The 144,179-nt window shown below is 32.6% G+C and overlaps 1 long non-coding RNA gene across 1 annotated transcript; it reads right to left on the bottom strand.

The window, feature by feature from the left end:
* Positions 1-39,138: 39,138 nt before the first annotated feature.
* On the bottom strand, positions 39,139-139,978 carry LOC146537857 (uncharacterized). The gene is made up of 3 exons (XR_014878101.1): positions 139,736-139,978; positions 97,419-97,451; positions 39,139-39,316 (listed from the first exon to the last, which is right to left on the bottom strand). It is a non-coding gene; the product is annotated as an uncharacterized LOC146537857 (long non-coding RNA).
* Between the last annotated feature and the right edge of the window lie 4,201 nt (positions 139,979-144,179).

The raw sequence follows: 144,179 nt of genomic DNA, 5'->3' as shown, positions 1-144,179 counted from the left end.
TTAGGAATTGAAGCCATAACCTATCACGTTTACAATCGCAACCTTATCGTCTGTTCCACGATTAATCTTAACTAACTTCACTAATATCCAAAATAACAATCAACCATCCCTATTTAACGTTAACCAAACACCATTATTAGAATTTTAACAGAGAAGTTACAAAAATCAGGCCAAGCTGTTAACATACCGAAATTAATTATCCAAGCCGTGCTAAATAGTTGGCTCTGGGAAAGTTCAGTAGTCTGTGCAATTAGTGTCTACGCTCGAATTGTTCGTTTGGTCGTCATGCTATATGTGAGTGCTTCAAATTGTGGATAATTGATGGGCAATGGGTGCGCACGTGATTGTGAACTACATATTAGTATTGGTATTGGTGTCACAGTAAGGTTTTTTTATTAAAATTATTTATGATAATTTTATAATTATTTCTTATATAAGTGAACTAAACTTTTTTTTTTTATTTGTTTAAGTCTTTGTATTTTCATAATTTGTAATATCTAGGTATAAATATTTTGTTTACAATAAAAAATACTATGATTTTTTTAAATAAGTTAAATATACCAAAGTATACGGAAATGCTGTTTACAATTCGCGATTACGTATCCTGCGATATTTAAACTTCAGGCTGTAAATCGGCTTCACGCTGCATCCCGCACACAGAAGAGAAGGCAGAGGGAACCTATTATTGAGACATTATATTTCAAAAATTGCAAATACGTCATTGCTGCACTAAATATACGATATGCTAACTAATGAATGGATTGAGTATCCTATCCTATATCTTATAAAACAAAGTCGCTTTTCGTGTCTGTCTGAACTTTCTAACTCTTCTTCTTCTAAACCACCCAACGGATTTTTATGCGGTTTTCACCATTAGGTCGAGTATTTTTCAGGGAAGGTTTATATATAGTTTATTATTTGTACATTCTTATGTAAATTAACATAAATACGATAAATGTGTATAAAGTCCTACGATATAAAATCCTACGATACGATAAATGTGTATGCGCTGCTTTAATGGTAAGTACTACATGAAAATAATGTACTGGAGTATTGTTCTTCTTAATAAGATCTACAAAAAAGTCCGCGACAGCATATTTTTATCTTTTAAGGATAACGTGTAGTGATCATATTTCTGTCTAAAAATAGTAATTTCAATATATTTTTTATTGTGAGGGATATTTTTCCATAATGGTATTAATCCTTATCCTTTAAAATACTTTATTAATTTTCTACGTTAAACGAAGATAAAATTTGCTGTTTACACTATTTCGAAATTGCGAATAGTTTTACAGAAAAACGCATTTAATTGTTGACACATCACGCCGTTGACTCATCAGCTGTGCCGACTCAAGTTTTACTTATCCCTTACTCTCAGCATATAAATAAGTATATTAGTTACGTTGGCCATTTAATGTAGATCAAAACTGTCTTTTATTGTTTTTCATATTAATAAGTACTTTAGAAGTTGTTACAATATCAAAACATCCTTGCTGCGAAACGCGCCCCGCGACGTTTTGCTTATACAAGCGCGTCATGAGCAGTCATCGGTGGTTCAGTGGTAGAATGCTCACCTGCCACACGGGCGGCCCGGGTTCGATTCCCGGCCGATGCATTCTATTTAATTTTCCTCACAGGCAGCCACGTAGTGCTTGCTTTTCATCAGGGACAGAATACCTTCTTAAGCATTAACCACAAGCTCGAAAAAAAAAAAACCCGCCTGCCTCTATAGCAACGAAGATTTAGATGCGTTTGCACGTATTGGATAATCGGAGTTGAATGTATTATTTCAGCGCGATATATTTGGTTTCATATTTTTTGTAGTAGTTATTAGTAGGTAGGTTTTTGTTTATAATTTCTTCCGTTTAAAAATAGTCATTTAACTATCTAAAAATAGTCATTTAAATATATTTTAATAAGTACTTGAAAAGATTAGTAGCACAGATTTAAAATTACGGTACCTACTAAAAATCCTTGCCGAGTAAAACAATTGGAAAATCCTTATTGAAACTACGAAAATGCGGGTTGCATTAGGGTTTAATTAATTTTCACATTATCTTAAGTGCTTTGCAAACATACATTATATGAATAATCCAGTAGTAAAAGCGGGCGAAGCCGCAAGGGGGTCGCTAGTATAACATTATAGTAGGCGGTAAAATTATTAATAGTAAAATGACCGACTGGACGCCCCATCAATTTAGATTAGTACGGTAATAGCATGCATACTTAGCCACCCCCTAAGATAGCTTAATGTATGAAAAACTTAACGTTAAAGAAAATTTCGAGCATATTATGAGTTGCCGTGACGATCTCTTGTATGTGGCATGGATAGTTTTGATCTTTGAAGACAACAAAAATGGTAAACTGTTACCAATTGGGAAAATTGAATTGTATTACATTTTGTTTTGTAAGGAAAAATTGAATATATATTTACTATATTCACGGATATCATGTATTTTGTAGACCTGGCAGCAAAATTAAGAAACTTTTTAGAATTATTAGCATTGGGTACTTGGGTCGTTGAGTTCCGCTACTCATCGTACAATATCCCCAGAATTTGACGGAAAGTTGGGAGCGGAGTGTCCTAATACTAAGCTCTCTCTACCTACCCTGCCACATGCGAGATCCAGAGTAAAGCTAAAAAAATATCTATAAAAATATCTTACCATATTATAAATAAGTAAAAAAATTACAAATTAGAATATTAATATAATTTAGAGTATCATTTTAAAGATAAGCCTCTGTTCATAAAGTAGTAATAATCACATTTAGTCGGACATTTAGATTACGATAATTATATTAAAATTAAAACTAAAATTGGAATTAGAAACTAAATTCTAGATATTTCTCATATATAATAGATGTCAGTAACAATATTTAAATCACAGTAAATAAAGTACCAAGAAGACGCTTTCCTTCTAAAACCACATGTAATATGTAGGTATAGAAGTTAATTTCTGTAAGTTGGCTGATATGAGGTTAATAAATTAGAGGAGTCCCGTGGCCCCTGTTACTTTGGTTTAATTCCTTATAAGGTTTAAAAGAACTATTAAGGTTGTTTTAGTTTATTACTAGGTAGTCTTAATAGTGCATTAAGCTATTCATATTAGTATAGATGTTAGGTATTTTAAATTTAGACATCGTGGCCAGTCGTGGCGCAAGGGCAAGTGTAACTGTAAACACGACAGGTTGTGAGTTCGATCTCCATTCAAAGAAAATGAAGTATTTCATATTTTCATTTCTTAACTCTGGTGTCAAGGTAAAACGTGTCGTTGACTTTTGCCACTCAACACGAAATTCCTCCAGAATTTTCTTGTATGTATTTTTTTATATTTTTCACACAGCAGGGTAGGTAAAGGAAACCTGGGACCTTAGTGTTGAGATACTCTGTTCCTATTAGGCCACTTTCCGTCGTATTTTCAAGGCTCTGCATGTTGAATGGCAGAACTCAACGGAGCGCTGTGCCTTACCAGAGCGAGAAAATGAAAATATTAAATATTTCATTCCCCCATGTGGGAATCGAACCCACAACCGTCTCGTTTACAGTCGCATTTATCTGTTCCTGCGCCACGAGGGAGGAACTCTTAATAATTTTAACGAACTATATTTACTTAGGAAGATACTTTAAGTAACCGAATAAATTATTAAATTTACTGTAAGACTTTTATTTTTGTAATAAAGTAAAACATTTTACCTTAATTAAAATTAATAGAATTTGTCTTTACTCCCATATGACTTTCTAAATTCCTTAATTAAGAGTAAATTAGAAGGTGCATTATTTTTTCATATTGTATATATTTTTAATTTGGTCTTAAAGTTTTAGCTGGTAGTAGACTACCTATACGAGCAAGATTTAAAAGAACTATTATATACTTGTGTATATAATAGCAGGTCTTTTAAACCAATGTATAAACAAATACTTAGAACAATAAACTAAGTGAAATTAGCCTAAGTAAGAAAAATAGTTCGCGTGCTCCTAAATCATTATTCCATTGTCATAAGGGTTAATAGGTCCTAGAGTCATACAATATGATAATAAAAACGGCCTTTAAGTCTTTAAATTCTCATTATATGTTTCTACCATTTTCATAGACTAATCAATGTCGTATTAAGAATTATACCCCAAGTCGTTTGTGAATACCTAACCAGCGTCGTTTAGATATTGTGTAATTGTTTGAATTGTTTTTGTTTTCTTTTATTTTTCAGTAGACAAGAGGAGCGTAGTGTTAATACACTCCGTTTTCCACTTTTTTGCCGAATTCTGAAGGTATTGCGTGATGAGTGGCGGAACTTGATGTCGCGCTTCCTCGACGTCAGAGCTAAGAAATGAAAATATTAAATATTTCATTTCCTTGAATGGGAATCGAACCCACATCCTGTTGGGTTTAAAGTCACTTGTGCATTTGCGCCACGACTGATCTCTGATTGAATGTAATTGCACCTATTTGTTATTCTTTTCCTTAACTTATTAAAATGATTGTTTTACGTAATTGTAGATTATTCTACTATTTACATATTTCATAAGATTTAGAGAAAAATTGTTTCATGGGAAAAAAATTACTAAAGAAAAAATTAGGTAACGTAATTGTTAATTGCTTCTCAAATTCCTTTAAAATAATATACATATTACACTATTAAAAATTACTTTTTTCGTGTAAAAATAAATTGTATAAAATTAATTAAAACTTTCTCATCGTATATGCTTTTAATTAGCATTGATTTAATATTACATACTCTAAAAATATTCATAACTTTGAATAGGTAAATAACTATTTAAATTTTAATTCACAAATAGCAGTACTAGATACTGCTATTTGTGAACCTATTATTTTAGCCAAAAAAAACCAACTCCATATTAAATTACACAGGAAAAACAATTTCATTTGTCAAACAAAGTTAAAAAGAATCGTACGTGACACGTGACGTTACAATTATCATTAAAACTACAATGAAACTACTGAACTGTGACGTTACGGAACTATCAAATGAAACAAGAGGTGGGTAGAGGGATTTTTTATTGTTTATGGCATTCAACTTTTAATTTGAGTTAGTTTGGATGCGTGATATCGCGTCGTTATTTTTATTACTTTTCGTATTTAGTAGGGTTCTATTGTCTTAATAGTTTGTAGTTACGTTGTATTGCCATAGCTAGGTATGTTATGTCATGTAAGGTTTAACGTGACCTACCTATACCTATGAAGTGTAATTAATCTCTCCTCTATATAAATCTTTATCTAAATTCTATCTCATATAGGTATATCTTTTTTTACCTATTCTTTCATTACACATTCTTTGTGACGTTAATAAATTCTAGTTCTGGAGGCAATTAAAATATTTCATTGCCTCGAACGGGAACCAAACATACAACCGTTGCCTTCACAGATAGATGCTGTGCCATAACGGCTTCAAGTAGTTAGTAATTCCTACTTATTATTTCAAATTATGCAAAAATCACAATAAGGTTAGCTGTCGCTTACAATCGTGGAGTTAAAAAGCCAAGCAATTTCATTGTGTACTGAAGAATTATGACGTATGTGAAATCGGCATTTGCGAATCGTTTAAGTTATGCGGAGGAAATTGCAAACAATTTTACATAATAGCGATTTAAGCTTTCATATCGCTATTTGCTTATGGAAGGAGCGTGTGCTAAGATTGTCTGGATAGTGTGCTGAATTTTTATTGACACGTTAGGTTTTTTTTATTTCTTTATAAAAAAAAAATATAGGTTTTCTTTTTTTTTTTGATAAGATTTAATGTTTAAAATCTATATATAGTGTTTTGGCACAGCTCTCTTACCGTAGAAAGTGGAGAGTTGTAATGATTTCAGCTTATCAATCGACGGTCAATTAACAATTGTTAGTAGTCCGTGATCCGTGATTTGTAATTTTTAATTCTTAATCATTAATAATTCTTAATAATTCTTAATCATAAGATGTAATATCATAACATTGTGTGTTATCCGCGGAATTCAACGCCGCGCTTAAATATGCAAGAGCGGAGAAAATAAAATATATTTTTCCAATTGGGTGTTAAACCTCAACCATTGCGTTTACTGATCAATTTTATATATAACTAGCGACCCTATTGCGGCTTCGCCCGCTTTTACTACTGGATTATTCATATAATGTATGTTTGCAAATCACTTAAGATAATGTGAAAATTAATTAAACCCTAATGCAACCCGCATTTTCGTAGTTTCAATAAGGATTTTCCAATTGTTTTACACAGCAAGGATTTTTTAGTAGGTACCGTAATTTTATATCTGTGATACTAATCTTTTCAAGTACTTATTAAAATATTTTTAAATGACTATTTTTAGATAGTTAAATGACTATTTTTAAACGGATGAAATTATAAACAAAAGCCTACCTACTAATAACTACTACAAAAAATATGAAACCAAATATATCGCGCTGAAATAATACATTCAACTCCAATTATCCAATACGTGCAAACGCATCTAAATCTTCGTTGCTATGCCTCTATAGCGGGCGGGTTTTTTTTTCGAGCTTGTGGTTAATGCTGAAGAGGGTATTCTGTCCCTGATGAAAAGCAAGCACTATGTGGCTGCCTGTGAGGAAAATTAAATAGAATGCATTGGCCGGGAATCGAACCCGGGCCGCCCGCGTGGCAGGCGAGCACCGACCACTGAACCACCGATGACTGCTCATGACGCGCTTGTATAAGCAAAACGTCGCGGGGCGCGTTTCGCAGCAAGGATGTTTTGATATTGTAACAACTTCTAAAGTACTTATTAAAATGAAAAAATAGTAAAAGACAGTTTTGATCTACATTAAATGGCCAACGTAACTAATATACTTATTTATATGCTGAGAGTAAGGGATAAGTAAAACTTGAGTAACATACAGCTGACGTGTCAACGGCGGGATGTGTCAACAATTAAATGGGACTGACATTTTTGTATCCTTTCTACTTAAAAAGTCCCTAAATAAAAACAGATTAAAAAAAAAAAAAACAATTAAATGCGTTTTTCTCTAATACTATTCGCAATTTTGAAATAGTGTAAAAAGCAAATTTTATCTTCGTTTAACGTAGAAAATTAATAAAGTATTTTAAAGGATAAGGATTAATACCATTATGGAAAAATATCCCTCACAATAAAAAATATATTGAAATTACTATTTTTAGACAGAAATATGATCACTACACGTTATTCTTAAAAGATACGAATATGCCATCGCTGACTTTTTTGTAGATCTTATTAAGAGGAACAATACTCCAGTACATTTTTTCATGTAGTACTTACCATTAAAGCAGCGCATGCGCGAAAGTGTCTCAACGGGTAGGACTTTAGACACATTTATCGTATTTATGTTAATTTACATAAGAATGTACAAATAATAAACTATATATAAACCTTCCCTGAGAAATACTCGACCTAATGGTGAAAACTGCATAAAAATCCGTTGGGTGGTTTAGAAGAAGAAGAGTTAGAAAGTTCAGACAGACACGAAAAGCGACTTTGTTTTATAAGATATAGGATAAATAATAAATAGTTTAATTTATTTATCTATATATGGTAATATTTTTTACTTGCAGTTATACCTTCTTGTTTAGATGAATATACCTAAAACAACTAACGTGCCTACTCTAATAGTCTGTAGCCTCTCTCGATAAATAGACTATCAAACATAAAAATAATTTTTCAACCATTATTGAACTTAATAATATTAATAGGTAATTACATATAGATTGAACAATTATTAAGTTTTATTAAGTTAAATTGATAAATTTATAAATTAAAATCAATACATTCAATAAAAACCATTCGCCTTCAATTTTAATAATAAAACAGTTCACTTTCGACTACAAGGAAAATTGTTAGGTAAATGCAAACATTTATTATTTAAATGATAATTCGATGTATCTGGTGAATTTGTAATATCAATATTTTAAATTTGTTTACTGGGATGGTCTTAGCGAGCGCTCTCTATGCTGTATAAAGTTGGATTTACTTTTAACACTAATTGAAATTTTCTTTAAGTAATTACATATGAAAATAAGTTGGTTAATATAATAGAAAACACTTCTTATATAATCTATGAGGTGCGAGGTTCAATGTCCAAAAGAAATTTTCTCGCAAAAAAATAACTAAAAAATCAATTGTCATAAATTATTCAATTATTAATTATGTCTACATTTTTAGGTCCGAGAATTATTTAATTAACTACATTTAAAGTTATAATATTTAAATTATTGACAGTAAAATAAGTATCCAATATAATCTATATTTAATATTAAAAAAAGGAAAACCAAAGTCAAACATACTTTTAATGCAATTATGACCTTAGCTACATACCTACATACCTAGCTATTTAATTTTAATACAAAAATTAAATATAAAGAAAATAATATAATATTCGTTATTTTATTATGCATATCTAAACAGCGATTAATATTCACAGTAGCTGGTGTTTTTAACTGTTTACATATTTGAATTAAACAGTTAGTTTAGTTATATTATGCAGTTATGAGAAGTAGTTGTTTTTGATTATTTCTCTGCTCATATTACATGTGATTTACGTAAATTTTGACATTAAGTATAAAGAATGCAATACTTTATCACTGTCTTGTTTCTTATAATTTAAGCGGTAGCGGCTGTCAAAATGATATTTGATAGTTTAATATTATTTATTAGATATTTTCATGCTATAGTTTGTGTGTATTATAACATTTTAAAATTAGTTTTTCTTCTACACATATAGTGTTGTTCTGAGATAATCTTATAATTATTCAAGGCAGTGATTGATTTTTTAGCTTTATTCATTCTCTTCTTTCTATGTTAGAAAGACATAACATATTAGAGATCTTTGAACAAGACTTAAACTTAACTAACAACCTCAGAAAATGAATTAATCCAGAATTCAGCTAAACGTGAGGACCAAAAGTTAACAGACCTTAACGGGAACGGTTTGTCGTACGTAACACTAAGTTCTTAGGTTCCCTTGGCCCATCCTGCTAAGTGCTGTAGATAGCGTAAGGTTAAAAAAAATAATTCTATAACTGATATCTTATTTATGTCAAAATCATTAACGCCTCATTATTTCCAACCAAAACCCACTTAAACTAGACTAGACTACAGATCTTATCAAATAGTAAAAAAATGAAATCACATTATTTGATCGAATCAAGTAATTCTCGATATAAATCCTTCAGACCGGCTCCACATGCTCAGCGACCTTTGGAATCACCACGTCGTCGATGCGCCTCGAAATATGAATGCTAAATTGAACCCGCCCCACAGAACGCTTAAGAAAATTCCATGAATGCAAAATAAGGTTCTAACAACCTAATGTATTGTCTTCGTTCGTGTTCGCCTGATTAGAACTTACTGTAGATTGTATGGGCCACTTATGCCGTGTTGGTTATGGCACACGAAAATGTCAGCCGAGAATAATTTAAGTTTTCGTTTATTCTTCCATATACGTACAAAATACACTTTATTTACTTTTATTTTCAGCTTCACGGTGTATCCCGCACACAGAAGGGTAGGCAGAGAAAACCTAGTGTTAAGACACTCCTTTCTCCATTTTCCTTCGAACTCTGGAGAAATTCTGCGTGGAGTGCCGTAATTCAACGTCGTGCTTTACATCGATATCAGAGCGAAGAAATAGAAATATTAAATATATCATTCCCTCGAGTGGGTATCGAACCCACAACCTGTCATGTCACATTGTGCCCCTGCCACAAGTGGCCTCGAAACTTTACTTTTATATCTGCTATTATCTTTAAGAGGCGAGTCGACACGGAACGAACGCAAACAAATTTAATGCAATAAAGTGATTCTCATCATAAATTATAAAACTTGAAGAGTCCATAACCATATAAATCGTAAAACCATTAACTATAAAAAGTTATCAAACTATAATAATTGGGGTACCCAAATATAAAGAAATACCCTCATGAAGAACACTCGAAGAAAAACAGAAACGGGACCGCGTGACAAAACTGGCTAACTTTTAAACCGTTATATGGACGGCAATAAAACGTTCGTTCCCGTACGAGCACAATACTTGCACAAATATTTTTGAATACGGAATTAGGTTTGTCAAAAAAACGCGGGCTACAGATAAGGCAGCAAAAAAAAAACAAATTTGTAACGGGTAAAGTTTTTGGAGGCCGAATGTCTCCCCAGGGTGCTGAATCTTCGTCGGCGTGGCTCGTAAAACGTGGGACGTGGGCAAGCCGGCAAATTTGTCCTGAGAGCGACCTATGACGTTTTGATGGAACGCTCCCCGACCGATACCCTACCCTAGATTCATATTCATAACCAAACTACATTTGATGTCGCGTCATTTTTTAACTGGCTGACGTTACCCCATTTGCATATTTTAAAATTTTAATGATATAAAAGCTTATTTAGTTAAGTCCGTTAAAATTTAACTTAAATCATTAAAAGTTAAAAAACTCGAAACAACTTGAATAAATAACAACGTCCCTTGCATGATGCTAGCCTCTCCAAAGAATGGCACCCGTGTCTAAGCTATCTTGTAGGAATTTTAAATTGGACGAATCGCTCAAATGTAAATGGTTTTCCTTTATACCCCATCCTCTCGGGCAGGCGACCCCCTCTCGCGCCAGAGGCGACTGGCATACCAACACACACGCACACACATTCGGGGCCTACGTCGCAAATCACCAATCGAGAGAGATCCCTCCGCTTATATACGTCATCGGTACTCCTTCGCCGTTTGCATAGGAACTCGGGAGGTTCTAAGGTGCAAGGTATATTGGTATCGTTAAGCCGCATACATACGTCACACATATCTCATCTGGTACAGTGCTAGTTGTAATGCGAGTGTAGATACGTAAAAACGCGTCGAGCTCGCGAGTTAGAGACGCGAAAAGCAATACTATGTCTTCGAGGTGCAGGAAATCTTTTCGGGGACTCTGACAAAGGAAGGGAGTTGCTATCGGGAAGGGAAATCTTCGTTGTTTGATGCGTTATCAAATTCGTGCCTAGACTATTTGAATATGTATATTTTCGAGGTTTTATCCTTGTGTTTATTATATTTTGTTTAGTTTTTGTGAAATAACGAAATTAAGAACGTGATGTTTACATTTTGTTATTAGAGTTTTTTTCGCTTGTCAGTACCTACTCTATAATCCTCTTTTTTGAAGAAAAACAATGTATTAACAGTAATTTAAAGTAAGATAACAAAAACAGAACTATAATCTCTCTGTTTATAAACTAAATTTAAGATATATTCATATATAAAAAAAAGCCTTTAACTCACGCTTAACTAAATGCTATTTGCTAATGATACTAGCTGAGGTCATAAAAGTTTAATGTGAAGGAATGGCTGATTAATTAGAGAAGCTATCGGCGTATCGCAACCCGCCCAGCCTGATAGCTTCTTGATAACAATAGGGTTTGGCACACCGCTCTATCAAATTAGTGTGTTTTATCATTAGTTGGTTCTAACGAATCATGGGATACCTACTATTAATTTTTGTACTAGAAAAAGGCAATTTATAATAATAATATATGTATGTTTTTTAATATTTGATTATTTTAGCTTTAATATAATAAATAATTTAATATATAAAAGTTAATGCATTTAGTTATAAGAATTTAAATTTAAGAAACTTACTGTATGATTAATTTAATGTTATTATAACATTTTTTTTATTTCTAAAGAATTAAAAATATATATATATATAACTTTACATTATAATACATTATATGATTGATATAGAGTAAATGATAGTTATTGTTTATCTTCCAGCAAGAAAAGCTTTGAAAAGGAAAAAAATAAAAATACAACATTTTTTTTTTTATTTAATTATATTTTATATACAATGATTTACTGTAGTTTTAAAATATACAAAACTACGTATACAAATAGAATAAATTGGAACTATTACAGCTACCCACCACTAGATGGCGGTAGTCGGACAGATTTCTACCTCATATCAGTATTTTGTATTCCGCTCGTATAAACTGTAAAAATTTATTTCTCATAAGATAAAACATCTTCATACTTTTCTTGTTAAATAAGTTTCATTTTCCCTGAAGTTGCCAAACTTTTCAGTTTTAATGAATGAACTCGACTGCCAATACTTTTTCCATTTATAAGTTAACCGTTGGTTCTTATAACTTTTATATTAATTTTCCGATAAGGTGCTATATTATAATAATAATATAATATAACAAGTTTTACAAGCCAATTTATATTCAAAGAATCTATTTATATATTCAATACAATTCAGTAGTTACATAGGTATAAATACGGCTGTAAGTTATATTTTTATTTTTGCTAGTATTTCACAAGAAAAGAAAGAAATAATGATAAAATATGTGGATAAAGTTTATTATTATTATTTTTCTTTACTTTATTTATACATTATAATAAATTAAATTAGACGCTAATAAACAAAAACAATATAGAAAAGGCAGTCTTGTGACAAAGTAGCTATCTCTTACAGAGATTAACTATGTTACCGGCAATCTGTATAATTCTATATAATACCTTGCTATAGAATATCAAGAACGTGTAGGTAATGTAAGAAATATTATTTATTTTATTTTTTAGTGTTTTTTTTATTGCTTTTCGTTAAATAGTAGAATTTCAAACAAAAATTAAAGAAAATGTCGACTTGGCAAAGGAGCGACTTCCAAGAGCAAAACACTAGTATATAAAAAATTATGCAAGATATAAGTATTATAAAAAATAAAAATTAGAACCCATATCAACCTCACACAAAAGGAGTTAATTAGTATTTTTTTCCATATATTTCATACATCGTTAATTTACAAGATACAATAAATAACAAATATACATACATACATATGTTCACCTTTAAGCTCTTAAAACCATCTTATACTTACCAGGAGTGGTGAAAGGGCATTAATTTAATTTTATGGTTTTTGTGTTTGTCACATCGCGAACTTATCGTGATTTGTGGTGTCCTCTAAGTAGGGTTGTCGAGGTGTTCAGGGAAATTACTGGAATAGGTCTTACTTATCTATTCTATATATATATAAAAGGACTTGTCCTCACTGACTGAGGTAAGACGCACGCACAGCCGTAACCGCTGTGCGTAGAAACGTTAAATTTGGACAAAAGTTTACTTTCGTAATCTGGACATCCACTAAGACGGGATTTTGAAAAATTTTAACCCTAAAGGGGTGAAAAAGGGGTCAAAATTTGTATGGAAAAAAAATTAAATCGCCACCGATTTTAATAAAATTTGAAATTTAGATTTTTAAAAGTATTTAATTGAACACGTGTTTCATCGTTTTCTAGAATTCTCCCCCTAAGGGTGCAAATAAGGGGTTGAAAGTTTGTATGGGAAACTTCTTAAATCGCCACCGATTTTTATAAAATTTGATATTTAGACTCTTAAAAATATTTAATTGAACATATGTTTCATGGATTATTAGAATTCACCCTTAAATAGGCAAGCGAAGCTGCGCGCGTCCGCTAGTCTATTATACTATTGAAGTTACTTAATATTATTATTTGATTCCTTCGCCGTCGTGGTGCAGGGTAACAAGGCTGTAACTGTAATGCGACGGTCTTAGGTTCGATTCCCACTCGGGGGAAAGAATTATTATTTTCATTTTTTCGCTCTGGCACCAAGGCAATTCAACTCAACACGCAATGCCTTGACAAAATACGGCGGAAAGTGGGAAATGGAGTGTTTTAACACTAGATAGGTACTTGAATACAGAGGACGGACAGAGGAGGATAAAAATGTTATGTATAATTGGTTTAATTTCGTTTTCGTTAACGTTTGATTTCCCTCTGGTTATACAAAGGTCGAATATAAGCCACCAATATCATAGTACAATGTGTTCAGAATATGTGGAATGTGGAAATTAAAGCGTTAAGCGTAAAAATAGCTCATCCTGCAGGATGATAAACCACTTACTATCCTAATTATTTTAAGATAGAGCTTGAGACAACAACTAGAGACGACTAGAGACAAATTAGCTGTCGCTAATTCAATTCACAAGCTATTTTATTCTAAGTAACTTTAAACGTTTAACGTTTTTTTTTCTGTATGGGTAGTCAAAGGGAACCTAGTATTTAGATATTCCTCTTCTTAATAGCCGCAAAATTTTCGACATGGACATCATTGACGTGTCGTTATATTGTGGGTTCGAGTAAGTATAACTAGTTTTATTTCTTCGTTCTGGTATCGAGACAAGGCGCGACGTTGAGTCTCAACACGTCTCCAAAATTCAGCGGAAAGTGAGGAGTAGAGTGTCTTAACACTAGACTCCCACTGCCTACCCCGCTACATGCGGGATACACCGTGAAGCTGAAAAAAAAAACAAACGAATATCATGAGGGACCACGCACTGAATCATACCAACATTCCAAACACGCAAGTAAAACCCTCTATCCCTCGCACCTCTTGTTTCTCACAACACCCATTTATCACCATTTGAATAAATTCAATATGTACATTGAATTGCGAGTAATTAATGGTTTTATTCGTTTAGCACTTAGAGCGCTGTAAGGGCGTCGCGTCCAAACATCGCTTCTTCTTATCATTTCAATGGACACAACAGGGACGGAGCATGCGGCCAGGACACCCGCTGGCTTAGATCATTAATATTGATTTGTGGTCAATCAGAGCTCGAGGATTTCACTTTTATTTATTTTTTTCTCCAACTCTTCATTTCCAATGGTTTTAAGGAGCCGTCATCTTTATTAGGGTCTATTATACTTTTTCGTTCAACGACATCTCTCACGTTTTCTCATTTTGTAGTTTCTTGCATTTGAGCATATGTTATGTTATGTTATGATCAAATTTTTATTATATCTAATAACCAAAATACGAACTTTATGATATCTTTTTCATTCACTAAATATTGAATTTGGTGCATTAGTTTTTATTGGTGTGGTATGAAATTACTTGTTTGTAAGTTTTTGGTCAAGGTTTGGTTAAAAAATTAGCATAATCCTTTATTCGGATTGATATAAGATGTTTTTACTGACTACAGGCCTTTAGGTAATATATAATTATCTAAAATTAAATTATATAAATGCAATTTTTCATGCTGTATCCCACATATAGCAGCGTAAGCACAAGGAATTAAGTGTTAGGACACTCCGTTCCCCATAAATAATTTGATACTTGTTATCAAGATTCAAGCATATAAATATAAGCATTTTTCAAAATTATTTAATTTTCGAATAATCGAAGTTTTAAAATGTTACATGTAGATATGTTACAATAGAATAGTATTGTATTAGAATAGAATATTATATAGTATTAAATTAAAATTAATATCCTTCTTTAAAGCCTGTAGTAGTGTAAGTAGGTTTTTGTTTTTTATCTTTTAAAAAAATATATGTCCTTTTATTGTTGAGTAGGTTCCATAAAATAATATTTAGGTATATTCATTCATTTACATTTCCATGAAAATTACCAATACTATCATTATATTTGCCTAATAATGATATTCTATTTCGACCAAATCGAGTTTATTATTAAACATGAATGTTATACAATACCTATACTATAAATGTAAACAGCTTTTTGTGCCTATTAATACTTACAGTATAGTTAGGAAGCCCGAGAGGATCTAGTGTAAAAACACTCCGGTCTCCTCGCTCAGCCTGAATTCAAGACATAATATACATACATACTACGTAGCTGCTATAATTTTTATTGAGGAAGTGCGAATTTCAATTCTGTCACAGTAAAAACGTATCTGTATACGTTTATTACCCGATGCTTTATAAAATTTATTGATTTATCAAAAGATTTTGTAAGGAGTTAAAGTTAAAATATTATGTTGAAGAATCTTAAAAATATTCGATATGAATAATTTTGAGATCGTAACTCCATCGTAATCGATAGGTAAGGGTACAAAAATAAAATATATTTCTCCACTTTTATCACCCTAAAAAGACGGAAATTCGAGAATAGAAATTTCTCCACCTATCCTAAAGAAGAAACAAGAGCAGATACCATATTGTAACAATAAAAAAAAAGAAAAGTATTGATAAACATTAAAAAAGAAAACCATTTCAAAATCGCATCCCATAATGGTGCAGCATTAAGAATGAGCTCGAGGAATGCGTTTCGATGTATACAAAGCTTAATGACGTCCCGACAGAATAAAACCGAGCACAGTCACACCGATGAGCAATGGCCCCTGTCCGTGGGTCATTAAGAATGCAGTGTCTTATCTAACTTGGAATAATTAATGAAAGTGTCGATGGAATTGCGTCTTGCTGTGAACTTGTGGTGGGGTGGACGAGTATTGGTATGTGGACGTTGGACGTCCAATTGTTATAGGTTTGGGTTGGTTTTTTTTATCTGTATTGTTAATTTATTTTATTAATATTATATTATTAATTCACCACTTATACTTTGTTTATCTTTTAATTTGGATCTCCTTATTATATGTCTATCAACTTTCGCCCATGTTTTTTACCTTATCTTGACTGCTTCTTCTTAAATTTATATATTTTTCTATTATATTGATAAGTGCCCCTAATAATAGTTTTTCTTAAATATTTTCTATGTACAGATTGTAATCAGTTACATTTTTATCATTTATTTTAATATTTATTAAGAATCAATTGTCAATCAAATTAATGCAAAACACGATATCTTCTTCAGCATCTCGCTCTATCCCACAAATAGGAAGGTAGGCAGAGGGAATTCTAATATTAAGAGACTGTTCTCCAGTTTCCACCAATTTCCTCACGTTACAAATCGTCTCGGTTACAGCACCTTGCTTGTACCACTGTGCCACCCAGCCATTTCGTCACTACCAAAAACACTATATGAAATATATAAATATATAACATTCTCTATATTTGCCATACCCGTACTATACCTCGTCGGATCCAATCCGTTTATAACATTTAAAACCATAGCGAGCTATGGGGTGCAAACTATTATTTGAAGATGAGTAATGGTTTAAAATCAATGCTCTTATGATTGTGCAGATTCTCTTGACCTTACCATTGAATGCCCTTTATGTTTGCTTTCTATTGATTAGATAGAATGATGCATTTTATTTCTTTTTTCTTAACTTCATGCTTTATAAAGAGAGGAAGGGAAATATGTGGAGTGCCTTTATATTAGTGTTCCAGGTTCCCTCAGCTTATCTTTCTTTTTGTAGGGTACAGTGCATTTATATTTTTGTACATAAAATATGTTTATTACGAAGAGTCTAATAAAGTGACTCAGTTCTCCGCTTCTTGTCGACTTAGAAACATTAAGTGCTGGGTGATAGAATTTATTTTCCAAAAACTACCATATGAGAATTACCAAGACGGTATTAGAATTGAAAACTACCATATGAGCAGCTTTAATTGAAAAAGAAAATAGTTATAAGCATTCATAAAAAAGTAGGTATGCGGAGAAGCAAAAAGAAACGACATTCTCATACACTTATTGTGGGCATATTTAAGTGATCAATCGAAGAATAATGATTAATTTAGAACATTCGCACCGCATTCATCTGCTAATAAGTGTAATAATGCATGAAGAGTTGGGGCTAATGGCCCGTCATTGAGATACTCGTACATGTAAAGCAAATCATAAGAGAAAATATTGAAGTTAGATAGTTATACATTTTCAACTTCAACGGAGTTTTGAGCCATTGATTGGTGTGAGGCGGAGTTCAACGCCACATATTGTCTTTTTGGTGCGTGTGTGGTAAATGATGAATTTCCTCGAGTGAGGATCGAAGCTGAAATTATGGCGTTTATAGCCGTTTAAATATGTATAAATTATGTTCAGGTAAACCGCGGCGTATAGTTCCGCCACTCAACACGCAATGCGTCGAGAATTCGGTGGAAAACGGGGAACGGATGTTTTAATTTTCTTAACATTAGGTTTTCAGGTTCTTACCCCACCTGCTCTAACTGCGGGATATAGCGTGAAGTTTAAAATAACGCCTTTGGTAGTTTTCGAAAATTTTAAGAAAATATAGAGAATTTAAAATAAGTCACTATTTGCTAATATTTTTACAAACCTTATATTTCACAATTACCTGTTATATTCCACATTTTCAATAAAATCGGGGAAAGAATTACCAATATTTTAACATTTTCCTTGTGTTTATTAGAACTTATTTATTTTATTCATATCGTAAACTTAGTTATAATAAAATTATAAATTTTGTATGTATTTTTATATGCATAAAACATATACCTAAATGTTCCAAGACTATAATATAAATGTAAAATATTTTTCGTTCATATCAGCCTTTTTGTATGTTTTTACATTAGAAATAAAATTATATGCGATCGTAAAAATTGCATTACTAAAAACTCAAGTCTATTCGTCAATATTTAATAGAATAGGTATACGTATACCTACGGCTTAAAAACTAGGTTTAGTATAGGATCCCAAAAACCAAAATAAAGCAAAGTCAGGGCAAAACATAGTATATGCATAATAACGGATATAATATAATATTACCAATACTAATTGTGCTAAAAGAAATCTAGGGATTCCCAAGAACATGAGTAATATAGTCACGACATTCCACTTAAGTAATAATTACGAAACGTGTGCTTAAATACTTCTACTTTATAATATTAAATTAAAAGCGGGTCAAGAATATTAGTGACTAACCTCGGTTGCTTTAGCTTTGAGAGCACTTTTTATAGGTTTACCCTGCATCTTGCATACGCTGGGTAGGTCCACCTGGGAACCTAGATACTCCCGTTCCTTTTAAGTCACCCCCGTTCCCACCTTTTCATGTTCAGTGGCGGTTTGCCTTATTACCGTGTGAATGCGTTTATTATAAAATAATGAATCTATCGTGGAACAGTGTCGGGATGTATACTTACTGGTTTGACTGCGTTTGATTTCCATTTGAGGAAATAAATAATTATTATGTCTCCGCTCTACCAAAAGTAATACGTAGGAACTTTGCCCACCTTGATTGAACCTCAGCTGATGTATCTGTTAAAAAAATAAATTATATGTTATATATGTTACAGTAGGTATATGTTAAATTGTATTAAATTAATTATTTTTAGTTATTATTTTTAGTTTAATTTTTTTTTAGAATTTGTCATTTTAAACAGTAACATTTGTAAATTATGGCATCGTGATCGTGAATTGCCTTATATTTTTGTGCCAAATAAAGAACTAAACATTCCTGCTAATAAAAGTATCTACATATAACTAATATAATTCAAAATCTTTATTCAAAATATCAAGATAACAGTAGGATTTGACAAATGCTGTGCACCTTCATATCGAAGATATGGGAACAACCGGTTTGGGGCCGAATTAATCATTCCCTACGTTTTGTTTGACCACAGTTGACAGCGAAAATTAATTAAAATTCCATACAAAAAATAAAATTAGACCAATCGAGTATCTCGGTGCGAGTACGCCTACTTTGTTTTATTTTGTGTATCATCAAAGAATAAAAATAAGAAGCCATTTCGAAGTGTTATTTTATTAACTAAAATGTGTTTGTTTATTTATTACGAAAAAACTAAATGTATTTCGATGAAACTTTACAATAATATATATAAAATATAAATAATTAGCTACAATTAAACAATAAGTTTGAGCGGGCGAAGCCGCGGCTGGATCGCTAGTAATAAATAATAAATAATGTCACGTCCAATAACGATAATTTTCAATATACAACTAATGGATTTATATTATTTTATTACTCTATGCTCAGTTTTATCTACAACACGTACACGTACAGTAGCTGAGCGTTCGCTCTGCCGTTAGTAATTTGACAGTTCGGATGACAGATTACGATTGCGCGCAGACCACCTAGGAATCTGGTTTCTTGGTCGATATACTTCGGTTTATACAACATGGTTATCTAATTAAGGTAGTTGCTTAAAAAATCGTGTTTTTTAGATTAGTATTTTAATTAGGTATAACTAGTCGGATTTTAAGATGTAATTTTCTGAATATCCTCCTCTTTTTGAGCCCCTACATCACCTAACCTATGTACTAAAAAACCTAGATCTCATCCATTCAAGCTCGACATATTTTGGCAATAAGCACGCAAAGTTTTTAACATTATTTTATTATTATTTATCGACGAACTAAATATTATAATCTAAGAAAACGATTTTGGCCCACTTCTAGTAATTGTATCATCATGAAATTTCGAAATTGTACGTTAAATCTTAGGTGACAATATAATAATATAGCATCAATCGAGTTGCTCTGATAATGGAGCTTTAACCTAAATACTAGAACTCTTCAGATGTTACTAGTATACCACTTGAGTTGAGGCTAATATAATTAAAAACTCCAAGCATTTACTTACTTTTTAATCAACAATATTATTTTTACGACAATGTCACTTCAAATACATACGATATAAGAAGTTTTTATATTATTTTAATTAACAATCAAACAATGCTTACAAATTTAATATATCTCAGAAAGAAATTAATTTACACTATCATTTACTTAAGTTTTTCATAATCATTTAGCTCTAACTTAAACTATAACTAAAACGTTTCGCTCAAACGAGACGGGGGGTCCATTTCATTAAATACAATTATCTAGTTATCTTATTTCACAATACATTTCTCGTAAACGTCTGATAATTAAATATAAATCGAAAGAGCGCAACACAATGGTGTAATCGATAATTGAATTCAGCATTGATGAACTTTACACCGGCCGACCTCCTAGACGTGACAGATTAGAATGGAATCTATTTGGAATTACTGAGAGTGGTGTGAAACTATTAGCATTTGTTAAATTAAATATGTTAAACTATATAATTATAGTGTTGAAAATACTTATAGCCACAGAGGCTCAAGCGTATTCGATTCCTATTCGAGGAATGTGAAATATTTAACATTTCCTCGTTCTGGTAACGAGGTGCAGCGCGGCCTTCAGAATTCGGCGAAAAGTGAGGAATGGTCTAATGGGAACGGAATATCTTAACAGGTTTCTAGGTTCCCTCTGCCTACTTTGAAATGTGTGGGATACAGAGTTAAGCTAATAAAAAATAATTATAGCCTTACTACTCTCGCACTTGGAAACCATCTAAAGTTCTAACCATTTTTTAAATGTTTTCAGAAATTATTTTATAAGCTATTTAAAAAAATGTTACACAAAAATTGTCATTAAAATTACGCCATAAATTTCTTACTATATTTTAAAAAACCTCATAGTTGTAAGAGCTCTATACATTCCTCATTACGAGACAGATTGGGCAAGTCACTCTCTGTCGTCATACTTAATGCCAATTAAAAGATTTGGGATTGTGGATCTTTGTTTGGCCTGACTAATACAGACTATTGACATGCCTTTAACGTGTACCGAGTATACCTTTTTTCATTATCGTATTTATATAAGAAGCTGCCTCGAGAGTGATGAAAAAATGTATCCTGTTTTAATATTATTAGTGATAGCGATATAATTAAAAGTAATTTAAATGTTTTATGTTCGTATTTTTGTTGTGTGTGATTTATTTAAGTATTTGCTTGAATAGAAACAACAAGTTATGCAATAGAAGCACAGATTTTAGAATTTTTATTTATCTGTAGAGTTGACTATGTAAGATATATGTATGTAATTATTGTATTTAAGAAAAAAACACATCCGATTTCAAATATATTATGACTTTGTAGGTACTAATTGATATTTTTTAGTGAGCCAATCATGAACCTTATCCTAAGATTTAAAGTGAGTACCTAAGTTATTAGTTGTACTCATAATAGACCATTAAAATTTAATCACTATTAAAATTAATGACTTAAAAAAACATTTATTTTAACACACTCATACAATTTCATTCCAATCCCACAACAATACGAGAAAACGGTCCTTAGAACATAAAATTCTATAGAAGTGTATGCAAATGCACATTGCGAAGTTAACCTTTGAGAAATCACGCTGTCATAAATCAAAGGTGGCGGGAATGCACGTCACGGCGCTAACCAAAACAGAACTAATTAATATAAGCATGTACCTACAAAGGAACGAAATACAATATCGTCGACACGACTATAGGAATTAAGGAGAATTACTGCTGCCTCGGATGGAGAATATCTTAGAATTGAATAGGTACCTACCTTCCTTTATAATATATTATGTAGGATGTAGGTACATATATGATATAATTATGCAATTAATGTTTTTAAAGGAATGAATGGTTTATTATTACAAGGGTGCGGGTGTCGGCCCGATGGCAGTAAGAAGTTAAGAGCATTGCCTAGAATTTTTGACCCAACTTTAGGGCCCTTGTAAAGTACTTGCTAAAAGCAAATATTTCATTTAAAAATATATATGAGCAAAACCAAAACTGGTTTGTCTAAAGTACTGACTTTTGTTGAAGCACGCTACATTGGCTTATGTCTTATATAACTTGTCCCATATGCCGAATAAACTAAAATTATAGGGAAAATTAACTTCACTGTCGTAGGCGGATACGGTCCCATTTCTCCACATAGGCAATATAAGTAAGATTTTTACTATAATTAATACTAAATTATAATTTATTTACAACAGAACTGTACTAGAGCTTGCAACACCATTTGTGGTATTGGTAGTGACGCCAATTAATATGTCGTGATCATAAGAAACGATATCTCGTTCTAAGAAACTTCTAGTTGTATTACATTTGCCCGTATTTATTTGCATATATATGCATTTATAATTGCTTACTAATGAACACAATCAATAGTTTCCATTATTTACTGATAATCAGATAACACTGCATTTACTTGGATCATGTTATTTAAATTGCAAAATATATCTTCAACTACCGTCACTCCTCAACAATTCAGAGAATTTGGCGAAGAGTGGAGAACGGAACCGTCTTAAAGAGAAGGCAGTGTCTTAACACTACGTTCCCCATTCTGCCAACTACGAAGCTAAAAAGACTAGAGGAGATAATATTAAGAATATAGCCAGATATTTAATTGTAGATCCATTTTGTTTTTTTTCTACTTATAGTGAATAGGAAACGTTATATGAATCAAATTAAAAAGTGCTTATAAAATACAATGAACTTAGCATGACTAAATGTATGAGTCACTTTTCTCTCAAATTTCCCATCTCATTAATTTTGACCTCTGAACTTTCTCACGGACCGAAGTTATTACTTATCTAAGGACGCTAAGTAATTTGGAAAATATGCTACTTTATAAAAATTACTATTTTATTTCGATTTTTACACTTCAAAGAAAATAATCAAAAACAAAAATCTATAAAAGCCTTAATGGCACAGCAGCACACCGCGTGTTTCTAAACGTAACGGTCGTGGGTTTCATTCTCTGGGCATCGCTGGCAAGATGATGGCCAGTGTGTTGAATTGAAGTTGGCACTGGTGACCAGACAAGCTGGGCATTGAATTCCATCGCTCAATGCGCAATGTCTTGAAAATTAAGCGAAAAGAAGGGAGCGAAGTGTATCAAAACTAGGTTCTTCTTATCCTGCTAATGGCACTAAAGAAAACACTTCAAAAGGTATACAACTAACATACATACATATATAGTTGACATAATTTTACGTCATAAATGTGAGACATTGCTCTTGGTTTATGCAAGCATGACTGGCTTCTCCTCACTTTATTTCTTAGTTTGTTTAAAAAACCTGCATTTTTGCACTCAACTGAGTAGTTCGCAGTACTACGAACATTATTTACCATTCTTTCTCGAGTCAAAAAAATAAAAAATAAAAAAAAATCAAAGGTTTCTCAAGTCAAAGTGCCACTTGAGATGTGGACGCGCGTGTACCTACATTAATTCATCGTATGCCGTCCTTCCGCTAAACTGTAGAACAAAGGAAGCTGCTAATCACTACTTAACCTTAATTTCTGTATATACAATATCTCGTATGAAATTTTTAATAATATGATTTAGTACTGAGGTGTGAAAATACTTATTTAACGGTATTCTCAACTGCTTACTGAGGCAATGATTGTCGTTTGTCAAATGTTTTCGCTGTGATACAATCGAGGTGATTGATAATTTTTTTGTACTCGTATATAAAATTAAGATATTTTTTAAATGCTTTAAGCATAAATGTTCCTATGTTTTGTATTAATGGAAACACATTAGTGTCAAGACACTACATTCTCAGCTTTTCAAAACAAGAAAATATTTAATTTTCCCTAGTACCGTTTGCACTGTACTGTCGGGTTGTCGATTTTATTTCATTTGCTCAATAATTTACTGACCATATTCAAATCAAAATCTATAAATATTTTCATTGTAGATTTAGATATATAAAATACAATATCCAACAATAATATACTATAGTAGTGTAGTTTTCTCCGGTGATAAACTATCAATCTTCTAATTACATATTTTAATCAATACGACATTTATAGAAAAAAACAAAGAAACCTATATCCTTCAAATAAATTCAGACCCCCATTTGACACTCAATAAAAAACTAATTTATTTCTCAGTACATTGTTAAAAATTCCCAAGTCATATTTCAAATTGTTAATAATGAGCTTGGTACCTGACGGTTCGAGATCGCGTTAAGACTTCGATCTAAAGAGGCTGCATTTGCATAAAATCATTAGTAAGCACAATGGTGCGCGGGCAGGGACACGGGGCGAGTCACCTGTAAACATCTCACCTGCGTCCACACAAAAATATACAACGAATACCATTGCTTGACAACTTAAATATATTAGAACACCATGTATATGAAAAACAGCAATGGAGTACGAGTATATCATTATAGTCTTTATAACAGAGTCCGCACACAGCCTCTCGAATATGATTTATCATCGTTCATTAGGCGAGTTTGTCCGCAGCGACAACAGATGGAGCTGATAGCACTTGCCAGGGTGGCCCTTGTTATTATTTTTATTACCAGTTTACACAGAATAATACTTGAGGAATGCATCCTTTAATGAACTTCCCTTTTAGACCAGCATGATGGATAGAAATTAATGTCGTTTTCTATTGTTGATCGGTGACAACTTCGAGTTTTATTCATTTGAAATGTCAATGATGGAAGGGCCATTATGGAAGTTCGTGGAAGGGTTAAAGGAATCATTGTATTCGTTATTAATAGTTTATTCAGAGTTAATCATTTTATTTTGTAAATATATTCATAAATTATAGTAGGTGACAAAAATGATTTAAATGAGCACTAAATCCTCTTACTTGGTACATACTTAAATCGATGCGTATGCGCAGAGTAAATATCAACAATTCTCAAAACTGCATCTTAACGCCGTGGCTGGTCGTGTTTGGAACGTAATTAAAGGCCCGTCGTGAATTTGCATTCGTTTCTGAGAGCTCGTAGCGCAAATCAAAAAAGACTTATGTTAATTAGCATATTGAATTTTGAAATGTGACGGTTGGCGTGTGGTGCCTCATACAGCACAGCGGTGGCCCGATATAAACATTTTTATGAGATACAAACTAAAAAAAAGTGCTCTAATACATGGATGCGCACTTAATTTTTTAATGGTGACACTAACAGGTGTTTATAGCAATTTATATTTAGGTTGTGATAAATGTTCTTGTAAATGTGCAATAAATTTTATATTTTTTAGGTTATGAAATTTAATGTAGCGGTTTCAAGGTATTTTTTACATAAATACAATAATCTACTAGTAAATAGAATAAACCAAATAAATAATGTATAAAATAGACTATTATGGCTTAATGAATCTCATAAATGATAATTAATTAAAAGCCTCATCCATACTATCCTAAGCATTGAGAGTGATCGTGATTGCTTCAGTTGTGTCTCTGTTTTAATTAATTTGGATCACGAAGTCACCACTTTGGGCGTCACGACAAGATGGTACACGGGGACTGACTGACACACTTCAAAATGTCACAAAGTAGCCTTCGAAGTTATCAAATGGCTCTTGTTTTCAATCAACGTTGTAATATATTTTTGGGGGCTAAAAAGCCAAGTTCTTTTTTAAGCTTCACGCTGTATTCTAATAAGGGTAAGCAGAGGGAACCTCCAAACATTATATTAAGACATTCTGTCCCTATAAAAACACTTTCGTTCCCCTCTTTCCGCTTAATTCAAGGGGCATTGCATGTTGAGTGGCGGAGCTTAACGCCACGCTTTACCTTATTACCAGAACGAGGAAATTAAAATATTAAATATATAATTTCCTCGAGTGAGAATCGAACCTTATTTTGCTCGCGCACGCTTTTGCACCTGCGTGCGCCATTGGCTGGCCTCAGCGTTTATTAGTTTTGATATAAAAATGTTCTAGTATTAGGTACATGTGCCCTAAGACTGTATAATGTATAAGGTTAAATATAAGTATAGATATCAAATAAAATTTAAAAAAATGAATAAAAATATATATTATTTTAATAATTTTATTCAAAAATACCTAATAATAGATAGTAGTCTATTAACTATTAATGGAGAAATAATTACTTGAGGATAAAATTGAGAGGAAAATTTATATGCATTATAAATCGTGCACGTTTTAATTATCGCTAGGAGATAAAAGCGGTGTGATGTATGCATATTGTAACTTAAGATTACAGTATGTCTGTAAACATTTTCTTAGTAGTCTATCCTTTTTTAACCGACTTCAAAAAGTAGGAGGTTCATATGTATATTTTTTTATGGCTATTTTATTTTTAAGTATTTAATATCCCTTGTTTTTGGTATTTGGAATTGGTTCAAACAAAAAAAAATGGACAACTAAGAACTAGGTATAGTCACTATACGTATATTAATAGGTCGTTAGGCAATTGATATATTTTAACAATCTTTGTTGGTAATTAAAATTATAAGTACAAAACTAAAAATGTAAAACTCAAGTTAAAACTAAAAAGTAAGTGTTTTATTTATTTTTACGAGCTAATTAATAGTTTTCAAAATATTTTAGAAACATTTTTATTTTTCATAATAATATGTTAACCTAGTTAAAAGAAATTGCTACTACCATTAAAGTGCCATTTATTGATGGTGGTGCAGTGGGATATCGTATGACTGTGAACGCGGTGGTTGTGGGCTCTAAACTTCTTTATTTTTAATTTCTCCTGTTTTAAAAGACACTCAACAGCCCAAGTCAGGAATTCGGACGAAAAGCAGAAACCGTAGTGTCTTGACACAAGTTTTTTAATTATCTCTCTGAATAATATAAGGAATAAAATAAATATACAACAAAACAAATGAAAAGGTAAGTGTCTTTTAATTAAAATTGTGTTAAATTTAAAGCAAGTGAAGTAGCATTACCTTACTAGTCGAATATTTAATTGCAACATGTGATTTCCCTGACATCATAACTCAAATTATACAGGTACTTACCATGCATAATTTAAATAATTATTGAGGATAATTATTATATAGAATGATGAAGTATTGTATATTTTTACTTATACATTTCGTTTTAATTATCAACAAATATTATTTTAATACAATACTTAAAATGTAAAAAATTGTCTCATATTGTTAACGCAATAACAACTATGCATATTTGGATAAAACTTTAAAAAAATATCTATTCAGTTAGAATCACAAATCATTAATCAATTAAATTAGATTTTAGGTCCGTATATTTTTGCAATGCTTCTAGAATTCACTGGAAAGCGATAACGGAAGTGTCTTGTGTCTTAATTGGAACGGAGTGTTCACACACTAGGTTCCCAGGTTCCATCTGCCTACACAGCTACGTCTGGGCCATTAGATAGTATCCAGTAGAATTTTTATAACTAAATATTTAAATCATTAGCTTTGTTAAAATAGTCTCCCACACGATCTGGCACGGCTATAGTATGTGATGTCGTAATGTTCCAATTAGTTGCTCATTTGTGTCAAGCGTGCATTGTAAATCTATTCATTGGATGTGGACAATTGTGTCATTGTGCTTGCTGCCCGTTCTTTAGTTTTGGACATTCACTGTTAGCGTTGACTGTCGAGATTTAGCTTATAATAAATTTCTCTTTATTTAATTCGTTGATTTTAGGCTTTTTCTGCTTTTCTGCTTTAGATTTGTAGATAGGTGTTAATGGAGAAGGAATTGTCTTAATACTTCTTAGGTTCCCTCTGCTTAGCCTGAGTGCGGGATATAGCGTGAAGCTGTGAATTCGTATTATTGTTTTTAAATATCTCAATCGTTGATAAAGGCTATTTTTGACAAAAATCCCATACCTCACTTTCAGGTGAATTTTCGAAACAATGTCAACAAACATGTTAAATAGCAAGGCTCAACGTCGCGCTTTGTCTTGTTACTTGAGAAATGAAAATATTAAATATATCATTATCTATTGTAAAACAACATAAAACATTATCATTTTTACTAATTCAATAAAATGAAGTTATTTTGTAATTTTTTTTTTGTTTTAACGCACGAATTGTAGCAGAAAAGCCACAAAAGGGCTATTGTCGATATTATAAATATCCCAATATATTAAAAAAGTAGAATCGATTGTGTGAACAGGACAATTCCATTCCAATATGAAACTGAAAACAATAGTGCTTTATTTAATTCACCAGTATCGATCAATTGAATCGAGGATCGGTTAGCATAATACACACCCATCAAACTAGCGCACAACAATGGACCGCACGCCATAACATCACCAAACAATTTCAAAATCAGATCTTATGCATAACGAATTGAGTTGATAAATAGTTTGAATTAACCGATTTAATGCGGGTCACCCATAGCACGGTGACTCGGCTAAATCTCGTCTGTAATGATAATTGAACTGGCAAACACCCAGCCGGGGCTATCTACGAGATCTGTTGAGCACCGACGGACGTCGGAAAGTATGACTTGCCGTATTATATTTATGATTGTTTCTTTTTTCTCCTCCATTTTATTCCTTCCTTGTCTACCAACACAATCTTTAACGTTCTGATTAGCTCAGAGCTTTACCGCTGTGAATTGTTTTAAATCATGCCTGTGGAATTTAATTTGGAAATCTTGTGTTGTTCTTTCACGTAGATCTTTTTGTTGTTTATCAATAACTATAACTATTTTAGTTACCTAAGTTATTTTGAACGTAATTAATAAAATTGAATATCCAAAAATTTCATACTTCCTTAATTCTTTGATATTTTAAATGTTAGCATGTAACTGCATGTTTTTAAAGGCGAATGACCCAAAATTAACCTGTAAGTGAAACAATAAAATATATTACAATATAGATTAAGAAGCGATGACTTGACACCCAGATTTTAAATCCGACCAGCCAGCAACCATCAAAAGTACACAAATCTCTTCATACAGTCGTAAAGGCAACCTTATCACAAGGATGTAGGATGCATCATAAAAGCTAAAGAAATCAATTCTCACATTTTATAGATATGCATTGGAATTAGTTCCAAACATATTAATATACATTAGTGTCAGCCTTTTTACATTATTGGTTATTGGTTCTTGTTCATTGTTAGGATATGTAAATTATTTTGAAATAAATTTGTTTATTCAAGATACGAGGAGATATCATGAGATAGGATCTTTTACCCGGTTGATCACTGATTTATGTTGGAACGAGCTCAGTCTCTGGTAGTTGAATAGATAATTTTAGTAATGATGTAATTGAACAAACTGTATTTACCTTGTTTTCTTTTAAGGTTCAAATTTTAAGCAATTATTTATACTTCATATGGTATATATTGTGGTCAAACAAAAACGAGAGGTTTGGTTAGTATAGAACGGTAAGAGTTAGTATATCTCTAAATTTCAGGCCTATTTCAAAGATGTGCGCGATTGTTAGGCAATATTTACACAATATTTTTATTATTATATGTTTGGTATTTTTTATGGAAAAATAAAAAAAACATCAACGGTTCAACGACGCCATGAGTTCAAAATGATTATGTAAATACTTATATGGTACATCCTTAATTTTAACAAAGGTTTCTGGGGATATTTTCTAATATGACATTTGAAAAGGAAATAAGGTATCAATTATAGATAATATAAATATAGATTTATTTTTTTTTGAATAGTTTGACTTTAAGGAAAAAATTACTTCAATTTTCCATTTAACAATTAAAAATATGAATCATGTAAATATTCATTTATTTACATTTTACATTTCCTCATATAAGATAGTAATTAAATTTTATATTGAGGATATTTTACGTCACTATTACCGTCATTAAATAAATTACCATCCATGTAGATTCCTTATTCTGTATCAAATGTTACATTGTTTTGTTTTGAAATATTGTTATAAACTTTAAGAAAACAAAACAACACGCATTTACTGTACACTCAAAAGTACAAGAAATACAATCGGTTCCAAAACTGAGATTTTTCTCCTTCATCAGACCAACTCGACACCATATAATGTCACCTACGCCATATAACGTATAACTACTAGATTTCATGATGATATATTTTTTATAAGCTCTGATGTAGAAGCAAAGCGCGGCGTTGAGTTTCGCCACTGAACACCCAATACCTCCAGAATTCAGTGCAAAGTGGGGAACAGAGGGTCTTAACATTAGGTTCCCTTTGCTATATTTTTTTCATTTTTAGTCTCAAATACCTCCACATCAAAAGAAGAAAGAGATTAGAGCTAGAAATCACGATTTGTCGTCATTTGAAAAATCGAAACATGTCGCTTTGGTAAAATAACAAACACAATGAGCCCAGATATTTATTAGGCAATTTTATTGGTAGAGGAATTAAACGTGAACATTTATAACGTTGATTGATGATCATTTTTTGTAAGAAGTAGCAGAGTATTTTAATTTTTTTGAGGATTAGCCATCTTTGTTTTGGTACAACTGCATTTATATGTAATATCATTAATTTAGAGGCCCGTTGTGGCGCAGAAGTGAGTGTGAAAGCGACAGGTTGTAGATACGATTCCCACTCGCAGAAATTAAATATTTAATATTTTCATTTCTTCACGTTCGTGTCGAGGAAAAGCGCGGCCTTGGGTTCAGTCATGCATCACGGAATGTCTGTTAAGCTGGCGTCAATATTTTACATAAAATTCTCCTGAATTGGGAAATGAATTCACAATCAGATATGTTCTACCATATTGCCTCAAGATGGCGACAGGACCCAATAAAATATTATACTTTACAATTTCAAATTCAAAGTAAAACCTTAAATACCCTAATTAAAAATGTCCAAAGAAGGCTTGTTAATTACCCAAAATATATGTACATCATAAAGTAAAATTTAAAGTTAGTTATAAAAATATACAACATGTTTTAAAAGGTATTTTTAATTAAACATACAGTTAATAGTAATTAATCGGCTCATAAACGAAGTCGCGGTATTAAACATAGGGTAGAACCGGGATAGGTGCCCCACGTCAGCATTTTAAAAACTTCTAGTTTCAAAAATATACCTAAATATAATTTTGAAAATCTCTTAATTACTATAATTTGTCTGTTAATCGAATATTCTTCATTAATGAATGAAAACGACCAATATTAATATGAGCTGAATTGTTGTTAAAAAAATATTGACTCCGTAGGGGGCACATGTAAAATGTATATATAAAATAATATTCTCAATTTATTTTTTGTAAATAAGATTTTTAAAAAGTGAAACGTATATCCCGTTGGGACATCTATCCCAGTTTTACCCTACACATTTCAATATTTTTCAAAACACACGTGTGGTCCAATATGTTTCGAAGTCCATTTGCGTATAATAAAGTGTCTTAATTGCTTTACCTTTTACCTTTAGTAAAGTATATTTACGGAATGTTTGCATTAAAATAAACATTAAATGTGTCGATTCGATAAAACTCAAATTTCGTTATAACAACAGTATTTCGAAAAAATAACACGTACGTATAATAAGAGCTGTTAAGTGTTGTTAATAAAACAAATTGTTGTCGCACTGCGGGCAACAAGTAAAAATAACATGCACCTTAGTTTTGGAGACTTAGCAACGCCTACGATGACGTTTGTAGTTTTAGAATATGGTAGAGGGGGCTTTATGAATAAAATAACGTATTTAATTATTAATAATTTAGTATATATAAGTAAATGATCAATAAATATTTTTTGTTGTTAATAATTTCTTCAGTTAATTGCTTCCTTTTATTGTTCATGTGTAATTTTTTTTTGGAGAATATTAAATTGTTTTATTTTTTAATGATAATATATTAATAGAAAACAAAATAATAAGGCATAACCAACTAATTAATTTAATTTCTTTATTTTAATAAAATTCTATCACATATATATTTTTAAATATCATTTCACATAAATACAATTTTTATAACAAAGCAATAAACGTTGCTTACAAACAGGAAACGATACTCAAGTAAATATTCATTTTATATTATATTAGATAAGTGAATGTTAAATTTTATTTGTAACAGTTAAAATATCGGCCATATAAGCTTCAGGCGATAATTGTGAGTTCAATTCTGTTAGATTTTTAATACCACATCCCTATCTCAGGACGCATGACGCTGTTCTCACTTAATGTACAAAATATTGTAATGTTATTATTATTCTGATAACCTCTTCAATGGTATAAAATATTTCAATGGGGCTTACTTTCGAGACAGCCTGAGTGGTTTTGATTGTTCAGAAGTAATAATTTTAAATAATTTCTAAAGGTAAACTTTTATTACTTTTATTCATTAAAACTTTGCTATTAAGTCGATTTAAAAAACGAATTTCACCCACTTTTGGTAATTAACAATATGAGCTGGTATTTGACAAGTGAAACTCTTCAGAGGTTACTAGAAAACAATTCGAGTTTAGGCTTACATAATTTCTAGCTCCGAGCACGTACTAGCCCTTATAGCACTGGATATGGAAAAGCGTGTTTATTATTTTTTTTTTATGTTTCTCGAAGTGTCAGTTAGAGTATAATAGTGCTTAAAATGGATACAAATTGATATTTTAAATTTGCTTATTTCTTTATTTAATAAATGGTATAGGTTTTCTTTTTCTTTCTCTTTGATCACATATTAAAGCGAGGAAATTGAAATATTTATTACCCCTAATGGAAAGCGAACCCACAATCGTATTTTGCAGTCCATTTGTAAATCGATGGGACTTGAGGCCACACCTCAATTTAAATACACAAGAATATACATTTAAATATGAATAACTCTAAAATGTAAACATCATCGCCACTATCAGTGATATCTAATACTCTTATTGCAATTTAATGCTAATCGTAATTAGCAACGACGAGATTAACTTTAAGTTGCGTACAAGCTTTTCTAAAATAATTTATTTACTAAACAAAATTATGACAAAGTATTTTGTCTACATAGGGTATGGTAACTTGGTAACCTAGCGTTAAGACACTCCATTACCATTGAGGCACTCCTGTTCGCCTTCCTTCCGCCTACCCTCTGCCTCCGCCTCCTACCTTCCGCGGAGAACAGGAGGAGAGGAGGAGGAGAGTCAAAACAATAAATAGCTTGTTTCATTCAATGAGAATGGAACTCACAACCTGTTGCACTTACAGACGCACGCTTGTGATCAACTGGCTTCAAAAATATAATAATATGCTAAAATAAAAAAACAATTATAGAAGCAAGAAAAAAACACTAGTATTAATATTCTTAGTAAACAAGATAGGTACAAAGCTAATAATTACTAATGTGAGTCTAGTGCCTCAACAGTGTTTTGCATACAATATCATAGGCACAGTACTCGGTAGACCACCCGCAGGTTAAAACTAGAAATCGTTGAACATTTAAAACTAAATGTGAATTAAAATTGCAAATAGGTAATCGTCGTATGAAAACCTTATGTAAAGTATAAGTTTAAAAACATAAATGATTTTTTAAATGTTTTTTTATACTTTAATATAATTATGTTGCATTTGTATGTGTGGGCTTTTTGTTTAGAGAATAATTGTTTAATTTCCTTTATACAAACATTTAACTTGCATATCTAAACTATATTTTTTTTAAATAAAGAAAATGAAAAACAAATCAAATTTAAATTTGAAAACAATAATATCCTTTTATATTAACAATTTAATATCTACATACAGTATAATCTAAGACGGGACATAAAATTCTATAAAATAAAAGGTAAGCAGTTCCTATAAAACTGTTAAGCCATTTAAACCTTTCTAAACGACAGGGTTATCGTTTAATTTTACTGCAGAAAGGATTTCCATCACAATTGGAAGTTACTTCTTGTCATTTATTTTAAAGTGTTTGTGAGCGTCGTCCGTCCGTGCGTTATCATAAATCTTTTTTAAGATCGAACCATAAATGGAGATAAGGTCGCACCCAATCGACTAAAGATTGCCCTTTACCGAATTCCCCGACAATGCTTTTGGGCTGTCAGACGTATGCAATGATGAGTTGCTCGCTCAGATCAGGCAAATCTAATGTTTATATGAAGGTAACTTCACGCTTTATCCCGGATAGAGGGCACTTAGAGTTAAGACACTCTGTCTCTGTGCACTGCCCAATTTTCGATAAATTGCGAGTGAACAGCGTAAATGAAATCATCGATTTGTTTTAAGGAAGAATCAGTAATTTATAACCTTAGAAAAACTTGAATAGCAATGTAATATGGTATTCTATTCAAAATATAACGGAAGAAGTGACTAATAAACACATAAATGGATTTTTAATAGATATAGAATATTTAACGTAGAATAATTGACTTAATTACTTAATTTCATCTATAGAAGAAGAGCAACTGTAGAAATGTGCAATAAACTCTATAACGGAAATAGAATTATTTTTCTATGATTTCGAAAAATTACGTCATCAATTTCATTTTTTTTAACGGTCATATAGCATCTACGTCCATGATTGTATTTTTTTAAACTAAAGTATTAATATGATTAAAAGCCTGTGGTCAGCGTGGTCTATTCCTTCCATTAAGGTAAAAAATGAAGGAGTGGTTTATTTACGAATTGATTGATCTTTGCAAATTGATTTAATATCTCGCATTTAAATATTTCCAGCTTAGCACAGACCACGTTGAATGATCAATTAAAGCTGATCGACGTTTCGCATCTGACGCCCGAATGAAGAGAATCAGCTAAGTGATCTTTATTATTTGCAGAATCCACATTGTTAACGATTTAAGCTTTTTTTTACTTTCAATTTGAAGGTCTTTTTCTTTGTATTTAGATATACTGAACCGAGCCCTTTATTTGGATATATTCCAGTCATTTTGTGGTTTTTTATTTGGAATAAACGAAAAAGTAAGAAAGAATTGTAATATGCTATTGACCTATACAAAAGTCTAATTAGTCACTCCACCAATTAAAACATAAAGTGCAGTATGGATACTTAATGAACCTGTAGAAAATAATGAAAGTGTATTAAATTTTAATTTTGATATTTAATTTATTGTATACCTATTTTGTAATGAAATTATGACTACAAATTACTTCATTAAAATTATCATAAAAATGATTTGAAAAAAGAAACAAATTTATACCAATTACTTTAACTATAAGATCAATTTCTAACAAACTTTCGCCCTACTAGCTTACAAGTATACCAAAAACCACCAGAATTGTTCTCACGAATACAGCTTCAGCTTCCTTCAGCTGAACCGCACAAACACAAGTCAATACAATACAATACAATACAATAGTATGGAACATCGGATGATACCGCAAAATCAATGTAAAACGACACAGTTAATTAAGATTATAGTTCCCAACAAAAGGTCTAATTGAAGAGAAAATTTTAAATGATACATACATATCTACATACACGCTTGTTTCTTTCGGTGATGTATCGACAGGTCGGCTATTTAACAGGCTTAGACAAAATGGCGTTTCTGTTCGGACGTGCTTACAACGTTTGGTATTAGGGTCATAATCAGAAAAAGTGTCCTTTTTGTGTCTTTTCTTGTCCCGCTACTTTGAATGCGTTTTAAAAATACAATTTTAAAGATAATTTAAATATTTTGCCATTTACGATAAATTTATTTATTAACATAAAGATTTTTGTAATATTTTAAATGTATTATGGCAAATAATAGTATTTGTTGTTAGTTGCAAAAAACCTTTCAAAATGCTTCCATACAATTTTTCGTGTCCCATTCACCACTTTACTTTTTAAGAATTGATTTGTTACGAATATTTATGGTTTTATTTGATTTCAGATATGTTTATATTACTTTACTTTATGCATAATATTAAATAGAACTACTTTTATTGATACATTATTTAATAAATAATATATATTAGTTAAGTAAAATTGTCCCAAAATATTGTCTTTTTGTTACTCAGGGCTAGTAACGTGCAATTAAATTATGAATGCAATTATTTTGGATGGTGTTTAATATTTTTTTTTTTGTGGCACCATATTTCTAAAAGTCAATGCTGTCGTAGCTACAAGCAGTAATGTTCTCGCAGCAGTAGAGGGGTTCAAATGTTTTAGAGAGAATGCGTGAAATTACATCTCAGGGTTATAAACGGCTTTTATTTTGGTAAGTATTCTATAATTTCGTTTTCTTGTTTATGTTATTTGCTTCTTTTTACAAAATCTCAAAACAGAACTTCAGTGCTTGCAGATGCAACACGTGGCTTATGAGCAAATATTTAAAAGGGTTAGAATTTCTCAGATTTCATTCTCAATTTCGTTATATTTCGTTACGTAACGAAATTGAGAAAATATGAAGCCTAGTTCACAATTACGGTACCAATGTTTTCTTATATATGTTTATAATATTTATCGAACCGGTGCTTGTATATGGAAGATATGTATATAAGAAAAAAAAATTGCTGGCATATGAAAAAAACTATTAGTGTCTTTTCATAAAGTAAAGTAACCAAAAATTATGATTTTTAAGTTTTTTGCTTGTTTGCTTGTTTGTCTGTGTTTGTGCACGCTAATCTCAGAAACAGCTCAACCGATTTAGTTAAAAATATTTTTTTATTTTTCCTGAAATTAGTTGTGATTTTGTGATGATTATTTTTTGATAAATATTTTTGTATTTTCAGTAAGCGTCATGACTCCTATGTCAAATATGAAGATATGCGGAATAAACACTTACAAAGAATTAAACTTAATTCCAGTGATAACGACTCAAATTTTGATATATTTTAAAGTGGTTTAATTTTATCATTAACTTTGTAATCTCTAACTAGAAATATAAGTTTATTACGTTACGAACTAGCATTATTATATTGTTAATATTGTCACTTTGTTATGTTTTCTTGTTACATTTATAATCTGTTAATTCAACGATAGAATCTTTAAAATTTTAACTTGTATCTTATTAAATAAATAAAAACAATAGTTTTATTCATATAATATCCTTATTTTGTTGTGTATAATGCCTTATGATATCAGTTTCGTAACAAACATTATCAGTGTTGTTACTTATCAGTTACGTTACGAATTCGAAAATGTCCACTTTTCTGATTATGACCCATTAGTGAATGGAGTGGTTCTCAAACTTTTTACTATTTTTACATTACATTTAATATTAGTCTTTCGTGCTGTAAATGGCACAAGCGACTATACTAAACTAGTATATGAGGAACAGTTGTGAGTTCGATTTCCTTATTAGGGAATGAAATATTTAATATTTTTACTTCCTCGCTCTAGTACCGAGGCAAAGTGCGCGTTGAGTTCCGCGACTCAACACGCATTGCTTCGAGAATTCGGTGAATGTTGGGAAACGAAGTATGTAAATGGGGAATGCAGTGCCTTAACACTAGCCAGTTTTGCCGGGTTCTCCCTGCCAATACTATTATGTGCAAGGTACAGCGTGAAGCTAAAAAAAATATCGTCTTAGTTAGTTGTAGGCTTGGCTGTAGATCACAGACAATTATTTATGTAATAATGCCTTTAACTATATATGGGATTCAATAATTCCTTTGAAGCATAATGTTATCGGTTTTCTCACCTCTATAGGAGTGTGGAGTATCTAGTTTTAATTAGAATCGATGACGGAGTAAATAATTTTATTATTTATTTATGTAAGGTTCCATTTGGTAAGCTTTTCCCAATGAAATTAGTTAAATTTGTAAAAAAAGTTAGTTATAATTTGAGAAGCACAGCTTCAACAAACATATGAATAAGAACGTATGCGTGTGATCACAATCAGGTTATTTTACTGGTAATTATGAACCAGACAGAGACGACCCGGGGTCACTCGCAAGTGGCACACGCGTCTTTTAGACAGAACATACAATTTCTTATGTATTGTATAATAATAACAACATAATATACCAATAAGCATATACATATTTAAAATGCTTTTTGTTTTGATTATAAAATATTGTAGTAAATTATTTTGATAAGTATTTATTGTTGATTTGTAGAGTAGAGTTAAGAAAGACGTTTCCATTAAACCGCTTCTGTTCCCCATTTTCCAGAAGAGCCTTCATCCCCTAAAATGGGAATCGAACTGGATAGAAATTAAATGCCAGTTACGTTTACTGGATTCTATATTTAATTTAATATACAAATAATATAATCGCTATAATAATTTACTAATGTATGCGTTGTGCGTCACTTATTTCCTTAAACTTTAAGCTCTACACATCATACATTTTTATTTTATATCAAAATTAAAGCTAGTCATGGCGCAGAGGCATAAGCGTGTGACTGTGGACGCGACAGGTTATAGGTTCGATTCTTACTCAAGGGTATTAAATATTTATTATATTCATTTCTTGTTTCAAGGCACACCGCGGCGTTGAGTTCTGCCACTCAACACCACTAGAATTCGGCGGAAAATGGCGAATGGAGTGTCTTATCTCTTAATTCCCTATACCTGTAGAGTACGAGATACAGATACAGCGCGAAGTTAAAAATAAATAAATACCATAGATAACATCGTGGGTGGCTAAGGAATGGATTCGTATATAAAAAGTCGATTGAGTGACGTCACACCCGTCCCAGTGACACCTAGCACCGTCGAGCGTGCTTAGATAATGATTAACAATACAATGTGCTCGTAACAAACGTCAAAATAACGTATTTGAATGGACATCATTTTATGTTTTTTTTTCTATAATAAAATATTGTTTAATATGAAATATTTATATATATTTAATATTAATAGATTTTAAAATCTGAAAAAATTAAAGTTAAAACTTTATTGGACGGATATGTCTTAATGGAGAGCAGAGTGTTTTACCACTGGTATGGTCCCAGGTTCGCTCTGCCTACCCTGTTATATATGGGATATAGCATGAAACTGAAAAAATATGTAGTAATTTTTATTTACGAATTACTTTATATCCATATACTTAAATTTTATATATAAAAAATAAATACTTGCTATCTAAAAGAAACAATCTTTATTTCATGAAAATAAAAACGTTTAAAGATCACGAAGAAATACAATTTTAGCCATGACAAGATAAGTATCAAAAAAATAGAGAAAAAAAAGAAAGAAAATGCAGTAACACTATTGTTATACTGGCGTCCCACGTGCCTCCGCGCTGCTCCTGCGCAGTATATCAGAGCACTGAGTCGACAGTATTTTGCACTTCACGCGCGCCAGAGATGTATTTTATCTGAAAATTTTATGATTTAAAATAAGTATACTTGTGTACTGTATGATTTATTTTACGAAGAAATATATTATGAAATATTTACCTAAACTAATAAATGTCAATAATACCTAAAAATTTTTACAATAATTTCATGAATTAAATTGATTTATTTTTATTTAACTGTGATTAAAAAAATATCAATATTTAAATTTGAAGCTCAAAAAAGTAGAAGTAGTGCTTACAGCTAGATACTAAACCACTGCACCACAATTGGGTTACTGAAATTAATTATTAAAATTTGAAAAATAACAATAATAAAAAATAAAAATATTTTATGTACAAACTGTTAAAATACAAACCTTATATATCTATAGAATTTATCATAAAATTTTGATAATAATATTTCAATTCTACTCTGTGCAAATGTAACACCTCGGCAGAGAGTTACTATCTCCGGCCAGTCGTGTTCAGGCCAACCTACACTCGATACAGTGATCTATGGTTTCTGAAGCACAATCTCGTGTTATATTGACAGGACGTTTTAGCTATTAATATATTTTAAGTTATTTATATTATATTTACTTATTATTATTTTCTTATTATATAATGGTAACCATGTAAAATTATTTATTATGTTAAATTGTTGTTATTGCTTTTATAGGAATGTACGTGGCGTTAAGTTCCACCATTTAATAAATCTTGAATTGAGGTTCTCTTAAGTACTCTCACACCATGTTTTGCAAGTAAAAGGGTAACTTGCAAAACGTGGTGGGGGGTAAGGCGAGGGTAAGGGGGGTTTGTTCTTCAATGTTATGACATGAATGAAAAATGTTTAAAATATATCTTTCAAGTAGGGAACGGAAGTGCTTAACGGAAACGGAGTATCTTAACATTAGTATCCCAGGTTCCCTCTGCCTACCTTTCTGCTTACATAAAAAATATATAAATTGTAAAAACCTTAACATATTTTATTTAAAGCTTTAAATAAATCTTTAAACAATTCCATAATAGCTGACGTTTACAATCTGGTAAAATTATTTTCTTTCATTTACCAATATGTAATTTTATCAATATTCGAGGTTTACTACCCTACCTATATGCACGTTACACTGTATCGCCTAATTACATTTTTATATAGAAGGTCAAAATTCAAGGATAATAATATTACCGACATTAAGTAGGGGAGAGCGGGGCCAAAAGTTCCGATTTTTTTTTAACCTCAAATATTGCTACGAATACTTGATTTCAGTATTTATACAATATAATCAAAATCAACTTACATATCTAGACTTGCAATTAAAACAGTAATTTGGGGTATTCTTTGTAAGACTTTTTTGTTATGAATTTTTTTATGACTGAAGTCGGAAAGTAACAACTTACCCCGAGTTGGGGCAAGTTGTTAACAGACCGGGGTAAATTGTTACCATATTTTTTAAAGCTATTATTTGCAAAATAAAAAACAATAAGTAATCGAACAAAGCCTGTTTATTTAAGGAATAACCAACAGTATCATTAATAATCACCAGACGCAAAAGCAAATCTTTTTTAACCGATTTCTGTAAGAAAAGGAGATTATCAATTCGACTGTTTCTTTTTTTTATGTATGTTACTTCATAACTTTTGATTAGGTGAACCGATATTGATGATTTTTTTTTTATTTGAAAGGTAGTGCTTCCCATGTGGGAACTAATTTTTATTTAGTCTATTTTTGACAATGGTATCTATGAGAAAATCACATAAGTATTAAATTTGTATTGGTACGTGTGCGACAAAATGACGAATGACTCAATATCATGCCAACCGATTCTAATAATTCTTTTCTTATTTGAAAGGATACACTTCAAGGATAGTTTGATGAAAGTTTGGTTAGGTTCTGATTATAAAATCCGGTCAAAATTGAGAAAATTTGTTTTTATTTTGGTAAATATTAATTATACTAGAATAGTTACAAGGGAAAAAATTGTTAAAATTATTGTCAGAAGTAAGATTCCCCATCGTTGCATTTCTTTTCAACCAACCTCATAAAAGAAGTTTTCATTTTCAACCGACTTCAAAAAAGGGAGAGGTTCCCAATTCGTCCGAATATTTTTTATGTATTTTCTTGTTAATATACCAAAATGTTAGTTTCCACAAAAATAATACCTAATTGAGTCAAGTTTTACATATCACAACAGATGCCACTCGTTACGAACCACTACCACCACAACCAACACTCGTTTAAGAAATATCCTTCTAAGGTTACTTATCACTTAAAATCGTAAAAAGAATTAATTTTGAACGAAAAAAACCGAACCGAAAAACAAAGGAACTAAAAAGTAAAAGATAATTTTACATAAAATAAAACTTATTTTGATTTTGTTAAACTAAAATAATAAACAAAAATTTTATACCTTTAGGTTTTCGCACTTAATATGTATATGTAATTCTTTGGTAACAGTTTTTATCTTATTCCTGCAATCTTTGAAAACTACATCCGCTGCTTTTTGCATCAACTCATATGACACATAAGCTCGAGTTGATTTCCGAGCATAAGTCCGCATGTTACTAAATTACATTATTTTTTAGTATGAAAAATTACAATATTTACATCCCATTATTAGTACAAATGAATTGGCGAAAGTTTTTCGTCACAACAACAGGTCATAACATGCCCCAAAAAAAGGGAACATCTAGCCCCAAAAACACGTGTTGAAAAAAAATTAAATATAAATAAGATATAGAAAACATAAATAATTTACAAATAGTGTTCCGAAATACTAGGTAATATAATGTAAAAAAAACACTAACATACTCGAGGCTAATCGTTAAAATTTGTGAGATAGACCAAAAATATGAAATGCAAAAATATTTACAATCGTGCACCAACGACACCCGTGTGCTATTCCATTGGTTTCGGGTGCCACTGGATTGTTCAATATGCTGGCCATGGGTGCGCTATCACAATGCATTTCATTATATGTTTTCTAAATATTCCTATCACTTTTCTCCGCGAAATTATTTCCATCGGAACAACTTACCTCGGTAACTTTTAGCCCCGCTCTCCCCTACTTACAGATATATATAAAAACAACAACTGATATTGTATTACAGCCGAACGAAATGGATGAATGGTTGAAAATGGACTAATGTGCATGGAAATTGATCGTATAGTATTTCAGTGATAAAATGTTTTGAAAATTAAAAAAAAGAAATAAAAAATATATAATTTTATAATATTTTGTACGGACTTGTTAATTTTTTTTTGCTGGATGTAACAAAAAATTGCTTAAGTTCTCATAACATTACTTCAGCAAAGACTAACTCCCTTTTTTCTCATATGTTTTTTTAGCTTTTCTTCACTTTTAATAATTCATTTGTTTAATTTATAAAATTTCAAAAAATATTTTAAATCATCAGTTAAATAAGTAAAGTTTAAATATTATCAGTTACCAATAAACCACTTGCGTCGATTGTAGGTACTATAAAATAAGGGATTAAGTTTCGTGCTTTCTCGATATTTGTAATTGGACAGAAAGCTTACTTTCTCTTAAGACGGTGACAAAATTACAAATATTATAAGAAAAAGAAACAATTTTCTAAACTTTCTAACACATTTCATCTACGAATAGAAGAAAGAACGCTTCATTTAGTCATTAAGTCAACGATATGTATCTCCGTCTATAAAAGTCAAATATTTTTCAATACACGAACTCGAGCTCTACATGAATATTGTTCATCGATAAGGAATATCTTAGCATATCTCGAATCAGATCAGATTTAACCCAATTTATACGAGACCACCGAAACGAATATGAAACGAATATTAAGCTTTTAGGGTTACATTTTCAGTTTTCAGTAGTTTCTTATTTATGAAAATAATTTATTTATTTCGAATATTTATTCAGAATAATCTATAGAATCTATATTTAGTAAGTGGCCCTAACTTGTCTAAAATATAAACAATATTAGTTACCTCGTAGATACCTAAAAGGAACCTCCAAATTTTACACATTATATTATTCAACACATTTTATTTGTAAACGCAATACTTGTTTTTTATTATAAGGGCCGTGACATAGTTATTAAAGTAACAACAATATAAACAATCAGAGCTGTTTCGTACGTAGGTACTTTGAGAGCATAAAGGCGGTCAGTATACACTCGTAATAATAAAAATTTTATGCATCGGACATGCTCTCAATATACCCAAAAAAAGGTATTATTTAAAAAAAGGGGGATTATTATTTAATCCTAAGTGAAGAGTCGTCTTCATTTTATCAATGTTCAAGTGTCGATATATTGTTATAACGGCGTTGTCAGGGCACTAAAGAGCGCAGCCCCGATAGCCAAGAGTGTGTACTCGCATGTTAACGACGTCACGATCAAATAAATTTGTAACCAAATTAGTCCCGAGTGATAAAATTTATTCGAAATCCTCTAAGAAGAAGTAAAAATAATACATCGACTGTCCGATTAAATAAGAGATACGACCGAGATACGAACCCCGGACGCCTCTTCCGCCCGTTTTTAACACTTCCAATTAATAAAATTGATTTTGTTTTTTAATTAAGGCGGTAAGAGCCTGACTTGTTTAGGGCCGATCAGGTATACTTCTTAACAGAAGATTTATTTTATTGCTCAAAGCACAGTATTGGAATCTCTGAGTCGGATCGCGTGCTCGATGGCCAAAACACCGATATATTACACTTTATAGCACCTTTGGACCGTAAAATTAGTGTTAAAACAAATTCAGGTTAAATTATACTATAACTTATTAAGTTTGGTTATCCCAAAATAATATTTATATAAATATGTATATAGATATGAGATAAAATTGTATTAAACTTTAAGCTATATTTCTAAAAATTTATCTATTTTTTAAATTAGCATTTAAAGCCAGTTTACTTGAAATCATTAAATATACAATTATTGTTATTTAATTTTATGTGATCCACCTCTATGTCTACATTAAGAGTATCATACAGTAAGAGATTGATAATATAATCATTCCCATGGGGAATTTAACCCACAACCGTCGTCTTTACAATCAAACACCATTCCTCTGCACCACGACGCGACGGTCTCAATAGCCGTATATAGGACTTGTATAAACTCGTATAATAATATCGATTTAGGCGGTAGCCTCGTTACATTATAATTAACTTTAGGCAAAACATTCCAAGCCTTTATTCAAACAAAATTGAAATAAAGTGCTGAATGCATAAATTAAAATACTGGATTCAAAAATCAAATACAAAAGTCCTCCTTTTAAAACGTTTAAAACCCTGCAATATCAGACAAAAACTCCATTCATATTACTGCTAATTATAGTACGAACGTGTACAGTGAACAACACAGTGATATACAAACAAACTGACTCTTTTACATATATAAATAAAGTCCATAATATGAATTTTAGAAGGTAATTTTTTTGCCGACTGTACCGGAGCACGCATGAACGCATATTTACTGGTAAAATGTACGAACGAATCCTTGCAGTATTTTACACATTTGCATATGAATGTGTTATTAAGCAAGGTCTATGCGGGTTCGTAATACTCGATGTGATTTGAAATTTTTATATGTACGGTGTGAAGTTTACGAGAAAGAGAATTAATTATTTTAAATGGTTCCGTTGGTAGGCTTGTTATTTTTTTGCTTCTCGCTTTATTTCTGATAGCAGGATAAGCAGATATAATGCAGTGTTAAGAATGTGGAATTCCAAATGAAAATAATACGTTTCTTCGAATGGGTGTCGAATCTGATATTGACCATCGGATATTGTGCCACAACGAAGAAATGAAATGATGCTTCTTTGTTTATTTTTGTGTAGTATTGGCATCTGACGTACTTGACGTAAATAAATAAAACGTTTTTATTTATTTGCATGAATTAAATGATATGAAACCAATAACTTTAAGGAATGGTAGAAACAATGATATTTCTGTTGTATTTAATTAAGATCAATATTGATCGATTTGGTGTAAATAAATTAAAATTTGGTTTGATAATAAACTAAAGATATATATATTCTTTTACTAAGAAAAGAAAAATATATCTGGATATTTTTCGCACACAGTGGCCGTAATTAGCTATAGTGAGCTAATATTATAGTGAGATATTTTTTCATTTCTTTATATAAATTGCGTTATATTTACGAGAAGAGACAATAAACAAAATACAAATTTTAAAATATAACATTATTTCTACTTATTACAACTTAAAAAGAAAAAGCTAGCAAAAACAAACAACACAAGTTCCATATGAAACATCATAAACTGCCACGCTCGCAACAAAGAACAACACTTCAACTCAACAAGCATACTGTAATACGGTCAAAGGGAATTCAAAACAAAAGCGCTCGACAGAACAATTAGTCGAATCATAGTAATTATGGGGAATTGAAAGCGATACCATCGTTGAGATTTTTTTTTCTCTCATACAAAGGCAACCCTTTTGGCACGTGGCTTTCAATATGTTACTGAGGGCTCTACGGTTTGTTATTTTGTATGTGGACTAAAGTTGCTATTTTATTAGCGTTTTGTATTTATTTGGTAGTGATAGCCGGTATATGCCAGTATATTTTCGCCACTTTCACTCGAATTTGAGATTTTGTCTCTCTACGTCGCTTTTTTTCATAGAGAACGGAGAAAATAAAAGTAATAAAATTGAATACACGACCATCGTTTACGGTCAAATGCGTCACGATAGCCATAATATAAACGATTTTTTTTTTATACTTAAATCTTATTATAATTCATATTATAATAACATCCGCTTATTTATTTTATACTCTACTTTTGCCGACAGATAAGCCTCTAAATTAATTGTATTGTTTGTTTACTATTTAAAGCATTTCTCATATTCTGCAAGAAAGGAGTAATTTTGATAATAAGATTTAGTTTCAGAAAATATATATAATTTAAATAAATCTTTGAGTTTTTACCTAATTAACTATTCAAATTTAAAATTATCTATTCTATAAACTATTTTTCATTGAAGTTAGATTTTTTTTATTGATTTGCATAAAAAATATTTGCTGATTTATGTAAAACAACAACAAAACCTTATTTTTTTCCTGTTTACCGTGTAATTAAAAAAAAAACACTTCCTAGTGCTCCCATACACTCTCTAATTTCACCCAAAACTCCTACAAAACAAAAGTCAACTTCCAAAGTCCAGTAGCTAATAACCAACCAAAAACTAATAATTACATATAAAACACCAAACAAGCACATGCCTCCATATTTCTATACAGATTAATGAACATTATAAAATCCGCGCGACAGACTAACAACAATGCCCATTATGCTCAAATCCAATAATTATGCTAAAGAATAATTATCACTTTAATCTATAAGGGTAGTGGGTACAGAACAGATGTGCCTGCACCGGGCCACTCGTGACGCCACTGTATCGTTAATAATTGTTTTTTTTTACTCTCTCTTTTACTCTTTTTTCTACTCTTACTCTATAGCTAAGTCCCATTCAGCTTTGTAATTAGTCTTTGAAACAGTGGGATTCAAACTGATTTGGAAAGTGCTTCAAATTGTTTCTATCTACGGTTGGGTGGTTAGAGCTTTAAGCTCATTCTGTATGCGCTAAGTATGTTGATAGTTGTTTGGGATGGTTGTGTGGTTGTCGTAGATTTGGTTCTTGGATTGTGCAATTTTTTTTTAATGGGTGAAATAAATGTTTTATAATTTTTTATTGAATTATTTTATGTTTTTTGTATGCAACAAATTTACAACGTAAAAATTACAAGCAAGTAAGTAAAGAAGAAAAGTTTAATATCAATATTATATTTCAAAATTGAAATTTGTTTTCCTAACCTCAATTCAATAAAAATACAAGAATTATAAATAAACATTATTTACATGCCTTACACTATTTGCGTGGCGTTTGATTCCCACTTGGGGTATTTCCTCTCTTTGATAGCAAGACAAATAACTTTATTTTTTCATTGTGCGGAAATTAGAGAACGTAGTGTCTCAACACTAAGTACTACCTGCCATATGTAAAATACAGACTAAAACCAAAAAAACTACACAATAAAACTTATACGCGAAGTTCATTAGCTCGTTGCAATTACAAAACTTCATAAAGCCCGACTGCCAATTAACCCTTCAAATGGCTCCGTCCCATATTTAAATATTTTGACCCCCGGCAAAGGAGTATAACCCGCGTTGTTCAACATTCATATTTATCACATCGCGCGTATAAGCGGCCGTAATAGAATAAAGCCATTGTGCCGAGGGCCGGTTTAACCCTTTCATGGTTAAGAGAAAGGATTGTTAATGGTCTTATTTCGGCTAATGATGGCAGTGAAGGGTTGTTACTGTTGCGAGATGGAGTGATAAGTCACTTGTGAATTTTATGTTCTTGGGGGATTTGGAATTAGTAGGTACGTTTGTTCGGTTATGATTATGAAGTATTGTACTTATATTAGTAGTCAATTGTATTTGTAGTAAATATTGTATATAGGTTCATTTATTTATTTTTTCCAAATATAAGCTATTTTATTATTAGTAAATATTACCTATTTCAATTCTTTATTTTATGGCAAAGAAATCATCAAAATCGGTTCACCCAGTCAAAGGTTATTAGGTAACAAACATAAAAGAAATACAGTGGATTTGATAACTTCCTTTTCGTACAGAAGTCGGTTAAAAAAAGTGTGAAATAAAAATTTTATAGAAATTGTTAAATTCTATATTAACGTAACCTAGGCAACGTACGTAACGACGTTTTTAGCTCATTCATAAATATATGGAAGAAATAACACAAGTTTGTAAAATTTATTAGAAAAAAATATAGGGGAATTGTGCTCAAGATGGCATACTATGATAAGATGACACACTACCAATATTGATGAAACTATTAGCGCTAAGTGCGATCCTGTGACGTTTTAGAGAGTGTCTGTAGATGCAGCTAGTGCTTAAATTCAGTATGGCTGAAAGTGAATGCAGATGGGCAAGTAATTCATGTTTTCGTTATTTTCAATTGCAACAAATTTTTCTTTCGCTTTTGCTTGATGGTGAAAAGACATGTAAGATAAAGATTTTCTATTTGAACTAATTATAAATGTAAAATAGGATTATTATATGACACAACTAACGCTAAAAGCGCATCCTAACCTATAAACTTTTGTCACAACGGTTAAAATTAAATTCATATATCTATTGGGTAAGATGACATACAAAACTTGAGTATAAGATGGCATACTATCTTACCCTTATAAATAGAATCGATGTATTTTTTTGCTTTACCTACAAAATGCCTGGCAATTACAAACGAATAAATATTGGTCACAAGAAGACATGGATAAGGCTGCTAGAGCAAGGGCATTCAATAGCCGCAAGTGACGAAGCTTATTTCCCTTTTGGAAAAGGAAGTGACTGATAACGGAATCCAACCTCATAAAATTTGCAACATGTATGAATCTGGCCTTAATACTGTTTAAAAGCCCCCCAGCAAAGAAGAAACTATTTATTTGTGAACTATGCTCGACAAATAATGATGGCGTTTTTATGCCACATACTAAGTATGTCATTTTACCCTGTAGATATGTCGTCTTACACTGGTCGACCCAAGTGCGATTTTTGTTTGTATTTATGATGTTTGAAAGATGATTGTTCTGAAACTAAAATAATTTCGTTGATTATGAAATATATAATAGTATACGCAATATGCTGTTCTCAGATGACTTTATTTATTTGAAATATTTGTCTTCAAACAAAAAGTATGTCATCTTAAGCACAATTCCCCTACATATGTTAGTTTATGAATCGTTTTTAATTGCAAAAAAATCTTTATATATACAGTTTGTAAGTTTTTGTATTAGATAGCAACTAATAATAGACTCTAATCACTGCTCTACGTTTATTCAGCTGGCAGATTTAAATAATGATTAATAAGTTTTTTTTACAGTAAAAAAAACTAATTGCATTACATTATCGCCCCTAACCTAATAACAAGCAACCATCCCTTTGTTTAGCGTCTGAAAAAATTGCTTAAGGGCTGAAGTATGATAATGATCATTTTCTCTCTCTCTCTCTCTCTCTCTCTCGGTTGATTGCCTATAAATGATGTTCAAGACAAAAATATGATGGGGATTAATCTTTCATCCCAATCGATGCTATGCAAATACGAGCAGATGCGCTCGTGCCTTATCGTTAATGATTTCGTTGTAACCTGTTGTTTATACAAGGTTTTTTTTTTATTTGAGACGAATTTAACTTTCCGTTAGTGCTTCGAATTAAATAGCGAAACTTGTTTCTATTCGATATTTCTTTTTTTTTACTTTATATCCCATATATCTTTAGCAGGTAGCTTGGACAGAGAATATCTTATGTTAAAACATTCCGCTTTTTGCACAAATTCGTGGATTCGACGTACTTTTTCTATTACAGTAGCGAAATGAAATTAATTCATTCCTTCGAACGGGAATCGAACTCACAACCATCGCGTTAGCGGTCTGACGCTGTCTCAATGTACCACTGTGGCCTATCGAACATTGTGAATTCAAATGATATTTATGGACATTTGTTTCGACAGTACATATACCTGTATAAGAAAGAGCCTTTCATATCTGAGTATATACAAATTAATATTAATAATTTATAACGAGAAAAATAACGGATTATAAATATTATTATTACTATTTTTGTTAATTTTCGTAAAAAAATCGGAAATAATTATTACAATTTAATTTTATAGTCTTAAAAATATTTTATTATAAAGTTTTATGTTAAATATAAAAAACGCCATTTAAAAAATATAGTTAGGTCATTGTTTCCAAAAATAATGAATAAAAGTTGCCAGTAATAAATAATATCTTTGAACATAACTCAAATTTCATTCATAATAATTTTCCGATTCAAGTTCTTTGTTCTCTTTCCTTATGACATACTAAAAATGATTAATAAGACAACAGATCTAAAATCTTACCACAGTATAATAATAATTTGAATATCTCCAAACAAACATGGGCATTTAATTAAGAAAGTTGAAGGTATTTATTGCTTAAGATTAACGGTTTTTTCTCATGACATCTCTATTATATTATCTGTGGTAATTAATTTTATGAAACAAGTTTGGTAACATCATTGTGTTTTACTTTACTGTGTATCGGAATGGAGTTTTAATTCGAAATTTAAAATTTATGTGCTAGTTGTTATAATAGTTTTTTTTCTTAGCTTCCAAAAGACTGATTATTTTAAACTAATAATTTCTTAGAGGATGTTCTCCCACCCTAATTGGATAAATTGCGGCGTTAGATTACGCCAGTCAACATATCTCTAGTTCGGCCGAAAAGTGTAGAGCACAGTGCCTTCACAATATATCTCTCCCTATCCTGCTATACAGGTACAACATCAAGCTAAATAAATAAAAAAAATATATCAGGAAGACGAGTTTATTAACTAGCTGAAGCCACGCCTACATTTTGGTCATGTAAATAAATGATACAAGTAAATAGCACTTGTCGTCACTCTATAAAATCTAGGTCTGTGACCTCATATGCAGAATAATAATGAACATGAACTGACTTAGGCAAGTTGTCCATCAAATGGCAGTCTGTACCACCCTTTCAATGTGTATTGAAATATATACATCCTAATATTAATATTAAAAAGATAGTTATTAATTTTTGATACCCACGAATCCTACTTTTTGAGACCTAAATATTCTTATTTTTATCTCCCTTATTCTATATAAAATATTTTTTTATCGAAACTACAAATACGAAGTTTTTTGATATTAAATAATAATACTCTGTTGACAAATTAACACTACTCTAAGCATTTCTATATATAAAGTACAATTATAATATACTTTCATCTAACAAAAACATCTAGAAAACCGACGACGTAGTAGTTAAAAATAATTAAATGCTAAAACAAACTGAGAGGCGTTAAAAAACTACTGATTATTTTTACTATCGGGTTCTACTCAAGTTTTGTATTTAGTAATAAATTAAGCTTGTTTAATAGATAATAAATCACTATCATCTGTTGCCTGAGACGGCGTTAAGTTACACAGCTTCGTTATTTATTGTAACTATCTCGTTGACTTTACTGCGGAGTAGATTAGGTTTCAATTTTACGCATTTTCTAAAACAATGTTGTTATAAGAAAGCTCTTTGTCATAGTTATTCTATCGTGAAATGGCCGCTTACTTTATAGAATGCCAATACGTAAGATTCGTTATTTCTTTATTTTCAAGCCTAAATTTAAAATGTTATTAAGTCATATAAAATTAGGTAAATAATTTATGCACCGATCAATAAATTAAATTTACTTTAACTTTTTATTTATCTTTCATTGTATAAGCGTTGCGCACGCGCACAGCGGGACGTCGATAGTTGATCCAGGATTATTGTATTCGTACACGATTTCAAAGTAAAGTTCAGTTTTATGATAAATATTTTTATAAAAGATTTGTTTAATATGTATTTGATAATGTATATTTATATAATACTTATTGTAATATTAACTTTTCTACTTAAATAAAAAATAATTTAAGAAAAAAATTGCTTAACTTATTTCTTAATTTCAATTAAAAAAACATGCATCTTATATAATTGTAATTTTATTTTTTCATTCTCGTAATAAAATTAAATCCAAATTGGGGAACGGAGTGTTGTAACATTAGGTTCCCTCTGATCACCCTGCTATACAAAAGATACAGCGTAAAGCTAAAAAAACCATTTATAATCGCACCTACGTTTCACACAAGCTTGTATGCATTAAAATATAAAATCAAAACCAATACACCCCATCAAGATAAGATAAGATAAGATCCTCGATGTTCATATGTCATAACTACGAGGACCAGCTAAAAACACACACCGAGCACAATAGCATTCCTTCATTCGATTAACGAGAGTTCGAGATCGACCGCCACTCCTACACCTACTTAGTTGACATTATGTAAATACGGCCCCACTTTACATTGTTGTTCTCATTATGCTTTGGAAGATTCATTAGGTGAAGAAACATATGTTGTTTTATCTTTTTGACTGTGTGACAGGTTCTAGGTATGTATGTACGGGGTTTTCTTTTAAATTATGTAAATATTGTGTTTATTTTTTTTTAAGTTCACGCTGTATCCCGCATGTAGGAGGGTAGGCAGAGGAACCTAGTAAGACACTTCTGTTTTCCACTTTCCGTCGAATTTATTAGGCATCGTTTGTTGAGTGCCGAAACTTAACTAAAGCGAAGAAATGAAAATATTCAATATTTCTTATTTCTTTTCCTTAAGTGGGAATTGCATCTACAACCTAGACCGTTTGAAGTTGCACACTTGTGGCTCTGCGCGACGACTTTAAAGTAAAGAATTAGAACAGATTAATTTCTAAAATATATTTCAATATTAAAATATTAAAAGGACCGACCGACGACTCAAATATTTAAATTTAACGAAATTAGCAAATTTATTAAAAGTAACAAACTTATTATTTATTGTTGAAAAAAAAAACATTTTTTCATATAAATAGATAATCAAATTCACGACAAAAGATAATTTTATGAAGAATTTCACAAAATACATAACTAAAATCTAACAACTCACATTCAAAACTTCCTAGCAGCTTCACCATACTCTACACAATGAGATGATTACAATCCGTTATATCTATACGAATGCCTAATAAAAAACTACCAACAAGATGCCCATATAATACAATATATACGTGGGCGAGAGAAAACAATTGAATGTTCCCTCTTGCTCTAATTTTTGAAGATACTCAACTACTCAGATTAGAATCTATAGTCCGTGGAATGGTTTGATTAATTCCAACGAGGCCTGCTACAAAGAATAGGTAGGGTTAAGTTTTATTGCTGACGCGTGTCGATACAAATCTATGTTTGCTAGTTATTAATCATTATTAGTAATTAAATTTGTATGGATGGATGCGTTTGTTTTTTGCTGTTGTAATATATTAAAAATGTTATTTATATTTATTTTAATTTTTCAGAATATAATAAAATTAGTTAGTTATAGAAAATTAGTATCCACGTGGAATTTAGTGTTAAGACACTCGCTAATATTTGTCCAATTTTGGAGTAGGAACGTGTGGAGTGGAGTAGGAAATTACATATAGATATAGTGTATCGTATATCGATAAAACTCTATTTTTTAGCTTTATATGTAGGCAGATGGAAATTTGGGAACCTTGAGTCCCCCACTTTCAGACGAATTTTAGAGGCATTGCGTGTTGAGTGGCGTAACTCAACACTGCAATACTAATGAATAAAAATATAAACACAATATGATAAAAGAAACAATCATATACAACTTTGCAATTGTAAAACTCAACCCCAATTATATACAGGGTGTCCCAGGAGTCAACGATAAAACGAAACCAGGTGAGAGACCAAGTCGTGACAGTTATGAGAAAAATATAAAAAAAATCTTTGTCATGTATTTTTTATATTATATTGATTTTAAAAAATATCGGAAAAACCGACACCCTGTGATGGTTTTTCAAGTCCCAGGACTACAAATATTACTCTTTCTTCATTTTTTTTCTATAATGTAATCATGAATAACCCTTCTGTGAATTACAGTTTAAGATTTAAACATACCTGCATCAGTTTTCAATAAAATGTGGTGTTTTTGCCAAACATTAAATTCAAAATATTTACTACACCCAACTTTAACCGACTGTACTATAAAAAAAATGTACTACACTGTTTTTGCAAATAACTTTAAAAGTTGGCGCATTTAATCTGGATTCCGAAATGATACGACACTTGCTGGACTACTTCTTTGTTGAAGAGAGAAAAATCGAAATACACGATAATCGGGATGATGTTCAGCTTTTTGGTATCTTTTCCGATACATTCTAGCTGCAGCATTTGCGTTACATAACCATTCTCCATGAATGAAATGCATATTGGCAATGTGTCAAAGACCGAGTATATGGCCTGCGAGACCCCGGACTCGAGCACTGTCCTTATAAGTCCTGGGCCAGCCCCTCGGATAAGCGTTGCCTGGGCTAAGGGGCGGGAGGTCACTGGTGTGGTCTGTGATCGCAGGATACCGTCCAAACTCTTATCCGTCTTATAGAGATCGTGATCGATGCCTCCAGACTCGTGCATGACGGATTCAAGGTACCTGAACTTTTCCTACTTAGGGGCTTAAATCTTAAACTGTAATTCACAGAAGGGTTATACATAATTACATTACAGAAAAAAAAATGAAGAAAGAGTAATATTTGTAGTCCTGGGACTTGAAAAACCGTCATAGAGTGTCGGTTTTTCCGATATTTTTTAAAATCAATATAATATGAAAAATACATGACAAAGATTTTTTTTTATATTTTTCTCATAACTGTCACGACTTGGTCTATCACCTGGTTTCGTTTTATCGTTGACTCCTGGGACACCCTGTATATAAACACACCTAACCAAAAACTTTAATTAACACAAAAAACCGCTAACAAAATAAAGAAGAAAAACATTAATTAGTCCTATATTCAAATGAGTGTCGAAAAGACGATTAAAAAAATCTCTTATAATACTTCTAAGGCAGCTCCTCAAGGAACATTGAGGACCGATTCACTCGAACCGTATCAATTATGGTAATTCCGCGTTTAATTTCCTGAACGAGATTATACTACCCCCCACCCTTTATAATAAATTTGATTTATCGGGAAAAGTTTTAAAATCTTAATCCCCAAACTTATTAATGGCTCTTTATATTTCGTAGGTTGAAATAGATTCGATTTAGAGAACGGTCATTACGGCCAGACATTGCAATGCTACAGTGTTTTTATTTAACTTTATGCTATTTAATATGTCGTAGAATAATAAATTAGTCATATTTATACATTAAGTACTATAAAAATTTTAATTGTAATTTTTATTTAATTGTTATTCTTATTACCCTGGAATTGAAGTACTTATATTTTTCTGTTCTTGTAAATTAAAAACAGTGATAATTTCCGGCATTTCTCAGAGAGAGAGAGAGACAGAGAGAGAGAGACCTTCTCATATCTGTACGTATTCATCGTTCCTTATACTAAAAACTTTTAAGCTTAGAAATCTTAAGGTGGTTCTTAATCTTTTTAAACCAAAGCAATAAAAATACTTCAATATTCTCAAATTCCAGAATTGAATCCGCAACTACCACGATCAACTTAGCCGAAAAATTATAGTTGTTTTACATATTTACATTTTGTTATTAAACTATCAGGGCGTAAATCACACTTTCCTCCATTACATTCAAAATAACGACTAGATTATCAACGCGTCAAACAGAAAACATTGTACGAAACGTGGTATAATTACACGTAGAGTACTATAGGGTTCCGTAGCAATAGAATGTATAATGTTAATAAAAGCTTATTTTTTAAATAAAATCAGCAGAGGAAACATAGTTTTAAGACACTCCGTTCTCCACTTTTCGCCGAATTTTTTGAGGCATTGTGTTAAGTTTTAACGTCGCGCTTACTCAAACAATATACAAATAGACTGGTCAATGGGTCTAATAATTGAAAATGATGCCTTTCCACTTATAGGTGCTTTATAAACCAAGTAGTTTGGATTCAATATTTGTAGAATTTTGTATGTAGTAGATGTATTAGATACAATTAAGTTAGTCCTCCGTTAAATTCCCAAAGTTTTATTCATGTTAATGAATAATATATTATAATATTTAAAAAAAAACTTTAATCATATTCTGACATTACAATACGGAATCCTAACACAAACAAAAAGGCTTGTACTAGAAAGCAAACAGCATGCAACCTGACTCGAATTAAATTGCCCCAAACAATTGAATTACTTGAATTTTCTCGTCGATTCTTCGAGAACAAAGCATTATTAAATACGTAATTATTCACATTTACGTGGAGTGCAAGGTTTTAATTCAAATCCGGGAACGTCCAATTTCGTTCTAACAGAACTAATTGACGCGTGGGTCGAATAATTTTGTTTACTGCGTTTTAAACGACCCCACCCACAAGTAGGTATCTCATTATTTTTTATTGTAATTATAAACAATAGGTTTGGTCATTTAAAGAACAATAAAGAATAGATTTAAAATAGTTCCAGCGTGTTACATTTTCAAATTTACATATATTCGTGTTTTTTTATTATACAGATAGGTCTTTATTATCTCTATCTGAATTGAGCTTCCTTACTTACTTTGTTGAATCTTCTATATTTTATATGTGAATCTTTGAATCTTTTATATTTTACAATTTAAGCTTATTCTAAGCGGGAAAAAGATAGTGATATCTTGATAAGTGATTCTGTACTTCACTTTTCGCTTATTTATATATAAGGGCAGGGGGCCATAGAACTTTGTGCTTATGCCAACAATGACAGAGATATACATATCTAATTTTTAAAAAAATACATATTACTTCTCTGTTAAATATACCTATCGCAACTGCGCCATACTAAAAATTAAATAATTAAAATAAAAACAATTGTCAATAAATTTACACAACCAATTTAAACAATTATACCAAAAACTCTAACAGACGTATAATTTTTTATAAGAAACCCACTAATTTGTTTTCATAGCACGTCACATAGATACTGGAAACAGTATATTTAATGGCTAAATAACGCTATGAGTCACTATAATAATGTGGAAAAATTTTGGACTTGACCAGAATACTGATATATGAGGAAAGGCAATTTGTTCTGTGCCCACCTGTTTAATTCTTTTGGTGCATTTTAATTGTACCCATATCGTATTGAGGGCAGGCGTGTCGCAGGGGCTCAAGCGTGTAACTGTAAGCGAGACAGATAATGAGTTTGATTCCTCTCGAGGAAATTAAATAGATATTTTATTTTAGTTGAGGCAAAGCGCGGCGTTAAGTTCCACCTTTCACGGCGGAAATAAGGAGCCAACGTAGTATCTTAATACTTGGTTCCCAGGTTCCCTCAGTCTATCTTGCTATGTGCATGATGCAACGTAAGCTAAAAAAAATGCGTAGATATATACAGTGAATAACTTGTGGGTGTAGTACGTGATGAACCACATTCGATGATAAATTGGCTTAAAAACAGTAAAAGAGTTTTGTTTAAAATTTATAATGTTAAAAAAGTAATTTATTGCTGTGTTGATACTTGAAATGTGGAATGTCCTTACGTTGTGCGTGATTTTTTAGTAAAACAGTTATTTTGTTATATATAACATGGTAATTTAATTTAAATTCTTTTAGCGTACAGTAGAAGCTTATGTTTTTAATTATTTCTTTTCTCAGCTTCTCGCTGTATTCCATATGTAGCAGAGGTAATATTTCTATAAAGATCTAACATTTAAATGCATAATATTTAAAGTTGCACCATACTTGTTTGAACTCCACAATTAACTAAAGGTTAAGTTGATTAATTAAATCTTCGTGATGTTGGTTGCGTTATGTTTCTCCATATATTTCTACAGTAATGGTTGGACTGTGCTTTATTAATTAAATTCATTTACTACTACAATCTATTTAAATGTACGTATCTACCTATATACTTATTTGTCAATAAGTAATTTTAAGTTCTATTAAGATATTTCAGCTTAATATCTCTTTTCTTTCTTTCGAGGTACGGAACCCTAAAAAAACAATATATTATAGATTAATTGACATTGCTATTATAGTATAATTAAAATAATTATAAAAATATATTCGTAAATAGGTTCACATATTACAAATGTACGAATTCTTTATGAAATAATTTTCTCACAAAATCATATGAAAAGCATCATTGTCCATTATCGCTGGACCAAATGGGCCGGGTTTTCGCACGAGAATTCAAATTAAACGATTATCTATAATCAGTTCGCAATTAGGACCGATCGTGAATCGAACGTCAGTGTAATATCGCATGGTAATTACGAATGCTGGTGATAATTGCCGCTTTGGGTCGTCCGCGGTGCGAGCACTTTGCCCTCATCTGTTCGAATTGATGAGCGAGGATATATTAAATGTATTTTTCTTTAATATATATTAATGAAATATATTAGATATATTCTAGAAATATAGTATTGTCAAGCTTATTTTGCGCCTATTCTTATTGTTTCTGGAGTGTGAAATCATAAAAAAACTCTTCGCATCTCTAGAATTCGCCAGGAAATGGGGAATGGAAGGGTATTAATGGAGACGAAGTTTCTTCACTAGGTGCCCAGGTTGCCTCTGCCTCTGTGAGAAATGAATAAAGTCCATAGTGATGCAGTCAGCATTTGTCTGTTCCCAGCAAAACTGTATAAATAAATAGATTAGGTACATCTTACTTTACCAAGAAAAAATGAAAAGCGGTAAACAAAGCTTGATATTAAATAAAAAATAAAGGAAATTAAAACGATTAAATAAAAAAAAATCCTTATATAATATGAGTCTTTATAAAATTTAAACCAAAACAGTAAAGTTCAATGTGACAATTAAAACAATTTATTCCAAATAATTATTAATGTAGTCATAACACGAATACATTTCTGTATAATTGAGTTACTTTACATTTTTAAATTTATGAACCAAAGTTGGTATATAATCGTATATTTATAAGCTATAAAAATATTTCCTTTATAACACATTAAAGTGATTTATTACGTGTTTTTTATTAAATGAGTTCTGTAAAATATTAGGTTTTGCATCTTAATTAGTAAATGTCTAGATGTTTGACAATGGCATGGTTTTTCTTATATGAGGTTTTAATATTAATTTGTAATTTTTTATGGTATAGTGTACTTGTATAATGTGTCGTAATAGGTACTGACTACTCGTACATGCGGTTGTTATATATTCGATTCCCATTCGAAGTTATGCGCCAATAATTAATTATTGTTATTGGCTGCTTTATTTCTTGAACATATTTTATCTATATATCTAAGAAATTGTCAATTATTATTATTTATCATGTCTCTTAGTACTTATCGCACGATACTCTTGTTAAACTTAGCCTGAATTTCAACTGCAGAATCAACTTTAACTTATATAAATTAGGTCCAAAATGTATATATAAAAAAACAAGAGACCATCGTAGCGCAGTGGCACCAGCTCGTGACTGTAAACGCGACAGGATAGGCGACAGGTTAGAATCCCACTTGAGGATATGAAAAATTTATTCAAATTTAAGGTTCAATTTCTGATATCAAGCAAATTCCGCTCGCGGCGTTCACTTCCATCACTGAACTGGCAAAAATTAAAGAATGTAAACGACTTAATGGAGACAGAATGTCCTAACACTAGATTCCCAGGTTCCCTCCACCTACACAGCACAAAACAAAAAAAAACATAAAATAAAAAAAAAACGTTTCGCGCAAACAACGTAACATCACTGTTAATCCATTCAGCTCATAATTATTATATTCGTTTGTTCGGTCTCTGCGACCCGAATGCGTAATGAGCAAGGCTTTCCAAGTACCAGGTTAGGCCTTATCGAGCGTGCCATCTGACTATTATATTACCAAAATACCACTATAAATGCAGCCAGCTATAAACTTATAATTAACTTAAATGTAGTGGATTACATGAACAATACTGAAAATGCACTTTCAAATGAAATTTCTATGGAACTCCCATAGAATTACACCTTTATGGTTTATTAATTCTGCTATTAGACAGATGTTGTTCGGGTGTTTGTTGGTGCAATTTTAATAAGCGTTTTGTGATTTAGTATTGGGTTGTGGGGGGGATGGGGGTTGTGAATTATCATAGCTGTTATTTCCTTTTGAGTTTGGACTTAATATTCTGTAGGTATTTGCTAGTATTTATTCCTATTTTGAATATTCTTATATTAATTAATTGTTTCTATATCTTACTTCTTAATTTGTAGGCAGATTTTTTTATGTAAAATTACGTAATTTCTAACCATAGCCTGTATTCTTGTGGTTCCCATGGGCAATTGTTTTAACTAAATCATTTTATTATTCCGCCCTGACATACATCCCGCAATGTCTTGTAAATTGGATTACCCTGTTTTACAGAAAAACAGGTAAAAATGAAAAAGAAATCCCATACCTTATATACTATGTAATTTCAAATGTGGTAATGTGGTCACATGAGTAAATGGCTGTGATGTCGATATCCAGTGGAAACGATCGGATCGAGGTTTATAAAAAAGACGATTTAAACTGCTTCAGCATACCTACTATTTCATCATGTATCTTAGCACGTTTTGGAGTAATTCTGTGAAAGACTGTTTATTCATATGACTCATAAAGCCACTATGTTTCATATTGGACACCCACCTCGCATATCAGTGGTAGCCGGATCAAAGTTTAATTAAATCGTCAATACACGAACGCTATATGAACGGCGTATTAATGTTGACATAGATATAAAGATTATTGAACTGATAAAGAAAACTATTTTTTTTTGTTAAATACATTTTGATTATACAGTTAAATTATTATAGATAAATATGTATATTTTTTGTTTTTTTTTTTAACAGTTTGTGAAAAACATTTAGGAAATTGGTTCAGTCTGCCCATCCTTGCAGCAAATTGTAAAACTTGGTGAATATAAAGATAATCTAAATGCTTAAACAACACAATCATAAGAACACTAGTTTTATAAAACAAGTATACCTATATTTAAAACTTAAACATTAAAAACTCAAATAAAAAAAAACCAAAAAGAACAACATTCCAACAACACAGACCCAAAGACCCAACAGTCTCAACAGTCTTATCCAGCATATATTCCAGACACCAGCGGTTTCGCCAAAGCGGAATGCTGCAGAACTACTAATGAATGGTATGAGCCATCCAAGTAACGGTCACTGTACATAATACCGCGTTATGCATTATTGATATTGACCAGCGAATGTGATAAAACACTCGTCTCCAACCGTATAAGGATGTATTTAATCTTTCACTCGCGATTTTGGCAATGTTCCATGGGCGTATGCCAATTTTACTTGTTCTTATAGCACATTTAGGCGTTGCGTTAATCCGTAAGGCGATTTAATCGTTATTTTCCAGTCTGATGCACAATTGAAATATAGAAAAAGTATATTGTATACATTTCTAAGCAAAACTTTGAATATTGTTTTCATGAAATCGAAGAATAACTATATTTTTCTTTATTTTACACTTAGCCTATAAAAGTATAAACATTAAGTAACATAATATGTTTTTTTTAACTTCAAGTTGTATTAAGCACATAGCTGGGTAGGCAGAGGGAGTTTTCCATTGAACCACTTTCATTCTCCACTTCCGCCTTATTCTGGAAGCACTGTGTTTTGAGTGGTGGAACTTCACGCTTTCCCTCGTTACCAGGGTAACGGGTAACAAAATGAATATAATATACATGCATAATAGGAATCGAACCCACAACCGTCGTGTTTACAATCACACCCTTTTATCACCAGGTGATGATTGACCCAACAAATTATTTTTAATATAATATAGAAAGAGATTACTTTGTAAAGAATGTAAATATAAATACACGCAATATAAGCGCTTGTAATTAGAAATAAGTAAAATATATAGACATATATTTGATATCAGATCTTAGATTAAATTAGATAAATTTAAAATATCTGTAAAATATTTATTATCATATTACATCTTAGAATTTTAAATTATCATCAAGTCTATTTAACAAGGTAATAATAAAATAACTAACTACAAAGCCAAACTACTCTCTAGCAAGACTGGTACCGAGCTACAATTTCTTTATAATTTCGGCCAACATAATAAAAATTATAAGATCCTACGATATTTCATACATTATTTTAGTGTTGTGAAGCAGGATGTGGACGTGAAACAAGACAACAGCCATTAGACAAAGGCTTTTGACGACACACACTCGTTTTTGGGGCAATCATTATGAGAAAATCTAACAAATGACTAAAACACAGTAATAAAGACATTCATAGATATATGCCGTGTACTTATGAACAACACTCACGTTTGAGATTGGTATCTTAGACAGAATAAAAGTACCGCTTTGTTGTAGATGCCGCGGGGACCCGGCGGTTATTAACAAGCAAATTTACGAAAGTTGTAGTATATGCATTTGTATATGAGATATTAAAATATACATATAGTATGGTAGGAAGAGAGATCCTAGTGTTAAGATACTCTATTCCTCATTTTCAGTCGAATTTTTTGGAGCCAGTGTTGAGTATTGGAATTCAACACCAGACTTTTGCTTTGGTGCCAGAGTATAGAAATGAAAATATTAAAAAATAATATTTCATTCCCCCGAGTGGGGATTGAAACCACAACCATCACGTTACAGTCACACCATTGTGCCCAGCACCACGACAACGCTTGTTGACTCGATGATCATTGAGCTCTGCCACTCAACAGGCAATGCCTCCAGAATTCAGTGAGAAGCGCTTAACTTTAGGTTCCTTCTACTTCCCCCAGTAAAAATAAAACATTCTCATCATTACACACCCGTAGTAGGTACTCATACAACTTAATTCAACACTAACTAAAATTCTCCATCACATATTATAACACACTACTAAGATATCCAAATAAGGTAGCATTTAGAAATTAAGATATAAACATTATAACTGTTGACTCTCATTGTCTAGCTTCGGCCCTGTTTCTAGGCCATATAAGGAATGTAAATAGCTATGCATATTTGGCACCGTGTACCTCTTTACTGGTGCCGCTAAGTACACGGATGGGGAAAAATTTGGGCATGAGCAACACTGATACTTATACGATAGGAGAAGTACATTTTAATTCAATGGAAAAGTTGGCTTAAATCTGTTTTCAATTGCTGAGATAGAAGTTTCTTATAATAACTTAATTGTAAAATGTAGATGTTAATTCACATATTTAGGTTTATGTTTTTATTATTTATTTATTATTTTTATTTTTCGAATATAGAAAATGCAGATTCTATCAAATTGTTTGGGTTGTGGGTTCGATTCCTACTTGGAGGAATGAAATATTTACTATTTTCATACCCTCGCTCTGCTACCAAAGCAATGCACGGGGTTAAGTTCCACTATATACATAACCAGCAATATACCTAAGCCTAATGGGATACCATACTAGTCTGTTAAACTTAATATAAGTAAAATTTACATAATTTTACTAACTATATGCAATATATAAAAGTTAATGTCCACATACTTCGCCCCTCCCCTAAAACGACTGACTGACTAGAATAGAAACACGAACATGTAGATATATTGTATTACATATATCAAATTTGTGTAACCAATTATGATGTGAGACTACTTAATGTGATATTATACGTTTTATAAATATTTATGAAATGAGTTTTGCCATGTCTTTTTTAGTGTACCGATAAACGTAAGTAGCTCTTGTCGTTTCCTGACTTGAATGTAATAGAGTAAGTTAAATGGAATGAGTTAAATTTATCTATCTATCTTTCTATCAGCCTTTTAAAGTCCACTGCTGGACATAGGCCTCCCCCAATGCTCGCCACCCCGTCCGGTCTCGCGCCCTTTGAATCCAGCGGGTTCCCGCTGTCTTCTTGAGGTCGTCGGTCCACTTGGTTGGAGGGTGGCCTGTACTCCTTTTGCCGAGACGTGGTCGCCATTCGAGGACCTTTCTTTCCCATCGGTTTTCGGTCCTCCTGACAATATGGGCTGCCCATTGCCACTTTAGCTTGCAGATTAGATTTAAATTTACAGAGTTAAATTTACTTCGTATTAATAATGCTGAATTTAAAATATTTTTCCTTTTTATAAAGGTGTATAATATGGTTAAGAAGAAGAAGCAGAGAGTACCTAGAGATAAGACTCTGTTCTCAACTTCAAACTTTCAAGAGATTACGAGATAGACAACGGAACTCACACGCTTTATCGCAAGTCTAATTATTAAATTAAATTATTTAAAAACAAATTAATTTCATATTTAACAATAATACTAATAATAAATCTAAAAATAACAATCCAGCTATAAAATAACAGCTTGGAGAAGTGTCGAAGCACCTGTTTCTAGATCGCGACCGAGAAATCTTGATCGTGGCGTCGTTTAACCTGCGCGGGCGCATTCGAAATGCGTTTCGCATTGTTCGCAGGGCATTCGCGCGATCGAACCAATGAACGATTGCTATTCGACGTATGCGTCTGTGTAATTATAAAATACACCGCGTCCGATACGCCGCCGTTGACAGATGTCTCTACACTCATTATATACAATATACAAGACACCTAACACATTGTTTTTCTGTACATTTTGCGAAATTCTCGTCCGCTGAATGTCTAATTGTGAATTCTGGCCGCGATTTTTATCATTTTGTTTGCGATGTCACGCAGGATACTCGGAAAGGATATTTCACGCGTTACTCATTCTTCATTTGTAATAAAAAATAGCATTAAATTTGCTAATAGCTTATACTGAGTTCAACAACCCTTTATAGGTATATACTATTGATGCCAGTCGTGGCGCAGCGGCGCAAAGTGTGACTGTAACGACTGGCTCGACTGGTTGTGAGTTCGATCCCCACTCGAGGAAATTAATGAACTAACACCACTCAAAACGCAAGGCCTGCAGACTTTAGCAGAAAGTAGAGAATGGAGTGACTTAACACTAGGTTCCCTCTGCCTACCCTGCTGTATGCAGGATAGAGTGTAAACCTGTAAAAAGGATATATAATATTGTATTTACATTTATGTCGATCGCGAACAAAGCTATTTTTTATTTTTAAAACATATACCTGTCGGTTATGAATTTCGAGTTGATCTCGTTTTATGGCCGCAATAAAATAAATACATGTGGTGCATTGCAAATATTTAACCCTTTCAGTTTTAAATGCGCAAAATATTATTATTGCTATACGTCGATGCTGTAAAACTCTCAAACGTGAGGCTCACCCCCATATAAAACAATTATTTATTGTTATATTAATTTTATACTGTTACATCAGTTAATTGTTTTGGTATACTTAAAGAAAAGTTTATAGAAAATCTCAAGTTACTTGTAATGTAGTGAGATTTTCAACTAAATGTAGCATTGGGTTCTTCTCCTTAGCATTTAATTTTTTTAAATTTAAGTGGAGAGCAGTGAATGGAGTGTTTTGACACTACTATCTCTGCTTACTATGCTGTAATATTTATAAATGATATTGCGGGAAGGTTAATTTTCTTCTGAAAAATATTCTTGATTTCTTGATATTACCTTCTCAAACATCAATCAGTCATGAAGTCCTGTAGAAATATTACCCTTTCGTGAATTTCAATCCTGCACTTTGTCTAGGCGGATCGAGGAATTGTTTATAATTTTGTTATTTAAACATTTTGACATTAACAATTGATTTTAAGCTCACGATTATAATCTATAGTAAGACACGTTCAAAGAACCTTAGTCATAATTATTGTTATAGTTACGCTATTATTGATTATATGACACTGCTATATATGTCAAGCCAATAAAATTAAACTACGTTATGCGTACAAAAACAGTTTTTTTTTTAATTTTGATCCAATGTAATTTTTTTTACACAATTCAAAAAAATATCACAAAACAGCATATTTTTAATATTATATTGTACATTATTTTTCTATAGCTATCTTGGCATGATGGGACAGCGTCTGACCATAAACTCGATCGATTTTTGATACTCTAAAAGTGCAATATTTGGAATTTGACCGAAAAATACGGTTAGAATCACTCCACTTTTTACGTACTCTGCTTTAAGGGATAAAAAAAAAAATACTACATATCGCTTAGTCATAAAAGCTCATACTATAGTTGTAAGCTATGAATAATCTAAGTAACTCGTTTTCAGAATAACATTAACAGTGGGTTATTCAAGCACGTTATAAGCATTCAATTGTTGACTCATGATTTGTTATTTGCATATTGTACTGCAGATATATTAATATCAGGGGACTATTAGTAAATAAATTAAATGATTTGATACTAGAATTAATAATAAAAGGAAGAGAAGAAGGAGTTATGGTGCCAAAGGCATCCGGGTTGGTTTACCTTCATTTACGAGCCAGTGGCGTTGAGTTCAGGAAGGAGTGGAAGTGTCTTAAAATTTGATTTCTGCTGCCTATTCTGCGGTACGAGTTTATACAAAAAATGTTATGCTTTATTTATCTTATATTTGAAAGGGAGGAAAATCATTTGATCAGAAAATATGCATAGAGGTATATTTAATTTTTTTTAACGCAGTAGGTATTAAGTAAAATATTTTTATTTTATTTCTTCGATTGAAAAATCTTTATTTTTTTGTAAATAATTTTTAAAATGCAAAAGTTATATTAATATCATTGTTTTAAATATTTAATCTTGACTGGAACACTAAGCAAAGAACACCATTACATTAAATTAGAATACAAATTATTAATAAACTCAATTTTCACACGACACAATAATAAACTAAACCGCAAACAATAAAAATTACATCACGACCACTCAATAAACGCTTTACATTTATAAAATGCAAATTCTAATGTTACTTTTGTTATAATAAGGATTCCTTATAATACAAACCACCATATAATATTCCACATCCACACCATACAGTTAGCCATAGAAGAAATACCATTTCGCGCATCCGGCTCTGCGCTTGCGCATTCTAAAGGCGGCTGTCATTGTGACAAGAAAGCACATAACCTCATTAGAAATCTAACACAAATTGAGTCTATCTAATAATTTTATTATACATATTCAAAGGGTAAGTCTAGTAATGGTCGAAATGACCCGTATTCGACTTTTAATGGTCCAATTAACATTTAAAGTCACGTTTCTGAGAGACAATGGACATCTTCGGGGGCAGCGTTGGCTGGCACATTGGTGGTGCGGGCTCTACATATTAATGTTTGTTTGTTAGCGGTAAAACACGTACGCATTTGTATATTATATTGGAGTGACGTAAGCGTTTAAATATTTGCGTGCTTTCGTTCTGTCATAGGCTTTAGTTCGTCATTTGGATGACTTAAGCTGTGAAAGATATATATTTCTCTTTATATGATTAGGAATATGCTTTTTTTTCTGCTTCACGCACACAGCGGGGTAGGCAGAGGGAACCTAGTGTTAAGATACTCCGTTCTCCATTTTCCGCGAGGAACAGTTCCATTCCGACCGCGGTACCGCCAGGACGTCTCAATGTCCGCTTGGCATCGCTTTCGCAATCACCAAAACCAAAAAAACCCAAAAACCAAAAACCAATCCACGCACGCGCGCACTCTCGGCCACGCCATCCTGCAACACCAAGAAGACGAAGAGGACCAATCGGCGTCGTTTTGTTCGGCGAGCGGCGATCTCCGTTGTTTTGTGTAGTGCAGTGTAGTGTGTTAGTGTCCATAGGATTTCACCTGGATTCCATACCCACGTGAGTACTTTTACACAGTGTTAGCTTAAGCTAGGTACTCACCCCGGCCCCACCAGGCCGAGACATTAGGTCAAAGTAGGCACACACCCCTCGCCACGGCGGGGGGTCAATTATTTCCCCAAAATGGTCCGCGTAGACGCGAATAATTTGCTGAGTTACGTCGCGCAACATCTCCCCGACGCGCTTAACGCCATCAAAAATTATGTAGATAACGAGACGATCGCTCAGTCGCCTGAGCTCATTGAACAGATGGAGGACGAACCGGTGGAGGTCGACGCCGGCTCGGACGAGGATGAGGCTTCCGCAAATGACGCGGAGTCCGAGTCCGAGTCTGAGGCGGCGGAGGCCTCCTCATCGTCCTCCTCGTCCTCTGAGTCCTCGGCCGACGAGGAAGAAACTCCCGGTGTGGAGGATAATGACGGTTTCGAGACCGTCAAATCAAAATCGGCCAAACGGAAGGCCCGTAGATCATTAGGTTCTCCGCCAACAACCCCAGCCAAACGCGCCGCGCGCGCAGAAAATACCCCCTCCCCGCGGTCCTCACCCCCGCGTAGGTCTAGGGACAACGCGCAGGTAGTCAAAAAGGGTGCGCAGGTAGACAAGACTGACATTACAACAAAGACAAAGACAAGCAATGATAATAATAGTTCGATCCCCGCGTCCAACTCTGGCGACGGTTCGGTACCGTTACCGGCTGGCGTCCGTAGGGACAGGTTACCTCCCCCGATAATAGTTCAGGAAAAGAAAGCGTGGGACAATTTACAACTATGGATGTTGTCCGCTAAAGTGCAGTTCAATTCTGCCAGATCCACAGCGCAGGGAGTTAGGATTCAGGTGTTAACACCTAAAGACCACAGGGTCCTTACGACCCACCTTAGGAATTCAAAGATAGGGTTCCATTCATACGCTCTGGAGGACGAGCGTCAATTACGTGTAGTCCTCAAGGGTATCCCATCCGAATTAGAGACAGAGTCAGTTTTCAGGGACTTAAAATCCCAAAATCTTCCAGTTAGAGCAGTCCACCGTATGTACAATCAGTACACTAAGAAAAGCTACGACATGGTCCTAGCTGTCCTAGACCGAAGCCCTGAGGGCAAACAAATTTTCAATATAAAATCCATCTGCTCGCTCACGGGCATCACTATAGATAAGCCATGGTCTCGTGGCATTCCCGGGCAGTGTCACCGCTGCCAGCTCTATGGGCATTCCGCCAAAAACTGTCACGCAAAACCCAGGTGCGTGAAGTGTTTAGAGAGTCACGCTACTGCTGACTGTCCGCGCAAGGTCCCAGACCCGGCCGTACCTCCCAGCTGTGTCTTGTGTGAGACCCAAGGGCACCCCGCAAATTACCGCGGATGCCCTAAGGCCCCACGCAGGTCCGGCGGAAAGGGCGGCAGGACGCATAAGGCTTCGATGCCTTCCCGTCCAGCGCAAAACCCGTCCGGCCCTCAGCCAAAACTCCAACCAGCCCCTCTTCCTTCCTCCAATGCGTGGAAAAAACCTCTACCAGAGACCCAAGCCGCCAAGGCCTCCAATCCCAAACCCAAGCCCTCCAGGGCCACTTCCTCTGCCCGACAGCCCCGTGGGGAGGTAACAGAACAGGATAGGATCGAAGACGCGATCGACATTGCGACCAGCTTTCTAGATATACTAGATAAAGACGAATTATTGGCCTTCGCGAAAGGCTTAGTAGACTCAAACGGCGATCCTAAAAGCCGACTTCAAGTAATTAAGCTCAACAGAAAGCTTATAGCCAAATTACTACTTGTCAATGCTCAAACTTCCAATGGCGGTCAATAATAATTTTAGAATCAACCCGCCCGATTTAAGACTCGCGCGAGTCAAGCCGCGTTCTCTCAACATAGGTTATTTTAACGCTAACGGTCTCAATACGCAAATGGGGCTAGTCCGCGATTTTGTTACAAACCGACAACTCGACTTATTTCTAGTTCAGGAAACGTTCCTTAGAAATTGCAATAGGGATCCCAAGATAGCCAATTACCGCACTATTCGTAACGACAGAGACGGCGCCAAAGGCGGCACCGTCATATTTTACAGAAAGACGCTTCACGTCATACCGCTCGATCCGCCGCCGACGCTCACTAACATCGAAGTTTCGGTCTGTAAGGTTCACATGACTGGACATCCACCCACTATTATAGCTTCCGCCTATCTCTCTCCATCAAAGAGTTTACTTAGAAGCGACCTACAGACACTACTAGACATGGGGGACTCGGTTATCATAGCCGGGGACCTTAACTGTAAAAGTACCAGGTGGAATTGCAACTCCACAAATAGAGGAGGAATCGAACTCGAAAATACCTATGACCTGACCACCTCTCGCTTTGAGATAATAGCCCCCCTCACTCCCACTAGATTTGGGCCCCGGGGCCGACCTTCAATTCTCGACATAGCCATCCTGCAGGGCGTCTCTCTCAGGCTGCGCTCTATCGAGGTAATACCAGAGTTAGACTCAGACCATAGACCTGTAATAGTTAAATTAGGACCCGATTGTCCTCCAGTTCTTCCTAAAACCACCATCACCGACTGGTCTAAGTTCGCGGAGCGCCTAGGCAATCCCGACACGGAACCGACAGACGACATACCTGACAGATTCGACTCGGTGGAAGTAGTCGAGGCGGAAATTAACCAACTTACTGACAGACTGGGTAGCACTCTCGACGAGTGTTCTAGGGAAATTCCAAGTAATCCAGAAGGACATTTTAAGATCCCGCGAGATCTCAGAAAGCTCATGAGACGTAAAAACATCGCCAATAGGGCGCACGATTCATTTCCGTCGCCAGCAAACCGCGCTAAACTCTGGAGGCTCCAAAGACAGGTTCGAGCCCGGTTCGAGGACCTCAGAGACGAATCTTGGGATCATAGGTTATCAGAGCTTACGCCATCGCACGTAGCGTTCTGGCAATTAACCAAATCATTCAAAAACGACACCGTAGTCGAATTACCGCCGTTAATCCGTCCGGACGGAACACTAGCCTCAGACGATCTCGAAAAGGCCGAATGCCTAGCGGATAACCTAGAAAGTCAATGCTCCCCCTCGGAAAAACCGTGTGATCCAATTCACGTCGCCGCGGTGGACACACAGGTCGAAACGTGGGCACCGTTGCCACCAGCGGGCGAATCTATAAGACCGACCTCTGTCGAAGAGGTACAAGACATTATAAAGCGCCTTAAGCCAAAGAAAGCCCCAGGATCCGATCGCATCTCGAATAAGATCCTTAAAATTCTTCCTATTCACATTCTAACGCTTCTCGTTGCCATTTTCAACACTCTTTTAAAAGAGTGCTCATTCCCAGACCAATGGAAAGAGGCAATAGTCATAGGTATTCACAAGCCTAAGAAACCTCGCACATCCCCGTCCAGTTATCGCCCCATAAGCCTTCTCAGTTCAATGGGCAAAATATACGAACGTATCCTCCTCACTCGTCTCCAAGCCGCAGTCGTGGCCAATGACATAATCCCCCCCGAACAATTCGGCTTCAGAGCCAAACACTCCAGCATACACCAGGTACACCGCCTCACGGAATTCCTGTTATCCCGAGCCAAACAAATGCCATCAGCGGCAATCTTCTTAGACATTGCAAAAGCGTTTGATAAAGTCTGGCACAATGGCTTGATTTACAAGTTACAAAAGACTAACGTACCTGACAGACTCGTGCACATCATTCGAGACTACTTATCAAACCGCTCATTTAGATACAGGGTAGAAGGCACCCTTTCCTCCAGTAGGCCAGTTAGAGCTGGAGTCCCCCAGGGCTCCATACTATCCCCGCTTCTGTACAATCTGTACACTCACGACATCCCCAAAACCCCAGGTACAAACCTAGCCCTTTTCGCAGACGACACCGCCGTCTATACGTCCGGCCGTGTATCAGTCTGCATAGCTAAAAGACTCCAAAAGTCCATGGACCGCATAGGTCAGTGGCTATTTCAATGGCGCATAGAGGTCAATCCCGATAAAAGTAACATCATTTACTTCCCCCTCCGTAGGACAGACTACCTGCCACATGTCCGCCTTTTAGGCAAAATAATTCCCGAGGCCAAACAGGCCAAATACTTAGGTGTCATTCTCGACAGTCAACTGTCCTTTAAAGCCCACATTACTTATGTTCGCCGCAAAGCGGCCTATGTCCTAAGTTGTTTGTATCCACTCATTTGTGCTAAAAGCAAACTCTCTCTTAGAAATAAAATCCGACTCTATAAAGCATGCGTCAGACCCATTTTCGCCTACGCCTGTGTTGTGTTCGCACAGACAGACCTTAGCCGTTTACAAGTAATTCAAAACCGTTTCTTGCGTAATACTACCGGTGCCCCGTGGTACATGCGTAATACCGATCTCCATAGAGACGTCAAATTAGATTCAGTAAAAGAGCACTGTCGCAAGCTCTCTAGTAGTTATTTCACTAAAGCCGAATCGCATCCGAATCCGCTGGTGGTAAACTCGTGTAATTACGCCAAACGTCGCCCGTGGGATCGCCGTCGACCCCGGGATATCTTAACCGATGATGCTGACCCCATCACTAAAGCGAACGACCCTAAATTTGTAGGTAGGGCTACACACAATCGCACACATACACGCTACGCACACCGTCCCCGCCGGTGGAGACGAGGTCCCAGCTTTACTGTGGCCCAATCGCGCCTCGGCGCGAGAGGAGCCCTCAATCAATAATCCAATAGGGCATCAAAAGCCCTCCCCAGTAGGCTTTGGTCGAACCGATCGAAGCAAAGCCCCCCACTACGAACGGTGTCCGCAAGTCGCGGTCCGAGTCTCAAAGGAGACGCCCTTGCGCCACTGTGTTCTCTTTTGTTGGTACCTTCCACGGTAGCCATGCCAAGGTCAGAGCTCGTCTAGCTCGGCCTCCCCAAGTCCGGTGACGCTGTAGAGGCCGATATGGCCAACAGCATACTGCTCAATCGAAAAACGAAAAAAAACGAAAACCATTTTCCGCTATAATTCTGGAGGCATTGCGTGATGAGGGGTAGAAATCAATCACAACCAGTGCACCACGACTGGTCTCTGGAGAAATATGCTTGTTTCTAAAGCTATTTACAAATCTTAATATTTTATTATTTGATTTTGGATACATATTATAATTATATGTTTAAACTTACACGTAATCTACCACTCAGGTTCAAGAAAATATTAAAAACAATCTTTATTTAAAAAATATATAAATTAAAATAAGTACGGAAAATCATTCCGTTACCATTAAATTACCGTTGAAGCACTTGTGACAGGTATGAGGCAGACATTGCGACACATCCTGATTCATTAGTAGTTCCCAATTGTATTGTTCTTAGAATACGATGACCGTTGTCCACCGCTCTGGCCTATTCAAATTGTCCGGTTAATGTCGCCAGAATAATTAATAAGGCGTTATGAGCAGCGCTTTCCAATCTTTACAGTCAGATCTAATAGCGATTACGATATCGACATTGTTTGTGTTATTTGCGTAACTTAGCTAGATAAATGAACTTTGATTATTTATAGGTATTATCTTTGTTGTTAAATGTAACTGTTATTTATTTATTATCAGGTTGTATTGGAATATGTTTATTTATTAGATTATTATGCAATTATAATTCAGGCCAAAAAAGATTTAAGAAAATTATTGGGACTTAAACAATAACTATTGTTTAAGAGTCTAAAAATAAGTCTCTAAGGCCAGCACACATCGTCCTACATTATGCAAAAACCTATAAATATATTCACTATGTTTTCCTTTTTTTTAGCTTCACGCTTTATCCCGTGTTTAGCAGGGTTGGCAGGGTGGCAAAGGAGGCCTAGTTAGCAAGAAATAGAAGCTATTCATATATCAAGTTTGAAATTTAAACATTTCAAAATGTTATTTAGTTAAAACTTATTGACAAACGCTAAATTATTACAAAAATAGAAAAAAAAACAAAAAATCTTGCACAATTTATGACCCAAATACCGGAATTGAACGTAACCGATGTAAATAATTAATTTCAAAAATTCCAATATATAATATTTGGAGAATTCTATAGGAAATAGCAATGATGACACCTCCGCGTGGGCAGTCGATAGTTTATAATATACTAAATATGAATCAGAATGCTCGAAAGACTGCTATGCAAATCATATAAAATAAATTTATAAACATAATAAAATAGCATCAAAACCCAGTTTGAACATTAAAAATATGTCAAAATTATTTTAATTATGTAAATACAGAAGCTAATATGCCCATTCCACTGGCTTTTCGACTTTTGTATGCAACAAATACTTAATTTAGCTTACTAAATACTTCTTAAAGTTAAAAAATTCTAATGTTGTTATTCATAATTTATGATAGAATTATTTATATGATTTTACTTTAAAATTATAATGATAAAGTAGTGCGTACTTTGAAATATCGAGTACAAATATTTATAGCATATTTAAGAGACACTTATCTTCGGACACATCTATATATCTGTCACGGCGACCATTTGAATTTGTTTGTTGTTTAAAAATACGTAAGTACTGATTCAATTATTTTGGAACTATTACAAAAAGTGAAAATTGCTAAGATTAAAAGCTCTTTTTCATTGCAAGTATTAAAAAATGTATTTAATGAATATAAATGTGTTTGTACAATAATTTACATACTAAAAACTGAATAACTAGTACTTTTAAAGAGCTCACGTGATGGAGGTGAGAGTTAATGCGCATATCAAAGGAGATACACTTACTTAGCAAGTCCCAGACTCTGAGCTCCTCATCATGGAACGGCAGGAACAGCACCATTAATCCATGGAATGCTCAGTGACAGTGTCATCGTTAGTCTCGGTGTCGTCAAGTGTCGTGCCGGCTCTTGTTTATTCAACTGCATAATGACAAATTCAAAATAATTTTATAAGAAAAAAGGAACTATAAAACTCAAATAGAACAAATCGTGAATACTTCATTTAAATTAAAAAATCGTTTAATGTAAAATCGTAACCCAAATATCTTGAAGGCGACAGCGCGACTTTACACAGAGTAATGAATGTAGGATTACATCGGAAGATCCGATCATTGTTGTAATTCATCTTGATTTATGATTGCGTGAGCCGAATGTCACAGTACCTGCCTGCCTGCTGCCTTTACTATCGATATACTCGATAGACGTTAGAGAAGGCGTAAATTTCCTATTATTTCTAATTCGTGAGATTTTATAGTTTATATATACCTAGTACAGTGCATGTTGTACGTTTTTAAAAAATATTTTAATAATTTTATTATCTTTCCCTATGTTTTTGTTTGAACATTGAAGAGTGAAAGGAAGAGGAGCAAGGGAGATCTCGGGTTGCGGCACTTATCACCGAAAACACAGTGTCGCTGATACTGCAGGAAGGTGACCTAAAATGTACGAAGACCACCCGGAAGGTTGATAGACCCGGTGGAGAAGTTGATAACAGTGGATGCAATTAAGGAGAAGTATGCAAAGATGATGATGATGTACTTGTCGCTCCTATTTCTCTGGTTAGCCCTAAATAAAACATTTAGAAGAGTTTTGTAAGGTTTTACTTTTTATTTATATTTTATATTCTTTTTTTTTAAAGTAAAAACTGAGTAGATAAATAGTTAAAAATTACATAATTATCTACTCAGTTTTTTTATATATTTTGCACAAATACATAAAGTAAATAAACTGGACCAGGACATACTTGAGCATTAAAAGCTTCAGATACGTGCAAGAAATAAAGAGAGCTCGATAAAATTTGTAGCTTAATAGATTAGTGACAGAGAGTACAATAAAACAGGTCACTATCATATGCAAGGATTATCCTAACCTTTATTTATTTCATTTCTGACTAGCATTTGAAGACTTTTATGTGAAAAGCAGTAACGATTCCATTTTATTGGTAACAAAACGTCTACGGTGGTGGACCATGCGTTACTTGCATGCTGATGTGGTTTTTAATTGTTGATAATGTCCGGTGGAATAATGAAGAATCATTGATATTCTAGAAATCTCAAGGAGGATAATAAAACAACACATAAAAGTTTTTACAGCTTTTCTGAGTTCCATATATTTAGGCTTTGGTATGTTAAAATACACTTGTCGTGTTGTTTATGTTTACATATTATATTTATTATATTAAAAATACGGTAATTTTTTATGTATTTTTTTCAATTTTTCGTGAAAAATAAATTGAAGGACATCTCATTTTGATTTTCAGTTTTCAAATAGTTTTATTTGAAGATGGTCTGTCTAATGTTACCAAAAAATCACTTATATTTAACCTATAAATTTGAGGTCGTTGTGGCAAAGTGGTACAGCATTTGAATGTGACGGTTGTGAGATCAGTTCCCACTCGGTGGAATGAGCTACTTTAATTTCCTAAGTAACAAAAAAAGCGAAACGTTGGGTTCCGTCATGTCTCGATTATTGGTTGGGAAGTGAATATCAGTGTCTGTATATTTGGTTCCCTCTGCGTACCTTGTTTATAATATACGTAAGGATACAGAGTGAACCTAGCTATAACAAAAAAAATCAATATTTAAATATGCATAGTGTTTTTTCTTACTTAATCAATGTCAAAAATACCTTAAATACTCTATCGATACTATAATATCTATAACCTCAAAAAAATAAACAAAACAAGCCACAAAAATTATTAAAGCCTTAAAACCTCGGATTAATCTCCAGTCAAGAATTAGACGAGGACGTAACGAGATATAAAAAAAAACTCTTTCGTCACAAAGCAGATTCTAAAGTCATTACTTCTCTGATTTCCCTTTCACACTGCACTTGGATCGGATGGCACTTAATTGATCCGGATTTGTTTATTACAAAATCTCTAAAAACAATCTAAATTCTCATATGAAATACATTGCGTAATAACTTCTTTTAATAACATCGAAGTTTCTAAATAAAACAGCAATGGATATTAACATGAACGAAGTTTGTATTAAAAATGGGTGTTGATACGATATCAAAATGTTTATTGGTATGGATATCTCGTTTACTTTAATTTATTTTCCTCGGGAAGGTGTCTAATGACCTGCTGCGTGTGGCCTGCCACTCTTATCGAGCAGAGGTGCTTTGATAATATTTTTTGAATATTAATGTCAATATTATATCGACAATGAATATTTATGCATATGAGCGTAGAGACGGTTATGTACCTGATGTTTTTAGATATGTTAGAATATGTAACTAACGTATTACAGAATAAATAGAGGTTTTACTTTGGCTTTTATTTTTTTGTTATATAATATATTGACAGTATGATTCTAATACAGGGATTGATGGGCAGGCCATATTGTCAGGAGGACCGACAACCGATGGGGAAGAAAGGTCCTCGAATGGCGACCACGTCTCGGCAAAAGGAGTACAGGCCACCCTCCAACCTGGGAACCCGCTGGATTCAAAGGGCGCAGGACCGGATGGAGTGGCGAGCATTGGGGGAGGCCTATGTCCAGCAGTGGACTTTAAAAGGCTGATGGATGGATGATTCTCATATGTAGATATTGGTAAACAGTATTAGAAACTAAACAAACCAAAATTTAAAACTTAAGATTTCTGGTTAAAATATTTAAATATTAAAATAAACTATGCACCCACAAAATTAATTAAGGCATTCAAACTCACAAATGTTCAAAAATTCCAAACCAATTTTATCTGATAAAAATAATATTTAAAAGCGTATACCTTTTAGAAATTGCTACAGCGATTGCCTTAAAGTCACAGACGGACACTTCAATTTTATTTATTTATATAGATATCGACATAAAGATCGTTACGATAAACCCGTATTAAAATAACCCGTTAAGCTTTAATTCGTTTGATAGGCATCTCGCCCGTCAATATAATGAGTCACTTAACAAACTTACATAAATTATTAATTACTTTGGTTAGAATGTATCAAATATATTTTAAATATGTAAGTAAGAAAAAAATGAGGCAACTTATATAAAATTAATTATAAAAGCAATTGTAGTAATTGGGTTTTTTATACTTATTGTCCTATGGATAGATTTTTATTATATAAAAACTAACTTGTAATACTTTTTCTTATTATAAATTAAAAAAAACCAATCTAGTGAAACTTTTAATACAAAATATTCTTACTAGACCTGTAGTTTATCAGTAGCCAAATAATTTAATAAACGTAATAAAGTCAGAAAACGGTACTATTATATAAAAGATTGTGGGCTCGATCTAAATGGATTATTTTCAAATGTTCGCCTTGGTAACTAGACAAAACGTGGCTTAGAATTTCACCATTCACTACACATGTTTTGAAAATTGAACTAGATTCGTTCTGCCTACTCTTCTATAAGCTAAGAAGAAACCCAGATATCTATTTCCACAATAAACAGAAAACCCCAAAAAAAAAACACAAAACACACCTACATTTCCACGCACTCGGTTAAAAAATTCCGTCTGCGCTGACCCGTACAGAGAATGCAATAAAAAATTAAAAATAGACCTCCATGTCCCGTCCGAGGTGTAAAATAAACAGCCGCCATTAAGAGCCGGTCCTTCGGCGATATTAATTTGTATTTAAGTGTATTGAACAAGATAAAGTAAATATATGAGTGCGACCCGGCGCGCCGTGTCGTGCCCCATGACGGTGTTACGTGTTTAGTTTGCCGTATTATATTTCGCATTAATAGTATTTATTGTGTAATTAAATTTAATTCACTTCTCTGGCATGGAGGTTCTTTTTTTAATGTAGCTGAGTTTTGGTTTCGATATAATATTGACGTTATTTTGTATTTGTGTGTGCCAGAGAGATTTCTTTTTTGGTTGTTTTCTCAAATTTGCCAGTTATTTCGTATGTGATTAACCCTGATATGATAAGTTCAATTTTATATTAATAACTGATTTTAAATAAGCAATCCCTGTCTCCTAAATTAAAGGAGAGTGGAGAACACAGCTACTCCTACGAGTAAATCCTCCACATTTAGGTACCTAGCTCATTGTCGCACAAGCTTATGATTTTAATGTAAAACCAAGACAGTTCTGTCTTCAATTCCCACTCGGGGGATTAAAATATGTTCATATCCTCGCTCTAACAACAAGACAAAGCACGGTGTTAAGTTCCGCCTTTCAACACGCAATATTTTGAAAATTAGGTGAAAATTAAGAAACAGAATTAAATATAATAGTTAGAGATTACATAATATTACCAATGTATTCATTAATGCGACGAAAAGATTTTTAAATAATTCGCCTCCTATTTCCTTGCCAAGAACTTTAATTGACATTATTTTATGAGAACAGTGATTTGTAGTGATTCTAAATTAAAATTATGAGTTATAAACAACTCAAGAACTTCTTATTTTTTTATGTAAATAATTTTTTCAATGTTTTTTTTTTATTTTATACAATTAATTTCAGTGTTTAACTCTATACTCTACACTCTTTTGTTTTAATTTTTTTTAACCTCGTGCTGATGAATTCCTCATATTTCACCCAATTTTTGAGACGTTATACGAACTCAACGTCGTGTTTTGTCTTGTTACGATATCGAGAAGATGAAAATACTATATAATTTTTTTAGAAATTATAATATAAACATTTGAACGTAGCGGAATTTGAACTCCCGTCTCTTCGAAACCGTCCAAGCACTTTGACCAACTAAGCCATACGTTCTTATCGGACTACGTCGAAATTCCTATATGCTTGTTACAACTTATTGTTGCTAACATCTCTGTAGAAATATCCACAGGAAATACATTCCCCCAAATGGCAATCGAACCAACTACCGATGATCTCTTACAATACACTCATTATTTTATGCAAATAAAATCTAAAATCGAAAAAAAAAGATTTCGAGTTTTTTATTATATTAGTAAAACATATAATTTTATTGAAATATGCATATTATATGGACACTTTAGGATCACAACAGTGTAATATAAATTCGTAAAAAGACATTCTGCCCTCACACATTAAAGTAACGACTTGTCCCGACATTGGCATCGATGAATGAACTTGACGTTATTTCGGTTCGTACAAACTTGTAAAAAACTTAAAACTTATAATACCTAAGTATTTAAAAGTAATAAAATTTTCTTATAATTTTTATAAGGTATCAAATTATATATATAAGTGTAATGTGTTCGCATTGTACTTAATATAAATTTTAATGTGAAATAAAAAATAATATGTACACGCAATAAAAAAAGTTTGTAAGTAAAAAGTATGATTTGGGGGAGTTCTGTCTAAGGTGGTGGAGGTGTCCTGTCCAGAATAGTCTAGAAATTAAGAAGAGAAGTAGTATTCGATGGATCTACCAAGAAGTGCTTAAAGTATTGTAGAAAGAGCTCGGAGCGATTCCTGCGACTTCCATTAAGTTTTAGAACATTTATTTTTACCTAAATAAATTCAATTATTTAACGAAAATTGATTACATTTCAATTTTCGTCGAACAGTTTCATTCATTTGTTTTCAAGTAAAACAAATCTAATAAAATAATACATCATTATTATCAACAATAACATATATCATACAAAAATAACATATTTATGTAAATTTAAATAAATATTACCCAAACGAACACTAAAAAACGTTATTTTAAAATCAACTAATAAAACTATTCATAATTTATGACAGTCGCACTAAAAAAACGCTACGAAACATAAAGACAGTAAATTAACATAAATAAAATCTATCCAAAAAATAAGATGTACCTACAAAAATCTAAATGACTTAAAATTAACACCGCATTATTGGGGCGAGAGAAATTAAAACACTTCATCCTTTTTTATGTGGCATTTATGTGAATCGTAAAACTGAGCTTGTACCCTTTTTACATTACAGGACCAACGCACGTATAATATGTATATATATTATGTAGAATTTGATGTTTTTTTTAGTGTAACCCGTACACAAATGGGTAGGCAGAGGGAACCTGGGAACCTACTTATGAGATACTCTGTTACCATTAAGAAGCGTCTTCTCTTCACTTACCGCCGAAATCTACACGCGTTATTAAGGAGCGAAATTCAACGCCGCACTTTGCCTCATTGCCAGAGCGAGTAAATGAAAATTCCTCATTCCTTCAGCGGGAATTGAACCTACAACCTGTCGTGTTTACGTACTATAAAGACAAAAAATACCTTTTTTATTACACGAATACATTTAAAAGATAGTGGACTTTAATCCGCGCTAATTTATTGATATTTAACGACCTGATCAAATATTGAACGTCCATTTTAGTTAGAAGAGTGTCCGAGAAAATTAAACATTAAACTTTGTTAAAATATGATTTTCCATAAATTGCCATTAAATAACTAAATATGGAATTATTTTGCATATTTATTAACTAATATTTTCGATGTTTTAATTTAATTATCCTAATATATATTACACGGTCATCTTGTTTAATCCAAGCTGTTCTATATTAAAAAGTAAAAGAATAAAAAGCCAGTGGAAGTGCAGGGACACAAGGCAGCGTAAAGTTCCGCCACTCAACACGCAATGCCTTCAGAATTCGACGAAAAGTGGGAAACGGAAATGTCTTTATGGGAACCGAGTTTCGTAACGCAAGGTTCCCAGGTTCACTCTGCCTACCCTGCCATGACAACGTGACACTATTATTAAATATAAGAAAATCTATACAACGAACGTCAATAACTCTCAAGTCAACAACTTCTTAAACTAATACCATATCGTTCAGATATCAGATTTCAATTTGAAACCTCAAAGCCGTAATTAGGTCCGAGTACGATATCCTGATACGGTTGGAATAAACAATTCCTTTTAAACAAGTAATATTATAAATCAAACACACGCCGTTGGCATCTGAAAAGAGAAGTCATTTATCAGAGAGACGCGAGCGCACGCCAAGACTCCATTGTATCGGCCATTAGCGATGCCTTAATTGTTATTTTATCAGAATACCAATATGGCCGATACATCTTACATAGATGATGTATTTCGAAGGAACAGCTTAATATAATTAGTTGTATTTCGTTTTGTAATAAAAAACTAGTTGTGTACAATTTTTCGTAATGTTTTTTGCTAAGCTTAAGCTAAATATCTAATACACCTTTATTTCTAAAAGAAAACGGGAAAAAAATTAAATGTTTATTTTCTTTTCTAGCTTTACGCTGTATCCTACATAACTGGGTAGGCAATGAGGGTTAAAACACTCTGTTCCTATAAAGACACCGTCGTTCCCCACTTCTAAGTTTTTATTAGAACATTTTACTTTTTTTTTCTTAATTATTCATTAGAATAATAAATAATATTTAACTTTAGAAAGATCCAAGACTACTTCTAAAAGAAACCAATTAGTAAAGATATTTATCGATTTCTAAGTTTAATAATAATTAATGAATACAATACTTCTCAGCATGAGTATCTCTAGTTATGATTTTTTTATTGTTCTGCATTCATAGAAAACAAAATAGAAGTGATATCAGCACGATAAATAAACAACCTGTCATTCATTTTTTTCTATATATTCCTAACAATAAATCATTCTATTTATTATTTCCTTATTTATGAATTAAATTAATAGTTAGTTATAAATTAAATTAACAAAAACACAATCGGTAAAACCATTTTTTTTAATAACAAAAAATATATTTGTGTTATGAACAGAGAGACAACTTTTAATCAACATATTTCACTAAGACCCAGAAACGTATGTTGCATCACCACTACAATAAAGATAAAGAATGTCCATTAACTCCTCCACAGAGAACTAAACAAACGGCACGCATCAATAATCGATCTAACATTTCTATAACAGAAATCTCATAGAATTCCAAACGCGCCTGTGCGTTAATTACATATTAATGTAAATTAACGTCGATTCTGATTACGATTAATATTTCAATTCGACTCGGGATCAACTTAAGAATCTGAGGTTAAAATATATTCTTGATTAATTCGTTGTTGACTATCCAAATTAAATTAGATATATGCAAATGGCATATTCTAATGGCAGCCACACACGATACAGTGTTTTCGAAGACGCACCTATTCGATGACATTATTAGTATTCGATTATTAACTCGAGAAGTTGATGCGTTTTATAAAAACCTGTAACTCGATGTAAGATAAGTACGAGAACTGTAGGGATATTGTACTTGCAAGATTTATATTTTAAATTTAATCACTTGACTTGTTTACTCAGATTACTCGATTTTATGAGGTGTTTAATGTCCCGAGATACTATCGAAGGTGTGAAGAAATATAGCATCAAAATCGATTTTATCATTTGACACAAATATGCTGTTTTCGTTGAATTAGTTAATTTAGCTACGATTTGTTTTTGAGGAAAAATATTTGGCAGTGAATTGCAACTTAATTCTTTTTGAAATATATACATAAATAATGTCTTTATTATTTAATTTTTATTATATTTTGTGAAAGTATAATAGTATAAATAAAAGCTGTGTTAAAATGTACTGTTATTCATTTAAATAATAACTAATTTAAATATTGCCTCTCTATTTTTCTATTATGGAAATTGTAGGATTAGGAACGAGTATTAAATTTTTTATTATTATATCTAAGAGGTATACAAATGTAACTGGTCCACTTTAACGATACCAATGGTTCTTAAACTAATTTAATGTCAAAACTACGAATGTTGTACCAGTTGTCAATAAAAAATGTTATTTTATAGCGTTTGTAATGAATGTAGACCAGAAGAGTTTGTTGTGATGCTAATTTTATTGACTCTTGTTCTAGAATTTAATTTTTAAATAACGGGGATCGAAATGTGACATTTTTTTTCTATACCTACTATTAAGATTCTTCGTCGCTTAAATGGAAATATCAAATACTAGCGGCCCGCCCGCGGCTTCGCCTGCGTGAACTACGTTATTATTAATTTATGTCTCCATGAGTACCTACGTCCTATAAGTGACGTCCATGCGAAATTTGAAACTTCTAGCATTTGTAGTAACGAAGTTTCATACCAACTTTCAAGCCCAAAAACAACCCCTTAGGAGTCGAATATAGCAAATTCCCGTCTTAGCGAGCACCTACGTCCTATAAATAACTCCTATGCAAAATTTAAGATTCCTGGCACATTCCTGACCCTTCGATTTTATATATATAGATTTCATTTCCTAGAATGGAAATCGAACTCACAACCTGTCATGTTTACAGTCACACGCTTGTGCTCCTGTGCCTTGACTGACCTCAAACCACAGATCTCATGGATTTGTAATGAATGTAGAGCAGTAGAGTTACTTGTGATGCTAATTATATCGACTCTTGTTCCAGAATTCAATACAGATAACGGGGTTCGAGGTGTGACATTAATATGAATATAATTAAAGACGATTAATTCTGGTCAGTACCAACCGCGGCGTTCGTTGTAACTACAGCGGAATCTAAACTGAAATTAGACATGAATACTAATGAAACATAAGTGCGATGGAACGGCCAATTAATGATGTTGACAGAGGGTTAGTGCTCCAGCGAGCGTCGGGCGACAGGCAGCTTAATCAAACCGTGAACTTTCATTACTTACTCGTATATTGATTTCTTTTTTGCCATATTGCGAGCTTTAAGCGTGTAAGCGATATTTGCGCTTGCGTCGACCATTCCTACTACCGGTTTATATTATAGAAATCTCTCTACATAATAAATAATAGTATAGTGACTAACAAAAAATCGTATAGACAATAACTAATTAGACACTTAATAATTGTCGTATAAAACATTTTTTTCTTTCAAAATAGAATTTTGAAAAATTGCATGCAATTTCACACATCGAATTCCAAGAGTCATCCGCGTCGCTGTAAGCTGTTAGAAATGAAAACAATCATATAAATACCAAACGTTAATTATTCGGCTCCGTCCAGAAACAGTCGTTGTACGTAAATCAGACGTGATCTATTTTAGTCCACGACTCAATCTCGGAGTGAGTTAATTAGAAAGAATTGCTTTTATTTCGCGTTTTCACACTTCAACCGCCACGAGACGTGACGCAGGAGCATCTGAGATCCAAGAAGTACTGTGATGAATGGCTATTGGGAATTTTCATATGACATTTTTATAGATGAGAGGAATTTCAAGAAACGATCGAAATAGCCATTATTACAAAGTAAATAGTATTTATAATTGCTATATTATTGTGACAGCCTTTATAATTAAAAAAATGTATAATTAAAAAAGAAAACTCGCCGAAACAACGGCCGTGTTAACGTATAAGTGACAAATGCTGTAGAAAAATGTAGCGATTGCTAAATGCGACAGGAAATGAGGACGTACGACCTCTCTAATCTTATTTACGAGATCTTCGCCTTAATAGCCGAGGAAAAGTTTGTTCGTTTGATGTTGATTGCGCACATTCATTTGTATTAACTATTTTTGAAATAGAATAATGCTAAATTATCTATCTATCTATCTATCTATTTAGTTATTTTAATCGAGTGTCGGCAATGACGCGAAACATTTTGCTCGAGAGGATTAATGAAGTGCTGCGTGTGCGTCACTTGCTGTCTTGTTAGTGGAATACCGTAGATTGTTTAGAGATACCTAACGATTGTTTGGAATAATTTCTTTTTGTATAGGTTTTAAATTAAATTTCTTAATAATAATATTTTTTTAGAACATGGAGGATGAAGGACACTAAGAACTACTTATGTAAATAGTTAAATTCAATATTATTTTTAAAGTGGGTCTTAGCACCTCGTCTTAATCAATTTTAGCTTCAGGCTATATTCCTGACATAGTAGGGAGGCAGAATGAACTTGTTAGTGTTAAAATACTTCCGTTCCTCGCTTTCTGCCGAATTTAGTGACAATGTGTGTTGAGTGGCGGAATTTAACGCCGCGCATTGCCTCGTTTACCACGTTTACAGTTGCACGCTTGTGCCCCTGTACCACGACAGGCCTTAACAATATTTTCAAGTTCAAATAATTTAATTGAAAAAGAATAGGGCCAAATAAAGATAGACAATTAAGCATATTAGTTCAATAAAAGAAATTACGTTTCAAATGTGCTGTTGCGGACGTCGCCGTGGTTTACAATAGATAAACTTAACAATTAATTCATACAATTAAACCAATGCCCGCATTTCGAAAGCTTCGTAGAGTGATGATGGTACTGATTTAATTATTTTTTTATATATATTTATTTGTTTTAGGGTGAAGAGTTATAAATATTTTTTTTGTTCTCATGAAATATTTTTTTTATCAGAATTACTGATTTTTAAGATTTTTTTAAGTAATTGAATTGGACAATAGATATAACATAATTCATATAAATGATAGTATTGGCATAGACGATGGCAAATTTTATTTTGGAAAATATTATGTATTTATAGATTGTGGTGCAGATGACAAGTTCTTATTTGACTTAACGTTCCTCGTCCGTTTGGCTACTTCAAATGCAATAACTTTGTATGTTTAAAAAGTAGAAAAAAATGGGAAAAATATATTTTTTTATTCCACTTACAATAGGTTTATCGATAAAGAACGTGATAATTGATAAAAATAACCTTTTTGATTGATTCACAATTGTGTGGAATTCTTAACTAATTCATCAAAAATAAAATAATAAACAATATTAAATCCCATATCTAATAGTGTCGTAACTCTACACTCCACTGGGACACAACACACATTATTTAATACATTACACCGCCGCTATTGTCGTGATTAAAACTCTGATTGACCTCCACTAAATCACAATTAACTATCTTTCTGGTACTACTAATTTATTATTACAACAAAATTGTTGTTTATTTGTCGCTTGATTTTTAATGAGTTGACAAGATAAAGGGCTTCTTTTTTTAATTCTTAAATAACTTTGAATCTGTTTAACGGAAATAGGTTAAAATGTTTGAATAAATTAAAATATACGATAGTCAGTTATTATTTTATTTATTTTTTTTTAAAAATGTCAGCATGGCAATTTATGTTTATAGTCGATTATGAAATTTAACTTTCTGCAAACAACTGCATAGTAAATATCAATATCATATATTTAAACCTAACCTTTATAAACATTTTTTTTGCTCATTTATTAGATTTTAAAATAAAATCAAAATCAGCTTCACGCTGTATCCTGCACACAGCAGGGTAGTTAGAGTGAACCTCGTTATAAGACACTCCGTTTTCCACTTTTCGCCGAATTCTGGAGCCATTGAATGTTGAGTGGTGGAACTCAACGCCGCGTTTTGCCTCGACACTAGAGCGGAGAAATGGAAATATTTAATATTTCATTTCCGAGTGGGAATCCACAACCCACCAACAATCTTGCGTTTACAGTCACACACATGTACCCGCGCCACGACTGGCCTCACAAAGCCCTTCTTTACACTCACTTCTTATATTAACACTTCACGTCTAATCCACTAGAAAAAAAAAAAGTTACGAAAAAAATAGACACGAAAAAAAAAATATTTCAAAGCATATTTTGAAGAACGATGCAAATAAATGTCACAGATTTGGCGGTCAAAGATTGGCGTAATTAATGACTCCGACCCGTCGCCGCTCGACCTAATTAGGTTAATTAGAACCATCGGCTTTATTAGCGAATGCTCTAATTAACTCTACCAATTATAGCTAAGGACGTTTAATAGGAATTGTGATTTTTTTTCAGCTAAACGGTATCTATATATATAAAATCGAAAGGTCACTCACTCATCACGAGATCTCAGAAACTACAAGTGCTAGGAATCTTAAATTTTGCATAGGAGTTACTTATAGGACGTAGGTGCTCGCTAAGACGGGAATTTGCAATATTCGACTTCTAAGGGGTTGTTTTTGGGGTCGAAAGTTTGTATGAAACTTCATTACTACAAATGCTAGGAGTCTCAAATTTTGCATAGACATCACTAGGACGTAGCCATGGAGACAGAAATTAATAATAACATAGTTCACGCGGGAGAAACCGCGAGCGGGCCGCTAGTCTGTCTATATATCTCGCATATAGCAGGAGACAGAGAGAACCTACAGTGGGGAACGGAAGTGTGATTTTTTATCTATGTTTTTTAGTTTTACGTTTGTCACCTATAGCATTACTAAGCTAGGCGTGAATGAGAGACAATATGGTACTAACTTCTCCTCCACATCGATTCCTCATTATCCACTTGGGTGATCCCAACGCCAATATTCAGTCTTAGCAAACCGAAAAATTCGAAAATTATTTAAATATTGAATTTCTTGTCTTTTATAATTATTATTTATCTACTTGAGGATTTGTTATTACATTGTATCGAGTTACAATATGATATACGAAGTAGTAACGCTGTACCACCCTAGCTCAGTTATTATGTCTTCGGGATTCTAATAGGACTTGCAGAATTTTTTAAAATTTTACCCTTAAATCGTGAAATATTAAAGAAAATCGTTTGGTTGGTAACTTTCAAAAGATTACACTTTTGGGTCATAATCAGAAAAGTGGACATTTTCGAATTCGTAACGTAACTGATAAGTAACAACACTGATAATCTTTGTTACGAAACTGATGTCATAAGGCATTATACACAACAAAATAAGAATATTATATCAATAAAACCATTGTTGTTTTTATTTAATGAGAAACAAATTAAAATTTTAAAGATTCAATCGTTGATTTAACAGATTATAAATGTAAGAAAACAACAAACTGACAATATTAACAATATAATAATGCTAGTTCGTAACGTAATAAACTTATATTTTTAAAGATCACAAAATTAATGATAAAATTAAATCCACTTTAAAATATATCAAAATTTGAGTTGTTATCACTGGAATTAAGTTTAATTCTTTGTAAGTGTTTATTCCGCATATCTTCATATGTAATAGGATTGGTCTGTATAAGACGTTCTCTATATATTTTATGTGTTTCAGCATTTGATATAGGAGCCATGACGCTTACTGAAAATAAAAAAATATTTATCAATAGGTATTTAATAATATTTTATGTTTATTGTTTAGATCTTCAACAACGCTAGTACAGAACGTTTTTGTTTTTAAATAAAAGTCTCACCCACTTGACCTACATATTTATTAATTCACTATCTCCAGAGAAAAAATAGTAATTACAAAATCACAACTAATTTAAGGAAGAATAAAAAAATGTTTTTAAGTAAATCGGTTAAGCCGTTTCTGAGATAAGCGTGCACAAACACATTAGACAAACAAGCAAACAGGCAAAAAACTTAAAAATCATTATTTTTAGTTACTTTACGTCATCAAAAGTCACCAATTATTTTTTTCATATGCCAGCAATTTTTTTTTATATACATATCTTCCGATGGTAACGTAATTGTGAACTAGGCTTCATATTTTCTCAGTTTCGTTACGTAACGAAATGTAACAAAATTGAGAATGAAGTCTGAGAAATTGTAATCTTTTTAAATATTTGCTCATAAGCCACGTGTTGCATGTGCAAGCACTGAAGTTCTTTTTTGAGATTTTGTAAAAAGAAGCAAATAACATAAACAAGAAAACGAAATTATAGAATACTTACCAAAATAAAAGCCGTTTATAACCCTGAGATATAATTTCACGCATTCCCTCTAAAACATTTGAACCCCTCTACTGCTGCGAGAACATTACTGGTTGTAGCTACGACAGCATTGACTTTTAGAATAATGGTGCCACAATAAAAACTAATATTAAATACCATTCAAAATAATTGCGTTCATATTTTAATTGTACGTTACTAGCCCTGAGTAACAAAAAAACAATATTTTGGGACAAATTTACTTAATTCATATATATTATTTATTAAATAATGTATCAATAAAAGTAATTCTATTTAATATTATGCATAAAGTAAAGTAATATAAACATATCTGAAATCAAATAAAACCATAAATATTCGTAACAAATCAATTTTTTAAAGAGTAAATTGGTGAATGGGACACGAAAAATTGTATGGAAGCATTTTGAAAAGTTTTTTGCAACTAACAAAAAATATTATTATTTGCCATAATACATTTAAAATATTACAAAAATCTTTAAGTTAATAACTAAATTTATCTTAAATGGCAAAATATTTAAATTATCTTTAAAATTGTATTTTTAAAACGCATTCAAAGTAGCGGGACAAGAAAAGACACAAAATGTACACTTTTTCTGATTATGACCCTTTTATATATTTATTATTTTATTATGTAACAAGTAAAAATATAAGCAACTTGTTTAAACATTAAAGAATTAGTGTCTATAACAAATATCCATAAACCTATGTCGAAACAGTAGTAAATCAACGATCTATGTCAACACCTTCATTTAAACACCAAGGTCGGTCTCGAATAAAACGGCCAATATCGCAGAGTATTCTTATACTAAGTGGTGTCCAAAATAGATTGAATCTCATTATAACTTTCCACGTCCAGATAAAAATTAAGAATGGAGTCATCAGCTACGATTGCGTGGAACTGCTTCGACCGATAAATGTTATTTTTTCAGATTCAAATGTTATTAAAGGTTATTATTTTTTATAAGTACATTGTATTTTGAACAGAACATGTGAATTATTCATGTTATTTTATTATTAAATTTCCTCAATATCCTTTATGTTTTTGATTGTCGTTTTCCAATTTTTTTAAGTTAATTTAGCACTTCATTTATATTGTATTCGGCAGGATACACCGGATAGACTAGATAGGAACAGATCATCTTAACCAAGCGTTAAAATAATCCGTTCTCCGCTTACCATCTTAATTTAACATATCGAAATCAACGAAGAATATTAGAACTTAGTGCTACATCTTACCAATGTGAGTAAACCAAAATATTTCTCTCATCCTAGTAGAAATAGAACCCTCAACCATAGCGCATACATACACTATTCCACTACGATAATCTGGAATAATAAAATATTAATAAAATTTTAGTATTGTATTTCACATATTAATAACTTTGTTCATTTAATAATTGTCATGTTTTACTCTCCATCTCTATTTATAATAGGTTCCACTTCTCACATGGAATGTCTCCGATATATTCTATATGTGGACTACACATTAGTACACTCATTAGAGAATATCACACTAACAAGCGTCTATTGACAGTCAGGCTTAAAGCAACACAAACTTTACATGTATCGAAGCGTTACACGCCAATACCGATCAGATGTCGGCGCCCGCGCACGCCTCGTCGCCGCCCGCCCAACTCATAAAAACGTTTCAAACTTACTAAATAAGTATATTAATATAGAAAAACTGTATGTCCGTATATTAAATACAAGTATTGCATAAAAAGTGATTGTTCTGTGTAGTGTCGTGTGTGTCGAGTGTCGGGTAAACTCGGTCGCTTGTATGGGGGTCAATGTTTGTGCTGTCAATACGTGAGCCACGAAGTTTTTTACGAAATTCAATAGACGCCGAAGTATGGAACGAACAGGTAGGACTGTGGAGATTTATATGTTTTGCTTAAGGAAAGTTGAGCTTGTGACTGATTTAGAGATATTTGGGCTTTTATTTTGAGAAGTGCAGTTAGTTTTTCAGTTTTTTGATATAGAAGTTTAATTTTAATTCAACATTTGATATTAAAACAATTAAGTATATCGGTACTATTGTTAGTTATTGAAAATAAATTCCAAAGCCTCAAACTCTTTCTGTCTTCTAAAATAACCACGAAACCTTCTAATTAAATGCCAGCCACTTACAACCACTTCACACACGAAAATACCAAAACTAATTAAAAACTTAAACATGTAAATTTACTTGTATCTACGAGATTTTTAGTTACCAAAAAAAAATTTAAACCAACCAGCCAACCTTCCAAGAAGATCAGAAACAGCGTCAGTAAAGTGATAATAAGGAAACAAAAAACATCAAAATCGACAAGCCAGCATTATCTTTTTAAGTCCATTTCTCACTTCTAATTTTCCAAGAAGTGCTGTAATGAGATTCTACCACGCCGCCTCGTTGGACTCGCTGGGTAAACAAGCTTGTGTGCTCAGCGCAGTCCGGTAGCCACTCTCTGTTTGCTGTCGACCTGATAATTAATAACTCGACGTGCACTGTGTACACAGCCTTATTACACGTAAAATATCACAAGTCACGAGTCCGAGCTCGACCAAACCAGTTCTCTATTTTGGCTGCTCTGATCACATGGTAATGGATTTTTTGGAGAGACGAGGCTAATGAAGAACGCTATGGCACCCAAATATACGTATATAATTTATCAGCTTTACGCTATATTTCGCACACCTACCTAGTGTACTCTCCACTCCGTTCCACATTTTCCACCAATTTGCAGGCATTGTGTTTTGAATGGCGGAAGTAAACGTCGCGCTTTGCCTCGTTACCAGAGCAAAAAAATAAAAATGTAAATTTAAATAAATATTTTATTCTCTCCAGTGAAGATCGAACCCGCAACCAGTCGCATTTACAGTCACACATTCGTATCCTTGGGCCACGACTGACCTCATATAATTTATGGCCTAGGAAATTACTTAGTCACTAATTAGAGCGCACTGCGACAAAATCCACACTTAAAACCTATTAGTGCCACTAATTTGAATTAAACATAGCAAAGCAATCAATACAGTGTTATTTGTCACCGCACTGCCCTTCTAACCTCGCACCCTATAATTACTTACCAAAGGAAAAAAAAATAACCTGAAGGAACACGATAACAACTAATGGTTAGAAACAAAATTTTAATTAACCTCGTGCCATACGAAATGAAAGTGATTACCTACCGAAATCGGTTAGTGTGAAGCGGGCCTTACCAGTCCTCGGTCACCAATTTACGACATAGTAATTACGTACGTTTAACCGACTTCGATCGAATTTAGAGGTGTAATTTTGGAAATTAAAAACAGTAAGCTTCAATCGCGTTGTAATATCTATATGATGAATTAACCTCGCGTTTTGATGTGGATCGATTTATTTGGCTGGCAGCCAGTAATTATTCTTTATCGCCTATAGGTAGGTAGGTATATAGGTAGGTAGGTATGTAGGTAGGTAGGTATGTAGGTAGAGGTAGGTAAAGGTAGGTAGGTATGTGGGTATAGGTAGGTACGTGTGGGGAACACAATTAGTTATTGATCAGACTGCAATTAAGCCCCAATCGATTTTGTTTGTTGAAGTTGAAGAAAATTGTTTTAGTTCGGTGTTTAATCGCCACCGTTTTATCCTACTAATGGATTTTCGATCTTTTTGAATCGAGCATACATACGTCATTACAAATGTATCTGTATTCTATACTTGTTAACATCATAATTATATTGATTTAGAGGGCGAGCTCTCTGTTTATTTGTTGCTTATTGTTTTGTGCTTTAGTAGTTTTATAAATGTTTGTACAATATAATTATGTTTAATTTTTTCTATATCTCTCATGTATGAAGGTAAACTGAAGGAGCATAGTGACACTCACCACTTTCTGCCAAATTCTGGAGGCACTGCGGGTCTAATGGTGGAACTCATCCCGATGCTTTACTTCGACGCCATAGGGAAGAAATAAAAATAATAAATATTTAATTTCCTCAAGTGGGAATCGAATCCACAACACACACTTGTACCTCTGCGCCAAAGGCCTGACCTCAATTATCACATTCAATAATTCTTTAATAAGTTACCAGACCATAAATAAAATACCAGAGCAACCACCAGGAAATCAAGATCCAAATAGAATAGAACACTAAAAGTCAAGTGATGTTGTTAAAGTCGAACAAGTATAGCAGCCCGAGTAATTGGCGTAGGGCCCGCGGCACCAACACCTTTACGTACCAAACCGTTTTAATAATGAGCTGGCCTGAGATCGTGAAACTATAAATTGCGAACCTTGGAGGCTTCGTGCTTGAGACAGCTATCTGACGAGCATTATGCATCTCAGCTATCGTAGGGCTATCATCTTTAAGATTGATAGGGGAATACCCCCACGGCTAAAGATTCGGATAGCATTGTGAAAGCGTGCTCTGTTGTGTAATCATATTTGAATTTTCCGCGCTTTTGTTTATACAAACACTGTTGTTCATACAAAGATTTTTTTTTAGCTTTAGGCTGAGAGAACTTGGGAACCTATTTAAGACCACCGTTCTAATTAAGATATTTCCGTTCTTCATTTTCCGCCGAATTTTAGAGGCATTGCATGTTCAGTGGCGTAACTCTTCGCCGTGCTTTATATGTAAAGATATACCACTACATTATATTATATATCTTATCTTTCACGCACAAAAAACTAAAGTAAAGTTACACATACATTTTTTATATAATTTCCAGTGAAATAATTATCAAAAACAACAAAAACAATAATAAATTGTAAAAACAAATTCCATTAAACAATACACGAAGCATGTAAAGCATAATGTTTCTAACTCATTAACAGTCGAACGAACGTTATCGGCGCGATCGTCACAAATTAACTTCGAACTCGCAACTTCTCCTTAATTAAGAAAGTATGATTAAGAAAGAGCAATCACGAAAACAAAACTCTTATGGGGAGGGGGGGCAACATTGATCACCAGGGAACCAAACAAAGAGTGGGATATTAATAAATTATCGCATTCAGGCCAGGATAGACCAAGGAATAATATGTTGTGAATATATATTGCCATTTTTACTGCCATATTGCATAATTTTATGTTTTCATTATGTTATTTATGTTTGTGGTTCAAATTAAGATTGTTTTTTTTTTTGAGAAAATCTAGTGACAAGACTTTCTTACTTTCTGCACAATTTTTGAGATAGGTATATGTTGAACGTATTATATTATTAATATATTTATTATACATATATAATATTTTTTTTCTTTCATATTTAATTGGCACATGATGCAGAGGCATATCGTGCTTCGTATTTAACTCAAACACTATAATCTCTCTTAGTAATATATTTTTCTTTTCATTACAGGTCAAGTAGGACTGTAATACTTCGCAAAACTAAATATTTAAATAACCCGTTACGTACTTTAACAACTTAAAAACGGCAAGGACAACAATTAAAAAAAAGATATGAATCATATGAGCCGATCATGGGGCAATCAGGCAGCGTCTGTGGTTCAATTGATTGTAAATAATATAAAACGTAGCCTTAAATTCCACCAGTCAACACTTAATTTATACCATAAAAAATATTTTTTATTTCATTTTATTTAGAAATGTTTAGAAATATAATAATTTTAGTACAATTTGAGCTACTAGCTGCATTTGCCACTTCTAATAAAACAAACATCTGAGATAATATGAAGAGAAGGTAAGCATGCGAGGTCGTGCCTCCTTAATGAATTACACTGCGTCAGTCTTGTCGGAAGTACGAAATGAATGATAAACTGATCGCATTTAACATTGTATCGTTTTCTTTTTTATTGAAAATATTATTAATAATTACAGTAATTATTATTTTTATCGGTATTTGTAAGAATTAACCTTCGTTGAGTTAATTGGCGTAGTTCAATATCGTTTTCAATAAATAACACACCGCTTTATCTTGTTATCAGAGCGAGGAAATAAAAGTGTTAAATTATTTGTTTTTTCGAGTGAGAATCGAATCCACGACTATCGAGTTTATAATCAACGCTGTGGTCAAGACGGCCTCTAATAGATATAGTATATTAATTGCATACAGTAATATTTATCACTCATCATTCCAGAATAACACAATGAAACCGTGTTAGATGATAAAGCGAAGGTAGTCAATTCTAATTCAGCTCTCAGTTATATTTTAACTTATTTTGCAGCTTGTCTTCATTGACTGTAATAGGATAGAAATATAAGTAGAAAGAAATAAGTACAAAATTGAGCTCGATACTTGTCTAGAAAATACATAAAGTTGCGGAATTTGAACCTGCGCCTTGCCTTGCAAACTACTCTATTTTTATTAGCCTACGTTGAAATTCTTATACGCTTGTTACGATCTATTTATGTTGGTAGCATCTCTCTCTGTAGGGTTTTTTACAAATTTCCGCTATCCAAAAATAATTGCTTCCTTCTTATTAAATATTTTTATGTTAAGTTCTTTTTAATCAAAAAAAGACAAAAGAAACCACAAACTACCGTTACAACGTTATAAAAACAAAAAAAACAATGCATACATTCAACTGGGTTTCATTAATTTGACACAAGAATAATATACGAAATTAACGCAACATCTGATCGCTGAGTTCTTGTCCCTAATTTATAATGTAAGAGCAACGTCTTGTCGGAAATGCAAGTAGATACGTATGACGAACGGACGGCCATTATTTATTGTAAATATATATGTATGATTAGGCTAATTTTATATTAACTAAAATGTTTAATTTTGTATTAATTAATATTATTATTGACAGTTTTTTAATTAAGAAAGCGAAATTAAAGTTAAAGGTTAATTTTAGGTTTAGCTTATACACACTGTATCTCTAGTGCAGTAGCCAGAGACAACGAATTTCTGCATAACTCTTTCTCCTCGACCACTGTCATCAACCTCTTCATACATGTCTTACGTGACCGTCTTTCAGTATCTTTGGTACTGTGTTTTCGAAGAACAACCGAGGACCTCTCTTACCGTTCACTATTCCTTCATAAGTCTTTTTTGCTACTCTTTCATTACTCATTAGTTCAACGTGCCCAAAGGAACTGAGCATGTTCTTATTCATTCCCACCGTGACATCCTCGCTAATAGGTACCTGGTCTGGTATTCTATATATCTCTTTTTTTCTTTAGCACCTACCTGATATCCTGCACGTAGCAATGTAGACAGTGACTACATGGAAACCCAGTGATAAAACACTCCGTCTCCACTAAGACACATCCAGCCCTCACTTTGCGATTTTTAAAGATATTGAGTGGCGAAGTCCAACTTAAAGCAGAGCGAAGATATGAAAATATATTTCATTTCCTCGAATGGGAATCGAATCCACAACCTTGTGCCACAACTGACCTCACCAGCTACAAACATATATCATAAAAATATTCACAAACAAACTCTATTCATTATAAAAAGTGAGTTTATTGCGTTACTAAAACTCATTAGGAGTTCAAATACTTAGTTCCAAGTGTGACGGAATCTGATAATTCCGTGGCCCAAAACGGATTAAACCGTAGCTAATGATGCGTACTGATTGTACAACGGGTACACTTACATTATATTATGTCATTAATGAAGAAAATTGTTGATGGCGATGTATTAATATAAAGTTTTCGTAATTTCTTTTTGTTTTTCTTTAATATTTAGATTATTTGTATAGTATATAATCGAAAATGAAAATATCTCTATTTTTTTTTTAGAATTCCGTTAATGGTTTTTCCGTCGTACTCGTCCGTGTACTCGTATGACACGATATCCTTAGGGTATATTATCATGGGTTATCCTTAGCATACTTAAAATAAAATTGCATTTCTCAGTCTCTTTTACAATAATAAAAAATGAAATTTCGGTCGTGGGTTCGATTCCCACTTGGAGGAACGCATTATTTAATATTTTAATTTCTTCGCTCTGGTTACTATACAGAGCGCAACGTTGAGTTTCACCACTCAATTTATAACAAAATTTTATTGTGGTCATCATGGTGAAGCGGCACAGGATGTGACTGATTTGACTATAAATACGATGGTTGTGGGTGCGATTCCTACTCGGAGAAATTAATTGCTGTCATTTCTCTCTGCTAATATCTAATAGTTTCCAAGAGACGTAGATTCGAATCGCGTTACGTCAATTTTTTTATTTACGTTTCTTAATTTTTTCAAATATTTTTACAGGCCTTGAATGCTGATCACTTCACTCTTCGTTTTAGAATATGGTAAGTCACAACATTTTGGTTCTATTGGATTTGTATATTAGTGTTACCATTTTTAGGAATAATTAATGAATTAAAAAGCAATTTCAGTTGATATTTACTGTTGTTTACGTTTAAGCATTATTTACAACAATTTTTAGTTTAACAATTGTTGTTGATAAAATATGTGTGTTGCAAAACACCACGAAAACGTCAATTTTTATTCCCGCTTAAAAATTTATATTATTTTAAATTTTGGGTTTAAAAAAGTTTAATAAACCAATAAATGTTTTTATTATAAGTAAAAATAAGGAAAGTTATTTAATACTTACATTAATAATGCCCTCCATTTTTGGATGATGTACCTGTAAATTGAAACAGATATGTATATGACATTTTAAATTATTTTAATAATGAATCTATCTCATACTCTATTAATCAAGAATCTCTTATAGTGCAGTGATACAATGTCTGGGTGTATTGTTTATTGTTTTGGTATATGTTTTCGGAGGAAAGATTATACTAAAGTATTTTTATTACCTTGCTCCAGTAGATAAAAGCTCGGCCACTCAACACGCCACGACACAAAAATTGAGCAGAAACAGAGAATTGGAGTGTCTTAACACTATGTTACCTCCGTGTACTCTAATATATCAAGAATTGAAATGATATTATAAAAATACCATACAGTTATTATATTAAAATACGATAGAGACCCGTAAGTAAAATACAATTACGCTGACGGAACTGTGAGATATTTAATCTAATAATGGTCGGCGTGATTGCCTTTCTTGTGCTTACTATTATATTTTATAATTCATATTTAATGATCTGTACTAATGGCGTCAGATTAGTCCACAATGTCCAGGATATCCTGAACCCCCAAATTTGGTTCAGTTAAACCCACTTCCATATATGGGTAGGATCTGATGGGTCATCATACAATGGCGTTGGTACACGTTAATTTCAGATTAAAGCATTTTCGTGTTGGTGTTACGAAACGATCATTGTGTTTCTTCATAATTCATATTACCGAGAGTGACGCTATTTTCTTACTTATTGTTCGTTCTAGTCTTATAAAATAATTCAATAATTTGTTTTAATCGCCATAAATGTAGGAAAACTTTAGTATCTATTGATATACCAGACTTGTAGAAGATATAGATATCGAATTGTTCAAAGCAAAGACAATTTATAATGATAATTTTATTCAGTTGATATAAATTTTCTTATATATTACAAAATTTGTATCACAGAGGAAGCGTAATGTAACACTATAATAAAATCTAAGAATATTATAATAGCCGCGTTCAAAATTTATCGCAAGATTCCGTCAAATATATATCATAAACAATATTAATTCTGTCATCATTCAGGTGGTCGTTATAAGAAGCTGTAAAAATTTGAAGAAGAAAAAAAAATAATCCACGGATCGCAATTAAAAACATAAAACACTCTTAAAATACATCTGGAACGAGATATCATACGGGAGAGTAATAACATTAAAACTTATACAGTGGGGCAGATGTGCCAATATTCTATTATTACTGGGTTTTCAACGCGAACGGCGCAAGCATTCCTTACTATTTCTACATCCCTAAGATGAATCATTAAATAATAAAATCCAAAGCATACTTAATGCGCTACACACACACACAGGTTTGTTCGTAACGACGCACACTCACACATTGTGTGTGCTAATCAGTGCTAGTGTTGTGGGATATCCGCGTCTCTTATTAATCCGTATATATGTAGATCTTTGAATAGGATATGCTAATATTGTTATAGATAATAATGTTTAGTTTTTAAATCAATTTATTATCAAAGAAAACTTATTAAAAGCAGCATGCAAATGATCGAAAAATCTAAGAATACAAACTTATTTTTTAATATCTTGACAAATTCGGATTATTTCTAAATTTCTAAATTGTAAGAATAATAGGAAAACACTCAGTAGCAGATAACGGCAAAGGAGAAATGTTTATGTAAGCCAAATTATCTTACTAATTATTTCTCAGTAAATACAATTTTCTAATTTCCAATGATCCAGAACATCACTAAGCAATACCAGATCCCGCGCGTTACCTCTCAATCGGACTCAGCACACTGACGTACTGATTCACCATACATCAATGGATGATCTAATTGTGAACGCGTAAACACTTGTCAATGTGTTTGTTGCTACTGTTATAATGTGCGTAATACCAACTAACTTATTAGAAACACCTTCAACAAAAATATAAATCAATTGCGAATAGAGTTTGGACTTAACCAGACAGAGAGATGAGAGAGAGAATTCTGACATATAGTCAATAGAAATTAGTTCACAGTGTCTCTTTAACAGACTTGATACGGAATTGGAAACCCCCAACAATACGAGTATATTAGCTTTATGCCTGAAACTTATTAGCAACAAATTTAATACATAAACTTCAATTTTATTAATATATGCAAGTCAAGATTATTTGCAGGCGTAAATTAGATTCACGTACGTTTTAATGCATGCAGCGAGTGTTAGTGTTCTAGTTCGATAATCTTCGGCGCATGGATCAGTTGGAGATGATTCATGCCTAATGCTCCATTCTATTGTTAGATTGCATATGGCTGAAATTATGTAATGTCCAGTGCTTTGTTAACCGTAATGTAAGCGGCCGATAATTAGACTCGTGATTCATATCATTTGATTGCTTATTTTGTAACATCTATAATTCAGAAGGCAGGTGTGGTGCAGAGGTAAGCGTGACAGGTTCTGGATTTGATTTCCACGGCAACAAAATATTTAATGATGACGATCACTGATGCCGAGGCAAAACGTGGCGTTGAGTTTCGCCACTCATCTCGCAATGCCTCCAGAATTAAATGCGGAAAATGGGGAATGGAGTCTCTTAGCACTAGGCTCCCTTTGCTTACCCTGCTACAAGCGTGAAGCTAAAAACTGCCTCATCCAAGCTCGTGGAACACCTAAAACAAACAAAGAATGTGTGATGACCGCCTGGTTATGTAATTCCAAGGCACTAAAAATCGGCAGTTATATGCGATCTACTTATAGATGCTATTTCAGGGCAACATTAAATGTGATCGATCAGAACTATATTTTTCCTGTTTACCAAATATTTAAGTAACGGCCATAAGTCAGACAGTAAAATAATTCAAATGTGAAATTTCGTGAACGCTCATAATGAACTTGGCAGACGACCAAAAAACGTCTTATTTTCGATGTGGAATCTGGACCAATTTTTATTGCAATACTTTGGAAAACATTGATATGACCCTCTCAATAGTTTAGATTTAGACATTAAACTGAAGATCCTAAGTGATACGTAAAATTGAAGGAATGCAAAATGTTTCACTAAGTAATATAATTCCTTCAAAACGATATAGCAATTTTTTTTTCTCTTATATATGTTATTAGCGTGCATATATTATTAAAAAAATATTAAATATATATGCTCATTTTTGATAAATTTCTAAATAATCAAGTATTTTAAAATATTAACCTTGTAGTGAAACCTAGTACAGACACCGTAATAACTTCATTTACGTATCTCCCAAGCATTTTAAGCTAATTTATTCCCCACTAAATCTTCCGTGCAGCCTATTCAATATACATTATTTGTTTCTTCATCATTCAGTTAAATATTTATTGCAAATACCGATAGTTTTATTTCTATACATTTCATAATAATAGATACTTTATTCAGTTCTTAATAATTTTATACTGCGTGGCACTGGGCTAAAATATCCATTTAATGGCATTCCAGCGAGGTATCGCGTCAGATATTACTATAAAAACGTCCAAATCTTCTCACCTATGCTTTAGAATAGTCATAAGATTTATTTCTGTGATTTGAGTTTTATTGCTTCTACGTTCATCTGTACTCATTTATAGTCTAAGATATTCTTTTTTACGATTGTAAGCGCTCTGTTTATTTTAGTTTTTAATTACTTCTTGTGTAGGCAGCTGGAAATGACAAAAAAAAAACCGTTTGACCTAGAATAATTTTAAAAATGTTATATTAGCTTCTATTTTAATTTGTTTTGCAGCAAAGGCGCCAGTAAGTATGACAAATTGACCGTCGAAATCGGCGCCAATATTACCTCATATAAAGCCGATGTGAACTGTTCATCATCAACAATAACGTTGTGATAAAAGATTTGTGTGCTTTTTTTTTCTGCTACTATTTTATTCTGCTTCTTAAATTTAAATCAAAAATAATCTTACATTTACTTTATAATAAATATTAATGTAGAGATTAAAGCGTGTTCATATAAATTGTCTGCATCACCGAAACGGTAAATTAATATTTAAATCCGTTTAAGATGAATTACGGCAACGAATTTGCGAGGCACTAATGCGAGAATGCAAGCCACCATCATCATTAATGAATGCATCTTCATCCTGCATATTCAAATCTCGCCTGAGTCAGAGTCGATGCGTTCGCGATCACGCGTAACGATCGTCGGATGCGCCGAAGTGTTCCAGAGAGATTGTAAATATTTCTCTGTTTCAGAACACGACCAAAATAGAATAGAACGCATGTTTCTAAATCCCCTTTGAAGATTACACACGCCGGCATTAGCTCTGGCAAATTACCCTCTAACAAAGATTGTATTAATTACGCGCTCTCGATAGCTCAAAGTAAATACTCTTTATATTTAGATTTCGGCGAGCGGGCGTGCGTGTGCGCAGCTTTTCGACGCCTTATATCTGTCACTTTTATTTGGGATCTATCAGGTTTTTGTTAATGTAATGCGGTATTAATCGTTACTGACATCTTTCGAATGCTCAGTGCGAACTACATACTAATGATTAGTTCACAGTTTGTTTTATAAGAGTCGTTTGGTACCGTATTGTTATAAGGATTGTTATACTTTGTGTTATAAAAGTGGTAGCAGTAAAAATTATAAATAAATTCATAATAAAAATAATCTGCCTTAGTCATGTTTATGTTAAAATTTATAAAAATGAGAACAAAGAAGTAATAGGCTAAGTTTTAAGTAGAACCATATTGTAAAATATTAACAAGCAAAAAAATATAATAAGACTCACTTTAATAACATAACCCTAAATAGGCAATGTGGGCCAAATTTCGGAAATTAAGGTTGGAAAATTATATATTATTAAGAAACTTCAACACTCGAAGTAACAAAAGATAAAGAGGTCGAATTAAGGAGTCGTTCATTATGCTCCATTTTGTTTAATATTTACGTTATTTGGACTTAGGGTGGGTTATCTAGTTCCATGATCTTGCGATCGCCAGTGCTGATTGTTTCGTTCTGGTACCTGCAGGATGTTTGATTATAAATATATAGTTAACTCACGACTTTGGCTGGTTTATATCTTTAAACGTAACACAATTATCATAGTTTATAGTGTCCATATACAATTACACATTAAAGCGATATATAGGTGAAAGTAACTGTATCATTTATGTTGTTTCTTTTATTATAGTATTACTTATTTTAGCTCAAATTTAATAGGAGGTGTTAAATTTTATTTTTTAAATTAAACAATTTAAAAATATGCGTCCATTATAACTTAACAGTAAAATCTTATAATGACATCCTAAAATTTGATTGCTCAAATATAATCAATAAAAAAAGTAAATTTAATCTTTTGTGTATGTTTTAGCTGTAAGATGGTAATAACAATCACCACAAAAATCCAGATCACTTCAATCGGAATATATATCTGAAAACCCGAAATTACGCTGCAAAGCCTGATATTAACCACACAAAAAGCAATAATACGGCGTGAAATAGTACGAGAGCATTAATTCGATTATCAGATCGAGGTGTGAAGCGAGTTTCGATGTTTATCTAGGTATAAAGAGGCGCCGTATAAGAAATTATTTTACAACTGTAAAATAATAAAAACTCTCATTAGCAGTCATTAAGGCCCCGCCTCCGCGATAGAGGGTTAGATATGGCATGGGTGATGTTTATTTTGTTTAATGACGGGGTATACGTTGTCTATCACGTTCAAATGTTACATTTTCAATGCAATAAAACGGAAATAGTGATAAATAGAGAAATGATTGTGGATATTTTGCGATAACCAAGTTTTCATTTTGTGTTTTTTTTTCTATGTACTTAATGATTAATGAAAAATAATGACTTTGCTTTGAAAATAATAATAATTACCGTTTTATAGTGACGTCTCTCTTTCTACTGTCTATGCAGTAAAAAACGTTTATTTAAATTGTGAAATTTATATAAATATAAAAGATATTCTTTTTAATAAGTTTGTGATGCGTGTATGTACAAATATTTTGAGCCTTTGAAACTTAAGTACTAACAAATGTTCGTAATTATTATAAAAATCATGTTATTATATTATTAGTCAACAAAGGGAGAGTCGCCATTCGTCCCAAACCGCAAATAATAACTCTAATTAAAAAAATAATAATACAATACCACAACAACTAAGCATTTCTTTTATATTCTAACAATACAAGGCACTGGTAATTGGAGATTAATTTGAACCTTGTTACGAAAGCAATGGTTTTTGTACCAACAGTGAAATTTTAATGATTTTTTATTATATTTTGTTATATGTATTTTTTAAATATTTATTTTATTGCAAAAAGTTGGAGCAATATTTGATATATTTATCTGCTGAGTATTTTTTTCGAGTGAAGGAGAAAAAGGAATTGCATAATCGTTCCAATTTCCAAGCCAGAACAGGAATACAATAAGAAGTAAAATAAAAATAGATTTTATTTAGATTTTCAGATGAAGGACAGGACTTAGAAGTAAATTAATAAAATATACATCTATATCTTTATGTAGTTGAGGGATATCTAGAAACGTCAATATTCCATTTGCTGTTGAAGAAATGTTTTATATAAAAAATATTTCCATTTTCTCAGTCCTTGGAACTTACTTCCGTAACAAATCATATTATCTTTGGAAAATGGAAAATCCTTGCCATAATCTATCGTAATGAGTAAAAAAATATTAATTTCAATTTTATTTGATTTTCTCGTTTGTCTTATTTCGATTATTTTTTATTATTTAGCAAGGACAAAGAAGTACTAATAAACTGGACGTACATTTTAAAATAATATAAATTATTGAATAATACTAAATTATTTATGACATGTAAGCAAGTATCAACAACATGAGAACACCTCTTTACAGACAACAATTAATATTATACGTGTACTTGCGGTCATACACAATTTACCGGAGGGCTAGAGTGTGGAGGAACAGAGATACAAATGAACGTAGAGTTGTAGGCACTAGACGAGACAATATAAATGTAGAGATAATTGTGTTAAAATTTGAAATTTATGTATTTTTTCAATGTTTACACTATTGGGTAAAATGAAATCTAAGCCAGTTATCTGTTATAATAAATAGTTTGAATTATTTTGGTTTGTGTATTAAAAAAATATATTAAACAAGGGTTAAAAACAAAATATTTTAAAAAATAAAAAATAGGGTATTTTCTTTGGACATATTACTAGATTATTAAAGTGTTGAGATCGTAACTTCGATGTTTACGGATTCCTTTCTCTCTCTGTCTTCTGTCTTCTTTTTATATTTAACATATTTATAAATACTTGTCTCCTTTTTCCACATCTCCTTTTCACTTGATCATTTCAGTCTCCCAAATAACAAACATTTGTAATAATATATTATGAATTAATGATAATAATAAGTAAGCTATATAATGTTTAAATTAAACTATACGAATATAATTAAGAATTATTTATAAGCATAATAATATTTTTAATCACATTGTATATACCTTACCTATAAAACAAAGAAAATAGTCTGTTTCAGTACAAAGTTCATCTTCGTGCTAGTTAACTCTCACAATACACACTTGAAGCTACAATTAGGCGTTTTGTACGGGATTAAAAGCCTCAATTAAACCTTCCAGATTGTGTGGGCGTGTTTACAAGCGATATCCTTGTTATTCATACAACGAATGTGAATTATATTATGAAAATCTTATGTAATATGTTTGTTTGTATTGTTATTGACGCGACGGTTGTGGATTCGATTCACATTTGGGGGAATAAAGTATTTATATTTTTCTATCTCTCAGTCTGGTAAGGCTGCTTGGTCTGGTTAGGCAGAATGGACCGTCCTCATATTAGGTTCCCGTTCTTTTCGCCTACCCTGCTATGGTCGGGACGTGAAGATACAAAAAAATAGAGATCAATAAAGACTTTTGATTTTATTTGGAATATAGCAAAGAAAATTTACTAACTAATTTTAAGTCTGTGCGATTTTTTGTTATTTAACTATTATCTATATAGCTGGGATTGCATTCAACTTTTTTAATTTGACATTTGAAACATGTTCTATTCCCATAACAAATTAAATTAATATAAATATATTTAATTTAATGTTATATACGGTTTTTATATATAAATTATTATAAATTCCCAAATTGGTGGTAGCTTTCATCAATTTAAACAACCATTTAATTTAACATCGTGGATTATCTTAATTATACAGACAGAAAAACAGAAACAACTGTGTATATTATACAATTTACAACCCAATTTTTACATTTTGATCGCTATCTTATTCATCGTTGAACGGTAAAAAACCACTCAAGCATAAAAATAGTCTTAATTAAATACAATAAAATGCAAAGCAGACAATAAAGCAAACAAATTATAAAAGCATTATCAAATCGTTTAGAACATTAAAATTCTATTGTAATTTATCAAGAAACGCGCCTTCCCCCTTTCTCTAGTCATCTCGACAACTTAATACAACTATACTGATTTTTATATCAAATAACTCTTATCACAACGGAATAAAGGTGAAAATTTAGTTTTCAATCCGAAATAAAACATTGGTTATATATAATTGGCGTTAAGTGTCTGTTATGTTATAATGAAACTTAAGTAGATAGCATCCGTACGCATTTTATTGTATATGCAATTAGTACTTATTGTATGTAACGTGGGGCCTCATTTCACGGGCCGGGTTACCGACAAAACTGCAATTAAGATAATGACGGAATTCTTGTAATTACACCCAATCGAAACGTAAAATAATCATTTGTGTGGATATTAAAACGATTTTGTTATTGTTCTTGTAATTTTAGTTCGTACATAAAATTGTTAATTATTGCTTATTATTATATTTTTTTCTAAATGTTTTAATTTATATTTGCAATTGAAGTGTGGGGCAACAACTTCGGTAAAATAAAATTAAATAAAATTGTAAATTTCAGTTGTGGCTTCATTATAAAGGCGATGTAATGAGTATGATCTTTTATAAATTAATAGTTTTTGCCTGTAGCTTCGCTAACATAGTCAAATGAAGGGAAAAAAAGGAAAATCTATCTACTGTATTATATTGTAGATTTGAACCCCCTTTTCTCACAAATAAAACGACCTATCAACAATTTCCTTATCTTAATAGATGCACTAATAAGACTTTTGATTCCCGCGTCTATTTTAATCGAATTAATCGTGTAGAACTTGGAATTTGATTAGTAAATTTAATAAACAATATAATAGGAGTCCCAGTCCCTTCACCCGAAATCGAACTCACAACCAATATGTTCACAGTCAGAAACTATTCCACTGAGCCACTATGGTCTCTACAATTTTAAACCTTGTAATACAACCTTGAATTATATTATTTATCCTCATTAATTTCAAGAAAATGTTAATACTTACAAAAGTGTATACTCAAAAGATTACAAACAAAAGGCTTTTAAAATCGCACGTGCTCTGACCTTGCTGAGTTCAATCAAAGGAATTAATTACTTTGTTTAGCTAACACGTGTTCCATAGACGAGTGTGATTGAAACTTCGTATTTATTAAAACATATTTAAACTACGTTGTAATTTGAAGGTCTTTTAAAGTAGTAATTATTTTTTTTATATTTTTTTACTCGAGAAGCTTCTTAACGGACTTTGTGCAGCGGCTCAGACGATTGTAGGTTCGGTTCTCGGTCAGGGGAGTGAAATATTCAATATTATTATTTTTCTCGCCCTGGTCTCGCCACTAAACACGAAATGCATTGAGATTTCGGTGGAAAGTATGAAACGGAAGTGTCTTAATGAGAACCGAGTGTCTTAACACTAATTGCCAGGTTCTTCTGAGTCAAAAAATATGTTAGGATTTTGTAGAAATTTTGTGTAAGTATTATAAATTTTATTATAATGTTTTGATCATCATCACGACAGCTAATAACCGACAAGATAATAAGACATTTACTATATAGGAACTAATACTGGCTTTTCTTAGAATGGTGGAGCACAACGCCACGCTTTGTCTCGCTAGTACCTACTGACTCCAAAAATGAAAATATACTTCACATAAAATTAATTGAAAATTAAATTCACATTTTATACTACACTGTGCAAAATGTAGGTACCTACATATTATATCATAATTAATTATTTAAAAGGAACTCAACAAGTATGTCTGTAATTATAATGTCTGGAAGTTCGTAATAAAATAATATCTTATCCATACATCCATACCTATATTATAAATTTGAAAGTAACTCTGTCTGTCTGTCTGTCTTTTACGCAATCAGGACCAAACCGCTTATTTAATTGTGATAAAATACTCATAGAGATACTTGAGGGTCTCGGGATGAACATAGGTTACTTTTTTTCTCATATTTGTAATATCCTATATCTTATAAAACAAAGTCGCTTTTCGTGTCTCTCTGAACTTTCTAACTCTTCTTCTTCTAAACCACCCAACGGATTTTTATGTGGTTTTCACCATTAGGTCGAGTATTTCTCAGGGAAGGTTTATATATAGTTTATTATTTGTACATTCTTATGTAAATTAACATAAATACGATAAATGTGTCTAAGGTCCTACCGGTTGAGACACTTTCGCGCATGCGCTGCTTTAATGGTAAGTACTGTATGAAAATAATGTACTGGAGTATTGTTCCTCTTAATAAGATCTACAAAAAAGTCTGCGATGGCATATTCGTATCTTTTAAGAATAACGTGTAGTGATCATATTTCTGTCTAAAAATAGTAATTTCAATATATTTTTTATTGTGAGGGATATTTTTCCATAATGGTATTAATCCTTATCCTTTAAAATACTTTATTAATTTTCTACGTTAAACGAAGATAAAATTTGCTTTTTACACTATTTCGAAATTGCGAATAGTTTTAGAGAAAAACGCATTTAATTGTTGACACTGGATAATTGGAGTTGAATGTATTATTTCAGCGCGATATATTTGGTTTCATATTTTTTGTAGTAGTTATTAGTAGGTAGGCTTTTGTTTATAATTTCTTCCGTTTAAAAATAGTCATTTAACTATCTAAAAATAGTCATTTAAAAATATTTTAATAAGTACTTGAAAAGATTAGTAGCACAGATTTAAAATTACGGTACCTACTAAAAAATCCTTGCTGTGTAAAACAATTGGAAAATCCTTATTGCAACTACGAAAATGCGGGTTGCATTAGAGTTTAATTAATTTTCACATTATCTTAAGTGCTTTGCAAACATACATTATATGAATAATCCAGTAGTAAAAGCGGGCGAAGCCGCAAGGGGGTCGCTAGTTTTCGATATATACCAATATATTAAAAAACTTATTAATTGGACATGCATTTTTTTCCGCCATATTAATAACAACCGTCGCTATGCGACCGTTACTAAGCAACGATTTGCAAAGTTTGTTGTTAGAATACGTCACCCAAAATAAGCTTGCTTAACGCATCTCTCTATTGAAAACTGTAAATAATTTCATAAATATATTTAATAAATATATATCAAGCGGGCGTAGCCGCGTTCGGGTCCACTAGTATTCTATAAACTTTAATTATACATGATGTACGATGACAAGTCGTGTGATGCGCACTTTCACCGGCAAATCACAAACAAATTATATTTATGTTTCTCTTGTGAACATTTTCGGCACATGTACAACGGTCGGTTTGACCTGAAACCACATACATAACAAAGATAATAATACTAATTTCCTATGTCTAATTTTGATTATTATTTTTCTACAAAATAATTGATATAATATAAGAAGACATAAATGATAGAAAATTTAGAAAATATGAGGAACACCTTCATTTCTTAGTTTTTTCTTTCATGTTTTTATTTTTTATTTTTTAATCTATTCATTTCTGATGCTACTGCTGATGCAGCATCTAGAACTTTCACTGTCATAGAAAAACTTTCTTTGTCCTTAACGTCTACTTTTCATTACAATTATGTGATAACAAAAGATGATTTGAAATATTAATCAAACATGATGAAGTATTTAATATTGTAACTGATGTCAAGGCAAAGCGCGGCGTTGAACTCCGCCACTCAATACTCAATGCCTCCAGAATTCATCAGAAAGTAGAGAACGGAATATGTTAATCAGGAACGGAGTATCTTAACACTAGGTTCCCAGATTCCCTCTGTCTAACCTGCTATGTGCGGGATACAGCGTGAAACTAAAAGAAATCTTAACAAAAATTACTTTCAATTGAAACACATTATTAAACTCAACTTGTTCAAGTACTGCCACTGCATGCATGTATTATAACCTCAGAGTTCTTTTGTTATTTTGACACAGGAAGTTATTAAAGCAATTAACTGGGGCACGGCTCCGCCATTATCATCTCCACTAGTGACGTGTTAATGTCAGACAGCTAGTGATGTAATAATGTCGATTTAATTAAAATGTTGTAACATTTTGTCTCGATATGATATAACGATTCTTTAAATGTACAAGCCAGCTGGCTATAGTAATTATGAGACATTTTAAACGATAGTTACTTAAAAATTCATTGATTATTTACTTTCCAATTACTATATTTTATAATGAGATCTAAATTAAAAATCTCGGCTCAACCAATGTGATAATTTGTATTTGAAAACGAAAAATAAAACAAAACTCTATGAATGCTGAATCACTATCGAGACAATCTATTAAAAAATCAATTACAAATTTGTTTTGACGTTACAGTTCACGTTACGCTTTCACATCACTACTTGATCTCAAATTATATCAGTTCTTAAATTTTCAATCGGATTGAACGACAGCTTCTGTTCGATCACAATGCACTCTCATATACTGTCGGCATAATTGATAGCCATACCAGTCTGAACAGCCAAAACTGATGAATGCTACTGGAATTTAAAATATATTATATGGAATTATAGTTCATTTTTAAATAATGATGGAGAGTGGAGTGTGAAGGTATTCAAAAGGTAACAACAAAAGTTAAGTTGCGTGGCTCCCGCACTTACACTGAACTAATTTCTTAGCTATTATTGTTTCTCATGATTAAATTTCTTTTTTGTTGACAGTACTCGTACGGGGTACGTCTATAGCGTCGAGTTTTTTATGAGTTGGTGATTTTCTATAGTAGCGTTAAGTTTGATAGCTTTGTTGTGTTAAAATGATGCTATATTTATATTAAAACTTTTAAATGATCGTTTTTATTTAATACTAGCGACCCTATTGCGGCTTCGCTCGCTTTTACTACTGGATTATTCATATAATGTATGTTTGCAAATCACTTAAGATAATGTGAAAATTAATTAAACCCTTATACAACCCGCATTTTCGTAGTTTCAATAAGAATTTTCCAATTGTTTTACACAGCAAGCATTTTTTTGTAGGTACCGTAATTTTATATCTGTGATACTAATCTTTTCAAGTACTTATTAAATATATTTAAATTACTATTTTTAGATAGTTAAATGACATTAAATAATACATTCAGCTCGAATTATCCAATACGTGCAAACGCATCTAAATCTTCGTTGCTATAAAGGCAGGCGGGTTTTTTTTTTTTTCGAGCTTGTGGTTAATGCTGAAGAGGGTATTCTGTCCCTGCTGAAAAGCAAGCACTACGTGGCTGCCTGTGACGAAAATTAAATAGAATGCATCGGCCGGGAATTGAACCCGGGCTGCCCGCGTGGCAGGCGAGCATTCTACCACTGAACCACCGATGCGTGTAAGGCAGGCGGGCGCGGCGGACTCGCTTGTATAAGCATAACGTCGCGAGGCGCGTTTCGCAGCAAGGATTTTTTGATATTGTAACAACTTCTAAAGTACTTATTATAATGAAAAACAGAAAAGACAGTTTTGATCTACATTAAATGGCCAACGTAACTAATATACTTATTTATATGCTGAGAGTAAGGGATAAGTGAAACTTGACTCGATACAGTTGATGTGTGAACGGCGTGATGTGTCAATAATTAAATGCGTTTTTCTCTAAAACTATTCGCAATTTCGAAATAGTTTAAAAAGCAAATTTTACCTTCGTTTAACATAGAAATTTAATAAAGTATTTTAAAGGATAAGGATTAATACCATTATGGAAAAATATCCCTCACAATAAAAAATATATTGAAATTACTATTTTTAGACAGAAATATGATCACTACACGTTATTCTTAAAAGATACGAATATGCCATCGCGGACTTTTTTGTAGATCTTATTAAGAGGAACAATACTCCAGTACATTTTTTTCATGTAGTACTTACCATTAAAGCAGCGCATGCGCCAAAGTGTCTCAGCGGGTAGGACTTTATACACATTTATCGTATTTATGTTAATTTACATAAGAATGTACAAATAATAAACTATATATAAACCTTCCCTGAGAAATACTCGACCTAATGGTGAAAACCGCATCCAAATCCGCTGGGTGGTTTAGAAGAAGAAGAGTTAGAAAGTTCAGACAGACACAAAAAGCGACTTTGTTTTATAAGATATAGGATTTTAATAATCTTATTAATATATTTTATTAATCTTTCCATATTAATATATTAATATATTTTATTAATCTTTCCACTTATAAGGAAATCGAAACGATAACTGTCGTATTTACAGTCAGATTCCATGGCGTTGCTCCGTGATGGACTCGTATATAGTTCCAAGTAAGTAGATATATATGGCGCACATAAGTATAGAAAATAAATTAAAACTAGATATTTAAAACCTATACAAATAGGTACCTAAACAGATTTCGTACGTACGTAGGTACTAGATGTGGGTAGGTATGTAATTGTCAGTCACGCAGTGTTATTTTGGATGTAATTTTTTCGACACACTCTCTGTCTACATTAATTTCAAGTTCTTTTTACTCAGTTTTTATCCCAACATAATTAAAGGAGACTCGGTTAGGTGTAAAAACTGGTGAGGTAATGACATTTTAATTGTCTGCGTGATTACTGGTCGCCGGTGCGTACACTCGGCGTCGTTTCCTTCGAAAACATCTAACTCTTAGTTTCGTATTCATAAAGGCTATAATAAATATATGAAATATCGTAAATGCGGCCGTCTGTACTGTCGCATTCATCCTGTTATTACGAATAATTGCATTACGCTTCGTTACGGAGGAAAAAAGGCAAGTAGATTTAATTGACACGTTACTCTCTTTGTTCACGCCTAGCACGTGTTGGTTCACACAACGTGCCGTATTATCACGTAGAACAGAGCTATGCCTGTAATAATAATGTGAATACGTTAGTTTCATGTGTATAGGTAAAAAAATTATTTATAATATTTTGTAATTTGATTATATTTTTTAGATTTTTTTTACTTTTAGCTTTACGCACATAGCAGGATAGGTAGAAGGAATCTTGTTTTAAAGATTTCCATTCTTATTGTGACACTTCCGTTGCCTAGTTTCCGTCAAATTCTGGAGGCACTACGTGTTGAGTGGCGGGACTCATGGCCGCGCTTTGCCACCTTGAAAGAGCTAAGAAAATGAAGATATTAAATATTTCGCTCCCCCGAGTGGAAATCCAAATCCACAACTTTCAAGTCTGCAGTATACTTGTACTAATTCTTTAAGAATAAAAAAAAATTAAATTATCTCAAATTATCTCAAAAAAAAATATAACAACCTTAACATCAACCCGTTATCCCGAAATAATTCTAGTATCCCGGACACAAACTCTCTAAATTATCCTCATTGTGTCATAATAATATGTTAAAAATGATAGGGTTTCGTGTCCAAGTGTCACCCTCTAACGACATCTGTGTGAAATTAACGAGCGCGGCGAGAGCTTGCAACATTGTTGTTCTAGGTAGTTGTGAATGAAAATGTATTGAATTTGTATTTACAAATATCTATCAGAATTCATGTATTTCATTCACAATTAACGTATATACTTTTCATAATGATTTGGTGCAACAATGACGTATGTGAACTTTTGCAGAAAATAAGTTAAATATGTTTCGAAGTGTGGAAATACGTGTGGACTAACTAACTATATAAACAAACAAATAAATGGCAACAATATATTAACATTAAATATAAACGGACATTTGAATATTTCTTGCTTACAGTAGTAAATTCCATTTCGTATAATAGGTATATTTTATTAAAAAAATATTTTCTTACGTCAATGTCAAATTAATAACTTATAATAATTTAATAATAATTACTTTATCATTAACAAAAAAGACTTAAAGACCTACAAATATTTTTCTTATTTTCTTGCTGTTCGTATTCAAAATTCGTCTGTCACTATATCTCTTCATACATCGACAACATTGACACAAAACGTGCGAACTACTTCATTTAAAAAAGACACATAAATCCTTGCATCAGATTTGAACCTACACTCATCACGTTAACTACAACCCCACCATACCTCGACAACATCAACACAAATTCATACATATCATATTAATATTTACACGAAATCATATATCGGTTGTTCACAAGCGACAAAGGGAACCGTTTACATAAGTAATTAGGCGATGTCGAGGGCAGATTGGTGGTATTGCCCATTTCTATGTTTATCTACGTGCTACGAGACTACGGCGTAGCGTTTTAATATACATATATATTATGTTTATATATATTTGGTCATTTAGGTGAGAGAGAGTTTACAAAGTTGTGGTTCAACTCTCTTCGCCAAACAGACTTTTATTTATTTATTTTTTCTTTGGAACACGAATTTAACGAATAATAATTTATTAAAATTAAAATAACTTATCTAGTGGAACTCAACGCGTTATTTAAATATTTTATCTGTAATTGCGATGGTTGTGTCTTTTCTGTGGTCAATAAATTTTCATTGAGTGTTAAATGGCAAAACTTAACGCCGCCCTTTGCATCGAAAACAGAGCTAAGGAATGAAAACATTAAATATTTAATTTCCTTTAGTAAGAATCGAACCCAAAACCTATCACGTTCCTAGTCACATGCTTATGCCCCTGCGCCAAGACTGGGCTCTCATCCACCATCGTCTTTAATATCAGAAACATTAAAATATCTTTTATTTGTAACAGAAAAATAATGAAATATAATATCATGAAATATACCTCGATATGTATGAAACAAACAGAAAGATACATTAGAAGACTAGGAAGACACATTAACAGAGGAAAACAAGATCACGGCGTTCCAGGCTTAATCTACCAACTTTTTATATATTTTCCTCGACTCGCGGCTATTAATGGGAAGCGAAGCGAAGCGAAGTGTTTAATACTTGACATCTGTTACAAAAACTTTTATTATAATACTAATCCATTGCACACATATTATGGACGCACACACGTAAAAGTTATTTTTCTTGTTCAACGAGCGCACTCACACATATGTGAGGTACTTAGTTTAGGAGCCTTGGTTGCGCGGTGGTATGTAATGGGCATGGAGAGGTAAAATTTAATAAAAAAATATTTTTTCATGTATATATTTTGTATATTATAAAATAAATATTACGATGTACATAATTTGTAGGAAACGTTTGTTGTTTTATATCCCATTTTAAAAATTAGTAAGATTATTTTAATATCTGATATACCTAAACTTTAAATTTTATTTTGTTCGTAGGTTTACTGTATTCTATATTTATTATTTTAATATATATATTTAAATCCGGTCAATTTATATGCTTAGTAACTATAATATTATTTTAAAGAATATTTTTTTCACACGTATACTTACCACAGCGCACCCCACCGCCCGTCGGCACCCACTCTCATCTGCTAGTTCTTAATTAAGTTAGCTTATGTAACGAAAGATGGTCTCATTTAGATAACGCAGTAACTTTCAGTCTGCGATTCCAACTTGGACTACTTAGCGCTCTTAATGTCTCTAAACTTCGTATCGGAGTTAATTAGAAGTTCCTTCTTTATGAAGCTTAGGAACAGGTGTTTACTTTTACGACACCCAAGTTTTGAGTGAAATTATAACTTTTAAGGCTTTTTGTTTTAAAATATTTCTGTAATTATCGTATACAATGTTGCAATCCTTCTGATAATTAATTAGAATTAGATTTTTTAAGTAATTTCCTTTGAAAAAAATGTTTTATTTATTCTTACTCTTATTTTTCTTTAAGATTGAATATAAGTTTAGTTTACTTTTATCTTTGAATACATTGGACTGTATGGCTAGAGGCAGCCTAGTAATCTTAACTTTTCACTCAATTCTTGTTATCATAACGAGGAAAAGAAAATATAATAATTTATGCGAATCACAACCGAACCTACAACTGTACTGTACTAAACTGTACTGCTCCGCCACGAGGACCTCATCAAAATTTTTAACCAACATATTATTAGCTTCTATACCTTTATTTTTTATCTAACAAGTGATCATAATGAGGAACAGAAGTGTCTTAATGAGAACGGGGTGTCTTAACACTAGGTTACCAGGTTTCCTCAACCTATCCTGCCATATGCGGGATACATCTTGAAATTTAAAAAATGTACACATAGTAATATCTTCATAGTGTGGTCGCTTTATAAATATTTCCGTACCGTCAGTAATGAATGGTCGTCATCTAATCTTCTCCACATGTAGGCCAAGGCCCGACTCAGCACAGTACTGTTTAGTTGTTAAATTAAAGAAGATCTTTATTAGTGTTTTATTGACGTTGTACGTGTCGGCTCCAATTAATTTATATTAATATTAGAATCCTTCCTTCGTAATATTAGAATTTATATTAAAATTCCGTCAACGGATCTGAAGAAGCAAATTGTAGTAATTTTTAAGATTTTTCTTCAATTTTTCAACCTTTTACTTTTTAGTCAGTCTGTCTGTATGTCTATCTGTCAGTCCGTAGGGCCATTTATCTCACGATCGCGTGGATGTATCATGCTGAAATTAATATTAAACGTCCAGTACTAATTTCCGTTTGAGAGAAAAAAATTAAGTGAATCTGTACAATTAAAAGTAAGCGACTAAAAGAGATTTTTTTTAAATAAAGTAAAAAAGTAAAACAATAAAATTGTTTTATTTTTTTTGCATTGTATTTCCTACTATCATTTAATTTTTCTATATAAATTTACGTACGAATAGTGATGTACGACTAAACATATAATACGACAATACAATCGAGAAACTTTCCGTCAATTACAATATTAATACCAATTCTAATCGAGTTTTCTCTCATTAAGTACCACGGTTACCAAACCCTCTTTATTATAGGAATAATATGGCGGGGTAATATCGTGGCGTAGTTACTTAATCAATTCCTTTGTTGGTAGATTCGACCCCCACTGGGGGGGTTGATTAAGAAGAATATTGCTTGATTACGCCCTTGAAGTATGACGTACGGAGATACTGACGCCATACTAGCTATTTGCTAGAAATGCTAAGCGTACACACATAGTTTCATATCTTATGAAGATAATTTAAACAAACAAGTGTTTGACTGTAGCGCGACGGTAATGGGTTCGATTTCCACTCGGAGGAAATAATTATTATTTATTAATATTTTCCTTTCTTCGCTCTGGTAATGTTTTGCATCTAAGATTCGCCGGAAACTGAGGAGCGAAGAACTAAGTCTCATCTGCCAACCCTGCTATATGCGGAATACTGCTGAATAAAATTATGTCTTATAGCATTATAATATGAATTAATATTCTATTTACAGTAATAACTAAATCTATTAAGCGTAAATCACTACGATTTAAAAAGAAAAAAAATCGCCACTAAAAAAAACCTACCCCTTCCAGTAAAACATATATTAACGTGATTGTCTCAGTCATACTCAATATTTATCATACTGTAAGGTGACATCGTACTAGTGTGCGTCTAATGAATGTCTCATCGATGAATGAACTCTATGAAACATATCTTAGTACTAATACTGGCGATTTAGATACTGTTATAGAACTAATATCTAATTATAAAAGGCATTTAGGTCTATACCTTAGGCCTCATCTATAGGCTGTCGTGGCGATTAATGTGGATTCGATTCCCATTCGTGGGAATAAATTATTATTTACTAATATTTTCATTTCTTCGCTCTGGCACAAAGGCAAAATCGGCGTTGAAATCCGCTACTCAATACGTAATGTCTCGATAAGTAAGATTCGGTGGAAAGTGAAAAACGGAGTGATTTAACACTAAACTTCCCTCTGCCTACCATTCTATGTGTAGGATAGTAAAGTTGTATAGATATAGGTAATATACATATAGTAAGCGGAATGATTGAAGATTCGATTCCCACGCAGTGCAATTAATTATTTTAATATACAGAGAAAGCGCGGAAGTCAGTTACACCACTCAAAATACCATACCACTAATTATATGATTATCACCATTCACCTCACAATCAATACAAACAATACCATCGTTTACCAAAATACCTTAAAAATGGCATCGCACCCACAAAAGGCCACTAAACGTCCGTGGATGATGTGGAGATTACCAGGTCCATTGTGGGCTTTATCTCTATCTCACTGACGGCAAATCTCACTAATGACATCCACTCATCTCAAAGAGACACAATGGCAGGCGAATTGAAACTGATTAGACAAAACCAATCGCGGGAACGCGGTCAAAAGGCCTGGAAATCTGACCGATGAGGGCGATAGCTTGGGTGGATATCGGAGATTAATACAATCAATAGGTTATTTATTATGGGAAGAGATAATTAAATAAAGTTTACCTTTTAGTTATTACGTGTTGTTTTTTTTATTATTTGTTAATGATCACAGATAACATATTGTTATAATTATCTACGGTCATTCACAGAACATTAAAATTAATAGATAATTAATGGAAATATTATTTATAATTGTATAAAAATATCCTATTTTCAGTACTAACATGAGAGTAGATTCAGACAATTAGTATAGTCAATAATATCAAAGATATGATGAAAAAATTTACCAAGTGTTTAATAATGAATCATCTAAATATTGTCATGTAATAGAGTTATTGTATTGGAGATGTGCCTAATAACGTGATGGTCGTTGATTCGATTCTCACTAGAGAAATACTTATGTTTATTTTAAAATATTGATAGATGCTCATAAAAATCCCGGAGTTAAGATAATCAAATAATATTTTAAATAATTAGATACATTATCTAATAATATACTTGAAATTTATATATATATTTTTTTGGTAATAAAATAAAAAAATCTGTATAAACTGGCATCGAAACAATGCACTTAACTGCTAATTTATATAGACAGAGCTGACAAAACATTAGATAAAATATAGTGTAATGACTAATATATGTAAATGAGTCGATCAACATTTCAAAATATAGAACACTGACGTAATAATATTTTCTCGTAGGTGTTAGTAGGATACATTAAAAAATATTATTTAGATAATGGCCCCATTCTATAAAAGATTTCAATAGTTGTGAGTTCAAAATTAATTTTGAATTTTTTTTCGATTATTTGTTTTTTTCAGTTTTTCGCTATGTACCGCATGTAGGGTAGGCAGAGGGAGGGTAGTGTTAAGACACTCCGCTCCCCATTTTCCGCTTTGTGAGGCATTGTGTGTCGAGTGCCACTCAACGCCACGCATTGCCTCAACATCAGAGCGAAGAAATGAAAATATTCAATAATTCATTTCTTTGAATGGTAATCGAACCCAAAACCACAGATCGCCACAACTGACCTCATTCATTTATAATTAATATTTCCAGAGAATCAAGTGTCACACAAGTCACCCTCTGTTACGCTTTTCGTCCTAAAGCCTAGTTCTCACAACGAAAACGAAATGAGCAGGTATTTGTTAGTCGAAATCGGTTCTTTCAACATGCATACACAAAACCAGCTTTTCTCTTTTCATTCGATTATCTGGATTTTCGATTATCCGAATGACTAATGACAACAATTAATCCGGTTAATCGAGTTTCTACTGTATGCAGTTTACTCTTGCGAATTCAACACAGTCCTTAATGGGCCAGCTCCGCTCACTGTGAAGACCGGACTTTAATTGCGACATTAAATGTGAGTAGCGGAACTCAATATCGCACTTTGTTTCACCAGAGCGGGAGGAAGAATATAATTTCAAATAATAACACGTTGAGTTCTGCCACTTAACTTGATTTGAATGGGAGAGATAGAGGAAAAATAAGATATATCTTTTAAACATGTCTTCTTTTACCGTATAACCTCTTTTGTGTCTTTTCCATACAACATGAGATAGGAAGTGAATTTGTGCTCAACTGGCACGCTGAAAATATCATAATTGAAAAAAAAGTCGGACAACCGTAAGTCGGACTTGCCCACTGCTGGTTTCATACAAAAATTGGAGGCCTCAGGCTTTTTTGAAATTTCGAGTTTAGCTTAGCCAGCCCTTTCATCTGATGCCTCACTTGAACTAGCGGCTTTAACATCAAATTTTGACCCCCATTTAAGGCTATTATTTTTTAGGATTTAACCACAAATGTATAATTTTCAGATTTTTTCTAAACTAGGACTACCTGTAGATGCTAGCTACTAAATTTCATAATTCTAGGTAAATCGTATATATATATATCTGAACAGGACAAATAAATGAAACACTCATTACTAAATTCTCTCAGTAGATATCTCTAAAGGCAAACTACAATATGCATATTGTGTTTTGTTCCACTTTCTTGTTTTTTATAATAATTAAACAATTGCGTAGTTTAAACATAAGTCTACAAAAAAAAAAAGATTTTTATGACTGCTAAAACCCTTCTTCTTTTTATCAAGTTAATAACGCGGCACAATTCGAGAGGCCTCGCCGTGGTTTATAATTAAAGTATTATTAGTGAAATTAAAATAATCGTCATTATCCGAGGTGGGCGACCGAATTCCGCGGAAGGCCGCTGCCAGCCTAATGAGAAATAAATTGTCGCCGAGCAATCCACAGTAATTAGTACAACATTTGCTCATTCGAAGCAACCGTGACTACTGACACTGGAAACTTATTATAATTTTTGTTAAGGTGGCGTTTCTTTTTAAAATTATATATTTTTTAAACTAAAAATCTAATTATTTCGAGATTGGGCGGCAGGTAACAGTTCAAACAGTTCCCTAAACCATTCCCCCATGATAAATGACTCAAGTGTCTTAAATATGACAATCACCGGAGATCCACAATGCCTTCTTATTGGACCCTCTGTTGACTTCACATCTGGAACAGCACTAGATCGTCGTCGATGCCCTTTTGAGGTCATCAGTCCACTGGTTGACGACTGGTACGGAGCATTGTGCCCATTAATCGTGGTTATCGCAGAACACCCGAATAATGAAAACATTTTACTCATCTTATCCCTGGAGGCGGGCCCCCACTTTACTTCTCTTTCGATGATCCTAGTACTACTAATGGTTCTTCATGACATAAAACTCTTTATTCCTAGCACTGTAGTGCTAATTGGTGGCAAGTTTGATGACATATAGCTAAGGGACAGACAAAATTATTAGATTTAGAAAGTCAAATTTGGCATGTAGATAAGTTAGAGAATGTAGAGAAGCAAGAAGAAGAAGAGAAGTTAAGAATAGAAAATTTTCGAAATTTCTACGGAAATGAACGGATATTTAATTTTATGTTCCAAAACCCAGACAAACAAAATTGCGAGCAACGACCAGTATTATAATATAATTAACCAAACAAAAAATAGCACATTTATTTTACATTGTCAGTTCTACAAAAAATATTTAATAGTAAATAATTACACAAAATTTTATGCATGATGAATGAGATGGAAACAAAGCTTAAACGCAATAGTTATTAAAATGTTTAATTATAGGAACGGTAAGCGGACGTAATCACCGCGTATGCGTTACGGGCTTATTTTAAATATTCCCATTATAAAATAAAATTAAAATTGTAGGCGTCGTGGTGCAGGGACACGGGGGTGTGACTGTAACGCGACGGTTGCAGGTTCGATTCCCATTCGAGGACAATGAATTGTTATTTAGTTACATTTTTATTTTTACGCTCTGACACCAAGGTAAAAGTCCGGCGTTGAGTTCATGTGTAATGCTACGAAAAATTCGGCGAAAAGTGGGGAACGGAGTGTTGTCACACTATTGTCCCTCTACCTACCCTGCTGTGGGATACAGCGTAAACTGATTTGTTAGACAAAAAAATCGCTTTAGTAGCTGTTTACGATTCCAACTTTATCACTATATATCATATAATTATGGAGGAAATGACCACATCTTTCTAATGGAGGTTCCGACTACAGAATCAAGAGTTTCCATAGACACATATGCCTATACATGCATGGCATTTGGGTTTAGGATTTTCAGATAGAGATGGATACAATTTCTAGACTGATTTGGGACCCTAGTTACTTATTATTTGTTTAATTATATCAACATAATCAGTTAAAGCACGATGGATTGGGTTCCATCTTCTTTTCCTGACTGACCGACTGACTGACCTGACTTAATGACCTTATTAATATGGTTTTCTAAGCTTCTAAGGCTTTTGGCTTAAAGTAATAGAAAAATCTTATGATTTGACTTCCACTCGGAATTATGAAATACTTCATATTTAAATTGCCTTTGTCTAGTAATCAGGCAAAGTGCAGCAATGAGTGTCACCACTCAACACGTATTGCCTTGGGAATTCGGTGGAAAGTTGAGAACGGAAGTGTCTTAACACTAGGTTCTCAAGATATCTTTGCCTACGCTACTATATATCAAAACATGGAGAAAGATATGAGTGTATTATAATAAAATGCTATAATTATTGCCATATAACCTAACACAAAGCCTCCATATTAATTGCAAAGTACACGTGATACACATGTGACACTAAATCATTTCCTTATCACATTTAATTTATCCTGCACAAATAAATGCACTAACATTAATTATCTACATACACACACATACATACGTCTGTCATTTAACAAACGACAAAAGGGCCTTGGTAAAATTAATTGCGTACAATCATATTTTGTTGCGAAAATATAACATTTTCTCATTTAGCAGCGCGTCCGTCCGTCCGTCGCCGTGACGTTTGAACAATGTGTTGAATCAGAGATAATTATAATGCGGCTGTTTACAATGTGAATAATTACTGCATTTGTCCCCGTGACTGGAATCGCTCAGTTAATGGCCATTCAGAACGGAATGAACGACAAAAACTTATTGAAATGCACATTTTATTACTTTTGTTGGTATTTTTTTTAGGTTAAATCCCGTTTATAACAGGGTGTGTAGAAGGAATCTAGTGCTAAAACACCACTTTTCACTTTAACCGATCTTTGCTTTATAAGTAATGAAAATAATCCAATTCTCCAAGTGGGAATCGAACCTACAAACGTTACATGCTTTACCCTTTTATTAATATTGTAATATTTTACGCATGCCCCATATTTTGGCTAGGTAGGGAGGAATTAAACCAACTAAAAGAACAGCATTGGGTACTACCACTCTCGACAGATAATTTCTGGGTTTTCCCGCTTTTCACAAAAACATTTACTATTTCAGTGGCGTTACGGGTACAGTATCTCAACTTCTTCTGCCTTTAGTATTATATGCGTAAAACTACTACGAATTAAACTACGACCAGTATGCAGTTAGGTACTGGTAGTGAAGAGACCACAGACCCTCATTTTTCGAGAACATAATTTGCAATAAACAAAAGAAATGTCTTCAGTAACTTCTAATGCCTGGGCCATAGGTACATTGTAATCAGATTTTTGTAGATTTTTTTTGGTCAAATTATATTTATTTTATAATATACTGTGGATCACCAAAGCGATGAAATATTTTTTAAGATCGTGCACGACACAACACCATGATGTGCTGTCAACGTAGAACTGAATTTTATTTAAATAATACACGAATATACAATTGTTTAAACAATTATCTAGGTGATTCTATTTCAAGAAAGTTATCTACAATAATATGTACTTATTTTTTTTTATCAGTGGAATGATTTTACCTTACTTAATACTACATACTGAAATCATTAAATAAACTCACTATCAACAACACGCCAACAAATTGTAATAACAGAATCATTATTCGACGTTATTATCATTGTTTCGGTAATAAAATCGAAGCCCAGAACCAAACAATACATTTACCATAATCCGATAAAGATAGAACAGAAAAGTTAGCATTCCTTAGAGATAACTCCGGCGTCTATATTTCAGCGGAGACGTCGTGTCGATGACACCGCATTGTGAAATATCGACCACTGTACGAGGTGTACGAGGTGCAAACAACTCACTAGGCACGCCTACCTGCTACTATCTGGACAAAAAAGAAATGCACGTCCACAGAACACACCGGGACGCAATATACACAATTTTTATCTTGCAGATTTATACCGAAGTGGCACACGTGTGCAGGGTGCAGATCCGTATGTACCCTGGCTGCGAGTGTGTGTAGACCTGGCTGGAGACGCGAAGGTTTTGCATATGTGTAATGTTTCGAGATATACAGGTGACAGAGGCGATACGCGGTGGGCGGGGCCACGGGAGGGGTGAAACGGATCGGAGAGAGATGGCCGACTCGCTATGATAATGACGTTATAGCTCTCTTGATGTTCGGTCTCCTTTAGTTTTATTATTTCTCGATCTACTTATAAGGCGATATAAATGTTGGTGTGAACGCTTATAAGATACGTTTATTGTCATTTGCTGTGGAATGGCAAAAAGTGAATGTTATAGATTTAAGTTTTCATATTATGGTATAGTGGTTCTTGTTGCTCGTTTGTGTTTAGCAGAGCAAATAGGATGAAACGTGGGACTATTTGCCTATCTTTTACACGTACATTTCAGATGCATTTAGTTTTTGTACTAAAATGGTAATAAAACGAACAAAAATTGATATTTATGTTTGATATAAGATTTAATTTTTCACAAAAAAATTAAATTGAAATGGAAATATACATATTTTTTCCTTTAATATAACAAAAACTTTTAAATATGGAGCTTAAAATCAAAAATCATTTTTTTACAAGAAATAACAACAAACACTTTAGAATTGTCAAAAATTAAAACACTGTCAGTTCTATAGGCTGTGAGGCAGGCACAACCGCGTCCAAAGACGGTTTGCTGAGAACAAGCACCGTAAAGTAAAAGTTAAATCAACATAACCAAACCAAAAAGGACAACAGGAAATAGCTCAAAAGCATGAATACTTATTTCTCTGAGCGAAATACCAAAAATTCATCTCCAGTTTAATTAAGTCTCGACACCACAAGCTATCACTGAGATGTACAGCCAATTTTAATTATGAGCCGTTGAATACCGCCACACGAAGAAACGCGTAAAATAACCGCAGGCTATATGACAATGTACAGGCGGACGCAGATATAAGTGGTCATGTTAATTTTACATTTAAATTATGATCAATTTTGTATAGTGGTGAAATTTCTCAAATAAATCTCAGTTTACATGATTAAAGGATTGCTTCACATGCTGCAAAAATGTACATATAATCGTCTTAAGGAAAATTGTATTTTTTATTATATTTTTGTAACTGACACTTACAGACTGCTGTACTGTTGTATGAAGAAAATCGTGTATGAGACACTGGTCTCATACACTGGTCTCATTTCACAAACCTACTAATATTATAAATGTGAAACTTTGTGAAGATAGATGTTTGTTCCACTTTTACGAAAGAACTACTGAACGGATTTAGAATAACACTTAGGGCACTATTTATGAGGATATTTTGTATACTTTAAGTACTACTAATAAGTAATTTTATTCTATAATAAAATTTTCCGATAAAAAATATTTTTAAATAATAGAAAAATTGTTCAATTTTGAGAAAAATATAAATCAAATCACTATGTTTTGGGAAAATTTACTACATAACATTATAATTACATATAATTGCACAGAGTAATTTAAAAAATTGCATTACAATTAGAACTCTACAATTTACTTACACAAATACGTATTTGCTTCAATAAAGTATTTCCCAAATCAAATTTTATACAAATAAGTTTAAAATTTACACAGAAAAACATAATATCAAGCATCATATTTTAATAAATAAATATTTAGTAAGTACACAACTATTGCAACTTTAATATGTGTGTTACTGTACTTACATTATAATATTACCTTTTGTGTAGGATCCTTCATTAATGAAGGTGTCCGTGTTGACGTGTTTCCTTGCACATCTTTTGTTATTGTATTTAAAATTGGTATTCGCGAACACTTTGCATACCTTTATAATAATTATTAAAACTGTTTAAAAGAACACACTTCATACAAGTAGTTGCATCTTCAAAAATAGGCGTAAGTCACTATCTTCACACATTCCCTTTTTCTACCCAAATCGATAAATGAATGTTGGGTGACGGAACCCAACGGCAGAGCAATCAGTTCGGAAAAATATTTATAACTTTTAAAAATCTTCAAGAGAATTTAATCCACCAAATAAAACGTGGAGATAGGTGTTACAGGTCGCCAGAGATATCTAATTAAAAACATTTACTTAAGAACAATTGAAAACACTTTACAATGAAATATGCTATTAATAATATTTTTACAACTTTTGTATATTTAATTATAGGCATATATATATATAAAAATACATCGTGTTCTAAGAATGTAATTAATCCTAACTTGAAGGGCTTCTAATAAAGTCATTACAGAGTTCTTGATTATTTTACGATAATCTCATTTAATATTATATTTTTAGTTTCACGTTATATATGGCAAATAACAGGGTACACAGAAGGAACCTGGGAACCTAGTGTCAAAATACTCTTTTCCAGAGCGAAATTAAATTAATTCATTTCAATAGGAATAGGAATTGCATCCGCAGCATTTACAGTCAGAGTATGTGCCGCTGTACCACAACGACCTCTAATATATCAATGGAAAAATTTAAAAGTTCCCGAGAGTACCAAGTTCGAATCCCTCTATGTAAATTTTACAAATTTCTTAACATTATCCTTTTTTATATGGATACATACCTTGAAATATATTAAAATAAAAAATATATATCTTATTTTATATTTGAAATAAAAAATCCATACAATTACTCCCTTACAACATTGTTACGTCGTACAAAGCGTAAGATTTGCGGTGGACGTATTGTTTTACCTCATAACAATTTTATCTTTCTCCATAATACATCGCTTTTATTATCTGGTGATAGTTTAATAGCTAACTGTTATCTCTTAATTTAGACGAACAAGCTATTAAATTATATTGGAAACCATAGATTTTATACTTTTTTCTACTTTTCCTAGCAGTGCCTATGCACTGGAAATCTGGTGTTAAAACTCTCTGTTCTCCATTTATCGCCCCATTTTCGTAACATTACGTATTGATTGACGGAACTCAACGCCGCGCTTTAAAAATTAAAATCTCGACTAATTTTTCTTCATACAATATTACTTTAAAAAAACTTAACTTTTTTATGCATCATCTTTTTTCATAGTAGACCACGAAGAAAGAACTTCCTTTTAAGCATTCCATTCCCCATTTTGGGCCTATATCTATATATATAAAATCGAAAAATCTCAGAAACTACATGTGCTGGGAATCTGAAATTTTCCATAGGAGTTACTTATAGGACATAGGTGCTCGCTAACACGGGAATTTGCAATATTCGACTTCTAAGGGGTCGTTTTTGGGGTTGAAAGTTTGTATGAAACTTCGTTACTAGAAATGCTAGGAGTCTCAAATTTTGCATGGACGTCACTTATAGGACGTAGGTACTCATGGAGACGGAAATTAATAATAACGTAGTTCACGCAGGCGAAACCGTGGGCGGGTCGCTAGTAAAATAAAAATATATGTATATTTAGTAATCAAATTTAATTTCTAAAACCATCAAAGCCAGATGGCATAAGGCAAAGGCAAGTGGCAAGTGATGAACGGAAGTGCTTTAATAGATAATTAAGTGTCATAACACTATTCTCAGGTTCCCTACCTAGTCTACTATTTACGAGATAAGTAAAGCTAAAAAACTATTTTTAGATGTTTATTTCTTACATCGTGATACTATGATAAGAATACTGAAAAGTGAACTATATTTGCCTAACCTAAAATATCGCGTAAATATAACGGAATTTTTTTCTGAATGCAAGAATTTAAATATTTTAACCTAATTTCTGTACTAGAGAAAAGAAGAAAATATAATCAACAAGCTGTAAAACTATTGTCCATACATATAACAATGAAAAGATAAACAAAAAAAAATTGCAAGCCTCTACATATTTAAGCAGTCGAGACAATGTCAACGCGAAAATATTTTTTAGCGAGTAGTCATCTCGAACTTCCAACTTCCAACAAATGGACATTGTTATATTGTTTCTTTGAGTTATTTTTTTTTAAAAGCAATGGGCACAGCCCACCCCAGTGGCCCGCGTATCCCAACATTTCGACACTAAAACTTTGATTTACGACTTTCGCCCGCCGATTGCGTAGTAAAACAGCACTTACGTCACTTTCAATTTTAAAGATGGCACGCCTCATACCCACGCGTAATAAAAAACTAAGAAACTAAATGAAATAAATTTGATGCAGCGATAAAATATACCATTTTTATTGTTATTTCTAAATTATTAAAAATAGAATATAGATATCGAGTACATGTCAGTGAGAAATATTTAATATTTTCTTTTCTTCACTCTGGTCTCGACGCAAAGCTCGGCGTTTTATCACTCAACACGCAGTGCCTCCAGAATTCAGCGAAAAATGGAGAGCGGAGTGTCTTAATACTAGACTCCCCCTAACCCTCCCCTACCTAACAATTGGAATTAAAGAAAAAAAAAGTCTAAAATATATCCCTCATGTTACATTTCTATGTGAACGGCGGCCAATTTAACACAAGGCTTTTCAAGCATTAGTAATAAAAGCTGCTTCGCGATTGTCCGTGTTACGCAGTAAAACATCCTCCTTACTGGTCCATATAATATTGAAGATCTTAATACGACTTTTAGTTCAGTACTTTATAGAGAATATTGATGAGATGTGACATAAATAATGATATTATCAAGCAAATAATTTACAATTGTATTTTCCTCTTTTTAAAATACCTCGAAGTATCAATACTAGACAAGAGTTATTAAATTTATAATATATTTCATATGCTTTTTTGTTATAAAACTGCTATAACTTTTGTTGAAATATGTATATTGTCACATTAAAATTATTAAATGTACAATACAACCACGAAGTCAAAATAAGCTTTTACTTACGAGTATGTTTATACATTATCATTAACATAGTAGAGAGCAATGGCGTAGGGGCACTAGCGTGCAACTGTAATCACGAAAGGTTGTTGATTCGATTTCCAGTCAAGAAAATTCAATATTAAATTTATTCATTCATTATATCATATATTCATTTCCTCGCTCTGGTAGCGGAGGCAAAGCGCGGTATGGAGTTCCACCATTTAAAAATTGGAAGACCGAGAAATTAAAAAAAAATAACAGAATAGCCAAAAAAAATGGACGTCTACAGTCATGTCTACTTTCAGCCATTATTATGAACCTCATCTCTCTTCTTCAGTATTGTCTACTGAAGGACCCACCTTGGATTTTCAAAGATCAACTGATATATTTTTATCTCTTCAATTGACTAACTGTTGTTATAATTGATATTTTTACCAGCTTCAGCTTTCTTCTCTTTCCTGCATTGCAGGATAAACGAACATCAAGAAAGTCGTTCTGCACTTTCTTCATTCGGTACTCGAGATATTGCGTGTTGAGTGGCGGAAACCACTGACACCTTCTATGTTTATAATCAGATGCTACTCTAATGACCAAAAAAGATTTACATTTTTTTATATTCATACATTATTTTATAATTTCACTATTAAAGCAATAATTATAAAATCTATTACATTTTCCTACACATACATATTATAATACTTAATTTTAAATAAGTTTCATCAAAATAAAATTAGCCTTAGACCAAAAACAAAACGAATTTAAAGAACCCCTCCGGATGAGCCCGCGTCAGCCGTGTATCTCGTTGTCTCCTTTGTGATGGTCAAGAAATGAGTGCGTATTATAATACCAAAAGGCTATACGATACGGGTTTCCGCCGAACGCCATATGCCGGGAATTCTATTTAATTTTCGTACTGACTTAACTGGTCGAGTGGACAGCCATTATCGCGTAAGTACAGGGTTCCTTTGTTGGGCGAACCGTTCGTTCTTTTCATATGAAAAAAAACTTATAATTTACGTATCAAATGAACACGTATAAAAGATTTTTGTATATTTTATTGAATATTTTTGTTACTTTGTAGTTATTTGTATTTTGTACCGAGTGAAGTATGGTGGGTTAAGTAGTCTTATTACCAACGAAAGGGAAGATAAAGCGTTTATTCTAATCTTGCAAGGTCATAATTGTCTTGTTGTTGAACAAAATCTACTTTATATTTCCTTTTTAATATGAATATTTTATGAAAATTAGTAAATTAATGCCCAAAATCGAAATTATACTATAACGAATGGGAGTTGTAACACTTTCACGCTCAAACTACTCAACCGAATATCATGAAACTTTGTAGACATAGTTTTAGAGATATAAGAAAGGACATAAGATACTTTTTAACAAACAAAATTCAAATATATTTGTCTTGGAGATAATATAAAAATAAATATAAGCGAGTGAAGTCGCGATTGAGTTTCTAGTTCTTATATAAAAACACGAATACCTTCTTAATTTCGCAGGCAGTGCCACAAGCGGATCGCTAGTATCCTTATAAAATCTGCCTTATTCTTCATAGGCCACTCGACAAATGTCAGAATTTTTCTTTATTCTCCATTATTTAATTACGGCCATCATATATTAGATCGGCCAATAAACCATTCACTCATTCATTAGTTCGTTCACATGTGAATGTGATCATAAACAAAAGTTCTTTTATACTAAAGACAGGTTAAACGGCCGGCACTCGGTAGTACTTACTGAGCGTTGGGCGGGGATCTCTTGTTAGTACAAAACGAAAGGAATAATTAAACGAGGTAACTTATAATTATTAAGTATAATGAGTTCGAGGTTTTTGTTTGAACGTTTCAATCAAATTTGAACGGTGCTTTTGATAGGTTGATTGATATGCGTAAATTTTTTTGTTGTATGAAAACAATTTTCAAGGATATTTTTTTTAAATAAAGTTGACCTCAACTTAACTTGTCTAGGTTAAAATCTATATACAGAAGTAACTACATTCTTAAAATAAAACCAAACGTAGCATTTACATTCTTAAAAATTCTTAAATGAAATTCTTAAAAAAAAACTTTATTTATAGTAAAAGCCCTTGATATTTAAAGTGTGTAAGTACTCATATCTGTTTCTAATAAATACCTACCTATAGAAGAATCGTATAGATTTATGATTCAGAAAAATGTCTTAATGTAGCCGCGGCCGTGCGCGCTGCTCGTGCTCATACAGTACTACGAGATAAATGTGCAATCTTAACTTCGAAAGCGCAAGTTTTGACTTTACATGATATATTTGTTTTACTTAATCTTGTTTAATAGTACATATCTATGGAAAGTTTTAATTTTTGATATAAATTTCGTTTGTATTAATTGCAAAACTTCTGCCTTCGTCATAGATATTATATTTAATACGTACATCCTACATTTATTTGTTCGTCCGAGACCATACTGACGCAGTGGTACAACGCGACGGTTGTGCATTCGAATGCTACTCGGAGAAAAGAAATAATTAAATATTTTCCTCGCTCTGGTAACAAGACAAGGCGCAACATTGAGTTTTTGCCGCCCAATACGCACTGTATCGATGATTCCGTGAAAAATGGAGAACAGAGTGTCTTAACATTAGATTCCCTACTAGATAGAGTTTTACAGAGTGAAACAAAAAATATATATTTACTCTAATATGAGAGCATGACCAGTGGTTTTTATTAGGACGAGGCGAGGGTGTATTATTATTTTTATATAAAATTTCTATTTACATATATAGATATAGAAACATTTATCATTGAAATATTCCAACTAATATTCGGGCGAATTCATCCAGTACATTAACTTTGAAAAAATAGAAACAACTTCTTACCAACTTTATATGACAAATAGAGATTTTAATTGTAGCAAAAGATATAGTGTTTGAGAGACAATACAAGAGAACATTAATGGTAGAGCAAATTGGGCGATCTAAGTGCCCACACTGTGCCCATAAACAATGCCCATCGCCGTTCCAGGCAAAACATTGGTCGACTATAATTTTTCCACATTCATACAATAAGGGTCGCAGTCAATGAGTCTAGCCTCATACTTACAAGAGTGTTACGCACACCGACGCACCCCCCACTCGTAGCAGCGCGAGGGAATCGCGTGCAAAAGCTCACACACGCACACACGGCCGCGTGGCCGGCGCCCTAAGCTGTGGTCACTACTCAGTACTAACGCAAACTGTGTGACGGACGGACACACGAAAAACGACCTGAAAATACTAATATAAAACAGGATTTTCACGATTTAGGCTCTCGTTCCTCAAAAAACGTATTAAAGTGCTTTAGTTTCACTGCGACGGTGCATCTCTTTGTTATTCTCTATATCTGTCAAAACTTCGTACCGGTACATGTGACGTTTTGGTATCGAAATGTAAACAAAGTTTCTGTTAGAAAATTAAGACGTTATTTACGAACGATGCGAGTTACGCGAGTTACGGACTTGGATATGTAAAATTAATCGCCGCAGTGTCGCAAGAGGAGAGACAGTTTGTTTGGATTATTTTGAACGAGTAAGTAATGCGTAGAACATAAAGTTATGAGGCATATTTCTCATAAACAAGGTTGTGAATGCTCAAATATGTGCAAAAAGTTGGTTGGCTTTTTGTTTTGCTACAATGTTGTGTATGACTCATGTGCACTTATATATTAAATATCAATTATGTATGGTTGAGGAATAAGCTTTGAACTTTTTTGTTTTGCCTTGGAAAGCTCATTTCATTGTAAGCAAAGTCATTATGCTTATAAAACATATAATTATATATAGATATGTCTTTTCCTTGTAACTCAATTTTTGTTCTAATATTTGTTATAGGAATTCAACAACTATTTTATTAAGTAGTATTTTTTTAGCTTCCCCCATATACTCGAAGATTAGGTTAGGCAGAGAGATCTTGGGAATTAAGCGTTAAAACACTTCACACTTTCCACCAAATTATGAAGGAATTGCGTTTTGAGAGGCAAAACTCAACGCCGCACTTAGCCTCGTTACCAGAGCAAGAGAATAATAACCTTAACTATTTCATTACCTCAAATGGGAATCGAACCTACAACCTGTCACACAATCACACGCTTGTATCCTTGCACCACGACTGCCCTCATTAAATACTAACTAGTATTTAATATGATAATGCTGTTAATTCAAATAGCATGGCATCAGCAATTCTTCATTTGCGGCCGCTATGGTAATCCTATAGGCACGCGCTAATTCTTAGGGGTGACGTCCGGTTACATCAGCGCGGTAGGGTTGTACCCTTTACTATTTGTTTTTCTTATGTTTAGATTTCACACTTGGTCGAGTTGTGTAACGAATTAATATGGTTTTACAACAGTTTTACTGTGAAATAGCTTATAATTTAGTATAAAATTGTATTTTTTATAAATACATACTTGCATTAGATTTATTTGTAAACAAACTATATTATTTTTGAAACTACTAAAAACACTTCTAAAACTTGTTTAGTTATAAGCACTCAAGTAATGAATCTAGTCTTACGGAATTTCTTAAATATTTTTGATAAGAGAGTATAAAGAGCAGAATAAGATACTTTTCAGGATACTTACAGGATACTTTATATCCACGATACTACAAGATACTTTTTATCTATTTTAACATTTTATCAAGTTCACTTTACAGAAATCTAAATTCCATACAGACAAAGTCGTCAACAGAAACTATTACTTAAAATAAGTCATTCAGACATTTCAGTTTGCAGAAAATGAACGCACCCCACGTCCTATGTCTTGACGCCTCGACGTATAATTGCATTCCGTTAATATATTGCTATGGGTGTCACTTATGGGGATTAAGCATAATATTTAATTGAAATATATTATATTTGATATAAATATATATTTTTTATATTATAGTAAAAATAGTGAAGTCGTCGTGGCAGCGCATAGCGCGAAGATAGTTAGTTCGATTTCCATTCATAGCAATCTTTTTTTGTTACATTCTCCTCCTTCTGGTGTCCATATAAAAGCGCACTTTAGGTTTCAATTTAGCTTATAATAAAATAATTTTTAATCCAATTTTCCATTACAATTAACCAATTACATACAAAACAAAACGATTTCACGAGAAACTTATAAACAAACATAAAGAGTCCATGTTATTACACTCATTAAGAAAACTAAGGGTTTTATTAGAACAAAAACTATCCAGAAGACAATATAAGATCTTAAGTGGTAAGGAGACGGCGGCCAGCATTTTCTTAATTTCTTAACCGCCGACTCACGCAGCGGGGTGGAATTAGGGAAACATCCGACACATTAACGTGTCATATAAGTATATGTGATGGGGCGTTGTGGCGCAGTGGTAATGTCTTGTTGGGAATTAGGTGGGTGTGGGTTTGGAGTTATTTAATTTGAGGTTGAGTTTAAAACTTATATGCTAAGATGGTCTTACGAAATTTCATGGCTAAAATTGTATTTTATTATTCAAATATATCTCAACTTATTTATCTTATTTATTTACACTTCTTCCTCATATAGCAGAGTAAGTAGAAGGGAAAATGGTGAATTATGATGAATTCAAATACTCCATTCCCCACTGTTCTCCCCGAGTGAGAATCGAACCGGCAACCTTTGTCACCATAACGGCCTCAGAAATAAATTATGAGATAAAAAAGTACTATATAAAAAAATATTTTACTCGTAAGCATCATACGGTTCACCTTAGAAATAACATATGTTGCGATGGTCTATACATAATTGCCCTTCCTCACGTGAAGGAATTATAAGGAAACTGCCTCTTTAGCCAAGCATTTTTCTTAGAAGATTAACTTTTACTTATATAATAAATATATCTAAGTATTATTTGTAGCAAATTTTGTAAGGTAAACTTTAGAAAGCCTTAAAGCTTTAGATTCTAAGTTTGTTTTAGTGTGTAACTATATAAGAGCTTAAATTAATTTACTGTGGACCACAAGAAAATAAGCTTATAAAACTCCGTTGTAGCTGAGTGATAATGTTTTTGTAAATTAACAGTTCAAATTCGAGGATTCAAGATTTTTAGACATAGGGAACCGAGTGTTAATACACTTCATTCACCATTCTCCACTCAATTTTTTAGACATCAATTCCTATTAAATATAATAATTCTCTTTTTGGGAATTTAAACCGCAACCATCCCACTTACAGTGAAACGCTGCCCCACTGCACCACGACCGCCTGTATCTATCACATCTTCATGAACGAAAATTCTAGAATAAAACATTTTACAAAGAAAAACATCTACACAATTGTTTGAACAAATATAATATATTCCATAACAATTTTCTCAAAGGAAAACTCCTTAAACGTGAACGTCTTAGCGTCCAGCCAGAAAGCAATAAAGACCACGAGCTTCCACGTTCATTAATTAACCCCTACACCTATCCCTCTCGCACTTAGGACAAATAGTTGTAAATGAGTGTACTCTCTCTCTCACACCAGCTTTGCGCAAAAATTAACTACTACATTCACACACTACCATACAATGCATATGCATTGCACATCACACCAATATAATCCCAAGTTAATATCCCCGCTCAGCCAAATTGATGTTAATTATCTGTTTAATAAGACACATTTTGGATTGCATTAATAATTTTGATATCGTACGCGGTCACGTGTGTTTAGTTTCTTATCCTCATGCAATAAATCTTGTAGTTCCCGTAATTACAATGTTCTTGTCTGGTGTGTGTTTTCATTATTGAAACACTTTCTTATTTAAAATTTATATGACGTCTAAATATATAAACAATGTAATAAGGTATAATATATGTATAGTTTTTCATGGAAAATGGTTGTTAAGTTGCAAATTGATGGAATTGGAATTTATTATTAATTAAGTTTAGCAGGTTCGCCAAAGGGAATCCAGTGTTAGGACACGGCGTTCCCTGCAGTGCCTTTTTCTCTGAACTTCTTTTATGCCGATTTTGTTAGCTGGTACTACTCAACTCACGACTCAACACTATTCATATTGCTGTCCCTTGAAGGATTCCATTTCATTTCCTCGAGTGGGAATCGAACCCATAATCTATCGTGTTTATTGTCACATGCTTGTGCTACTACCCTCAACAACACTACATCTGTTATATATGTTTAGTTATATCTTTTATTTATCCTTATACAATTTTCCATAAAAATACTTTTAATAAAAACCAAACCTGTGACCTCCAATGTACGTCAGATATAGGCATTTAATCTTGCAGAAATAATAATATGGATATAGGTTGGTAGATTGGTAGCTGTCAGTTTCTTTATAAATTATATATGCTTTCTTCGCATTGTCTGGTTTATTGGCAAGTCATAGAGCTTCAAGCTATTTATCTAAATAATTAAAATAATTATATGTAAAATATAAGAATATTTTCTTATTGTTGTTAAAATAGCTTCATGTTATAACCCTCACGTAGTAGGGTAGACAGAGACAACCTGGAAACCTAGTGCTACCCTCCGTACCCCTTAAGACACTTTCGTTCCTAAATTTCTGCCGAATTCTACTCGACGCCAGAGGGAAGAAATGAAAAAAAATATATTAATTGCCTCGAGTGAGAATCGCACCCACAACCCGTCGCGTTTTCAGTCGCACTTTTATGCCCCTGGGTCACGACTAGCCTCAAAAAAGTAAAGTATATAAATATGACAAGAAATTATTATGGACATTACAAGAAAAACAAACTATCTTCATAGAGTCATATTTTTTGTGTACTTTCAATACACTAAAATTCAATACACTAAAATAATATACAAAAACGATAATCAATTTTCCACTTACAACAAACATAGGTAACAAGAATTACATATCACATTAAAGTATTACAATAGAATGCTATCGAAGCACTCTGCATGGAACACCACCACCAGCACGTCACAATCAATCACGCACCAGCGTCATTACCGTCACATCTAAGCTCATTCATACACCAGAATTGTCTCCCGCACATACTTAACTTATCGTACTCGCTTCCTCTACCAAGCCGATGAATTTATTTTTATCCTTTTCCCTTCATTCTCCCTATATTGCGTAGATAATCGATTTTAAATGAAATCGATTATTTTTTGTTAATTTTTGACTAATAGATATATCATGTAGGGTAGTGGGTTCGAATGCATTGAAAATTGAGTGTATTTTCATATAGAATTCAATGTCATAGTCGTCAGTTTAGCTGCCGTCCCTGTCGCTCGGGCTGGGCGGCGCGCGCCTGGGCGGGCGGGCGGTATGCAAATGCTGGCATCGGTAGTGAGGGCCCGAGCGTGTGTGGGTAACTTGTACCATTGGCCGCACTAGAACGGCTAACTTCGCCACCGGTTACGGTTGTTTTTCGCTTCGCTTCTAATTAACTTCCGTATATTCTTGAAATAACTTTTCTCATCTCGTTCTTATTTAAGTTTTTGCCGGCTAGTCGTTTAACTAATTAGTTATTAGTATGTGAAATACTCTAGCGTGTGATATGCGAGAATACTATCTGGATTTTTAATTTCGCGTGCGCCAAGTGTTTATTTTGGAACGCGAGCGTGACGGGTTTCGTTTTAATATATGTAAATATCCCTTATTCCAGCGCAATCAACGTATTAAACGTATCTGACGTCAGTTCTTAGTGTCACAATGTTTACAAGTGATTTTTGAATGCGAATACTTAAATTTATGGACGCCGTTGCTAACTTTGTTAAAATGTTATTTTTATTGCTGAAAGAGTGAGGTTTTATGAGCTTTAAAAATAAATTAATCGGTTCGGACCAGTTAAGTCGCGTTTTCCGAGAGTTCGCAGGTGAATATTTCACTCGTAATCATGGAGAAACGAAAGGAAATAAATATTTTAATTTATTATTCGATAAATATTTTATTTTATATAGATATACGTTTTTCTAAATTGTTCTCGATATATCTAAAAGAATTTTATCATCAATATCGATTTTGTTAATACTCGTACATTGATGTTAATAAAAAATGCTTTCAAACATAAAATATTCATATAGTACTGTAATTTGCTATTATTTTTTTATATAATTAGACGTAAAATGGCCAACGCTATTCAAATCCACCGCTTATTTTATAGCAACTTCTAATTCGACGGTTATAAAACTCGGAACGAACACACGCAACGTGCGAAAATGCAAATTCATATGGAATTAACTCGTTTTATTGCAACATCAAAGAACTTTAATTGTTCTCGTGAGTGACGTCGAGAGTTCACCAGGATTCGAATACAATTTAGGGTGTGGTCAGAACAAAATTGAACATTGACAGCAATAAATTTTTATAGTGTTCCTGAGATATTCCTTTTAGTGTACCAATTTATACTTCCCCGGCAGGGAAGGTCGGTTGCAAATTAGAAAGTTTATGTGTGAATATATCGTAAATTAAGTTCGCGGGCTAGCAGCGACTAAGATGCAGTTTTTAATGGCGGTTTTAATTAGTACCCCCAATGATTTATGGGTAATCAAAACAACTCATAAATCTTTATTGTAATATAAAAGATGCGAATGAGAGAGATAGCACTTGGTGTCGTTTAAATATTAATATATGCAATATAATACGTGTCGTTTTAATGCTTGTTGGTGGAATATTAATATTTAATTTAAATATAATAATGAACAAATTTTATAAGAAAAATATTTTCTTTAAAATAGAGCAACATTTTATAGAATACGGTACCTACCTACTCATTTAACACGAAAAGTGATAAATTCGCTTTTTCTACAAATATTTTCGTTTACGTTAAAATAATTTATTTTCAATACACCGTTCTTAAGTTAGAACAATCGTGATCCACCAACACGAACTCTTCATATATAAAATAAAATTTATCGATAAATCGCCAAAGTCCGTCCGTATAGATTAACGAAAAAAATAAAAAAAAAACGCAAAAGACAAAAGGCGACGAAAGATATTCGCAACGGAACGCATTTCGAAGGAGCTTTTGTTTTGAGAGTATTTCACATACATATAGGCTGAGCGATTTATTTTTATATTGGCATATGATTCATAAGTTGGCATTGTTGAATCCATTGAAATATTTACTTTTTGTGGGAATCGTTTGATTTATCTGTTCGTTTTGACAACTACATTCATTGATTACCTATATGAATAAATATTTTATTTTTATTTTAATTTTACAGTACATAACTATTATTGAATGTAAAATTTACTTTAAATTTATTTCCATACTGATTCCTATAGAAATTATAACAGTGTAAAGACAAAAAGTGTATGAATGAAGAGTGAATGACACACATGGCTAACCTAGGATGCGCACGCGCTGTTCTATATCAGGTGAGTTTTATTAATAAAATTATCCTAATAAGATTAATATTATTTTAATAAGAAAATATTATTTTAATAGGAAATTGTCTAAATAACTCTAGTTTTAATTGACTCTATGAAGAAATTTCGTAGGTAGGTTCATTTGCTGCCGAGATTCTAATTTAAAACCAATTGATTAATTTTCTTTCATTTAAGATAGTAAACAGAAACGCCGTAGTAATGTATTTTTTCTCTTCTTAACATTTCGCCCCCTTCCACAAAAAAAAACAAGGGATTAATTTTTTATTCTTTGCACCTACCTACCCAAAACGGATTTGTAACCACAACTAGAGAAAAAAAAAGCCAAATTCAACACAATGCAATAGGTACAATATTTTTGTGTATTGCTCAAAAATAAATTCACTTGCAATCAAAAACCAATAAGCAAATTGAAAGCAAAGTTTCCGCTAAAATTAATCAACTTTAGTTTACCCTTTACAGGCAGAGACGGGGTTGTTAGCAAGTAAATACCTAATAAAAAGTTAGTCTGGATTCACTTAGAGTATTGGGACAGATGCACGCGATGTCGGATTTCGTTAATTCTTCATTGGTCGTTGCAACAAAATATATTTGTTTTAACTGATATCTAAATAGATTTGTCTAGGTTCTTTTAAGGTACCCGAATAATACACATAGAAGAACTCTTCTCTGACTATTCATTTTAGTGTTGACTATATTTTAAATCTCTCTAGAATACACACCTATATCGACATAATCTGGCAGTGTCTGTTTTTCATTCATATTTAATAATAACCTAATATTACAATTTAAATGAAACATTTATTTTATTTAGGTATAACCATTTCATACATGTATTTGACTCCTTGCATAGTATATCAATATGAATTATTTCAATTAAGATCTTTTCATAAAATCATAGTAAGATATCCAATTAAATACCTTATACTTTAAGAATCTAAATAGAAAAATAACAAGACAATACAGATATAGTGTTTGATGTTGTTTTAGTAAGAATTGAAAAAAATTCTTAGCAGAAAGTATTTGAAAAATAAAATATTCCGTAAAAAAATTGGACTTACATCAATATGAAGCACTGCGCCATAACAGTCTCCATCTCTTCAATAATTCACCAAATTACGTAAAACCAAAAATTAAACAAATTAGCTTATAAATATACAAAACTAAAATTAACCACTCACAACTAAAGCAATTCATAAAACTAACCGATGATTTCATAATAAACAAATAATTAAGAACGACAGTAATTATTATTCATAAGGCGGACAGACGCGATAATCGGCGCGCCATCTTGCTAGCGGCGGCCAAATGTTTCCGCTTTAATTTCTCAGTAATTTGGTGTTTCCGGTCTCAGCTAATCCATCCATCGAGTAATTCGATTATTTCGAATATAAATTATCGATTTTTGAATACAGTAGTGGATACCAATTTTGGTAGTACACAAAAGAACTTGTTTACTACTTGTTATTACTTCTCTTTTTATTGAATAATTAACTCAAATTTATGGTATTATGCTATAATTGGATTGATTTTATTAAATTTCGTACTTTCTTTTATATCTTCTAATTTATAGTTTAGTCAAAAGTGTCTAAATCGGTTTAGTTTCGCTAATCGATATTATGCTATGGTTAGATTCGATTAATTCCGTTGTAAATTAACACGGCGGGTAACGGGTATCGACGTGGACGCCGTCGCCATGGCAACGCGCCCCATACTTACAACTCACTAATTACGCCACACTGATTGCTTTTCACTTTTTTTGCCCCACGAGAGATTGACGCCACCCTCTCTATAGTTCGGTGGTATCGATTCAAACATGTGTCGATGTTGTTTTTGTAACTTTTATTATCTGCTTATATTATATTCTTTAGACTCTAAAGCAATTTTGAAATTTTTCTGATTGCGTTTCGTAAAACAAAGTTGCTGAAATATTTACTTTATGTAATAATGCCTTTTTTGTTCTTTTTGAGTGCTAAGATATTTTTCTTATTTCAACTGTCATATGGAAAAATATTTACCTACCTATATATAAAACTCTCCCGTTACTGAGTGACTGACAGAGTATTCTCTGTCAGAGACAAAACTACATCTTCGTTCTTAGAAGATTAAAATTTGACACGTGGTAACCTGCGTTAGGTAGTGTTTGCATCAAGAGTAGATGTAGTAGGCGAAAACTAAGGTGCTAATAAAGGTAATTAAAAAAAATATTTTACTTATTTAAACCTCTAAATAGAAATTAATCATAAATAATTATGATTAATTTCTATTAAGCAACTAATCATAATTGAATAACATACAACGAATAGACTTTTAACAAAAACACCACAATTAATAATATCAATCTTAAAAAAGTATAATATGATAAATACAAACAACTTCCACTTTAAAATTAATTTGTTAAATATTACATTTTTATACAAAAAAAAACTTTTTCTACATCCATGACGGTGCATCCTCTCCTACTGTGGCTAGTGACGTCACGTGATCGATACTCGATAGGAAACGAGTCATTATACTGTTTTTATTCGTTACACTTATTAATCGAGTGATTAATTATGTTTTTTGTATCACGACGGGTGTTTGTATCGATTTTTATCAAAATATTATTATTTATAAAAAAATGCTATGAAAAAATGGTGTGACGCTATAGAATATTAATTTTTACACTCTAATAGCAATTGGAAACGAAAGTTTCTTAATGTTAATAGAATGTAACCTTAGGTTGTGTTCCGTCCTCCATGTTCTGTCCGCCTATCTTGCATACGAGATATGTATGGAATACAGCGATTCTATGTAGGAAGCTGCTAAAAAGACAAAAAAAAACTGCGTTCTAAAATAATAATTAATTACTATTTATTATCAAATACGATTCTTAAAGAACTAAAAGGCTTGACAATTTAATGATATACAAAATTTTCTGTCGTGTATTTCTTTTATGTAAAGCATAAATAAATAAAGTTATTTATAAAGTTAAAGTTAGTTGCTAGGTTTCACATCACGTTGCATAGGAAGGAAATACCTGTAAATAAATGTACTTAGAAATAAGATTTGACACCCACCACTAACAGTTGACGTCTTAACGGACATAGAAAAAACAAGTATTTCTCACTTTTACAAATCGTATTAAAGATTATTAATAATAACAAATAAACTCAGAATTACTAATAAACCAAAATATATACCAATTTTATCGTACCAAATTGCATTGTTTTTCATATAAATTACTATTTTTATATAAAAAAACTTATACATTTTTTTAATTAAAAATCGAATCCACACCATCCACACATGCTTACATCACACCATTGAACATAAAGGACAACCAGAATCGATTCGTAACTGGGCATTTCGCGTTGACCGTTCATCAGATAGCGCAGCCCTGACCTTGCCCAACACACGCGCCCTACGCACGCAACACTACACTAGGTGAATACGACACTGTGACGTAGTGAATAACTTTTAATGTTGTTTAAGTATTTGTTTTTAAATTAAATTGTTGTTTTTTTTAATGGGAAAGATAAGAAAAATAGTTTAAATTTAAACTAATATATATTTTTCTGGTTAGAAAACAGTTTACAAAATCTTATTAAATCGATGTTTAACTTTTTTAGTAATTTAAAACGCTTTATGCCACATTTTGCATGGAAGACATAGAATATCTAGTTTAGTTTCACGCTGAATCCCGAACATGGCAGGGTACAGTGTTAAGGCACTCCTTTCCCATTGAAACACTTCCGTTCTCCACTTTTCGCTGAATTCTCGAGACATTGCATATTCAATGGCGGAATTTAACACCGCGCTTTGCTTCATTACCAGTGTGAGATCAAACCCACAACCATCGCGCTTACACTTAGACACAACGCCACGACGGATCTAATTTCAATATCCATTTACAATCCTATTAAGTATAATAAACATTCGATCATAATAACGTAATTAGCATTTTCCATATTATACCTTTTTCTATGTCATGTGACGATAAAACTATTAGCATATAAGTAATGTAATTAAATTAAATATACAAAAGAATTCTTATTTGAAAATATCCAATATTAGATGTGAAAGACGTATAAAAATTAACTAACAAGTATAAGTAAAAGGAAATAATAGAAATACCTTTCATACAAACAAAAAAGTCTTCAAGTTACCTAAACTACTTAGTGTGAACCGATTCTACAAACCACAATACTTCAAAGTTACCTCACTAACCCACTAAACAAGTCCCCTGTAACAATAATAAGGTAGAAATACAAATACAAGTAGGTACAACCCACTAGTCGCCAAGTTTCGCACTAATCCAGCATTCCACTAATACTGAGGATATAAGTCAAAAGTCAACATTAATAAAATCTGCTGGGCCGATTAACATTTCAAAAATCACGATGGCTGCAAAACACGCGATGCCCTCCCTCCATCACAAAGGAAATAACTAAATCCCTTTAATATCGGTATCTACTAATATTATTGATTTAATTTTTCCTCGATACTCCTTATGCGGGCTGGTCTGTATGAATTAAAGTTACCAGCGACGTGTGTGTGCATTCGCAACACGTAATTAGTGAAATGGGGGTCGATATTATTAATGAGGGTTGGGGGGGGGTTGGTAAGACGGGGTTGATTGTTATCTAGTTCAAGCTTTTATGTTCTTTTCTATGGATCATCTATCTATCTATCTATCTATCTATTGACTGTCTAGTCGATACGTTGGTCGCCGGTCTTTAATTATAGGGGCTAACAGGCTAACTGCCGCGAACACCTCGCTTGACACACTAATGGCGTCTATAGAGGGACGCTTATAATTTTCTATAATTATTCATTTGAACACGGCAAAGTTTCGACAGTTACGAGACGTATTAAGTTTTAATTTACCGGTCGTGTTTGTTATTACGGTATTTTCGTTGTCGTTTTTAATGTTTTATCGGTATATTTTATCGTTATTATTGATTCTAATTTCGTAGTTGTCATTATTTGTGTAATGACTCATTAGGAGTTATTGTTTGTAAAATATGAAAGAAGAATTATTAAAATAACAGAAATTATTTTGTGGAAGCCCATTACTTTGGAGGATATTTAAAAAAGACAAAGCTACCATAATAAAACTATATATTAGACTTGTTGATATGATACCAACGAATGTAAGATTTTTTTCAAAGAAGACCACAAACGTAGGGTTAGAATTGAATATACTATGTATATTTATTGATACATATTTAATTCTTATTGGTCCCAACTTAAAATCCAAATGTTTAATTATTCAAAATATCGTTAGCTGTTTCCATTAATTAAAAGGTAAAAGTCCTCAACAACTTTGACACCACCTTGACAAAATCACCGGTCAGCCGACACGTCTGATTTCAAACAAGACGCAATGCCACGTACTAAACTGACATGTGAATAGACCGCTGGTACTTCACTGATTAATAAGATGGGGTTGGAAGCAAGGGGTACCCGCCACCCCACGCCGGCTCCCTCGCGCCTTACCCACAAAACAAAAAAAAATGTGAC

Source organism: Heliconius melpomene, chromosome 7 (genome assembly GCF_056956725.1).
Source record: "Heliconius melpomene rosina isolate 202511_hmr_F chromosome 7, ASM5695672v1, whole genome shotgun sequence".
Classification (NCBI taxonomy): Eukaryota; Metazoa; Arthropoda; class Insecta; order Lepidoptera; family Nymphalidae; genus Heliconius; species Heliconius melpomene.
This window is presented reverse-complemented; position numbering and strand designations above follow the sequence as displayed.